Here is a 116,785-nt window from a genome sequence, read left to right as displayed (position 1 = left end):
TGCTGGGGAGACGGGCTGGGACCAGACGCCGCTTGTGGCCACTTCTGGGCCAGCTCCAGGCGTCCCTGAGCAAAGGCCCATCCCTCGGCACGTTCAAACCAAACCGCAGGCAACGCCCCCCCCCCCCCCCCGTACCTGCCAGGCCTGAGGGAGGCTGGGTTGCCCTAGCAACAGCAAGGGATGTGACAGCACAGCCGCTCCCGCTGCCCCCCTCCCAAAACACGAATTCCCCTCCTAGGAGCCAGAGTGGAGAACAGCCCCCCCTCTGCCCCCAGGCCAGCACAGCCCCGCTTCAGGGCCAGGCCTCGCCCCAGCCACCCTCAGAGGCAGCCACTGGGGCTTTTCATGGAGCCAGTGACGGGGAGTGGAGGGGCACAGCAACTGGGTGTCAACTTGCTAATTGCACCAAGCCCAGCTGCCCCATCCTGCCCCGGCGGCTCCCTCCCCCCTCCCAGCCCTTGCTCTTCCCCCAGCATCACTCGCTGTCATTGGGCCGGAGGGGTGGGGGCACAGGCTGTAGCTAGAAGTGAGGGGGTCTGGGTGCAGCTGGGGCCAGGGATGAGAGGATTGGGGTGCAGGGGGAGGTCCAGGCTGGGGTCGGGGCTGAGGCCCTGGATGGAGGGGTGCCAGGGTCCGGTTTTGGACAGGACAGTCCAGCCTTGGAGCTCTCTGGCCGGGAACCAAAGGGAGACACTAGACCAGACACTAGGAGTGTGGGGCGCGTTCTCGCCAGACGGGATGGAGCGGCAGGTGTGGCGGGATTTGTGTTGGACCATCTGGCCACCCTGCTGGCTAGGGGGGAAGGGTTTGGGTTGCTGGGGGCACTGGGGATTGAGACGGGCTTGGAGCGAGCAGGCTGCAGGCAGGGCAGGGCTTGAGGGGACTCTAGGGTGGGCCGGGGTGCGGGAGAGGGTTTGGGGTCCCACTGGCACGTACTGCGGTTTCGGGAAGCAGCCCCAGAGCCCGGTGGCCTCTAGGCATAGGGAGGCTCTGCCCGCCGCCCTCAGGGTAGGGAGCCTGCCTTAGCCCCTGCCCCCCGCCTGACTGGTCTTGAACAGACAGAGCCGGATTCAACAAACCTACAACTCGCGCTCGCCCAGCTCGACAAACAGAACCAAAAGCAAGGCCCAAGCAGCACGGGAGCCGGCGGGGCAGCACGTTCTTTGTCCTCCTTCGATCCAGCAGAGAACTGGACAGGGTTTTCCTTCTGGACGCTGCAGTCAGACCCCCCGCCCCCCGAATCCATTACAGGGGGGGGGGGGGGGGACGCCTCTCTCTGCACTCCGATCTGTTTTCCCTAAAGTTAATCAAGGCCTTAGGGACAATTTGGCAGAGCGGCCAAGCGGGAGGCCACATTACGAGGCTGCCAAAATCGTTCCTGTGAACCCCCGGCCCCGCCCTGCCCCAAGACAGCCTTCTGCTGGATCTCTGTTCTCCCGGCCCGAGCGGCGACTCCGCGGGAAGTGAGTTATCCCCCAGAAAGCTCAGTGACCTATTTTCCACCAATGAGACAGCCCGAGAGCTGCGTCAGGGCAGCCTCTCCTCATCAAGAGATCCACCGCCAACAGCAGCCAGATTTTCTGAGCAGCTTCTGCTCTAGGGCCTTGCTGGCTCAGTAAACATGACAGCGCAGGGCATTAATATTTGATGCGTATTGATTGCTATAGTCCCATAATTGCCCAGTTACACATGCGCAGCAAGCCCAGGAGACGCGCTACCGCCTGCGCAAGGCAGCTGCGTGGGTGCTGGGGGGGAAGTGTCCTGGCTGTGCAGGGTGTCTCTTCCCCAGCACAAGCAGCTGCATGAGGACTGATTTTCACACGAGTTTTAAGATTTTAAATACAGACACAGAAGCCAGCAGGTGGGGCAGGGGATGGCAGCCAGGCTGAAGCAGGGTCTGGGCTCTCAACTTGGGCAGCTCCAGCTTTACGACTCCACCTTGGGCAAGTGACCCAGCTCTCTCTCTAACGTTCCAGCTTCAGGTGCAGAGGTTTACTGTTTTCAAGGCCCCTCGCAGCCCTTGGACAAAGAGGCTGCAAGGAACAGAGCATTACGACTAAGGGTTGCAATTTGCAAATCAAACCAGCCAGCCCTTTGCAGCCAAGCGGCTGCTGGCCGATGTGGGGGCACAGGTCCAGAGCAGAAGTGCGTTCCACGTCTCCGGCGGAGGCCTGCAGCTGTGATGCAGGAGCACCGAGAAGGCAGGCGAACGGTTTAATCTTTCTGGAAGGTTGCAGGGTAAGGCTGCTGCTCAGAATCCAGAGCCCTGACATCCAAGAGCCACGAGCAGAGCGAGAGCCAGGCTGCTCCCTCTGCGGGCTAGGCTGCCTGCTGAAAGACACAGGCCCAGCCCTTCCCTGCAAAGCAGGGTGTCAGCCCCGTACATGCCTATGTGCACCAAGGGCTGTGGGAATGGGCAGCGCCCGCAGCAACAACACCGGGCTGTGGGCGGTCTGCTAAGCGGCTGTGTGGCACTGGAGTCCAGCCCAGCGCCCCGTGTACAGCCGGGAACACTGTCACAAAGCCTAGGCTGCACGCAGGACCAGGACACCGCACTTTCAAGTGGCGGTTCACACTCTTAACGGGTCAGCACGCCAGCGTACCAGGCGGTCCCGCAGCCACCTCAGGGTCACTGCCTGGCCGGGGGTACGCGTGGTTCTGGGGACGCCAGGCACTGCCCAGAGTGAAGCTGGAACTGCTCTGGAAAGTGACTGTAAAAAACCAGCATCTTGGGCTTTCACTTATTTTTTGTCCCTCAGCAGCTCCAGGGCAAGATGCATTCTGCTCACACCTAGCGGATCTTGCGGCCAGCCCCAGCCGAGCCAGCAGAGCAGCAACACGCGTCCACATTCAGAATTATCAACCAACCTAGAGCCAGTGGAAAGCTCAGCTCCCTAACTGGAGCCAAACGGGAGCTTTTCCGTCACTGCAGTCAGTGGGCAGGACTCTGAAAACACACCCGGATCACAAAATGTTTCAAACACCCAAATCCCTCCGCCCCCAAAAGTAATTCTTATTTGTGCTGTGCAATGAGACGAAAGCCTTGTTCGTTTAGTGGCGTGTCACAAGCAGAGAGCTTCGAGCTGAGCCGGGCCCCTTTGCCAGCAAGTGGGGCTGCGTGTCCAGCCTTGCTTGGGAACGGCCGGGGTCAGCTGATGCTCGGTGTTGCCATCTGTGCTTGTCCCGTAAAACCTTTGAGATTTGGCGTCTGTAACCACCCTCAGGCCTCCTGCAGCCTCTGGGCTCCGCAGTGTCGAGCCGGCCCTGGGAAAGCCAGCTGCACGTAGTGCTCTTGGGAGCTGTGATCGACGTGGCTACGTGCTCCTCCTCGAAGCCCCAGGCGTGGCGCAGGCGGAGCTGGGCTGCGGCTCAGCCTCACCTGGGCCAGCTGTCGTCCGCCTGCGCAGGGCAAGGCGCGGAGAGCTCAGGGCCCACGTGTGACTAAGAGCCAGGTCAGCCTGCAGGAGACGCTGCCCCACCCAGCTAAAAGTTCCACGTGGGTTCTCAGGCCTCCCTTGCCAGCCCCAGGGGTGCTAAGTGGCATGGCTGGCAGCTCCACGCTGCACTCGCCTGGTCATGGGGGGGAATACTCCACAGGAACAATGAGCTGGAGCCGCTCGGCTCGATGCTGCTCCGGAACAGCCGGGGGCCGACAGAGCGAAGCAGAGACAGTCCCTTCTTGCGGGCCAAGGAATCCCTGGAGCGGTTCTAGCCGGCAGCTACGTGTGCGCTCTGGCGAGGAGGGAGTCCGGCTTAGGGAGGGAATAGCGGAGTCCATTAACCGACAAGCGAAAGCTTAAAGGTTAATGCTACAGACCATGCACATCCCCTTCCACACCCCCCATCTCCCACTGCACGTTTTAGCAGGCTGGTCAGGAGCCTGGCTCCATTCAACGCGTATTAAGGAGCTGGGTGGGCAGCTCCGACCCACGCCAGGTCCGGGAGCTCAGACCCACCCCAGACAGGGGCAGCTGCCACCCTGCGCAGGGCAACAGACAGTCGGTCTGTGAGGGGGGCTGGTTTTTAAACTGGCTCCTCTTGTGGACCAGCTCCCGCCTGGCCCCCCGCAGGTAGCAGGGGGCTCCTTGGGGGAGGGGCTGCAGTGCACTGGCTGCCAGCCCCACCCCCATGGACTACAGAAGGGTCGAGTAACCGGTAAGGATTCAGGAGGTTAACCGACTGTTCAGTTAACCGATATTTAACACCCCCGTCCAATGCGGCTAGCCCTGTGCTGTACGCGCGAGCAGGTGGCGGCGCAGCGTCCAAATGTTTGTGGTGCAGCGAGGGGGAAGGGGAGGGGGCGTACAGACGAACTCTGGTTTGCCTTTCATCACGTACCGAGTGGTGCAGGGCCAGGCACTCAGAAGTCACCTACCGCCACCGGCAACACGACACTGAGCTCACGCTGGCTGTTCCAGGCCCCTGCACCGGGGAGGGGGCAGGATGGTGCGTAGGACGCTCATTGCAGGCATTGACAGGGAGTCACTCTGGTCTCGGGTCCTGTGCTTGGCCCACCAGCGATGCACAGGAGCTGCAGGGCAATTGCTTCTTCCCTGCAGCTCGGGGAAGGGTGGACGCTCTCGTCCCCAGCGGAGATGCCACACGCTCAGCCTGGTTGGCACAGAGAAGCCGGACAGGGACCGAGTGGATGGATCCTGCATAAGAACAAGGCTTCCGGCCTCTAATTTCACGTCCCGAGCTGTGACTTTGAGGCTTATAGCCTGGTCAAGGTCGGGAGGGTCACTCGATCAGTCCCCGGGAAGGCCCCAGCGTTGGCCCACGCCAGAAGCCGGACTAGATGGGCCAGTGATCTGAGCCAGCAGGGCGCGTCTCTCCCAGAGCAAGGGGCTGCTACCACAGCGCGAAATGGCTGAGAAGACGACGGAAGAATCCCCGTCTCAGGCTGAGAAACGGCGGAACCATTTAAGCTGAAACTTCACAAACACATTCAGCCTGAGCAAGAACCTGCCTGCACAACTCCACCCAACTGGCTCCAGCAGCCGAGCCAAGGAGGGAGGCCAGGCACGGCCGCGGGGCTAGCTGCTCGCAGGCTGCGGGCTCCGTGCTCTGCCCAGCAGACACAGGACAAGTTAGCAACTACTTGCGGCCGCAGCCACTTCAGCCCCCAGGCAGCGACAGGACGAGTCAAGTCCCGCCCAGCTGGAGTCTGTCACACAGCACATGCCAACTGTCAGCTGTCCCCAGCCCAGAGAGGAGCAGTGTGTGTGTGTGTGTGTGGGGGGGGAGCGGATGCGCCGCTGACTTATCACTTCACGCCTTGTATTCGGAGTTACTGAAATCACGTGTAGTGTAGCTCGCTTCCTTTAAAGGGGTCTAGCCGGGCAGGAGCCAGCACCCCCCCCGCTCCTCGGCAGAGGGGTAAGATGGCAGCAGGTGCGGGGGGGGGGGGGGCAGGAAGAGGCCGACGTGGTGGGAGAGAGAGATCCCAGTTAGTGGCCAATGGCGTCCTGGCTCCATGCCTGGCAGCCCCCTGCAGTGCGCCTGCTGGGCCGGGCCCTGCCGGATGCTGCTGTGCGGAATGCACCTGATAAGGGCCCAGGCCTGTCCGGATGCCGGCGCTATCTCTGCCTGGGAGTGAGAGTCACGGATCTGGTCACCGCTCGCATCTCCCCACCGGCCCGCAGGGCACAGGGAGGGGGGCGGAAGAGCCACCAGGAGGGAAGGAAAGGCCTGAAGCCACAGCTCTGCCAGGCACCTGGAAATCCCGGATCCCCTGCAGCAAGCAGAGCCAGGCGTCGGGCCCCAGGCCTGGGAAGCAGGATGGAGCCATCAATCCCTGTGCTGTGGCCAAACCCTGCAGCTGCCCCCACCTCCTGAGCGGAGCTCCAGCAAGGCCCACGGGGCTATCCCCAGGCTGGGGGGAGGCCCTGAAGCCAGCCCCCAACTGGAGCATCACTCCGCCACGGCCCCTCAAGCAGCAGAGACACAAGCAGCGGCGGGGTCTGTGAGCACTGGGGGGTCTTGCGAGAGCAGACCAGTCTGCCAGCCGCCGGGGCAGCCGCGCGGAGCGTGAGTGGAGCTGTGGGGCGCGGGCGCTGGGCACCGGAAGGGGGCTCCTGCGGCCAGCACCTGCCTTGTGCTTCCAACGCGGTGCCTGGGTCCCGCACAGGCTGAGGCGCTGCTGCCCCCGGGCAAAGGCAGAAGGAAACCGAGGGTCTGCCACCTGCCGCCCCTCCCTTGCTCAGCCGGCGCCTGGCCCTTACAGCTCCTTTGGGAGCCTCGTCAACATTGGGCAGGGGTGGGAGCCGGGTGCCCCCGGGCCCGGCTCCGCCCGAGCTCCCCGCACCACTGCAGTCGAAATCGTTCCCAGCTAGCAGACCTGGCAGTGCAGGGCCTTGGGGATGTGGTGGGGGCAGGGTGTGGGGAGAGGAGGGGCTCAGGGCAGGGGGTCCCCTCTGGCACAGGCCTTGCTCCCCCCGCCCCCGGCACAGCAGCAGAGGGCGGGGGTACTTCCCGGGGTGCCGGCGGAGCCCCAGCCCTGCTGGCTGCCCCCTTGGTGGCGCGGCTGCCAAGAGCCGACACTGGGCGGATGGCTCTGCCCTGCACGACCAGTCGCCCATCGCCCCCCCAGAAGAGCAGCCCCTCCCTGCGCATGCAATGGAAACCTACCCCTCTCCCGGCTCCCCCTCCTCCTGGCTACTTACCCCACCCCAAGACTCCTTCCCTGCAGCCCTCTCTGCTCCCCGGCTTTAGCCAGGCCCCACCTGTGCCGGCACAGGTGAGCCTGCTCTAATTAATGCCTTCCTCTCAGCCTTAATCCCCCCAGCTTGCAACCTAATCGCTTAATTGGCCCATCTGTCCTCAGCCACAGGCTCAGGGTGCCGCTGCCCTGGGGGCGGGGGAGGCACACCCTGGACCTGACTTGTCAGATGCGCAAGTGCCCTTCCGGGGTGGCTGAAGCGGGGTCCCCAGGGGCCTGCTGGTGCTGGGAGGGCAGGAACTCGGGGAATGCCGGGCCGCATGGCTTTAGGGACAACGGGCGCCCGTCGCCCAGCTCCTTTGCCTTCCAGCAGGCGAGACACTTGGTGGACAAAGGAACCGGGGGAAGGTACTTGTGCTTCGGGGCGGCGTCTGGCTTAGCGCTGCAGGGCCTCTGGATCTCGTAAGCGCTGATTTGAGTAAATGCTGACTATTCACAACAGCCCTCAAACCAGTCCTGGACTCGGACAGGTCTCCCGCACCGGGCTGGCCTTCCGGGGTCCCCGGAACCCCTGGCTGGCACGCGCTAGTCAATCTCCACCAGCAATGGGCACACCTTTCCTTCCGCTCCCTGACAGAGGGGGGAGCGGGAAGTGGCAGGTCAGTTCTACGGAGAGGCCTGAATCCCTTGGGCAGCCGGGCCCCTTGGAGCAGGGTGCATTTCGACAGAGCCGAAGGCAGGCTGGGCTCGCGGCACAAAGAGCCGAACCCGCGGGCTGCGCAGCCGTGGCCAGCAAAGCCGCGGTTCAGACGGAAGCGCCCTGGTGCGTAAGCAGCCGACGAGGGGCTCCTTGCACAGGACGTATCACCTCCCTCTGTGAGACCGTTGCTGGGAAAGCCAGGGCTGGCTGTGTGCCGACGTCTCAAAAAGGAGGCTGACAAACGGGCAAAGAACGGTAAGAATGATCTGCCTGTCCTAGAGTGAAAGACGCTCGCCTTTGCGGAGTAAGCTCAACGGACAGCGCCGTAAGGGATCCGATCCGTTCAGACACGTGGGAAACCTACAAAAGCCTAACCAGACCCAGTCGCTGGAACCAAGTGCAGACAAATTCCAGCTGGAGTCAGGGGAGGGCAATTAGCTATTGGAACACTTTCCGTAAGAATGGGGGGATTCTCAGTCACATGAAGTTGTGAAATGAGGCCTGGAGAGCTCTTTCGAATACAGATGCTGTTGCTCAGCCAAAAAGATATGGACTCGATCCAGGAACCGCTAGATGAAATTCTCTGGTCTGTTACGCAGGTCAGACCAGATGATCTTAATGGCTCCTTCCGGCCTTAATAGCCATGAATTAAAGTAGCATATAGCACCAGTTCCCAAATCGTCCAGTCTTAACCCCATCATCACAGCCAGGATCTCCAATATCTGAGCAGTTCAGTAGCTTTTTTAAAAATACAAAATATTTACAATTTACTAATTATTTTCCTGTCCAAGACCTTTCCTAAACAAAACCCCGTTAATTTTAAGCAACCTACTACTGCTGCAGTGCAGCAAAATGCAGCGACACGGAGTCGTGGTACCTGCTGACAATTAAAGTGGCAGCAGGAGCTTTCAGAGACCACAGCCTGCTGTTTTCATGGCGAGAGCAATAGAAGCAGCTGACTGGCTCCAGCCCCAGCTCCCATCTGACTTCAAAGAGCTGCTGGTCCCACTACCACGAAGGAAATGACCTAAACAACAGTTAGAACATGAGGATGGTGGCGTCCAGCTCTCAAAAGTTAGGAAATGCCAGACTGCAGCATGCCCACGTAACAGTCATTGTAGCCCCCTGTGCACGTGCTTTATGCTTGTCTAACTGCACCGTCATCCCGGGGCTGGACCTAAGAGCACTGGCTTGGATCTCTTTCCCCTCTTTACAACCGAAGAAATGACATGCAACAACCGGGCTAGCAGAATGGCTGCTTGTTTCAGCTGCGAGCAAAGCGCTCAAAGGTTGGAAAAGCTGCAGAATACACAATGCGAGAGTCACATGAACGCTCCATGCAGCCACCCTGCACAGGAAGAATGGCGTCTGGAGGCTGGAGCCAGGCTGGGCAAGGAAGGGGACTAAGATCTCAGCCCCACTGCTCGCAGAAGGCGTGTGATGAACGAGGCAGGGGCTTGCTGGAAGAGACAGGACGGTCGGATGCTGCCCTGGGGAACTGGATACCGCTCCAGACCTTTGGCCCCTGATAAACAGTCAGAGGCAAAGGCTGAACATCCCAGCTCTGCTCTTCCGAGCCGCCAGGTCCAACGTGTGCCTGTGCGGACCAGAAACCCTCTCGTTCCCCCAGCAGGATCTGCAGCCTGCCAGGACAGCACTCCGCTCCAAGGCTCCCTGCACACAGCCAGCCTCTGGGGCGGGGGGGAGATGCTGGCTCCAGCATGAAGAGGGGAGGGCAGGTGAGTGGAGCAGGAAGCAGAGCAACTGCAGTTTCCAAACTCCTGGAGCAACACTCGGGGCCATGGCATGAGCGCAGAGCAAGCTCCCGCCGGCTGCTCTCCGGGGGCGGGAGGGGAGTGCGAACTGATGAAGCGTGCACACACCCACACCCCTCCCCACAGGATCTCGGGTGCTTGCCACCCACCAGCCTCTCGGGACCGGATACCCCGACGTGCCTACGTTCAGGCCAAGGCTCTGCAGCCTGGCACTGAGAGCTAAGTGCGGAGCTCTGGAAAATCCGTTATGGCAGAATTCAGAACCTGCGCGACCTAAGCCAGAAAGCCCGGGGATCGAGTGAGAGCAGAGCGGACAAAGCCACTGAACCCCTCCCGGCAGCCCAGAGCACTTCGGAAGCAGCAGCAAACTGGATCCCGCCGAGTAACACAAGAAGGTTCCCAGGCCCCAACAAATGCGCAGAAAATGCTGAACACTTCTGTTCCCATAAAACCACCAGCTGCTTCCGCTCCATGTGCTGGTCTGCGAGACCAGAGGAGAGCGCCGGTACCCACGCCAGCTTCGCTGCATGCCTGGGGACATCCACCCACAGCTGTCCAGGGCAGAGCCAGCCAGGTCCCTGCCAGGCTGGGTGGTCAAAGCTCCCATGCGGGCTGGGCTGCTCACACTCTGATCGCAGCCCGCGGAGCCTGCTGCTGGTACGGGGGTGCTTTACATTGGTTGCCTGCTGCCGGTAGCCTGGCAGCCGCGGCAAGAGGCCAGCAGCATTTTACTTGCCCATCTAAGGGGATGCGGCTCCCAACTGGCCGGTGCTCGAAGGGAAGAGGATCTGAACTAGCCTAGCTTACACCCACCCAGGGCCTAGTGCAGCATGGGGGCGGAGTGCAGGAGCCAAACCTCACCACGGTCCTGGAGCTCAGAACTAGGGCCACCCACCGCTGGACAGAGCAGGGCCAGCTGTCAATCAGACGCTGTCAATCAAATGAGCTCCATGCAAGACAGTGAGGAGGCTACTGGCCACCGTCCTGGGCACGGTCTCTCTGCCCGGCGTCCCAACCACCTGCTCACAAAATGAATCTCGCTCGTTATTTTCCCTGGACGTCACACCGCAAACGTCTCGTGCGCACGGGCGGGCTGGCACGTGGCCTGCTGGAAGCCGTGTGACGAGTCACCAGAATTCTCCTCACTCCTGACTCCGCCAGCAAGTGCATTTGTGCAATGGCCGGGGCGAGCCCAGCTGGCCACCCCGGCAACCCAACGGCCAGCTCTCCGCACTGGCTGCAAACCCCAAACAAGATCAGCCTCCCTGCAGAGCAAGAGAGGAAAACAGCCGGGGAGCAGGCCAGCGCCTCGACCCACGTCACAGACCCAACCTGAAATCAGTACAAATACCCCCCGGAAAGGCTCCGCCCCGCCCACGCGCTGGCGGATGCGCCCGTCACTCCCCTGCAGTGGGCTACACAGCACAAGCAGCCGCCTGTTCCAGAGGCAGGAGGAGCGAGGCCGTGCTGGGAGGCACCGGGCAGCCCAAGGACAGTGCAGCTGGCGTGACAGACGCCCTTTCTGCTGTAGGGTCTCAAAGGAGCCCTACAGCCCAGGAAGGGTCGATAACACTCTGCCCGACGTGGCCTGGAAACGGCTCCTGTACCAGAAAGCAGTAGCAGTGATTTTGTGGAGTGGGGGGGGGGGGGGGGGGGGAAGAACTGCAGGCACCAGGCCAACTTTTCCTGAGTCTCCAACTGTGCACAGGCACAAGTCTACCAGTGTGAATACAAGCTGGGTAATTGTGCATGCAGACAGCTAATTGCATATGCAAACGTACGTTGTGAGAGCAGATTTTTAAGCACAGACACACCCATGAAGACCCTTTTGAGAGGCTTGTGCACAGGCAGGCCAAAGTGCCAAACCCACTGGCTTGTGCAGCTACTCTGAAATCGGTCCCTCCAGAGACTCGGGAGCAGCCTCGCAACGCCCCTTGGGTTCTCTCCCAACCAGAGTTCGCTAGAAACACCGAGGGGCGCTCTTCACACTCTGTCAGCCGGCACGAAGGGGAGACCAAGGGCGTGTCCACAAAGCAAAAAACCCGGCGGCAGCACGCATCAGGGCCCCAGGGAAGAGCCAGGTCTGGGCTGCAGAGATAACCCAGCAGGGTAGAACTAGTCCGGCTCCGAGCCCCACCACACGCCCCAGTTGTTTTCAGTGCAGACCCCCGTGGGTCTTCTCGCCCCACTCGGCCAACTCTGAGCCCTTTGGCCTGGCTGTGACTCCCTGCCGCAGGCCTTTGCTTGTGGTGCCGACATCCCCTTGTTGACGTGTTCGTCTTCCCAGCAGTGTCAGCAGGGCAAATGTCCAGAGCAGTTCATGTGCCCCCCAGGGATACACGTACCTCTGGCTGACTTAGAGGGGCTACGATCGGAGAGGATGTGATCTCTCTACGTGGCAGAGTAACCGGATCCTGAGCGGTAACGGAAGAGCCACGTTAGAACTTGGCCCAGGAACTCAGGGAGGCATCCGGACCGGAGTAGGGATGTGGCCAGGGTCCAGCAGCTGATCAGGGTAGGGAGCCCACAGGACTCCAGCAATGAATCACTCCTCTGCTGACAGGGTCCTGGCAGGATCCGCCGCCCCGCACAACTCCTTCTGGGGGAGAATGGCTCCCAAAGCCCCTGGAGGAGGCAGGAAGTTGGCCAGGACGAGAGAGGAGCTGGCAGGGTTCTGCTCCGGGCAGCCAGGCTGCTGAGGCCCACGGCAGCGGAGGACGCAGGCTGTGAGATCTGCAGCAGCATTCACTTCCTGGGACAGGCACAAGCCAGCAGCTGCCAAGCACAAATCTGGATCTGCCCTCTCCCGAGGCCAGGCCATGTGCCCTCTGCTCCAGGAAGCCCTGGGAGCAGTGGCCAGGTGACCCCTAGGGGCCAGTGCTCTGGGGGGCCCCTGGGGAGTTTAATAAAAGGCCTAACATGCTAGTGTTCCCATGTGCCAGTCGAGGAAACTGCAGGCTCGGTGCCCTCCAGTGGTCACATGAAGCTACTTCATGGAGTGAGGGCTCACACCACCCCTGGAATTTCTCAATGAAAAACGACACATCGTTCCAGCCCAAGATCCCGCTGCGCGGTGGGCACGACCTGGCCCGGTGCCACACAAACATCAGCCACGACCCTCGCTGCCGAAGAGCATCCGAATGCCCACCCTGCGTCCATCCAGCCCGGGCCGGTCTTCTGACAGCGGCCAATGCCAGCGCCCCAAGCCGAACCCACACCACAGCTGAGGCTTGGGAATTCCCTCACCATGACGACCGACGCAGAGTTCATCGAGTTTCTCCGCAGGGCCCTTCTCACCCTTGAGGGCACCTTCAGCATCTCGATCGTCCAGCGGCCCCACTGGCTGTTCAGCAAACTTCCTGCTTCTGGTGCACTTCAAAAAGTCTGCTGCTACTTTAAGTTTCTGGCTCGCTGATCTTCTCTCTCGGCCTTCCCAAGGACCCGATTTTACCCTTCGCCTGCCAGCGCTTATGCTCCTTTCTGATTTCCTCACTCAGGCGGCTCTCCTCCTCGCAGAGGAACGTCACACGTGACTGGACTTGAGGCCTTCCTGGGGCTCAGAGCCGGAAGCAGCCTGCCCCGTCAGATCTGACGTGCAGAGGGCAGAGTCAGGCCACACGTGCAGGAGACACGAAGGAGCTGTCTCTGCAGGATGCGGAACGGGTGGCACCGCTCCCAACACTGCCTCAGGGCCCGGGACACCCTGTGCCAATGGGTCTGGCTGCCTTGCAGGGCTGACTGCTTTCAGCCCTGGCTGTCCTCTTGGTTTGAAGGGGGCAGTGAATGCGGAGGGGAAATATTTAAATACCAACATATTAGCTCACTGAGATTCCATCCTGCCACGGCGCACACTTGCCCCGGCTCGGTGGGACGGCCTGGCCTGCCTCACCCGTACAACAGGCTCCTTCAGAAGCATCCGTGTCAAAACTCCTGCTGGCACGTAATGCCGTTTCCAGAGTCCTGCCGCCCTCCTCCCTAGGGGAGCCACGGCGCGGAAGAGAAATAGAACGTGCCTTTTCACTCTAAAAGGTTAGTGGTAGCTAAGACTCTGCCCACGCTGCCTTTTAAACCCCGGCAGCGAGGCCATGGGGACAAAGACAGCCGCGAAGCTGTCCGATCTCAGACAGGCGGGTGAGTTTCAGAATCCACGCCCGAAGGTCTGTGTTCAGCGCCGCAGTGCGAGCTCAACTCTGCACAACCGAACTCGGGAGTTTTGCCGCAAGTTTTAAAGTGTAGCTGGACATAACCAAGCGCGCAGGGGTATCCAGCTAGGATTTAGGCTTGCCCGAAACACCCAACTGGCCGGCCGAGCACACGCGAAGACGTCACAGCAGCACGGTTATCCAAGCACTCGTCAGCGCCGTTTCTAGGAAGCAGGTGCAGCTCCACGTTCGGCAGGCAGATGGCGCCTTGGCAACGGCCAAGTGTGAGTTAACGGTTCAGAACAGAGAAAAAACCAGCAGCGCCACAAGAGCTCAGGTTCAGGTTTATTAAGTCAAGTTAACTGAACTGTCTGTGTCTGGGAGGGCTCCTTTCGGCCGCCCCGGAGGGCAGCCGTGTTGCAGAGTCACAGCCAGACTGCGATAACCCAAATACAACTTTGGCTCATCTCACTGTGGACACACATGGACCGGCGTGGGGAGGGGGAGACGCTGCGTCTGTTGAGGCAGGGACGCGCACAGAGCAGCGCAAGTTGCAAATGGGCGTTTACAACTCTTCTAAACAAAGCAGGGCATTCGGCAAACGCACTGCCCCGAGAAGACAAGAAAAGAAATGATACAGGTTTCCCAATACATAGTAAATTCGGGAGATGCAAAAAAGCCTCCCCAAAACAAGCCTCAAACACAAAAATGTCAAGGGGGAAGTAATTTCAGACAGTTCCATTCTAATTAAAACCCGGTTGTAATTTAACTTTCAATTCCCTTCCAAATGGGAAACGTCCAGTCACGTCATTTAACAGGAACCAGGCTCCCGCGTCTAAAAACACTGATGCACAAAGGTTCAGCATTCAAAGCAGATGTCCCTGGGCATGGATGGACTTGATTCTGGGAGCCCGAGCAAAGCAATTCGTTACACGAGGGGCGCACTGGAGGTCCCTGTTGTTAAAAAAGCCCCTCGGCGTCCAGAAGCAAATCGAAGGCAGCACACAAAATTCTGGTTACTATGAAAAACGCCACAAGGCAGATCTCCCCGGGACTGACGGGAATAAAAAAGCCAGTTCCAGTAACAGGGCTCCAAGTTGCTTAGTGTTAGTGTAACATTGTGCACAGCTCTCCAGTTCTTAGCTTGCTCCTTTCTCAGCCTGAGTTGTTTCTGCGTTGGGCTGGAGCACAAGCACACTAGCTGTGCCAAATTACCCCAAAAACACAAGGGACAGGACCAAGGAAATTAGCTGAACCTGTAGCTGGCTTTCAAACCCTCTATTTCCAAATAGCTGACTTACAGACCAGAACTTTATCTACAAAAGAAATAACAAAAAGGAAATAAAATGGCACCGTCCACAAAATAATAATAATAATAAAAAAAATCTTACAGCACAGCCTTGTAAAAATGGTTAGCAACGAGAGCTCAGTCACAAAAACAAAGGATTCTAGCTCTTCAAAGGTCAGAGGAGCAAACAGAAAGCTAAAAATTACTATTCCACATTCTCTTAATAAGTTAAACTTCCCTTCCCTCCCACCTGTCTACAAAAAGGCAGAGTAATCTACAAGCAAGACGGGGAAAACAGGCTCCCAAAAAGAAAAGGCAGATTAGAGGAGAGCGCGCACACGCAGGGGAGAGAGCGCAGTCTGTGGTCAGCAGGGCTCAGATAGGGCTGAGTTCCTTCTAGGGGTTTAAAGGATGCAAAACGGTTCCTTAAGGTTTCCCAATCTTCAGCAGCGAGCTCAACACCGTCGCCATGAGCACTCAAGTATGCCTCGGAGGAGAGGTTCTTCAGGCAGACCCATGGCCATTGGGAGGGCTGCTCCGTCGGTTTTAATCCTCAATGATTATGGGTTCGTCGTTCATGGGCTGCCGTAACTGGACTGCCTGGACCGGCCGGAGGAGAATGGGCTTGTAAGGGCGCCTGGCGGCTCGCTTCGCTTCGCAAGAAGAAAGCAGCTTGCGAATTTTCCTGCAAAGAGAGAAAACGAAAAGGGGTTTGTCACAAGGGCAGACCAGCCTGGCATTCGGTTCCTAGGCTGCAGCATGACCTCGGGAGACGATGCATGTGAATGGGCTGGGCTGGGCCTGGCTCCACACAAATCCTGTTTCTCCTTTTATTACCCACCCAAAGAGCCGTGGCTAGAACCTCTCTCCGCCGAGCCCCACGCTCTCTGCTCAGAGGCCACGTGCACAGGGAAGCGTTCGCAGCATCAGAGCAGATGTCAGGAACGTCTGCAGCAGTTCCAGCAACCCAACAGTTCCATTACAAACTTACGTGTGCCCCCTGCGCCCGGCTACAACATCCACGGACCAATTTCAGAGCCACCTTACAAGTGATCGACCACCGGCCTAGAACGCCACCTCCCTCAGACTTATTCTAACGTTTCAAAACTTGGGAACAGGTTCAGCCAGCTGCCAGTTGACAACAATGCCAGAGCGAGTCTCTTTTCCCTTCCAGCCTGGAACTTCTCTGCCAAAGTTACACCCAAGGCCCAACTCAGTCCTGTGTTTGCAACGGCTTCCCTCGGCATAAAAACGTCACAGAGAGGGGAAAGCCTGGTCCATTCCAACAGGAGATTTGCCTCTGACCGCAGCAGAGCCAAGAACCGTATCCCAGTGGAAAAGGGACAGTCCCACATGGTTCTGCGCAGGAGCGTTTTGTGACGTTGGTCACAAACACTCATTTTCTTCCTAAAAATAGTTTCTAAATGAAAGACGTTTCCATTCAAAGGTCACCGAGGGAAAAGGATTTGGACTGACGCCTTCGCGCAAACCAGGAACTCGGATTGCGGATACCAAGCCGGTGTTGCTGAAGTGCCAGCGTTTGTTTTGCCCCGTGTGCTGGCTGGCAGCAGGCGCGTCACAAGGAGCGATGCCCCTGCAGTGCACCCGCACCTCCTTGGGAGGGCAGCCGAGGCAGCGGATGGGATGCCAAACCTGACAGAACCAGCCAAGGATATTTTCATCTCCTCCTCTGGGAACCCCCCATGTTTCCAGGGAGCTGGGACTGTGATGACCTGGGACCTCTGGGTCCTGATGAGTATCAAGAGCCAGCCATCGATTCAGCTCCAACCCCGCCAGACCCTTCCTCCTCCTCTCCGGGACCCTTCTCGCAAGCAAGACACCAGAGAGGTGCAGGAGGTGCCCAGAGAGCTCAGCAGCTCAGATGCAGCCATTGCTTCCAGTGGAGAGTGGCTCCCCCACGTCTGCTTTGTGGCTTTCTACAAGCGTCCATCTGAGCAGCCCACAAGAGGCACCTCCAATTCCTGGTGGGAACCGGTCACGACCAGCACAGGCTCCTGCCCTTTGCTCTTTCCGCAGTACCCAGGAGCTTCCCCAAAAGCTAGGCCAGCGTGGCATTTCCTGCAAGGGGGCAGAGAACCCAGCTCTACCCTGGCCTCAGCCACCGGCCGACTCAGGGACGATCGCCTCAGCAGGTGACCGGCTCGACCCAAGTAGCCGTAACGTCAGAGAGAAGGCCCCACGCGCTCCGGCAGCATTCCCAGTGCCAGGGAGAAGGGTTCCGGCCGCCAGAGCAGCGAGCCTCTGGAGAAGCTTCCCAACAGGAGATGGAGAAGGCTGCCCAGCCAGCTGTGAGATCGCGTGATGCGTTTCTGACGGGGATTAGACAAGGAGTTTCTGCAACAGCAAGGGGCCGGACTCGATGACAGAGGAGGTCTCTTCCAGTCCTATGGCCCTGTGAATCCGCTTTCCATCAGGTGCCGCAGTGGTGTACAGCTGGGTAGGGACCCGATCTACTCAAACCTGGCAGCTGCGTGCAGCAGCTGGCCCGGTGATGACCTTTCCTAGCCGTCAGACAAGTGCTATTTGCATGCTGGGTGACCCGTGGAAAGCAGAAACTAAAGGGAGTTACACACAGGCGGCCTTCCCAGTGCCAAGGCAATGGGCTGCCATATGTCCCCTACCTGGTTTCCTCAGTGGCCATGTAGAACACGTCGTCCGGAGCATCAATCCAATTCATCCTCCTCCTTTTCACTGGAGGCATGGATCCACCACGAATTAACCGGACTTTTGTTGGGTATGATTTCCCATTGAGCAGCAAGTTTCGGCTTGGTCCCTAACAATACATAAAGAAATCAAATTACGGACTGCAGCCAATCCACGGCAGCATGTGACAAGCGCGTGCGCGCGCGCGCACACACACACACACACACACGCACGCACACACACGGAGAGAAGGACTGAAAGCTGCCAAATCAGATGTTAAAGTTCCTTGCGAGTTCTCCCTCTCCTTCCCATGACTGGATGTAAATTTCATGAAAAAGCAACTGGCCACTAGAACTAGAGGCTGAAAACAACAACAGGGCAGGACTGTACTCAAAACGGAACACACCTTGCATGGCCAGGAAACCTACATTTGTACCCGGAAGGGTGACATGAAGTTTAGAACCCCGAGTGCAGAATGCAGCTCCCCCTCGCACTACTGGAAAGGGAAATCTAGATTTACACCTACTAAAGTCTGGCTCCAAGACGATACCGAGCTCTCGCATTCAGCCGCACCCCTTTTGCCTTGAGGATGTTCGGTTTTGTATCTAGCTAAAGATGCTTTTGGAAAACCTTACGGCGATCATCACAGTCTCAGTGTGGCATTTGTCTCCATCAGATGCCACCAAGTATCCTGAACGTGCTTTATGAACTTCGCCCCTGCGACCCCATGGAAAGTTACAGTTCTTTTGAAAGATGCAGGTGTGGGCATGCAAGGAATTCAACCACTGAAGTACAGTTGTCCTGAATCACTTGGGGCTATGCCCCGCCACCAGTACTCTCAATAAATACTACGTAGAGTAATTCCACTGAAATTGACAGCACTCATCGCCAGTGTGCCCTCTAAGGTGCCCGGCAGCACAGCTTCCCAGGTGATTAGTCAGCTCTGTGCACAGAGCCCTGAGCCGCTGACTAGGCAGGGTGGATCAGTCACCTGTGAAGTTGTGCTGCCGCTCAGCGAGGGGACACGTCATCACAGATGGAAGTTGCAGAATCAGGCACTGAAAGTCTGAGACGAGCCAATGTGAGCTGCTCAGAAATGCCCTATAGCGGTAGAGACATTTTTAATGAAAGTGAAAATACCTTTGTGAAAACTAAGCTGTCCACGGAAAATTTGGGGGAAATTGTAATCCTGAAAAATTCTAGCCAAAACCCAAAAATTTGGATTAGGAAATTCAACCCGAGTGCTTCGTGGGGGACAACATCTGCCACGAGGCACGACGATCGCCCCTCTTGGAGAAGGGAAGTGGTTGGCCATGGACCAGTGCACCATGGGAGATGTAGGGTGATTGGGGAGCCCACCCTATACAGGAGAAGTGAACACCCCAACTACAACTGGCAAGAGTGTCGCCAGCATACTCAAGTTGAAATACCGGGGAAGCGATTTTTGGTGTTTTTTTTTAAAAAGACAATTAACATTTTCTGCAGGAAGCAGACACGTTGTGAAAATCTGATTTAGTCACAAACCCAATTTTTTCCTCAAAAATGGTATGCTAGAACATCTCCTAGCAGCCTTGGGGTAAATGTCACTGGCAGCTTTGCATTTGTCTAGTCTTCTCTCACAGCCAACAAGCCTACAAAAGAGCTAGACACTTTTCTTTCTTAACTCCTTGGAAATTGGAGGCAGTTCCCATAGTTACGTTTGGTACATGGCAGAGACTAATTTAGTTTTTCACTCGACATCCTTCTGCCTCCTTTGTGTTTCAGACGTTTCAGCCCCCAAACACGCTATCAAGGTTCTTTCAGAAATTCAGCTTTTACTTCTGTGCGTGGAGACAGTGCTGCTAGATTTGTGAGGGTCCTTTTCAATGCGGCGTGAAGACTATTCTCCATCGTGTGATGTGTCAGGTAAAGGGCTGCAGTGAACGTTCTCGGAAAAGAGTGGGAAAGGAGCTTGGAGTCTCTCCCCAAGCAGAGCCAGCATGTCAACTGTTACATCCTGAAACGTGGACCTTTCAGTTTCAGCAGAACATTTTATCCAGCAAACAGGGCAATGAGATTTCAGATTTTTAGGCCTGCAGGCGATAGGGGTTTGGCTATTTCTTAGATTTCGCCCACTACACTGAGTTTTATTACATAGCAAACACAAACAAGTAGCCAGTCTCCTCTTCAGGAAAAAATGAAACCAAATTTAATTTAAAACACAATTACGACTTCTTATCTGCTGCTAACGTGCCAAAGTAACCGGCTTCATTGCTACAACTAAACCAGCAAGACGACAAAGTTATATCCTGGTCATCAGACCTGACACTACCCAGCACAGAAGCATGAGGGTTTGAGAATACTTGCTCATTATTCAACAGCTGTCATTCAGACCTGCGGAGCGCTTCCATTCACACTAGTATATGGTGGCATGACCCCAAACGTGGCTCACTCCTCTACAGCAGTATCACGAGAGGTCGCTTTGTGGCAGGGTGCAAAACACTTCCTCTGAAGAGGCCTAGAACAAGAGCGCTGCGCCTTTCCGGCCCATTGTGATGGCGTAAAGCGGCGCTGCACCTTGTGCCGGCCTCCCGAAGAGGGACTTGCACCCTGCGTGCACTCCATGAAAAGCACTGGGCCAGAATCCCATTGGCCAGACTGGCTATTTGCTTCTGTTGCCTGATCAAGCTCTCAGCATAGTGGGGGAAAGGCTACGAGGGTTTTGTACTTTTAAAAAACACACGGACACTCTCAGCAGACAACTTGCACACCAACTGTCTAAAAAATAAACCATTTGCCAAACACAACCCCTTTCATCGGGTCATCCCTTCCTTCTTCAATGAAACAACATTTCCTCTAGCACATACTTCAGAGCTTTGCTGTAAACAGCCTCCCTCCTGATTTCTGTATGAGTGGACACACAATGTTCCATTCAAAACAGAATGTCACCGATACCGATTGCACTGTGTCTTTGCCATTTAAACACCTAGATCTGTTTTCATATTCAAAACCATCATGGCTAATCAACAAAAGATAAAGCATTAATAGCTAAGAACCACAAGAGGAGAAAGAAACTCGGTTGCCCCTTTAAACCCTATCTAGGGAGAGTTACGGTTTGGGTTTTTCTTTCCCCTCCCCCCATTTTTGGTTTAAATGAACATTCTCTTACCATTTGTCTGGTTTGTCCGTGGTTAGGCAGACCTAACAAACAGGAAAGAGAATAGAGCTCGTAAGACAGCAGTGATTTCCAAGACAGAAAAAATACAGAATCAAACAAACACAGCTATGTTTGCATGTGGGTTGATTTTCTGTGTAGCACGTTTCTACCACCCTAATCTCTCCCCTCCTTGAGGGATAACTGACAGCTTCCCTAACAACAGGATCTAAAAACAAGACCAAAAAGTGTACATACGCTACCTTCTTTATTCTCCATTCACTCATGCCTTACTGGACAATACCTGGGAAATCACCACCAAAATCAAATCCCCTCTTTTAGATCTAGAAATTACTTCTCATTTGCTTGGAAACATCCCCAAGTTTTCAGATGGACTTAAGGAAAGGAGGGTATTGAACTATCAAGAGAGTAAAGAGTAATAATGTTACAGTACTAACACCCGGGAAAATCCAAGGAACTACTTTATGTCCTGGATGTACAATCAGTTGGCATTTACTCAACTGGTCAGTCCATAAGAACCTGCCCCAAGTGAAGACAGCTGCTATCTTAGCTCTGACAGTCACAGAGCTCAGCAAACCTCTCCACCACACAAGGCGGTACTCCAGTAGCACAGATATTATAGGCACAATGAGCTGATACAGTCCATGGTAGCCTCGTGGCATCATTCGATAGCCCATGGCATTGAGAAAGGTCCATGTTTTAGGTGCAGAGCAAGTGTGTAAACGGAACCAGAGCTCTAAATACACAGGAGTATCGCAGGACATGGACGAGTATGGAAGAAAATCAAGTCCCGCTACAGCGCTGCGGCAGAGATAGGCAGGGGATGGCCTCGGTGACCCAATACAACTTTGCCATCGCCAGCGTTGACTGTTTTATGGTCCGTTCCAATGATTTTTTAATGTTTCCTAGGTCAGTTCATTTGTACCAGCAGGCACATTCCCAGAACTTGCCCCACATGTCATCAAGTACAATGCACAGGAGCACCACTGGACCATGTGTTGGCCCAAAATGAAATCGTTCCTAACAGAAAGTGAGTGTGTGTTACAACAAGCATCTTCCAGTGCCTGCCTGTTGTGGCCAGGTGGTTTCCACTGTAACCTTGCTTTCACACTTGTACCAGCTTTCCTAAATGTGATCCTTTTGGTCTGATCGTTTCCGTGTTTCACCTTTGACCAAAGATGAACTTTTATTTAAAAATGTGTTTGAGCAAAGCTCCTGCTCATATTTGAGAATTCAGCAACAAGTCTCTCTCAAACACACACACACACACACACACACACACACGGTTCCTATTTGAAAAGATTCTAACCACCTAGCTATGCCTGACAATTCCCGAGTACACGTAAAAACTAACCTACTTAGCAAGTACACCGGTAAAACATGTCTGATGGAGGTCAAGTTAGCATTTCAAGGAAAAAGATAGAAAGGTTGGACTTTCCGATTTCTGAGTGCTTGCGTGGTCTCAACGGTAAAACTGCAGTAAAACCCTAATCTACGGTAACAGTGCACCTCTTTGTGGAGGTGCTAGAACACCTCGCACAGCGGGGATGCTGAGAGCCACTGAACCAAGTGCTAAACCTGTACAGACTGGAAACCACGTGACACCAGGGGTGTGGAAGTACCGATCACTCCTAGTTCCCGTACCTACTCTCCCATGATTCCATTCTCCAGTACTTCCAGTGCGCAAACACCCATCTCCACAGTCAGACAGCACCTAAAACGCCAATTGTGTTCTGACAGAAAATGTCATCAGAAGTAACGACCGGCCCTTTAGAATATACCGTTTCTGAAGAGTTATCACTTCCCAGCAGCAGAGACCGTGCCACAGCTAGACCAGATTCCAGATGTACTTTGAGCTGCGCCAAGCCCTCACAACAGTGAGGGGGAAAAACCACACACAACACTTAGAGCCAAGTATGTATTAGGGACCAAAAGGGCTTTGGCACCCCTTTCTATAGCCCTCTATATAAAAGGAGACTCTTCTTACAGGAAAGGGGGCCTGGGAAAACCCAGCTGGCTGATGGGACAGACTTCCATTCCAGAACACACGGGCTGCTGGTCCCCAAGGCAGAGAAGCCTGGGAAAACACAGTATTTATTTCAAGTTCCTCTGGCAGCCCTGCAGGCCACATGCTAAGTGTCAGATTCAACACTAAGGAGGAAGGCTCCTCGTGGCCACAGGTTTTTCCTGACTAACCGGCGATTCCCTCCTCTGGTGGGTGAAAGCTACAAGGCAGATGGCCACGGAAACGCGGATGCCTTCAGAAATCTCAAAGATTAGGATTGATTTCCACAGAACAGGAAGAAAACGCCACACTGCCCTGAGGCGTGCTCAGCTGCCTTTCAGTTTGCCGAAGGCCTCACAGGGAGAGGAGCATGACCCCCACAGGAACGTCAAGTGGTCAGTCGAGAACTTGCCTGCACGTCCAGGTACCCAGGGATCCTTAGCCATCAGTGTCTCTGGGAGGTTACTGAAACGTCTATCCAACAAGCAGCCATATGCATGGCGCCCTCCCGGTACATCTCAGCTCTTGACTAGTGGACAAGGCCTCAACCCTTTGCTCTCAGGCTCAAGACCTACTCTGCAGGGCAGCTTGCTTCACAGGGAGGAGTTGCAGTCGGTTATAATGATCTCACGACTGGCCTTTCTTGGAGCGTCAATGCTGCAAGGAGATCCATTTCCTCTCTAGCGGATCCAGAAGCCAGGAAATTTCTACGTCACTGCAGCTAAATTCCATTTCTGTTCCTCCAATGAGAGAAAGGCCAGTTTAAAGCCTCCACACAAAACCGCTGGCCCCCACCCTCCCCGCTTTTCCAAAACGAGCCCACGAGGGGGTGCACGACTCCTCGGAGCACTCAAGTCTGACTCTCCTGCTATGCTGCCCCCCGGGGCCAAGCAGCAGCCGGCGTGTCCCCTGCACCCATCTGAGTGCACGGCATCGGAGGGGCACGTCTGGCTCCTGTCACGCCAGAGGAAGCCTGCTTGCATGGTGGTTTTCCTGAGGAAACCTGCCAGAGCACACGTGTGCCTCCTTCCTTGGACGGAGTCCAGCGAGCCTGCCCTGTGCCACAGTGCCAGCATCACAAGTCCCCACACTGCAGCCTCCTTTCAGGGCGAAGGCAGGACAGAACGTGAGCACTGCTCCTGCTAGTTACCTTTACATGCCACCAGAAAGCTCCCCAAGCCCCTTTGTTCCTCTCTTAGCCTCATTTTAGATGCACTTTGCCTTAGCACCACAAAACCCTCAGCCCGACTCCCTCTGTGCCATCTGCAGACAGCACATGCCACCTCAGAAGCACTGACCTGGTCTCCAGCAAAACCAGTCCAACACTGAGCCTGTTAGGGAATGCCTGGGGATGGCCTGGTTTGTAGCACAGAACTTTTCCTCCCTCCCCTACCTTGCAGGGTGGCCAGCCATACAGTGCGCTGAAGTTTACTCCCCCAAAACGCACAGCTACTTTGCATAGGCCCAAGTCCTCTTTTTGTCAATCAGCACAGCAAGAAGTTAATCTTCATACTTCTCTCTCTTGGCTGAAGAGCGCTATCATGCAATGCATGCAGCGTTATAGGTCATTCAGAAACGCAGCTGTGATAAACTGCAATGCACATAGAAAATTAAAAGGTCTGTTGTCAAGGCCAGTTTACAATCTAAGCTGCCTTTTAAAATATCTAGATTTGTTTTCAACGTCCAAGTAATATTTTTATGCACATTTCCCCACCCCCTTCCTAAATGACCTTTCACACCCCCAAAAACAGAACCTAAAAAAAAACCACAAATGCCTTTTCCAGAATCCAAAAAACCCCAAAACAAACCAACAAAAAAACACCCCCACAGCAAACCAGCAGCCCTGCCTTCATGAGCAAACCATAATCAAACTCCTGCGTGCACACAAGAGAGTAAGTATTTTCTGATAAGTAGAGAGACTTCAGTTTCAGATGCCACATGACTTTCTAGCTTAGCCTGAAATAACGAAAGGGAGTGAGAGCGTATACAAGCGAGAGATGGAAATACTGCCTCCTCCTCCAACTGCTTGGGACACAGTGCCAGGCTGGTACGTCCTTGGGGCTGTGTGCAGGTGGCCAGATGTCCATGCCCTTATAAGTGCATGGGGTGGACTTGCAGGAGTGCAAGCATGGAAGTGCAACCAGCAGAACACAATGCAGATGACAGTGAACAGCACCCAGCTAGACGAGTCGTTTCTTATAAAAGTCGGTCGTGCACACAACAACATTAACAGTTCAAACCACTTACCTAAATACGTTCCTACCAAGTTTGGCAAAGGAGAAGAGAAAAAAGAGTGAAAGTTAAGAATGGGAAGACTATGAACCCAATGCAGAAAAGCAGTCATTGTCTGGATTGTACCAAGAGCACGAGCGACGGGCTCCCTGGCAAATGTGATATTACACTACATGATGCAAGATCAAGCCAATTCATTTTCTCCAAATAAGAGAGAAAGCAAAGGCCAGGCTGGATTCTCTACAGAAGAGCTGTTCTTTGCCCGCTTCCCTCCACTCTGCTTGCATGTTCTGTATTTATTGGCCTCGGACTGCAGATGCTGGAACGCTCAGCTCGGCAGTGCTTATACTGCAGCCACCGGCTACCACCAGACCGCCTAGTCATGCTCCCACGTGCTCTCCTCCTGGGCAGCTCCCTGCCCCTCCGCTCTTGCCACGGTCTCTGACGGGACTCCTATTCCATTGGTGATTAATGGGCCAGAGCAGCCAGCTCCATCCCTGAGTCGGGATTCCCACTCGGTCCTGGAGGGAGAGAGGGTCACTTGGAAATCGTGTTGCTTTAGGAGCAGTCAAAGCGGGATGACAACCTGAAAGCAGTTGGGTTACTCATGCAGGTTTGAGATCCTCTGTAGCTCTTCACAGTCTGCTTTGGACTTCACTGACGCGAGCAGCTGGGCACCATCTGCAAGTCCTGCCACCGCACTGGTTACCCCGTTCTCCATCACCTAGGACTGCTCCGCCCATCCCCTCACAGAGCTCCTCGAGAAGGGTCCGGGAAGCAGTCCTCGCTCTCCCATTAGCACATATGTGGTTGTTGTGGCCGGACCCTTACTTTGTCCCAGGCCCCTGCATGGTTATAGAAGGGCACAGGCTAAGCTAGAGCTGGGGGGGATGGGAGAGAGAGAAGGAGTTTTCCACCTCTCATGGGAGTTCTGCCTTGGGCTTAATAGTTTTTAGGGCTCATTCAAAAACCAGATCCAGAATGAATACATGAGATCTCCCCACATCCTTAAGAGTGGTCGCCCCTCTATTGCTCTCACAAATGCTGGGTAACTGGAGGATTTTAAATGGCTGGCTCAGTCTAGTTACCGTAGCCACAGACACGTCAGTGTGGCTACCCCTCGGTAATGCTGCCGTCACACTTGGAAAGAGTTCCTACGGCTCACAAGCGCTTTTCAGGAAGAGAATGCCAGTGGAACACCTGCACCCCGCTGGGACCGACACCCCAAGACTTGCCCAAGGCTGGGGAAATCCACCCCGAACAATGTTCTGCTCTCGTCAGTAGCTACTTTCTCTCTGCTTGGGGAAACAGAACGAGCGCTTCCGGAGGACAAACGCCTCCTGCTACATCCCTTGCACAGACTCAGCCCTGCTGTGCAAACGCAGCTCACTAATCTCCTCTGAGCAGAACACGATGTGGGGGAGGGGAACCCAGCATGCGGACTGCCTTGATGGCTTCAATCTGCATGACCATCATTTCAAGCTGTGCTCTGTGCAGCTGAACAGTTTTTACCAAGCCTGGCGCGGTATCCAGTATTCTCTGCCATCCAAATCATCCCTTCCCCCCACTGCGTTCCCATCCTCATTAAACAAACCTTGCCTTTCAATCTCCCCCCCGCATGCATCTTCGCAGGGTCTCCAAGATCGTCAATTTATCTACACAATCAGAGAGCTGCGTAATCACTGCCCAAGGCTGCTCATCACTAGCTCTCAGCAAGCCCCGTGCAGACCGACCCCCACTCCCCTCCACACGTCAGGCCAAGCACCTCCGTCTCAAAGAGACCTGGGGCTCTCCCCCGTTGTCTCTTCATGGCCCCCCGCGCAAAGGGGATTCCCCCCATTTCTCCGCCCGGTGCCTGGATGCCTTTCCCCACTTTCTGCGGATTCCCTCCCAGCTGCGGCAGTCTCATGAGCCACAGACCTCCTTTGTCAGGGAAAGACCTCTTCATTCAGTCGCCCACCTACGCTTTCCATTCCCTGACGTGGCTTGCTGCCAGTCGCATTCACCGCTACGCACACTGCAGAGATTGCAGGGTCCGTGGCCGGAGGCCATGCTGCAGGGATTTTTGAATCCAGATTTTGACCAGAGTCCGATCTTTTTCATAATGAATTCTTGACAGATAGCTACACCTTCAAGACTGGCCACTCCTTCCTTTTGTGCAGGGCCTGAATCTTTTCTATTTCTCTGTGTGGCCTGGCATCCCTGACGGCTCCAACGAAGGGTTCTCTTGTGTAGGCATCCCGCTGCGTACCACAAACTCGGTTATGGTCAGCAGGGCCGACGTGCACTAAGGTATCTGCTAGCTCCGGAGGGTCCCTGCAGGAAGGCTAAAGTGGACGACAGACAGACTCTGGCTAGTTCATCTTGAAAGACTATCGCTGGCAGTCTGGTGGTGGCTGACTGCCCTTCCAAACTTCCCTCTGACCCAGATAACTACATGGCCACAGACATACTTTCGGTAAGATATGTGGCACACATGCCAACTCAAAGGCAATACATGGAGTTCAGATTTTTTTAGGGCCACAAAGGACCATTAAGATCATCTAGACTGACCTGCATAAGAGGAGCGCAGTCTGGTGGTTTAAGTAATTCCTACTTCAAATCCCACAGCTGAGGCTGCACTATGGTAAATCCATTAGAAAAACATCCAATCTTGACAGACTTCCTGTGATAGAGAATCCCCATAACGCATGGTAAATTGCTCCAATAATTCAAATTACTATCGCTGTGAAAAGCTTATTTCGAGCCTAGATTTGTTTAGCTCCATCTTCCAGCTGTTGGATCTAGTTAGACTTTTGCTTGACAGATCAAACACCCCTCTAGGATCAGATTTCTGTTCCCCATGTAGGTATTTCTAGACTGAGCAAGTCCTCCTCCCCTTAGCCATCTCTTTAGCTTAACAGATTACGTTTCTTGGGCCTTTCACTTCCAGACAGGGTTTGGGATTTTTAAATAGTTATCAACTTTCTTCTGAATTCTCTCTGATTTTTCAACATTCTTCTTGAATTGTGGACACCAGAAATGGACACGGTATTCCAATACGAGTCACACCTGTTCCAAATACAGAGGCAATATTGCTTCTCTGGCACTGGGTACTTCCATTTCTCTCTCTCGGATTACATTAGCCCTTTTGGCCATAGTGCTGCACTGGGAGCTCAGCTTCAGCTGCTTATCCTTGGAAGAAGTAACTCAACAAAAAAAATTGTCAGAGATCATGGGAAGAATGTGTCCCCATGCAGGGAACTGTCACTATTTGGCCATTACTAGAAATCTGCAAAGCAAGCATCTGCAAGGTAGAGTACCCAAGTCAGCTTTTTTTCATGTAAGGGAGGTAGGATTCCTCCCCCCCAAAATACTCAAGTCTCAGAGATCCAGGCTGGACATAAAGCCTCCATCATGTTGGGCATCTGTACTTCTTTCCCACGCACGTCTGGATTGGGCGACTGACAGGAAAAGCTGAGCTCCCTGGGGTTCTTCCCTGGTACTGCCTGTCGCAAATGCATTATAAAGAAGGGCAATTGAAAGGAATTTCTTTAGCGTGAATTCTGTGTAGAGTCACTGGATAATGATCAAGCCATTCATCTAAGGTACCTAAACAGCCTGTGACTAAGAGGCCCTCGTCTCTCTCAGTGGGGAGTTTCACTTGCAGGAGACATTGGCAGGCTATTCAGCCCAGCACATGACAACAAGCTACTAAGAGCAAAAGGCAGGTGACAGGTTTGTAAATACCGGAGTGACCTGTAGGGTTGCCAGATGGTTTCAACAAAAATACCGGACACGCTTGACATGACACGACAATCGACATCGCATCTGATTTAGAAAATACCGGACACCTCCACTGTCTCATTTCTAGTGTCTCCATTTGTTTCCCGAACAGAAAGCTCCAATACTGGACTGTCCGGTTCAAAACCGGACACCTGGCAGCCCTAGTGACCTGGGGCATCTCAGGCTCAGAGCACTTTAAAATGCTGGCAACAGCGGAATCTGCAGAGCGATTCCAAGCCCTACACTGCTGAACAGGGAGTCTCCCATGCTCAGATGTTGCCTCCAGAAGGACAGAGGGAGAACAGGCTTCCTAGCTACCGCCCCTGGAATCAGAGCTACTGAGGTTTTCCAGCAGCTGAGCGTACTGAAGGCGGCCATGGAACAGGTTGACCAAGGCCCGTGGGTGAGGAGTAGAGTATAAGGGCGTGTGTTGGGGAGAGAACTGCATTAGAGCGCTTCTAGGTTTGCTAGCACTTGAGTGACAACTAGTTTTGACGCTAAAGCAGATGGACTCACATTGCCAATTTTACAAAGTCTGGCAGGAGCTAAGACAGATGCTCTCTGGATTGCCAGACTGCAGCAGTGGAGAGAAAAGTGCCATTTCCCCCCCTCCTTTAAAGACTTAGATGAAGTTTCAGTATCTTAAGGTTGAATCTCTAATTCTTAAATGTCTGGAGTTAAATTTTCCCATCAGGTCTGAGGGGCAGAGCTGAGACAAGTGAAAACATCAGTTGAATTCAATTGCAAGTAAACCCAGTGTTGGAGCTGCTGAGAGGAAATAATATTTCTGCCATCAACTCTATTATTAAATGTAGCCCTCAACTATCAATAAATGTATTGAAAGGGTTCTGGTCCTGAAAAATCCCAAGTGCGATTCACCACCTCTTGCTAGAAGGGATTTAGTACTTAAGGCTAATGTAGATTTACACAGACACACAAACGAGCTACTTCATGTTGCTTTTTCCATATGTCTGGAATTATTTTGGTTCAGCTATTTTATTGCTACAAGTTACAACGAGACAGTAGCACTTTTGTATACAATCACAATATACAAATATCACAGGAGAGAGAAGTGAGCACATCGACTATACATTTTAGAGAGTGTATCCTGTTTCATTAAGAACTCCTAACTGGTAAGAGCTAGGTAGACCAAATTCAGCATGCAGCATCCTCTTCTCATAACTTAAAAAATGTCAAGGTTTGGTTGTGCCAGGAAAATGGGCTATGCCTGGAATGGGATTGCTTCTCATAAAGCCAAACAGAAAAGAAATACAAACAAAGCAAGAACAGTCCTCATGGCTTCTCAATAAAATTTACAGGAAAGAGATAAAAAAAAAATGGAGAAATCTAGAGTAGTGCTCTCTTTTGGCACAGCTAAATCAATGCTACAGGTATGAAAACTAGAGGAAAATGTTATTGGAAACCAAACTGACTACAGCCGTTTTTTGTTAAAATGCAGCAAATGAGAAGAGTTTATAGGGATGAAGAAAAACACTTGATGGAATTCCCATTTTAAAAATTTACTAAAAAATGTAAAAGGAAAAGTTTACACAATCCCTTTAAGAAATCTGAAATAAAAATTAGCTTGATAAAAATAATACTATTTTTGATAAATATATTTAAATAAAGCATGCATCGTGTCCTTTTATTTCCCTCCCCCTCCAATGGAGTTAAGGATCTGAGCAACACCGGGTAAATCAGCTAGTCATTTACAATTATAAAGACCTAAAATCCACACCACCCAGAACAGACCTCTATTTTTCCTAGAGAGATGTTACCTGGTGTGGAAGCATCAGACTACATCCAGGATTTTCCATTTCCGTATTACAAATTACAGTCCTGCCAGGAAGTCCTATATTTCTGACCACCCACATTAAAGGCTGGAAATCTAAGGCCATCATCTTTTAATCAGGGTGTCTAATGTAAAGCATTTAAATCTGTATTTTACTCTTCAAAATATGTGGCCTGATTTCCAGAGGTGCTGACAGCCTCAATTCCAAATGAAACACCAGGGACCGAAAGGCGTTAGAACCTCTGAGAAGCAGGTCACCGATGGACGTGCCTTAAAATCATTCTAAAGGGCCCAACTTGGTTTGAAAACCCAGGCCTCTATCCCAACAAGATGCCCCCTCTCTCATCCTCACTGGATTAAAGGCTCTCTGTGGCACTGTGTCCTGGCCACGTCGGTGCAGCTGAGGGAACTACCCCCGCCCCCGAAGCTGGAAGCAGAGATCCGCTACCAAAGAGCCTTCGCAGAGAATCTCAACGCAGGCCGTCCAAGGTGAGAGTCATAGATGGCAAGGCAAGAAGGATCATTGTGATCCACGATAGTCTGACCTCCTCCTCAGAGCAGAGCTTCCAGGAAAACATTCCGTCTTCATTCAGAAGTGGGCAGTGATGGGGAACTCACCGCGCCCCTCTGGAACTGGTCCCAGTGATTGATGTCTCACTGTTACGCCATGTTTCCAGTCTTCCAGCCACTGGCGTTACACTTTTCTCTGTCAAATACTTGTTCCCCTCCTACGGGCTAATCAAGTGGCCCCAAACCTCCTCTCTGTTAAACAACAAATCAGCTCCAGGGCTGAATCCAAAAGTGGCACGGAATCCATAGCTGGCGTGACCTCTGGGACAACGTTAGGCTTAGGCATGTGGCACCAAGTCAAGGCCTTACAGAAATCTAAGTACATCCCCTCTATCCCCTTGCCTTTAACCACCAACCTGTCATCTCATAACCTCAAGTGAGCTTGGCAGGGTCTAGTCTCCCTAGGCCAACGCTGATTGGCATTTGTTGGAGCCTCTGGAAAGGAGGGGGATACAAGCAGCTGTGCCTGCCAACTAGTGATTGGAAATGTCTCACAAATGGTCCCTTAATAAAGAATTAGCTAGATGGAGAAAAAGGGGGGGGATTTCACCAGAGTCAACCTGGGTGTCTATGAACGTCTCTCATTGAAAAGCACTAACCCAGAGACAAGCATACCATAAGCATTAGTTATTTTAGCCTCAGGACTCCCGTAGGACTGCTGAAACGGCCTCTGAAAAGATCATCTATTTCCTTCCGTGCTGCTTTCATGTTTGTTGCTCTTCTCTGGACTTTTGCCAATTTACCCACATCATTCCTGAAAAGTTGCACCCAGAACTGGACGCAATGCTCTGGTTAAGGCCTAATCAGCGCAGAGTAGAGCAGAAGAATGACTTCATATGTCCTTCTTACAACACTCCTGCTATTACAGCCCAGACGGAGGGGTGTTTTTAAACAAAAAAACAAACAACAAACTAGTGTCACACTGTTGACACATATTTAGCTTGTAGTCCACCATGACCCCTAGATTCCTTTCTGCCGTGCTCCTTCCGAGACAGCCGCTTCCCATTCTGCGTGCGCCCAAAGGATTATTCCTCCCTAAGCGGAGCACTTTGCATTTGTCCTTATTAAACTTCATCCTATTTACCTCAGACCATTTCTCCAGTCTGTCCAGACCATTCTGAATTATGACTCTATCCTCCAAAGCATTTGCAACCCCTCCCAGCTTGGGATCATCATCAAACATTATAAATGTATTCTCTATGCCAATATCTAAATAAGTAACAAAGATACTGAACAAAACCAGTCCCAAAATATATCCCTGCCGAACCCCATCTGTTATGCCCTTCCAGCATGACTGTGAACCATTAACTATTCCTCTCTGGAAACGGTTACCCAGACAGTTATGCACCCACTGGTATAGTAGCTCCATCTTGGTTGTAATTCTCTAATTAATTAATGAGAAGATCACATGAGACTGTATCAAATGTTTTACTGAAGTTTAGATATACCACATCTACCACTTTCCCCCTTATCCGCAAGGCTTGTGATCCTATAAGATTGGTTTGACATGATTTGTTCTTGACAAATCCATGCTGACTTATGTTATTATCTTCTAGATGTCTACAAATGGATTCCTGAATTATTTGCTCCATTATCTTTCCTGGCACAGAAGTTAAGCTGACTGGTCTGTCATACCCTGGTCTGTCCTTATTCTCCTTTTCATAATTGGGCACTATATTTGCACTTTTCCAGTCTTCTGGAACCTCTCCCATCTCCCATGACTTTTCAAAGATAATAGCGAAGGATGTAGCAATTTAGCAGTCATATATACCCCCGAAGGGTATCTGGGGATCGGACGGAGGTAGTTTCATAACGGTTTACAGCTATCTGATGCCTCATAGTTGGCACACAGAAATGTGACTTCTGTATCCTTTGCCTTATGAGGAGGATCATAAAGTCATTGGTGATGACACTGTCAAGTTGCCAGCCTAGGTTTGTAAGTCTGCTTGTGATATTGCTTTTCAGGGCAGGTGTATATATCATCAAGGAGCGAGGGTGACCCTGGAGCCCTTTAAAGTATAGAAGGAATCATCAGTCTTTCCAGTGAAAAGGTGAGCTGCATTAAAGGGCAAGTCCTCCACAGTGGCTTGGACCTCCTTGGGAAACCCCAAAGCAAGCAGCCAGCACTCTCACCACATCAGAGTGATTGTTCCAGCCGTCTAGAAGATGCACCTGTTGCATCAACTGCTGGCTAAAGCGCAGTTCTGCAGAGTTCTGCCAATTTGCGGATAGCCACAGACCCCTTTTTTGGACTGGATGCGGATACACATTCCACATCTCTGCCGTGAGCTACAGTTCCGGCTCCCAGCTTACCCTGTTCAATCAGAACCTGGAATCAAGTGGCCTTGTTGAGGAAGCTGGTCTAGGAAGTCTACGAGTAGCTAGCTCACTGGACCGGTGGCTTGTAAGATATCCAGGTATGTGTGGAGAATCCTGGCTCATCTAGGGAGCTCTGTAGTTTCTCAGTCGCAGTGCGCAATAGATGTTGAAATTATTTATGGCCATCCAGAAGGGATGGAGATGCCGGGGTGACCGCTTCCTCAGGAAGGCAAGCATATTGGTGATGGCAAAACTGATTCCTTGCCCTCCTTTGAGGGACAAGGAGGAAGCTCTCGCGGTCTCCTTGGGAGGCAATGGTGAAGCGACTCCCTGGCAGAACGCACGGGCTCTCTGTATCTGGCAAACAGGTCCCATGCTCCCCAGCATGGGCAATATGCGGAGTCAGGAGGAGGTTGTGGAGGTCCCCGAGGCACTCGGTACCAACATGCCCAAGGTAAACACGGAGATGGAGGTTGGAACCAGGACGCTCTCAGTCTCCTGCCTGTCCCAGGGCATGGAGCACATGAATATTTACAGCAGAAAATGCACAAGACCAGCACTGGAAGAAGAATTCTTAAAGCACTTTGAGATCTATGAATTCAAAGCGCTGTGCATGAGCCAAGTATGATAATTGCCGGTGCTTACCTGTGAGGGAGATACGCACAGCAGCCCTGGCTTTTCTGATCTCCATGCATTTGGTATTTAAATTCATATTGAACATTTGAAGCCCACATTTCTTAGAGAGTGAAACCAAAAACACACTCAAGTTGTCTTCACATTCCCAAACTTCCAACATCTTCTACAAGCTGCTAGAAAAATGCCTGATAATTCTACTGAAATCCCCAAACGAAGTGAATATTCCCATTTCATTACCACTTCCATGCAGCAACTCTGGTAGTAGGATTCCTAGCCCCACACGTGAAAAAGGCTGGAGAGTAGCAGTGCACAGACCATGGATACAGAGGCGATGCACAGAACATTTAGACACCAACACAGAATTCACACAAAGGATTAGTAGCCACAAAGCACAGACAAGCAAACTAGAGAAGCCAACAGATGACACTAAAAAAACCACACTCTCCTAGCGTAAGCTGAGCGCAGCTTTGAGGTCTTACCCCTGCTAGGCATCAACAGGCGCTTCTTCACGTTGCCTGACAGAGCACAAGTGAAGAGAAAAGAGAAAAAAGACGGTATCAGCAATCTGAGCGGTAGCATGGCTTACAGGCTAACTACTGGACACACAGTACCACGCCCTTGCCCTGCGATAGAGGTACGAATTCTCCCAAGAAGCAGCGCGGGGAAGTGGCGTGGCTGTGCTGAATGGCAATGCAGCTTTCCCAGAGGACAGTGAGTGCAGAGAGGGCCCAGGACTGAGGGCCACCTGCTCTCGCTCGGGAAGGAGGTCTTGCAAGGTACGGCAGCTTTGCTCACTTCCGGGAACGACTCCCTTTTTCTCCTCAGCCTCCCTCAATCGTGGCCAAGTCCCATGCTGTCAATGCCCCTCCTACACGAGCCATCCCCACCTTCCTATCCTGGGGAAGGCCGTCTGAACAGGCCCTCTCGACCGAGGAGCTGGGGCATGATCCTGCTTTGCCGGTCTCGGCTGATGACTAGGTCAGCATAGAGCCCTGGACTCTGTACCAGGGACCACACCTCCATCATACCACACTGACCGGGCCCATGCGCTGACGGAGGGGGCGAGACCCCAACAGTGAGAAGAGGCTCTCAGGGACTAGGCCAACCAGGGAAGAAGGGCTGGCTCCAGGCAGGCAGCACAGGGCTCCTCACTGAACTCTGCCCCAGTTCGGCTAACTACCGGCTTGCTTTCCTCCCTGCTACACAGCCCTGAAGGCTTTCTTCAGACCCTGTCAATCCCCCGGGTGACAACCACCTAAGAACTGGCCAACTTCCTAAGGTTTAAGAGCAGTAAATGCTTAACGAAGGCGGAGAAACCCCTGGGGGACCGGTCTGTAGCAATTCCCATGGTGGTCGTGTTAGCTGGAGCAGTAATAAATAAATGAGGTTTGCTGTTGTCTTCTCCATGTGCGCCAGGCTGAGATCATGAAGACATGGTCACATAGGCAGAGCTCCTCTAGCCAGCTCTGCGTACGTGCACTGCTCAGCCCGGACAGAGCCATGCCTGCACGAGCAAAACCAAATCCAATTAGCTTTTGCAAAAAGGGGGGGGGGGGAGAGTAACACTTTCAAAACGAGTAAGGCCACTGGCTTTTTTAAAGCACACTTTTGTAGAATAAGGGTCAAAGGTGTCCACCAGGCAATTCTCCTGACCACAGACTGACATGGGGATTGTGAACAAGAGCACTTTGCTAGAAGACACAAGAAACACTCGACAGACGATTTACAGGTACAGGTGGCCCCTGACTTGTGACGCGATCGGCTCCTGGGGAAGCGTCACAAGTGAGGGGGAGGTGACCTTAACTCGAACCCGCATTTATGATAGGCGCCGTCCGCCTTCGTAAACGCGGGCCAAGGATGTAAGTCGGGGGGGTTCGGCCCCTTCCGCACTTACAACCATTTTTGTAAGTGCAGGGAGGGTCGCAACTCGGACCGTCATAACGCGGGGGTTTCCTGTACTAGAGACATTTACCATCCATCCCGTTGTGTTGCTCATAGCTTCTTTTTCCCAGGATTGTTGGGGATCCATTGTTTATGACAGGTGTGAACTTGGCAGGAGTCAGACTGTTAAGAGAACTGGACAAACTCTTCACAGGGTCTGGTTTCGGTGGACATGGATGAGACTCTGTTGGGAAACAGCAGTGTGTTATTTCATTAGTAGATACATGGAGAGTGTCAACCAACATACAAAGGGCAAATTCAGAGGTAGCGTAAGGTGCCCCCTCTCACAACAGAAACCCTTACAGTCAAGCTGCCTTAAACTGACTTAAGCCTACTCTACTGACGTGCGAAGGAGTCTAAATGAGCAAAAAGAGGTCTGAACACAGATTGCCACCAATATCACTTCTGAATTTGGCCCCGAGTCTAACAGGAGACTGCTACTTACATCACGCATTGTAAATACACTGCTGAATGCAGCACCCTTACAGATGTTTAGCATGTGCCATAATGTTCACCGTAATGCTGCTTTGTATCCTTTTCCAAAGCTGTTTCCACTTGTTCTGGATAATTTCTAGGCTGCTCTATATTAAAAGCCATTGGCAAGAAGTCCTGCAGCACTCCCAGGCTACCCTGAAGTTACAACTTTACCAATTCCACCAGTGGGATCTAAAAGCAATTCCTAAACTGGCCAAGCCACTAAGGCCCTATCACAACTCTCAAGAACATGCACACAATTTAAATCTGCCCTTCTGGCGGAGGCAGAGCTCAGGAATGGCACGCCAAAGGAAGAGACGTTACAAGCACCCGAAAGCAGGGGTTTAAACACAAGCTGCCCTCTCACAGCCCTAACTATGGATTCAGAGCCTTGATTCCGTAGTAGCAAGTAGCCAAAGGAGGATAGTTCCAGCCAAAGGAGAAAAAGACAAGTCACCAGGGCCACCCCGAAACCTGGCACATCACGGTTCCATCTGCTTTCAGATGAGACATGAGAAATCAAGTTCCTACTCGGCATGCGCATTACACAGCCCGAGGTGCTCTTCAGAGACGCGGGGGGAGGAGGGGGCGCCTCGGGTTCCACAACACAATACCCCTACCAGCCATGGCCGTACTTTGGCTGCACTGAAGTGCACGCAGCTTGGGGACCTGTACGGGGCAGATATCACAGAAGGGTTGAATTGTGAAATACAGCATCGAGAGCCAGGGCAGACGAGCCGCACGTAATGAACACACATCCCCAAGCTTATTTCCCTTTACAAATAAAAACGCTCAAGGAAAAAAACGGATGTCTCAGTTTCCTATCAAAGCTAAGAGATAATCAGCTGAATTACTGGAATTGGAGCTGAAAGAAACTCCCAAATCAACTCTGGGATTCCAAAGCAGCTGGACAGCCCTCTTGATACCCAAGCCAATCTCTACAGGGAAAATGCCACCCCTCCCCCCCAACCACCACTCAGCAAGAACGGCGTGAGCTTCTGACACTGTTCTGGCTACTTGGTTCCAGGCTCCCAAATTCAGAATTTAAACTACTTAGGCCAGTCTGTGGGAAGCAATGTGGTGTCGGCTGGAGGAGGAGGAGACCAGGAAGAAACGAGTGTTTTACAACTGCCCCAATCCACCTGCATAACCAGACGTGGCCTCTACTCTTCTTAAACTCGATGGCTATATAATTAAAACATTGGGCATCTTAAATTTTGACCATCAGAAAGTGAGTTGCCAGAGGCTGTCTGGCTACAGACTGTAGCGGAGAGCTACAGGCTAGGTCATGGGACACTAACGGGTAGAGGTGCCAAGGAGTTCAGGTTACCTACAAAAGCAAATGTTAAGTAATAAGAGAACAGGAGGAGATTAACACAACTGATTTCAAACTATCGACATACAAGATATTCCAAGAGGGGCTTCTGCTGCCTTGTCCCTTTGCATCACACACAATGGCAGGGCTCACTGCGGCGCTCGTAAGACGGCCTCTCAGGCCACGCATGGTTTGCATGCGATTATGTAACTAGTGCATGGCACTATGGTCACAGGGAGCAGCAAGAGATCACATGAAGCACCATTCCACATCCATTCGCCAGGCGGTAATGAAACATCAGCTGTTTGTTTCAAGGATCCCAAAGCGCTATTCCCATTGCCAACTATACCGACACGAAGCCATGCCATCCGCTCTTAGGAAGAGGGGCAGATGTCTAATAGCATACAGCCATGCCAACCAACGCAGGGCACGAGACGAACAATGCTGCAGCCAAACAACACTGCAGAGGGAATTTTTGGACAGGACAAGAATTAATTCCTACTTTGTAAGAAGGAAGCAGTCTGGGGTGTTGTCTGGCTGCTTCAAAGGGGTCACTACGTCGCTGAGACCTGCCTGTTGTGAGCAATCCGAGAGACTCTCCAGCAGCCCAATTCGTACTAACTTGACCCTGGGAGCACGAGTCCAATCCACGCAGCAGGCAGAGGGCTGCCTACCGAACTACCTCTGGGACCTACACGCTTGGCTGAGCTCTTGCATCCAAGTCCTGATCTAACAACATCGGATTATTCTGAGGCCGTTCTCTGGCCCGTGTTCTGCCTGATGACGACAACGTTGCCCGCCGGCCTTGAAATCTCCCACTGACCATCATTTCTTCCACAACAGACACGTTCCCCTCAAGCGGGTAGAACCCTGTGCAGCCCTGGGAGCCCCTTTCAGACGTTTGCCTTCCCTGCAGCGATGGAGAGGCCCACAGCAGCGTTTCTACAACTCCTGCACAGCGCTTACTACAGCACTTCCGGAACAAGCCTCTACGCCTGGAGATGGGGCTGCACAGCTGACCCCACTGTCAGAGTGACATTAAGACTGCACCAGAGTGCGACTGTGGACCAGCCAACTGTATGGGTTGTAAGCAGAAGGCCTCTCCTCCACACACCCCGGGCTGCCTCGGGACTGCTAACGAGGACTCTCATATGGGGTGCAGGGTGGGCAGTAGGAGGCTGCTGGCCAGCAGGCCTATACGCAGCGTGAAGAGGAGACAGGCTACAGGGGTGACAGTGAACTTTGTCCCGTTCAAGACGGAAACAAGAGTCTATACGCTGAACGCGGCACCTTACCGAAGGTTACTGACTTATTTCTAGAGACGGACAGAACTTTGCGGGAAGAGGATGTTATTTTCCAGATCCATTTACACAGGCTTGGTTTCTAGACTCAGAATAATGAACATATTTACACAGTTAGGAGAATTAGCGGTAGCATATTTACCTAAATACCGGAGTACTGCTTCTAAAGGCTTTCGAACAACTTGCTTTAGCAACAAAGGATTTTCTGATGCTTCCGGTAAGCGCACTGTGCCTGTGAAGACAATATCGGAGTGGGGAAAACATTGATTTTCGTATTAAAAGCTAACAGGAGCCTCGGACATTAAAACGACTCTTTGGAGAGCTCTCTCCTAGGAAAGGGTGTTTCCAAAGTAGCTGCATGTCTTGGCCAGAGCACACAAGCAAAGGAACGTGCTGCATGCTGGCAAACAAGTGACACTTAAACCAGAGCAATTCAAATGTGTGGTGTGACAACAGTGATGCATTAGGCCATTTCTGAACATGAAACAAATAGCAGCAGGTCATCTGTGCTTGGCCACAGTGCCCTGGCGGGATCCTTCCCAAAGGAAAGACGCGCGATTTTATAGGTAGCGGAGGGCTGGCTGGGTACATGCTCACATTCTGCTTTGATCGCTGCACTGTTGATGGGCAGGTAGGGATGTCTTGCTGCATGCCAAGGACGCAAGATCTCTCGACACAAGCGTCTGGCAATCCTGGTCAGCTTTGTTGTATGAAGATAGAACGCTTGGCGCGTCTTCATGGCGAACTTGGGGCTCCCGCTGTTTCGGACTGGCACGCCATGAGGACTCTGGGGAAAAAGCATTAGCACTTCCATTATTCAGAACGCCAGCATGAGTAAACACCAGTCCCCACGTCACTCCCACCCAGTCCCGTCTCTCCTAAATATTTTGAAGGGTGGGAGGAGGGAGAGCGATACTTGCTCTCCGTAAATATTGGCTTCTACTCAGTTTCTGAAAGGTGCCCAGGGACTGAGACGCTTGATGCTGATGCAGGCTGAGGGACGGAAGGTGAGGAGAAGAGCAGGAGCAGAGACTCAAGAAGCTAAGAACACAACTCAACCCTCCATCACCCTTAGAATCACAGAAGCCTAGGCCTGGAGGAGGAGATCTCAGAAATCATTGAGTCCAGCCCTCTGCCCAAGGCCGGACCAACCCCAACAGAATCCTCCCAGCCAGGGCTTTGTCAAGCCGGGAGATACCACTCGTAACCCATTCCAGGGCTTCACCACCCTCCTAGGGAAACAGTTTTTCCAACCTAGACCTCCACCACTGTATCTGGAGACCACTGCTCCTTGTTCTGCCATCTGTCACTACTGAGAGAACAGCCTCTCGCCATCCTCTTTGGAACCTCCCTTCAGGGAGTTGAAGGCTGCTCTCAAATCCCCCCTCACTCTTCTCTTCTGCAGACTAAACAAACCCAAATCCCTCAGTCTCTCCTCATAGGTCATGTGCTCCAGCCCCCGAATCATTTTGGTCGCCCTCCGCTGGACCCTCTCCAGTGCGTCCACATCCCTTCTGTAGTGGGGGGCCCAGAACTGGATGCAATACTCCAGATGTGGCCTCGCCAGTGCTGAATAAAGGGGAATAATCACTTCTCCCATCTGCAAAGCTACTGTTCTTTCCTGGCCACCATTCCTTCTGGAAAACTTTGGTTCACATGAAAGTACAGGGCCAATTTAAACTTTCAACATCTCGGGCGTCTGTCCGATATGTGGAAAAAGAGGACGTGCCAATTATTGCATGGGCCAGACCCTTATATCCCAAAAAGCCAAGATCTGACTAATAATTCTGTTGGTTTAGGCATTACAAAGTTGTACAGTAGAACTTTGTAACTCCCAACACCTCAAAAATGGAGGTTGTAACTCTGAACAAAACATTATGGTTGTTTCCAAAAGTTTGCATCTGACTATACAACTCTGAAGCTCTACATAAAAGCAGAACATAAAACCCTGCTTTTAACCATCTGAATTTCAATGAAACAAGCACAGAAAGTTTCCTTGCCTTGTCTTTTCTTTTAAAAACAAGGACATTTCTGTGTAACAGCACTGCACTGCACTCGCTTTTTTGGGGTCTCAGCTGCAGTCTGATTGGGAATTTCTGGTTTCAAACGAGGCCTGTGGCTGACCAGTCCGTTTGTGACTCTGAGGTTCTACTGTATAGTTGATATGGTTGTGTGTGGTAGGAATAAGGGATTTCCCCCGCATTATTGTTAACTGGACTGAACCTTTGGCTCTCCAGCCAGCAGGACTGAGCTGCCTGCAAACAGATGTACATACTGCACAATTTTACACTGGACGCACGTACCATATTATTGCGGTTTGGTCCCGGTCTCTCTCCATCTAATCGTGTTGGCATTTTCAAGCCACCATATTTCTTCCAGTATGTCCAACAGGATGCACAGAGGCGACACTGCATGTTAGGGGGACCCCAAGAATACCACTGGTAAGACTGTGTGGCTAGGGATAATAAAGGTGGAAATATACATATTCTTAAACAGAATTGATTTTCGACATTTATAGCCTTTACAACCATCTTTACCATCTCAAAAGAAGGAAGCCCTTTCAGCTTCGCAAGGTAATAAAATAGATTGTAAGACCATTGCACTGGAAAGGAGGCGAATTCCATCGTCTGTCAATATCTTCTAATGAAGTTATGCAGCGTGCTAGCAGCCAGCGTGGTCCCAGGATATTAGAAAGACACGGTAGCGAGGCAATTTCATTGATTGGACCAAATTCTGCTGGTGAGAGAGCAGTTGAGCTTATGCAGAAGAAGAGCTCTTTACAAATTCAGGATTTTGTCTCTCACCGATGGAAGTTGGTCCAATAGAAGATATTACGTCACCCACTTGGTGTCTCTTTCAATGACGACATTAGCTCAAATAGTTACTCTTCAGTAGATCATTCCAAACAACAGAATAAGAGTCATTAGACTGGGGAAACTTCCTGGCAATGCCTTTGAGAGATCTTCTGTTGCAACTCCAAAACCAAACCAACACTTTGCATAGGCCAGGGGAGGGGGCACTAGCTTTTCTTCTCTATTTTCGAAATCCCCTCCCCAACTTCCCACTAGGGAAGAGAAAGAGTCAGTCATTTTGACCCTCCATACAACCCTACGGTTTAGTACATGTAAAAGGCCCTCCATAAAGAGGAGGGTTGCCAATGACAAGTTAGCCAATGAGAACACAGCGGCTATACCATGTTCTTTCAACTTCACTGCTTTTAGAATAGTCGTGGGAACTCACCACCCAGGCCTCTGCACCGAACTGAAACCTTGCCTTTCACTCAGATGCTCACTCTTCTTCTGCAGGAAACATCAGCTCTCACAGGTATTTACAAAAGACTCACCCACTCGAAAAGCTTAAATACTTGTGAGAAGAAAAACCTGCCTATTCCACTCCCCTCCCCCGCAAGTAGCTTTGCTTTAGTCTTAGTGCTAGAGAACTTCGGCTGTGCTCGCACAATGGCTACATTTGCAAATCACTTACTATAGCAGCTTTCGCAGGCCCGTCCTGCTCCCGTGTTCTGCGCCTGTCCTCCCGTCCCATTTACCACTCCCGGCTTGACATTATTTACATTGATCTGGTTGGGGTTTGGCTTGTTACTTAAAACACAAAACAAAAAAGGGGAGAAAATTAATTGACACCTTTAACTTTGCAGTATGTGACTTAACATGAGACGGCCCAGAAGACTAAAACCAACGATTTGGGTTTCCTTACATGTCTACGAATTTGAAAACAAGAACGATTACTTACCGTAAACAGAGTTCTCTGAACACATTTCCCCTCAGGATCATACCGTGGAAGTCACATGCCATTCCTCACGCGTCCCAGAGCTACTTAAAAGCAGTTAACCATTCAGGTCACGAGTACACCTTGCTTACTGATCCAAAACCGATCTAAGCTAGGCAACCAAGGGGCGATGTTGATAGACATGCCTCTGCTCTTCTCTGAATGAATAACATGCTGCTTAAGCCTCTAAAGAAACGAGGAAGGAAGGAAGGAAGGAAAGAGAAGATGGATTTGCACAGGCAATATACTTCGAGAATTCCGGGAAAAGTAGCTTCCTTCCTCCTTCAGAAAATAGTCTCTTCAAAGCTCACGTCTCTGGCGGAGACTGGCTAGACTGCTCAGGTACGAGCTGAGAAGTTATTCAGAGTTTGCCCTCCGGAAACAAGTACAAAGCACTGCAGAGTAAAGAGGAGTAAAATGGGACCACCTTGTACAGAAATAGCCTTCCCCATCTGACCTCAGAAGAGTTTCCTGTGCAGTTTCCTAAGAGATGTGAAAGGAACCATCTGAACAGATCAAGAGCTCCATGCCATCCCTGTATGTAGCAGAGAGTGTGGCACGAGGTGGCATCTGGCGGTCTGTGTCGCACTGAACATGTCTCGCTTGGAGGTGTGTAATGCACAAGGAACGTAGGGTAGCCCCCGAGCCCTGCAACATGTGCAGTCGTCTGTGTCCAAGGAAAGCTTTGAACCATCAAAAGGAGGCCTTCTTGTATGCGCTAAGCCTCTCTAAAACCTCCGCATGTAGGAGTCATCTTACCCTGCGCAGACCTACCCCAGGCAGCACTGTCTGCAGCACCTGGAGATGCCTGGGAGCCGTTCTGGCCCACAGACTGGAACTGCTCCCTGCAGTTGTGGAGCAGCTGGTCAGTAAAGGCCCCGGGCTTTCCTAATTAGTCACAGTTGTGCATTTGCCCTGCTCGGCATGGCATCGTGCGATCCGGAGCCTGTGCAACGCGCCCACTAAGACTTTTGTTCAGAGAGATCCACACACATTTGGTCCTTGTCCTAAGGGCGAGGTCTTGAAAAACACTCCCTCCCCTGTTTTCACCACATCCCCGCTAGGAAGCTAGGTGGGGACAGCCTAATAAAAAAAACCAACCAACCACCCAGAATCCTTAAAGGGCACCTAGTACTTCTCAAGTCTTCTGCACCCTGGTGGAGCAGCGGCAGGCATTCAACGGAGCACCTTAGGCAAATACAGAAGAGCCTCGTGACTAGGTAGCCTCACTCTGGAGGATGGGGAAGACTGCAAAGTGTCTAGCAGCTCATGGTGCAGACGGGAGGTTTCCTCCTGTCTGCTTCCATTCAAAGGAGGCCCTGAAACCACATGAAGCTGTCAACCACAGACTGGGGCAGCCGCACAACTTCCTCGAAGAACATGCAAAAGGCCACGCAGGGTCAAACCAGATGAAATGAACAGAACAGGTAAACATCAAGTGATTCATCATGGTCACCCATTCCCAGCTTTCCGCAGACACCATCCCTGCTCATCCTGGCTAATAACCACTGACCGGCCTATCCTCCATCAACTTACCTAGTTCTTTTTTTAACCTTGTTATAGTCTTGGCCTTCCCAGCATCTTCTGGCAAGGAGTTCCATGGGTTATCTGTATGTTGCGTGGAAAAAAATACTTCCTTTTGGTTGTTTTAAACGTGTTGCCTATTAAATGCACTGGGTGCCCCCCTGGTTCTTGTGTTATGAGGTGCAAACAACACTTCCTATCCATGAGTTCCACAAGTCATGATTTTATAGATTGTCCTCATATCCCCTGTAGTCATTTATTTTCCAAGCTGCTCCATGCATCCCTTGGCTCTTAGCAGCCAGCCTACACAACTCAGACACTGAAAAGGCCAGAGATCTCATTTAAATGGGCATTCACTCCCCTGGCCAGTAGGCTGGAAAAATAGCTGCAGGTGGTCATCTTCTGGTCAGTCTATTTTACAAGGTCTTTTCTTGGACGCAGACAGCAGAGTTATTGGATACAGGCTCCACATGAATATACATCCAAGTTAGACCAATAGCTAATTTATTCTTCTAAACCAGAGCTCCTCCTTACGCACTTATTTAATAATCCAGATTGTTAATTCTTCTGGCCTGGGCGTTTTATGGCTGCTTTCTCAGTATTACAAATAAAATTGGTGCATCATACTGACGGAGAAAGAGAAAGCTACTACATAACCCATCCCTCCTGCAACGGGAAGTTCATCAGCAAGAGACGATACTTACTAGTTGGGTATGTACACTTGTTTTAGTTTGCTTTCTGCTTCTGCTGCTTTCAATCGTTTCTTTAAAAAAAACACGAGAGAGAGAGAGAGAGAGAGAGAAAGTGAAAAACAAAAACCCAGAAGACGAATGTTCGTACCATGGTAGCTGGGATTCTGGCAATTCAACCCCTGGCACCTACACATCGATTAATGAACAGGAATAAAGTTCACTTCTTGGCATTATTAGCAGTCATGTGTTGCCTTTCTGACACAGGGATACCACTGGAAACCCACTGTAGTTTTACACAGTATTCTCCGCTCCCCCAGAAATTCCTGGCTAATGCCCTGCTCAAGTTACCGCTGACAGCAATGCTCACGTTTTACTTTTGCTCCCTTCCTGCACTTCTGAGACAAACTGCAAAGCAGTCACCTGAGAGCTCCTCCAACGCGGACAGGAAAGGAAGGGGTCGATGTGAAAAGGTCGTACGCAGAAGGCCCACATTTTACATGATGGAAGCTAGGTGGGGAAGAGCTCTGTGGCAAGGGGGTTGTTTCTAGGGCTCTGGAGCACTGAAATCCACCTGCTGGACTGATTGTGGACGATCACAGACAGCAGCAATACCCGCCCCCCGAAAGGCAACGGAGGCAGAGGCTCTCAAAACCCAACAGGCTGAGCCGATTCTCCTCTCACCTGCTGCACGTATCGATCTGTAGTTTTCCACATGTAGTAGTATTCTATGATGCTGGTTAAGGACTTCCAGGGAAGCTAGGGACACACAAAAAAAAGTGCATCACCACAAGCAGCTGGCACCTCACTGAAATTCACAAGACTCTTTGGAATGCAGGCGTTCAGCAAAGGCTTTAGAGAGGGCAACTGCTCCTGACAGGGCCTGCTGGGGCCCCAGCCATTCGTGGTGGCCATAGATAATCAGTGCCTGTCAAGTCCAGGGCTTGCACTTCCCAAGCCAGGCAGAGGGTCAGTGAAATCGTGCTGTCCTGGCTCCGGCTGAGATTCTGTGCGTGAGACCAGCCCCAGCGCAGAGCCGCAACGGAACTGCTCTGCCTCCTCATATACTTACAAAGTCCTGCTGAATGTCAGTGAAGTCCTTGCCGTATTTTTCCAGGGCTTCCTCAAAGAGATTAGCCTCAGAAGCAGACCACTCCTCCATCTCGTCCCGACATAGCACTGGCCCGCCCTGCGGCACTAGGGCGGAGATCGCCTTGGAGATGTCGTAGACATTTCGGTGCAAAGTGTCCATGGCATGGAACTAAACAGAAACATTAAAAAAAAAATCAAATGAACAGAAGCTGGGCCTATCGAAAGTAAAATGCTTAGACATGAAGCCAGCAACAGATGCGTTACACTGGGGGGAGGGGGGAGGAGGCTCAAACTCGGGGTTGCACCAAGGTTGCTGGGGCTTAGGGCCATCACCAAGTCTGAAGCCCAAGCCCCAGTGCTCAGGGCTAAAGTTACAAGCCTGCTGCCCATGACAGAAACCCTCAGGCCTCATCCTCCCTCTACCCCCACGCATGGGGCAGCAGAGCTCAGGCAGGCTCAACCTTTGGTCCCCTTCCCTGGGGTCATGGTATAATGAAGTTTGAGAACCGCTGTGCTCTACGCATCCCGCGTGCTGTAATGAAAGGGGAAATATGCTCCCACCATGCATTAGTAACAGCTTCCCCTGGCGCAGACTGCGCATTTACTACTAGTGACTGGGTACAATCCTCCTCTAGCAAATGGCTTTGGGGTTTCCACTCACTGATTCAGACACAAGATGCAAAAACCTAAATGAAATGGGATAACTGCAGAAAATGCAAACGACCCCCCCCCCCCGCTCAGATTGCATCCATGCATGCGTGAGCAGGGGCGAGGGGCCTTTGAGTGCAAGCCACACTCAGTTTCTTGTGCATTTACTCAGATCGACAGCAACACGTAATATTAAAAACAGGTCGCTGCTCCAGACTAACCGCAACACTCCTAACAACCAAAAATCCATCAAAACCAGAGGAAGTTCCAAAGGCGCAAACCCCACCCCACTCAAAACCACAGCAGCAAGGACAGAGCTCAGCTTTTCCGGGGTAAGAGACAGATGATTGGTGTTCGAGAGGGGCCACCCATGGCCATTCCACGTGAGATGCGTGTGGCTCGCCACATGCGCCACTGCCAGAAGTGCATGCATCGGCAGGGGGAGCACTTGTTTTACCCCATTTCCAGTCTGGGTGGCTTTGAGTGACCGGTCAGTTGCCCTGACGAATCCGGACTGTTCTGACAAGCATGAACACCTCCAACAGCGTTCAGCTGCAATGCAGAGTATCACACCCCCTGCCCTCCCCCATGCTCCAGCTGCCATAGCAGAGATGTGAATTGTCTATTTTTCTCAAAATCCTCTTAAAGATCTTACCAGTGTGATATCCCTGGAGGCTGCAGCAGCGCTCATGTGCAAGCTTGGCTGTCTGACAGAACTACTGCAGTCTAGGGCCCGGGCAAACGTGCCAACGGAGCTGGAAAGGGTTAAGAGAACATTAGCCTTGCATGCAAAGCGAGCACAGCAAAATGCACACAGTCTTCCTGGGATGGACTGACCCTGTGGTGACTGACCTACCGGGTTTGAATGCCACTCACTTTCCTAGCCACCTTCGGACTCCACCAGAATGAGAGGAGCAGTGGGAGCCGACCTAGTGCCGCGTGGGTCCCGTGGCAAGTAAATCGAAGCGACGCGCATTTGAGTTGCGCTACTAATGTAACTCCAATTGCAAAGCTTAGAGTCGCCTGTCCCCATGGCGTAGGGGAACACAAGGAGACACGCACACACACACACGGACCCCACTGGGATGTATCTTTGCCATCCCACCCCTCAAGAGATGCTGCAGAATCAGCCTTGAAGTGGAAACCTGATTAGGACCCAGCTGCAAGTGCATCAAAACCCTTTCCAGAAAGAGGAGAACATTTTAATGAACTGACGGCACAAAGGAGGAGAGAACTGACAAGGTAGCAGGTGGAAGTAGGAACAGCAGTCACCCCATTATCTTTCCTCTAGGACAGTTTATTCACAGCTGAACAGTTGTGCATTCTGCAGCGTACACCCCACATTCACACTTGGAGTGGGAGGGAGGGGATAGTGATCCAAGTCACCAAGCCTGGCTCTCTGACGCACCTTACAGATTTTACCCAAAAGTTGCATCTACATAATCTAGCAAATGCTATTTGAAAACCCTCACCACACTCCTGTCAAAATGTTAAAGCGGGTATTACAGTAAACTCTCAGGATATGGTTCTCCATCATTCCTTCATTTTAGCTGCATTTTCTGTCTCAGACGAACAACGATCCTGCCTCACATCTTACACTTCAAGTCTCAACCCATTTAGGCAAGCGAAACACACATTTTTAAAAGGAGCAAGTGAACCAGCAATCAAAAAAGTTCATGCCCGGAAAAAGAGAGAACATGAACTTTGTGATTGGGACAGGAGAAGGCAAAACAAAAAAAATCACTGCTAAAATTAAAAAGAAAGTTAAAGTTATTTAGTTTTTCCTAAGCAAAGACCAAATTTTCTTACCGTGCTACCACCAAGAACTGGTCTATCTGTTTGTCTATTAGTGGATTAAATGCTTCCCAAACTTTTGTTTCAAGTTTTGATTGATCTCTTCCATCTTCTTCACCTGGTTGAAATGCAAATTAAACACGTTTTAGTAGAACAGCTTTCAGAAAAATTAAAAAGTATTTTTCTTCTGCATTTCATCCCCCCAAAATTCACACCTCTAGCCAGAAGAATGGTACAGAGAATTTAATGGAGACCCTTGTACTCTTATGCCTCTGCTCCTTCAGAGCCCGGGAGCATTGGAAAGCAAAACCCTCCAGACCCCTAAGCTGCTGCCCGGCTCCCTTTCCCTGGGCCTGCCGGGAAAGGAACGACTCCTACAGTCCCTCCCCTTCCTTATGTGCATCAGGAGAGGGCAGTAAACCTTCCCCCGCCCCCCCAATTTCCCCTGTCCTGGACTGGTCTATCTACGACAGCAAACCTTATTGCCCCTGCTCTACAGGGAAGAGTTCCAGCACAGCAGCCAAAAGCGACGGGTGATTAGATGGCTGCAGGAGTGGGCATCCAGGAGTAACGGCCAGACAGTATTTAACGGGGGAGGCGGTGGGAGGAACCCAGGTGTGAGAAGAGGGTTGATTCAAAACAAAAGTTCTCACGTGTCTGGTAAAAACGTGGGTTCCGTCACCAGGCGATTCTCAGACACCCTCTTAAAAAAAGAATCGGCTCAAAAGGAACCAATTAATCCAACGCGTTTCAACAGCCTTTATGACCTGGACAACTGCCCACTTGAGCTTGGACTGAAACCCAACTAACTGCCTTCAGCTGATAACACCGCAGTCCCCTCTCACCAGCCAGGACAGTCCCCCCATGTGACCTCGAGGGGAAAGATTCCATATCCCATGAGCCAACAGTCCACTTCAAACAAAACAAAACAGGACCATTTTCTCCATGGCATCTTGACAAGTCTAATAGAATCATGGAAATTACCCTCTTTTAATAAGTCCGTTATATCTGCCTGGTATCTGTTTCCAACACGAATCTCTCCTTTATCAGCCAGGAGAGTCTTTTGCTGTGGATCATACACTAGTGAATAAAAGAAGAAATCCTGAAAAGAAAACAGAGACAAAAGGCAAGCAACGTTATTAACGTTATTGGCAGCCAAGTGACCTGTTGTCAATCACACTTGTGGTTTTTTCTATCGATATTTTTTCATTGGTTGGACAAACGATGAATCAAAACACCAGCCTCAAAAACCAACATGAAATGCTAGGACTTGGACAGCGAAAGGGCCTCATGGCCTTAGGAACACGAATGCAGTTGTTGCAGCCAACATGAGCACAGCTTCCTGCAAACAAGGCTCTGGCACCACCGTGACCAACACCCTGGAACACAAGTGACACGTGCAGAGCAGAGGGACCTAAAGGAAAGCCGAGGGCCGGCTGTGCATTCTCCTCCCCTCACAGGAGGTCCCACCATGCGGCACTGCGGAAGCAATGAAAAAGGCTACTGCGCCTTGCAACATTCCCCAGGCCTCTGGCTGCTCTGTGCTGCGGGTACGGGGTCTCCCCGCTCCAACAGACACTTCCCGCTGCCCATGTGTGGGGCGGCAGAGGGCGGGCAAAAGAAAGCACCGTGGATGAGTGGCGGCACGGTGCCCTCCAGCTCACTTTGAGCCTCCGTGGGGACGATCGGTCGTGAGAGCCCCAGGAATGGAAGCAGCCACAGTGGCACGGTTAGTGCTGATGACATCAGGCTCATCAGCTTGTCAGTTACAAAGCAGCAGAGTCAGTGCTGTCTCAAAAGAACAGCAGCGAGTTTGTTGTCCACGTCCCAGCATTACAAGCCTAGGGCCTCATTTGTGCTTCGGTCCTCTTGGGACGCCATGTATCTAGCACATCAGGCAGGTGGGGGCAGACTGCCCAGCAAACACACAGCAAGGTAGGCTGCCGTGCTGTAGGCTCAGAAGGCTAGATAACCCAGTCCACTCCTTAAAGCAGCGAGGTGGAGTGAAGAACAGTGCTTGTGCCGATGAACTCTAGGCTCTCAGCCAGCTTCTCTCCAGACTGCCATAAGAGGGACAGAGGAGACACGTCAGAGTAGGAGCGGAGGCAGAACACGTGTGCAGCACGCTAGAGCAGACTCCCATTCAGATGCAAAGTTTCTTCACTTCAGAATCTCAAAAATTAGAGTCCAAAGGCTCTTAGCTGCATATTGCAATGCCTTGTAAGCACCGCCTCTCGGGACCTTGGGAAGAGCCAGGATTCAGTTGCAAGCACCTAGGGTGTGTCTAGACTACATGCCTCCTTCGACGGAGGCATGTAGATTAGCCAGATCGGAAGAGGGAAATGAAGCCGCGATTAAAATAATCGCGGCTTCATTTAAATTTAAATGGCTGCCCCGATCTGCCGATCAGCTGTTTGTCGGCAGATCGGGGCAGTCTGGACGCGACGCGCCGACAAAGAAGCCTTTCTTCATCGGCACAGGTAAGCCTCGTGAAACCAGGTTTACCTGTGCCGATGAAGAAAGGCTTCTTTGTCGGCGCATCGCGTCCAGACTGCCCCGATCTGCCGACAAACAGCTGATCGGCAGATCGGGGCAGCCATTTAAATTTAAATGAAGCCGCGATTATTTTAATCGCGGCTTCATTTCCCTCTTCCGATCTGGCTAATCTACATGCCTCCGTCGAAGGAGGCATGTAGTCTAGACACACCCCTATTGTTTTAAAGCTTGAGCTTTGGAAAAAATGGTTTGTCATATGGGATTTGCATATTTAGCATTCGACATTTCTGCCCTCTGCCAGTAAGTTGGCTGCTGTATGTCTGGTGACTAGATACATGTTGAAAAAAAAAATCAAATAAATCCTATCTACAAAACAACTGTGTTCCATTTCTGTCTAATGGGAGTCCAGCCCTCTCTGCTGCTCTCATTCTTGTTCCCAAAAGAAGTGCACCAAGTCCTGTTTCTCTTCGGTGTGGTAGCAGAGTCATAGCAACACTCAAAACGGCCTTGACGCACAGTCCTCCTCTCACCCTTTAGAAGGAAGATGACTCCTGGGATCTCTGAGCAAGGTGCAAAGGAAGGCGTTGCCCCGCGTTCTGGTGCACAGCCCCTGCCACCTTCCTGAACCCCACTCCCAGAAGAACACGTGTATGAGCGCATGCTGCTCTGCCACAGGCTTTTCTAAAACCAAGTTTGTAGCAACATCGTCTCGCTCTCGCGGGACTCCAATGCAAAGAGAAGCCGATCCTTCCGCAGGCCAGTTGGGCTCTCCTGCACCACCTGGTGGCAGAAGTCACATCAGAATTTCCAGCAGTCAACATGCTGGAAAAAGTGACATTCAAACCCCCATGTGAAAGGACTGTGCCATTTCTGATAGTCTGTGCTCATTTTCGCTGTAACAACTGTACGCACCTCCCTCCTAGCGCTGCTTGAAAGGAAGGGAAGAGAAAATTAAACACACACAAAATAGCATTATGCTCAACATGTTTAGAAAAAAAAATCAAAATGGATTGCTGAAATGGGAACTGAATGATGAAGTCCTACTTCTCCAGAGGAGATGAGGTGTGGCAGACATGTCCTGAATGCCCCTTTCTAACCCTGACTGTAGCCCAGTTTGTCAGTGAGGTTAGCCAAATACCAAAGCCACAAGGAAACTGCAGAAAGTTAGGGAAAAGGAAAGGGCCAGAAAATATGTGGGTGACGTGGACAGGAAAATTCCTGGTTTTGCAGTGATATTGTGGCTGTGTTGGTCTGCGAATGTTACAGAGAGAAGGTGGGTGAGGCAATCTCTTTAGCTGGACTGACTTCAATTGGTGAAAGACAAGCTTTCACGTTGGCACAGAGCCTGAAGGCATGCCTCTTTCAGTAACCAATGTTGAACCAATAAGAGATATTGCCGCTCCATTTTATCTGAGGAAAATACAGCCCTCAAGAGAGGTTGGTCAGTCGGCAACGTGTACACAATTAACCTACGGTCAGAAATACTGAGCAGCTAACAGCCTTGGAATGCAACCAAATTCGATTTCACCAGCTCAATTAAAAATGCATTTGAAACATAGTGCAGTTTATTTGTCCTTTTCAGGCCCACTCACAGACTAGAGACCAGCCCGGGCAGTCGCCCTGGGGCACTGTTCTCCAGGCTGCTGGATACCTGCTTGCAAGGCAAAGAACATTTGAGGCTATAAAACAATGCCCAGAGTGGAGGAGGAAAGACGAGATTAAGTGCTTCTGCCCCCTTTGTGATTCTGTGTTCCCATCCCTACCCCACTGGAAGTCAAGAACCAGGGTAAATTCAGATTCTCCCATGGCTTCTCCTCCTCCTCATTCCACTCTTCCAAACTCGAGCTAAAGCAGCAGCGCCAATGGTGACAATGCAAGTCAGCCCCCAAGGAGTTTAGTCCATTGGAAGGGCTATCTAAGCAAACCTCCACTATCCTTCTGAAGGAGACTTTTGTTTTGCCCACGACCTCCCCCAGAAGTTTAGCCTGCATGTCTCACTCTCTACCAGGCACGCAGTCCCAGGTCTAACTGCCCCCTCTTCTGGGAGTGGTCACAGCATCAGGGGGCCAGATTCCAGATCTCTAGGACACTGGTTTCGTTTTCAGTGGGAGCCAGGTTTGAAATGGAAAGTGTAGGTTTCAGGTAGTGGGAGAAAAGGTTGAAAGGAGAGGCAGGTGTTACGTCTCCTTCAATGAATTTATGGCAGGGCAATTGTCTCTTTCTCCACATTCTCTTCAGCCTCTCTTGCTACTGCTTCTCTACACTCAGAAGTTTTCTAGAAAACTCTGTTTCTCTAAATTGTCCATGTCTAGTAAAAACAAGCAGCGATGTAGCATCTTGGGGTACGTCTACGCGGCAGTGTTATCTCGGAATAACAAAATGCGCGTCTACACAGCAAGCCGTTATTTCGAAATAACATCAAGCTGGTGGACATCTTCTTCCGACTCTGGTAACCCTCATTTCATGAGTGAAGGCAGTCGAAGGGAGAGTGCTCTTCCTTCAACCTCCTGTTGTGTAGCCAGCTCCAAAAGCAGAGTTAAGCTATTTCAATTTCAGCTACATTACTGACGCAGCTGAAGTTGCATAGCTTAATTCGACTTTTGCCTGCTGTGTAGATGTGCCCTTAGAGGCTAACAAAAATATTTTTTGTTTTGTTCATCTCTAAGGTGCCACAGGATTACTCATAGTTTTTAAAGTTACAGACGAACACAGCTTCCCCATGAGACTTTTTAGAAGGTTTACTAGTTTGTTACCACTAAAACAGTTCCCTCCTCTGGTACCACTACCATGAAACCTCTCGCATTGTGCGGAGTTTCTTCCCAAAACGCTTGCTCAGTTGTAAAAATAGCCAACACCACTCAGCCCAGAACTCTGGCAGTTAAAAGGGAAGTTAGCAGGGTACTAATTCTAGAGCTGCATCTAAATTGACCTTAGGAAAGCTAGTTCTCCCCTGCCTGAGGTAACCCAGCTCTACAATGGGGAGAAGTATACCTCTTTTCTTTGAAAAGCGCCTTAAACTGCAGATGAGCACAAACAACTAAGTACTGTCAAACCGAGAAACTAACTAGGCCAGTGGTCACCAACCAGTAGATCGGGAGCGACTGGTGGATCTTGGAGCCTTTGACAGGTGATTCTGACTGGTTTGGCCGGGAGGCTGTCAAGTGGTGGCACTTCAGCTGCCCCTCCCAGCTCCTGCCTCCCACCCCCTGGGAGCCTCCTTCTTGCTATGCAGGGCTTGGGGAAGAGGGGGGTGCTGATATCTGGGTGCCCTTCTCCCCCTCCCCAATCTCCACAGAGCAGAATGGGGATGGGATGAAGACAGTTTGCTGGCTGCTTTTGGGAATGGTGCAGGGCCAGGGCAGGGGTGAGCCTACCTTAGCCCACTGCACCATCACCCAGAAGTCACCTGTGGTAAGTGTGCCCAGCTGGAGCCCGCATTCCGAATCCCAGCACCAGTCCTGAACCCCTCCTGTGCTCCCAATCCCTGTCCTAGCCCTGAGTCCCCTGCACTAACTCTCCCAGAGTCTGCACCCTGAACCCTCTTCCTGCACCTCAACTCCCTGCCCCAGGCTGAGCTCCAAATCCTTTAGCCCAAGCTCAGAGCCTGAACCCCCCTCCCCTCACCCAGCCCTCTGCCCCCAGCCTGACAGAAGAGAATGAGGATCGGGGCAGGAGGAAGGCTGGGGTGAGGGGTGGGAAGGAGGTGGGGCAGGGGTGTTTGGGTTTGAGGTAGATCTTACATCGCACTTAAATTCAAAAAGTGATCTTGTGCTTAAAAAGGCTGGAGACCCCTGAACTAGGCTTTCTAAACTTGTGCTTTCAATTGGCATTTTCTCAGCTGCCTGCTGGTGGTTACCATTTTCTGAATACAGTGGGCCTTGTTTGACACCCTGCCCCCTTGGCAGCCTTATGTGTGAGACTCGCCATGTTTCTAGGTTAACATTCTGAAGAGAAAATTGAATATTCAGCAATTAAATCACTTTAAAAAACTTGAACACAAATGTCGGATTCAATATATTTTTTGACCACTACAATAGGTTAGAGGCGTGTTTAGAAAGAAAGCCTGATTGTGGAACGGACTACAGATTACAGTTTGCAAGACCCTGTTTTGGTTTTTTAAACAAGTTTACAGCTGTTGCCATCATGTTTTCAATCAACAGATTTGCCCTGTATCTCATACTTCTGTAACATTGGTCTGGTCAAACAACAAACCCCCTTGCAGATGTTTGCAATGCTACTTTCATATTAAAATTCATGTCTATTTCTCCATAGAAATAAGATTGAAGAAAAACTTGCTAATAATCTCTGAAACGAAGCTCCCAGAGTGTCAGGTCAAATTCCAACATGATTGTTGACACCAGCAGGCAGCTCAGATATGTCAATTGTAACTAAAATTAAACACACAAACGTGTTAATACAAGATTAAAGCAGCACAGTTTAAATCTACAAAAAGACCAGAAAGCAAGGTCCAAGGCCTACATTTTAAACAGATGCTAGTGGTTTGGGATGCCCCAATTTTTAGGTGCTCAGCTGAAGGCACCTTTAATGGGCCGGATATCCAGAGAATGGCGACTTAGCATTTCCTGCAAATCAATCTGGACAACCAAAAATTGAGTCACTATCAAAAATGTAGGCTTAGGGTTCCAATATAATGCTAATTCAGGCAATTTAAATAGTTTCTAACACACATACACACTATATATATATATATAAAATAATTCAACAACAGTAAGCTGTGCGTTTAGCCAGAAAAATCAGAATATCAAATGTTCTATGTGCACAGTATGATACAGTAATTCCTCATTTAACACGTGCCCACTTAACACATTTTTGTGATAAGGTTTTTTTTTTTTTTTTTTTTTTAAAGGGAACGTTTTTTGAATTACATGACCATCGTCAGAATAACATGATTTCCCCAGACGGCCCGTTGCCGGCGGTTGCACGGGGCTACCCCTGCCTCACTGAAAAGCAGTGGAGTGTTCGCCGCTCGCCGCGCCTTTCCCCACTGACTCCCCCTCGCCGGATGCCCCCTTCTCCTCCACCCCTGCTTGCAGGCCGGCAGCTGGGTTTCCCCAGCCAGCCTGTCGCCGGAGGTTGCGCGGGCCTTCCCGTCTCCCTGCAAAGTGGCGGAGGGTTCGCCGTGCCGTTCCCCGGTGACCCCCCTCGCTGGACGCAGTGCGGGTCCCGGCAGACCCGTCACAGGGACATACTCCCAACCCAATTCCCCCCCCGCGCTGTAACCCAGTCCCCTTTCTTCCCCAACCTTGTGTCCCGGTCCCAACAGACGCCACCGGTTGAAACGCAACCCCCACCTTTTCTATTATTTTCAATGGGAAAATTGACCCCACATAACACATTTTCACTTAACATGATCATTTTCTGAAACATATCTCTAGTGTAAATGAGGAATTACTGTACACTATCTTTGCACCCATCAGGCTAGACAGCGCCAGTCTATGCACTGCCACAGAAGAGAGGCAGCTCCAATGACCTCAGAACTTTATCAGGTGTTCACTGGGTGTGTTCACAAATCATTTTCCAATGCTCTAAAACTTCTGTTTCCCAACATGTGTGCCTCAGTAAGGAGGACAGGGAAAAATTCTGACAGTCTCTCACTACCACTAACAGGCTATTCCCAAACTCGGAGTTGTAAGCTTTCGCGGTTATGCTGTTTCATTGAAAATAGACTGGTTAGAATTTATATTTATGAATGGATACAAAAAAAGAGAGGATTATCCCCCCCCACACACACTTTCCTATCATTCAAGCATAAGTTTGACTCTTCCAGATAGAATTTAACTATGAAGAGATACCAACCAAAACGTTAGCCTCAGTGGGCAATTTCAGAAAATGACCTTGAAAAATTGGGTGCACTGTTCTGCAATCTCAACTGTAATGGTCGCCAACAGCAACTTCTATTATTTATTTCAAATTTATTCCTGTCAACAGGTGAGTCAATCTTTGAACACTCAGACTGCTGGGCTGACAAAATAAGTGGTGTTTTCTTTATAGGAGGAGGGATGGTTTAGTGTTCTCACAAATATATAATGGGCTTACTTGCTAGAGCAACAAAAATATTTACAGCAGAATGCAAATTGCAGAACAGGAAAATTGTATCAACCTTGAAATTTTCTAGTAGCCCTTTCAGCACCCCGTAAACCTCAGAAATGAGAAAAAAATGAAACCTCAGAATTGGGCTACTTGCAGAAAGCCTCCACTACTAAACTGTGGCAAAATAACCTGGTGAAGCTTTTCAATTTGCAAAATGGATTCATACCTCCCGTTCCAGATATGATTTAAGGGATTCTGTCTCATTTAATAGAGTAACGCTGCATTTGCCTCTAAAAAAGAAAGAAATCACATTTTATGAAAAAAATAAGATAATAACTCTTACGACATACACAATGCTATTATTGTAACATTTGCACAAAATGTAATCTTACACAGGGGGAATACTAGACTAACATTAGGCTGTTTGCTAGAAGAATTAAGTCATTACCTTATGTGCGTGGCAGGTAACGATTCCAGCTGCCGCGAGAGAAAGAGTTCTCGATGCCTTAGCTGATGTTTCTGTTTCTCTGGTAGGTCAACCATTTCTGGGTTCTCCATCTCTTCTTCCATTTCCCCTAGTTACACAAGGAGGAAAAAGCTTAATGTCACAAACAGTAACTCTTGACCAATCAGAATGCATTGCCAGAAGATCATGATTAAACCGTAAGTAACCACTGCACATGGGACCTAAGCCATCTTCCTCTGTCTCCAACTGCTGCAGCCCTTTGAAGTAGGCAGCTCACACCAGCCGCAGCATTAAGCGGAATCACAGAACAAGTGTGGTGATGCCAACTAAATGCCTACCAGCCTAGCCAGCTACTCTAAGGACATGGCAAATGTCCCACAGCACTGCGACCCCATTTCATTTCCTCTGACCCATACAATATGGTCCTGACCCATTTTACTTTTTGATCCACATTTCTTTGGAACCACAGTATAGCATCCCAATGTCGGAAACGAATCGTCACGCCTACATGCAGCTGAGACAACTGGATCCAGGCACCGTCCCAATGGGAAATGGGTGCAAAAGGGCATGCTTGTTAGGGACAGCTTCTTTCCATTACGTTAGATCCGGCATTTGGAGCCAGATGCCTGTAGGAAAGGGCACAGCATCCAGTCATGGGGGGGAGGGTGCAAAAGGGGGATATTGTCCTTCTACGGAATTCAGACCAGCTCCTGCATTTGCCAGGGACCACGGGGAAGTTATGCCAAACTAAATGACAGCAAATAAAGGGAATCTCTTAATTTTGCAAAATACTAAGTTGTACATATGGTTTTGAAGTGGCCATTCAGCTGAAGAGACTAGCAAAAAATTAACATGCGCTGCTCAGATTTTGCGCTATTTTACCTTGTTTTACCACGCTCCTCCTCACAGTAGTAGCATAATTAGACCAGGTGCGCAATAGTTATTACACCACAGAAGCTGTTAAACATACAGCAGTGTACATTTGCACTGTAGTACTTGCCTAGGACATGGAACACACGGTTTACGTTTGTGTCACAGTTGTATGGTTTCCCAACTTATTCCCTTAAGTAAATTCTGTTTTAGCAGAAAATTAATATCATGGTGGATGACCCCACGCTATCAATGCGCCAGCAGTAATCCACAAACAAGTCAACAAGTCATAGGCCAAGCTGTTTGAAAACTAGTGAATACAAAACACAGAAATGCCCCCCAGCATACTTACCCGTGAGCGCTCGTCTAGAGAACAAGAAGTCTGAGCTATTGAAAACTCTCCAATTCTAATTCTCAGAAGTCATGTACCCTCATACTAAAAAGGCACCTTTTAAAGAGTGAAGACAGAGACGTGCTAGGCTGAGGAGCTCAAAATAATTCTCAATGCCTCTAATATATTTGAAAGCCAAGCATTTTTAACCAAAAAAAGCATATCACCACTATTTGCCAAACACAAAGAGTTGAAAGCACCCACGCTAGGAAAACAAATTCAATCTCAAAAGCTACAATTTTCTTCACCTTAAACCAAGTCGTGTTTTATTTGCTTGGCTCATTTTTGTAATGTAACATGGATGCTAGGAAACGTGTGCTTTGCTTCTCACACGCCCTGCTGTGCCCAGCTTTTCAAAATAAAAAGGCACAGTAGAGTACGCTGGAAAGGAAGCCTTTCCTAAGGTAACAATGAAGAAAAGCCCAATGCAGAATTGCTAACGCTTGTGAGGAGAAAAGTGGGTAGGGACTCCTAAGAACAAAAAAAACCCTGTATGCAAATATCTGTGACCCTTTTAATAGTGAAATGCATGAACCTGATGTTCAACATAGAAGTCAAGAGAATCTGGGTGAATTCAGTGCTAGTACAAGCAAAACTGGCAACACAAAGCCCTCAGCACAAAACTGAAGTTGCGCCGTGCTGGCCACGTGTGCGGTGACCTAAAGGTACCACTGCAAATCCTGCACATGTGGAAAGACTCCGCATCTGCGCCCGGGGCTGACCCTGGCCACACACCGGGAAGCAGGTTTCACCTTCAAAACCCACGTGTGCTTCACCCTCACACAGTTCAATCACTCAGATTTTACATCAACCAAGTGGAATGCCACCCTACAGAATGACCAGTGAGAAACAGGCACTATTAGAGCCTTGGAAAGCATATGCCTTCTCAGACAAATCTGACTGCTTTCATGGCAGTTCTAGAGCGAGTGACTACGGAACACAGCAGATGCAATAGAGTTGGAGTTTAACTAGCATTTGGTACAGATTCACATCACACCTTACATGAAAATGAATTGCTTATCTAGCACTGGCACGCAGTCTGAAAACTAAGAACAAACACTTTCTGCAAACAAGAACATGCAATATATTGAGTTTAGGGAAACACCAGAGGGGTTTGGCAGAGATCTGCGTGAGGCCCACTTTTATTTAACAGCTGTATTAAAGATTTGGGGAAAGGATCACCAGTAGCACAGTAACTGAGTCGGTAGTTAGGTTACTGCACTGGAGAAGACAGAAATGAGCACCGGAGAAGACAGAAATAAGGTGAGAGCCCGGCACAGTGATTTACTTCTTCTGCCCAAGCGCTCACTTTGGGGGAGTGAAAGCTAATACAATTAGGGAAAATTAATTAGAAAATGCAGATATACAACTGGCAGGAGAAAGTCGAGAACCGCCACTATAATTATGAGATCCCTAGAAGTAGCGGGTGGTAAATGAAACATGTACAGTGTCACTGTAAGAATCACTCTAAAGCAGAGTGAGTCAAGCTTGCAGTGCTCTATGATCTATGCATGTTGGACTTTATTTAAAAAAAAAATCGAAGAGGGAGGAAGGGCTAGGCATCTTGATATTCTTGGTGTCACATTCCCAGAAAAATATCAGCAATTGGGAAAAAGCTCAAATACAAAATCAAGCACAAGATGGGCTCAAAAATTAAAAGAGCTAATATGTACCTCTTGACTAAGCAATGAGAAAAAGGGAGGCAGGATATCACACTAACTGAAGAGGAGGAATTTAGCATAATATGTTTAGTTTAAAACAGACTATAGGACGAGAAAATAATGAAATGTAAGAAATTATGTAGGCTGAATATCTGGTAAAAGCTATTTAATCCGTGCTACTGACTTACAAAAACAGTCTATGTGGCCGTGGAAGCCCCATCATAGTTACGACTGGACAACAACTGAGAAAAGAAACCTACTGAAGAATGTGGCTTTTGCTGAGATTAACTAGGTAATTTAATAGGCTTTTCCCCCATCTAATAAGCCTATTCTAAAAATCACACCGGTGTGTAAGCAGCTGGCTGTATTGTTTTTCAATCTCTAGGGAGACAATGAACACAGCCACAGAGTTACATAACGTAGGGAGGTTTGGGGCTTTGGGGGGTTTTTGTTTGGTTGGTTGGTTTAAAAGAAGGCATAGTTCTACGGGTGGACTTCAACATGCATGTAGGGAACGATGAAGATACCGGAGGGGAGTAATGGAAGGAATGGCTTCCCTGGGCCTGAGAGATGAATTGTTATTGGACTCCTGTGCTAGTTGTGGATCATCTATAACAAATATGATATCTGAACACATGGTTGCCCATAAAAAGTACTTGGTACCAGAGCATCCCAGACCAAAGAATGATGGTAAGTTCATAACAGTCTCGCTAGACCCAAGGCCATACATTCTGGACACTTCAATGAACAGAGGGGCGGAGCTGGTGACCTATCACCAACTGAAGGTAAGCTGGATCCAACACATGGGATACTGGCAGAATAGACATAGGAGGCCCAAGCAATCAGCGCAAGTCTCATGGGAATGCCTGGTGGAGGACCCTGGGAGGAAGGTAAGTCAAAAACATGGAGATCTGGGAGAAGGGTCAGGATCTGGAGGGGAGCATGGGCTATAGGCAGAGATAAAGAAGAAACAAGACAGAAGAGTGGGGCAAAATCAAATCAGTACCTTAACTGCCTGCATGCTAATGTGAGAAGTATGGAGAATAAAGAGCAAGAACTCAAAATGCTAGTAAATAAACAACTGTGAAGTATCTGGTTTTACCTTATAGATACACAAATTGTATACACTTGGACTGAGATTGAGATGGAAATAGGAGACAGACTTGTTGAAAGTCTCTAGGTAAGGATAAAAAAGGATAAAAAACAAGGGTGATGTTATGGTAGGGTCTACCACAGATCACCTAACAGGCAAAAGGCAGAAGAGGAGAAAAATCATCCAAAGCACAGGACTTTGCAATGATGGGGGACATCAACTAGGCATCTGCTGGGAAAATACCACAGCAGGGTACAGATTATTCAACAACAGAAAATAAGGAATTGGCACAGATGCTCAATGCCTTCTTTGGTTTGGTTTTCCCCCAAGAAGGTGGATTGGGCACTTGCAAATGCCAGTGAAAATGGGGTATGTTCCAAAGCTAAAATAAGAACAAAAACCAGGTTAAAATTTACATAGACAAGTCAGATGTCTTCAGGTCACCAAATGCATCCTGGAATATTCAAGGAGTTGACTGAGAAGATATCTGAGCCATTAGCTATTATCTTTGAAAAGTCATGGAACATGGAAGAGATTCTAGAAGACTGGAAAAGAGCAAATATAGTGCCCACCTATTTCCCTTTTTATAAGGACAACCCAGGAAGCTATAGACCAGTCAGCTTAGTTTCTGTGCCAGGAAAGAAAATGGGACAAATAATTAAGGAACTTATTTGCAAACATCTAAACGATAATAAAGGTGGTAAGTAACAGACAGCATGAATTTCTCAAGAACAAGTCACGTCAAACCAACCAGATAGGTTCCTTTGACAGAGTAAAAAGCCTTGCGAATGGCGGGGGGGGGGGGGGGGGGAAGAGTGGTAGATGTGATATAACTAGACTTCAGTAAGTTCTTTTATACAGTCTCACATGACCTTCTCATTAGTAAACTAGGGAAATCTCGTCTAGAGGGGGGAGTGCATAATTGGTTGCATAACCATTCCCAAAGAGTAGTTATCAGTGGTTCTCAGTCATGCTGGAAGGGCATAGCTAGAAGGAATCTGCAGCGATCATTTCTGGGATTAGTTCTGTTCAATATCTCCATCAATGATTTAGATAATGGCATAGAGAATATGCTCAAAGTCTGGGGATGGTACCACATGGAGAGGGCTTGCAAGCGCTTTGGAGGACAGGATTATAATTCAAAAGCATCTGGACAGACTGAAGAAATGGCCAGAGGCAAACAGGATGCAAGTCAACAAGGACAACTGCAAAGTACTCTACTTAGGAAGGCACAACCAGTTGCGCACATTCAAAATAGGAAATGACTATGTAGGAAGGAGTGCGACAGAAAGGGACCTAGGAGTGATAGGGGACCACAAGCTACGTATGAGTCAACAGTGTGACACTGTTGCAAAAACAACAAAACATTCTGGGATGCACTAACATGAGTGTTGTAAGCAAGACAGGTCGTAGTACTTTTGCTCTTGCACCTCTTCTTAAGCAGCTGACATTGGCCACTGTCCCAGACTGGACACTGGAGTAGATGGACTACATTTGATATGGTATGGCCACTTCCACGTTAGATTAGTGTTTCTCTCTCTCTCCCTGAACTCACCCAGTATTCTGGGACTCTCCCCAGAGGCCGTTCCGATATTTCCTAGGAATGATGAAATCACAAATCTCATTTTAGACTGTGTCAGATGAATTTTGACTAGATTATCCAGGCAGAGTCAACTAAGACCTCATTCATGAGTCTATACTCAAACTGTATTCACACTCACTGCTGGTATAGAAACTACATAGACTTAGTGACTTCCCAAGGCACCCAACAAATTGGTTTGATAATGACATCTTAAAGAAATTTATTTTTAGAAGCTTTGAAACTTAAGAATGTCACCTTGTAGGCCTGATATCAGAACAGTATCTGCTATAAGCAGATAGCAAAACTGACAATAACTACTCAAATTATTCAACTGGTACTAACAACAACTGTTCATTTATTTTTATGAACCAGGACAAACTAAGAAAAACATTGGTTCTTGACCACTGTTGCCAATTTGCAAAGCAGCGAAGCCAGTTGGGGGAGAGGGTCTTTGATAACTGTTGGAAAATGTTCCACTATACGCTCAGTGCATACATGCCACCTGCCGCTTTATTGCTTGAAGTGTTTTCCTCCTACCGTTTTAGTTACAGCATACAATCTTTGCTGAGGAGACTAGCAGAGTAAATGACATCAAACAGACGTGTGTTCTGACTTGGAGTGCCAATAGGCTACAGTAGTAGTTCTTTGTTTCCTGTCCCAAAATGTTGTGCAGTTTTGCTATAGACTGGTTAAATAGGAATGGGGTTCTACCCTGGAGGCAGCTGCATTTAAAACAATTCCTTTAAATAATTCAACGTGACTATGGAATCTAAAGAGTGGGAAAAGTGCAAAAGGGTGCAAGCGTCATTGTTCAACCATAACCCCCGACAAGCTTCCTATCAAGTGGTAAAAATCAAAGTCTGCAGTTCAGACATAAGAATCATGTTACATACGTTAGGTACAAACGTCACTGCAGAAAGCACGTCAGCTCCCGCCTTGGAAAATGGCTCCAAAATAAAAAAAAACCTGCATCTTTAAGTTTCTGCAGTCCCAGGTAGCTGACCGAGTATACTGAAAAATTTATTTTAGGCCCATTTACTTTAATCAGTCATTTTTCTCTCCACCTCTTTATTTTAAGTAATAGATAAAAGTACTGCTAAATTGCACATTTGTATACTATTTGTCCATTAGTTTCTTTTTCATTGGTAGGTCTAAAATTATGAAGGTGTCAATAGCAGGTTTACTCTTAGAAATTACAAGACTAATTGAATCCAGAAGGATCCGCAGCCACACGGCTTCATTAATCAGCTGAACAAAGGCAGTTAGAAGATCAGTGATGCAGACACATACATCTACTGCAAATGCATCAAAATGAGGTAGCAGGACACTTTATGAAAAGGGATCATTATGCAATCAACTGAAAGCAGTGACAATGTTGATTCTCTCGGATCAAGTATTTGTAGTTGAATATTGTAGGAAATGAGGCGTAATTTCATTCCAACATGCAGGCTATTTATAGTCTTTTCATAATATTTTGATTCTAAAGTTACATTTGGAAAGTATTAATTGCCAGCCACAAACATATTTTTAATTTTTAAAAAGGAGCAATTGGAGCCCCACAAAAGGGGACTTAAAAAAAAAGTCTATTTGGGGGAATGAATGGTGCCTGTACCAAAACAATACAGAAAAACCTCTAAAAAAGGAAATCTAAAGTTGACATACATTGTCTCTTAGTAATAGAGAGGTTTAATGTTTAATTAAAGTTTCCATTAATATCACTGCTCAATAGCTGGATTTTCCCAACAGTCTTCCAAAAAGCTATGAAAGTGAAGCAATGATCTAGTTTTCCTTCTTATCAAAATTATTCATTTAATATAAAAATATCTGTACTAAGAGCAGGATTTCTCATCTTTATCCTTCAAGTTTCAACAATTCCTTCTCACTTCAGTTACTAGCTTATTAAAGCAAGTTGGCTCATTCACGGGTACCTCAATGACTCTGTGTGCAGGGAGGTTTCTATTAAACTTCAGCACTCCTAAGCAATGGAACAGCTAGGGTACGAAAAAGAATCAGTGAAACTAGGCCTTGTGATCAATTATCACCTAAGCCATGTCCAAATCTCTTAACAGTACCATGTGAATACATGTACTTGTATAGGAGTACAGCACACAGATTTAATTACATTCAAACAGATAAGATGAAAAAAAGCTATTCTGAAGGCAGAGAGCATGCACAAGTCTAATTTTTACTGGGTCCTTCCAATGGCCTGATGCCAGTCTCAGATTTTTAGGTTCACTGTTCTGAGGAAGAAGCTGGATCTGTAAGGGATGTATGTTAATAATTTGGTCAGTAGGCATGTCATCTAACAGGTTATTTTGCCTCTGTTAGAGATAGCGGCAACATATTGCGTCACAGTCCTAAGATGTAAATTGGCCTAAAAAGCACCCATCCATTGTAGAGCTGCTTTGTCGGATTTTTATTATTAGCAAACATTTTTATTTGGTTGATTGAGGATTTCTGAAAATGACAGATTAGCTAGCCATTTCCTATCTATACTTACGCTATCTTAGGGAAACATCAAATGCTTTCCAGTTATATGTTAAAATACTGTCAAATTGTTCCTCTAACATACATAACTATCTCGAATTTGTACACTAGACAGTAGTGTAGATAGTGAGATGTACACTAGATTTTTACTGATCTGATCGTTCATATACACAACTGAAATAAATTTCTCACTAAGATGACATTGAAATCTACATACATTTCAAATGCTAAGTATCTGACAGCATAAAACAATCGGCAGAAATACTGGAAGATTTTTATTTTGGTCATTTTAAGTAAAACCATTGTGAAGCTTCTCCCGATTTCTCAGTAAATGTCAGTGGCAGTTCAACTTCTTATTTTTATTAAAAGAAGTGACTCAAGAAGCATCTCTTTGGAATATGCTTAGTAACAGGATCTTGGAAGAAGCTACACATGTAACTAAGCTCCACTGTTGCCCCGCAAATCTTATTTCCTTTTTAAGTAAAAATCTCCCCCTCCGTAAGTTGGTAGGCCACACATTCTTCCTATGAAAACGTTAAACAGCAGCGCATACAGAACCACAAGAAGATACATGTGTATACAGAAGGTTGAAGGGAAAAACTATGGCATACCACACTGAGGAATAGTTTGTGATCATGAAAGTTAAGATTATATGGCACACGCAATGAAGGCCAAGCGAAGGCTGCATGAACAAAAATCTATGGCACTTTCACATTTCAAATGCTTAATCATGAAACTTTAAAAAAAATAAACACTACTTAGCGTTCAAACTACTAAGCAGCACTAGCTCTTTTCAGACTTCTGTCTGCCTGGAAAATGAACAACTTCCTTACAGAGACCATCAATTCAAGACATCCCATACTAGTTGGCTAGCCCGAGATCACTAGCTTTTAGAAGTTTCTAAACATGACCACAGGCAAATCAGATATTCACATTTTTAAACGGATTTTTTAAATGTGTCAAAGATACAATTCCTGATAGTAAACCAACAGGCCACATTTTAATGTTCTCCAGATTTGAGTTACTGGCAAGTGAAGTGACCAGTTTCTCTTGTTTAAAAGCAAGGAGTATATTTCTTTTTCCCAAGCAACTTAATAATTGGTGTCACTTAAATTTTATATCACATGTACAATATACGCACACCTGTGACAACCAAATGACACATTGGGCAACTGACTTTTCAGCACACCTTTGTTTCTTAAATGAAAAAGTCAACTCACCCAACCAAGGGATGCAACTAATTGTTGGGGATGCTACCTGGTTGCTGAGGATGGGGACCATACATGTAAAATAACTTAGCAGCTCCACGATCCATGCATCTTTAGCATCGCCACTTCATCCATAGGTAAAAATTAAAAGTCAATTTGTTTAAATTAACAAGCTTACTTGCATGTTTGTCAGCCAGTACGATCAGCGTACTTGATATGTCCCTTCTTCTGTAGAAACATACCACCTTAGCTTCCACATTGCCATTGGCCGTCTGTAACAGTGAGTAGAAAAGTTATTCTTGGTCGTCAATAAAAAAAACTGGGCCTCAAACTACTGAGCTAGAAATCCATTACAGTAGTTAGAAGTGTAACCGTAAGCACTCCAGCCAAATGCATGAACCTTGCTAGGACAGAACGCATTCTGGAGGAAAAGCAACACTAGCAAGTGTTTTGCAGACCTACAATAGAGAAAAACAGGAGTTATCATACCAGAGCACTGTTCTAAATACTATTTCTTTTTCTCAATCATGTTCTGTACTGGAGAGTACAGAGGCAGGGAAAACAAAACCTCACAAGGCTTCTGAGAAATTAGACTGGGTGTGCAAAGGATGCCAGCAGGAAACACCTTCTTGACCTCACACTCATTTATCTCGATTGCCTGAGGCAGGAGAGTTAAACCTACCTTACTCGCAAACTAACCAAGGATTTGGCCAAATGGGCTGGATGACCTCATGCAGTAATGAAGAGAATACCTACACAGAACCAGCTTCTGACCTCAGTTCACATGTAGCATACCACTGTGTTCCTCAGTTGTCCCATGTACGCCAAAAGTGACCCAAATGGTATCAGGGACAATTTAGTAGGAGTAAGGAGATCAGAATCCTATCCTGTCTCTGTAATTCTGCCTCTCCTGCAGAATTGTCCCCCACAGGTGTCAGGGCAGCTGTTTCAGCAGGAGAGCTGGCCAGCCTCATACTGGGGATTGCACGCTGCCTGAGAAAATAAAATTTACCACGTCTACAACTTTCCAATCTAGTGCAAGCCAAAAGCTTCCCTAAAAAAGGTTAGCCAAAGTAATCAAGAAGTTAATGCCTAAAAAGATAGTACAATAAAAAAAATTCAAGTTGGCAGATATATTTCCAAGTCCAAAAGGTTCCCCCTCCTCTAACCTTCACAGTTTGAAGGGTTAGAAAGAATCAACCAAAAGGTACCATACGTGTAAGATTGGCTCAAACAACCAGTAAGGAGATCAAGGGAAGTTCCAAAAAGAGTAATAATAAAAATGCAACAGGCAGCCAGATTCTTGTCAATGACAGCCAGATGAAAAAGGGAGAGGTTTTTTAAATTTGTTTGTCTCTCTTAAAACAGATCATTTTAAAACTATTTCTGCTCATCACATGCAGTCTTGTTTGCAGAATTTTATCTTTTTGCATGAACACAGCACAGATCTCAATTCTCTTGTAGCCTTCTCCCCACAATGCCTGAGCGATTAACACAAAATGTAAGTCATGCCATCTCACAGCACTGAGGAGTTCTCCAAGAACTAGATTTAAATCTTAAGGTTTAGTAGACTGGAAGCTTGGGGAACAGATGGAAAAGCCCACCCAGAAAAATCCAAGGAAAACAAGGAAATCAAAGGCCAATACAAGGTAGCTATCAAAACCTTAATGGTGGAGGGACAACAATCAAGATAATCAATTTTAGCAAATGATCTTGAATGAGAAACATCAGGCAACACGTGTACAAATGTTTCTAATCGCAGGCACAGTTTTCTGGGGCAGGGCTTGAAGACTCTGAAAACAGGAGGACCCATAATCCAAACCACAAGAGGCCTGATGTCTAGATCTGGGTTGAGAATTTGACCATCTCTGTAAGACTGAGAGAAAGGAGAAAAGTTCCCCAGGAAACTGCCAGTAGATCCAAATACCACACTTGATGTCTGGGGCCATTAAGATCAAGTATCCTGACTCACTCACTCCTCAGGATTAGAAGCGTTCCTAGGCGTGGAGACAATGCATCTCTTCTGGATTACTACTTGCTATAGACATCTCCCAGAAATGTAGTTTCTTGACCATTCTAGACAAAAGACTTCAGACAAACAAGCCTGCCTTTGATGAAGGAAAGACAGGCTTCCTCCGCAGGAGACCTTGTACCAATTGAGAGCGATTACAAACATGACCTGGACTTCACATCCGCTTCTCCAGATGGCAACTTTACGCTTTTGATGAAGGTTCCAACAACAAAGCAGCTTTAAAAAAGGACAAGTCTTCCCACAGCCATAGCATTTCCTTAGGAATTAGCTCCAATAGGAGACTGTAATAGGGAGAGCAGCTGAAGGCTTCATATCATCCTCTGTACCAAAGGGTTTAAGATTCCTTTGCCCTGGCCCTCTTAGAACCTCCATCTATTCGACTGGAATGGCAGTTTGTGTCACGCTGCTTTTTCATCTCCAAGCAAGAAGATATTCTGAGGACTAAGATCATTAAAGCAATAGATCAGCCCCAGAGACCATGAGAAGACAGATCTCAGGAGGTTGACTTGAGGATCTGGTCGTCGACTTCCTCATCAGAGAGGCCCCTAGGGTGTACTCAAGCCATAAAGCTCCTTCATCCTTTCTCCAGGCCAATTAATATTTTGTCTTTGGATCAATCACAGCAACAAGAGTTTAAGGACTGCAGAATAAACCTTGCCTGACCGGCCAAAGCATGAATGCAAGGTCACCACTCGGATAACTTTCAGCTGGTGTTCTCTGACTTTGGCAGGCAGCATGTGACAAGCACCTCTTGAATGAGTGACAGCCTCCAGATACTCCAGGCAATGATCAGGTGTCAGAATATTCTGTAGCTGCAAGCACCTTAAAGATGCTGCAAATGATTTCAAACTGATACCAAGGCAAGTAGAGCAGATGAAGTTCTTTTCAGTTCAAACAACATGTCAGCCAACTGTTTGGGGAAAACATGAGCTCTGCATTACCTTATTGAGTTCTTCTATTCTTCGTATTAAGTAAGGGTTACTTGAAGAATTTTCAAAGTAGACATAATCTGTAAAGACACAGAAGGAAACCAAAGCTGAGTATGTTTTGCTTCAAAGACTAAACACTTGAAATGATATTGCATGAAGACCCCAATACAAAGCAACATGCACGATATCCAGTTCAGCAGCCAGCAAATCACAATACCAGCAGCCAATCTAAAGCCAGTAACTGAAGAGATCATAATCCAGTCTAACATTTAACACAAGAAACCAAAATTAATGACACTCAAAGGTTGAGAAATCCCATCCTCAAAACTGGGTGAATTTACCCAAGGAGGCTTGCTTGCCACCTGTGCATTGAGAAAGCAATGCTTCGGGCATCTCCCAGTCATCAAGCCTTCTCCCCACCTACGAATCCCTTTACTTGCCTTCTCTCTCGAGTTCCTTCCAGCTCCTCGTCCTTGCCTCCATCCCATCATCCCCCTGACTGTCTCATCCCATCTCCTGTTTGCGCCGTCTATGAGCAATGACCCACTTCTCTTGTTATCTGTATTGGAGACTTATTGTTTGCCCTTATTACTGTGCCTGAATCTGCCTGTGTATCCAGGCACCCTCTTCTTCCCTCTCTCTCACCAACATCTGTTTCTTCTGTAAGCTCTATAAGTGTAAGCCATGTCAGGTGAAGAGCTGTCATCGATGCATATGACCCAGCTCCTAGAGCGCTGTCCATCAGTAGATCCCCAGGCACTGAATAAAGGAGGTTAGGAAACTGAGGCATGGAAGGAGACTGGGACCTGCGTAAGGTCCCACAGCCGGCCCGTGGCAGAGCTGGAAACACAGCACTGATCTCCTCTCACAGCCCTGTGCTCTGCCCCTACTCACCGTGCGTTCAGAGATCAGGACAGAGACCGGCTCAAAGATCTTGTAATTTTAAGACAACAAAAGAGCGGGAAGAGGGAGGAATGGGAAAGGACCACATGCACTTAACGGGTGTGCGCCCCTACTTTGCGTTTAGCAATTACATCAATATTCTTGAACTGCCTGTAAGCCGGCCAGCTCTCCCCAGCCACACGCCGAAGGACACTCGCCAGCTACAGGACTCTAGCCCCCTTTTTTTCCAGGGTGTCAATTTTATTTCTTCAAAGTGAAGTCACCTAAGCAAGTACTCCTCTCGGCCAGGCTCTTCTCCTGCGGGGACCAGTCCCCAGGCTACGGCCCCGCACTCTGTCTGCGAGGACTCAAGGTGAGCCTCTCTGCTCCCCACAGGAGTTTGTTGCTCAGGCTCTCCCGGAGAGTCTCCTAGAAACAGGGTTCCTTACCCCACCGGGGGCCTCCCGCGGGTGCCAAACTGCCTCCTGCATTTTCCGTAACCACCGAGCTCTAGCGCATTTGTGCGAGGGCAGGGTGATCTCCCGGGCCTCGTGGCCTCTGTGGGAGGCAGTAGTCAGTCAGAGGTGGGGTTGGGCCAGAGGTCCGTCAGGGCTGCCATCCTGTGTCACTGGCCTGCTGTCTAGCCATTAAGCATTAGTGGATTTCTTGTCCAACTAGAGTAGCTCTTGGCACTATAGCCTACTAAACCAAAGAACCAACCAACCAACCCCCCGGGTCAACTTTTCCCCAAGTCTTCGCAGCCCTGCCTTTTTTTGGGGGGGGGGGGGGCAGGAGTTTGGGGATGTGAGCGGCTCAGGACAAGGGGTTCCAGTGTACGACAGGCTCTGGTTTGGAGTCTGGGGGGAGCAGAAATGTTATGAGGCAGTGACCAGACGGGGGCTTGGCCCCAGTTTGGGTCTTGTTGGCCAGCTTTCATTTTTAAATAAACTATTATGTCAAACACAAAATGTTTCAGCATTGTCTTTATTTAGGAGGGGGTGGGGAACCTGTTTTGAGTCAAAGGCCACTGACCCACAGAAAAGTCAGCTGGGGCCACACAAGTGAGATGCAAAAAAAAAAAAAAAAAAAAAAAAAAAAACACACACACCCACAACCCTCCAACCCCCCCCCCCCCAGCCTCACTAATGTGGCCCCAATTGTGCTGGTGGGGGCAACGGACAGGGTGCTGGAGCAGGGTGCTAGGGCACGGTACTCGTGGGGGGAGGGAGGGGCTTGGCCGGAGGAAGGGACAGAGACAGCTAGGGCCAGTACTTGGGGATCCCAGGTCTTAGGAAGCGCACGGGCTGCTCTTCCCCTCCCCTAAACAGCTGGTGCGCTTCCTGAAATGCCCAGTCTGTCGCTCCGCCAGGGACTTCCTTCACCCCGGCTGCCTGCCTGTGCAGGGTGTGTGGAGGAGTCCCAGGACTGCAGGCCAGCTCTAACTTCTCAGGAAATGCACGCTCTCCCTTTGCTCCCCACGACGGCCATGTGCTTCCTGAGAAGTTGGAGCTGGCATGCAGTCCCAGGATTCCTATTGCCTCCCTCCTCCCCCGGCAGGCAGCAGGGGGAAATCCCCGGCGGTGCGACAGACCCAGCATTTCAGGAACGTGCCAGCTGTTTAGGGGAGGGGAAGAGCAGCCTGCTCCAACCCAGTCCCCCTCCCCTTCCCCAAAGCCAGGCACCCCCCCAACCAAATCGCCCTCTCCTCCCCTTCCCCAAAGCCAGGCACCCCCCCACCAAATCCCCCTCTCCTCCCCTTCCCCAAAGCCAGGCACGCCCCCCCACCCCTCCCAACTTAATTCTCAGGTCTCAGAGCCACTGCCACTACAGCAGCATGTCTCCCTCCAGGCGCTGGGGCACGTGCGCTGAGCGGCCGGCTTTGAGCATGAGCTGACCGGGATGCCATGAGCAACCCAATGCCCCCCCTCCCCTTCCCCAGAGCCAGACACCTCCCCTCCCTGCTGTAACCCAATCCCCCTCCCCCACAACTTTATGCTTGGGTCCCGGAGCCAGAGCTGCTGCACCGCTTCCGGGACGCCATGCGCATCACACCGCTCCCCACTCGATCTCCCTCCCCTTCTCCAGAGCCAGGCATCTCCCCCCGCAACCATATGCCCGGGTCCTGGAGCTGCTGCCAACACCGCTGCCAGTGCTCAGCGGCCAGCTGCTAGCACGTGAAGGCTGGGATGCTGTGTGCGACCTGGCCTGCACGTGCAGGATATGACGCAGTGCACGGGGGCTGTGAGCAGAACGGTGCGAGCCACAAGCACACATGCAGCTCACAGCAGCCCAGCTGTGAGAGCGGCTGACCTGAGCGGTTCCAGGTTCTGTGCCGGTTCCTTCAGGAGCTGCAATTTTTTTCTTTGCACACGGTTCGCGAGCCTCGGGTTGGCCACCCCGATCTAGTCCAGTCGTTCCCAACCTGTGTCCCATGGAAAGTTTAAAAATAAGGATCGGGCCCACCAGGGTGGGCCTGATCCTTAATTTTTTTATCTTTTCTTCCATTTCTTTTATTTCTCCCCCAGCAAGGGGGTGTGAGTGTGTCTGAGATTTTAATAGCTTGAAAAGGGGCTTGCATGCTTGAAAAGACTGCGAGCCGCTGGTCTAGTCTGACGTTTTGCACTAGTCTGACGACCTGCAGGCCACAGAATCTTACCCACCTCAGAAATAAACGGCTACTCTCCGGCTGAGTTACTGAAACCCTCAAATCACGGAGTAAAGGGTTCACATTGCAGAGATACCATTATTTACTCCAGTTTAAACACACAACTGACTGTGCCCCATGCTACAGAGGAAGGCCAAAAACAAAGGGACTCAGTCATTCTAACCTGGTGGGAAATTCCTCCCTGACCCCAAATATGGCCATCAGTTAGACCCTGAGCTGGTGGGCAAGACCGCAGGTAGGTACATGGGACAGAATTCTGTCGTAACCCAGCGCGCCCTCCCCAGCTAGCGCCTCGTCTCCAGCCACTGGGGATTTTTGGTGCTGGCATTCACTGATAAGACTGCCTACCGTGGCACGTGGCCCCTCGAACCATCTCCTCCATAAGCTTAGCAAGGTCAATCTTGAAGCCAGTGAGGTTAGCTGCCCCCACTCTTCCCTTGGGAGGCTGTCCCAGAACTTCACTTCTCTGATGGTTAGAAACCTTCATCTCATTTCAAGCCTACGCTTCCCGATGGCCAGTTGTTAGCCACTGTTCTTTGTCCCCACTGGCGCTTAACTCCTCTCCTTCCGTGGTACTTAGCCCTCTGATATATTCAGAGAGTGCAGTCATACTCCCTCCCCTTTCTTTTGGTCAGGCTAAACAAGCCAATCTCTCCGAGCCGCCTTTCACAAGACAAGTTCTCCACTTCTCAGATCCTCCTGGTAGCCCTTCTCTGCACTGCTCCTGGTTAGAATTCATCGCTCACTCATGCCTTGTAGAAACGCTTTTCTGTCTTTACTGGAAATACCTGTCCTGACGCATCCTAGGACTGCCTTCGCCTTGGTCACCGATGCATCACACTGACTGCTCACGTATCAGAGGGGTTGCTGTGTTAGTCTGGATCTGCAAAAGCAACAGGGAGTCCTGTGGCACCTTAGAGACTAACAATACATGCTCCAATACATCTGTTAGTCCAGAAGGTGCCACAGGATCCTTGTCTCTGACTGCTCACAGTCACCCTATGATCAACAAATACATGCGGGTCTTTCTGCTCTGTCACTCCCACCTGACAAGTCCCCAGCTTATAGCAAAAATTCTTGTTAGCCCCTGAAGTGCACACTGCACTATTTAGTCATGCCAGACCAGAGAGGCTCAACCTGTAATAGCATTCCTCCAGACTGACAGTTCACCTTTCGGACCAACCCAGTTCACCCCTTTAACCAATTCCTTCTCCACCTCTCAGTTCTCATATGACTCTCCATCTCCTCCAGTTGAACTACATTTTCCACGTCGAACTAGATCAAATGGCTCATTGAAATCCAGGCACTTCCTTTGGCCTCCCCCCTCCGCACAATATTCTCAAAGGAGATCAGGTGGTCTGGCACTGCCTACCTTTAGCATTTTATCCCAATTCCTGTGCATCTCCATGTCCTTAACTACTTTCTCTTTCAAAAACTATGCAATGATAGGGTTGCCAGGTGTCCGGTTTTGAACCGGACAGTCCGCTATTTGAGGGTTCTGTCCAGGAAACAAATTCAGAAAATACCGGACATATAAAATGTCCAGTATTTTCTAATTAGGTAAGTTTTATTATTATTAGGAGTATCAGTACCTAGTTGCGTATTGCGTGTCTGGTAGACACTTTCATGCAGTGTGAGCGTGTCTACCAGACAGGCAATACGCAACTACGCAAGGGTGGGGGGCATGGCTGGGGCGGGATGGAATCCCCATGGCCGGACTCGCTCGTGCTTCGCTGGGATCGTGCGCAGGATGGGCGGCACCCCGGGATCTGCTTGCACCCCGGTCAGTCCCGCTCCCCGCCAGCCAGTCTCCCCGCCCCCAATTTCCCCCAGCCAACCCTGCTGCCCCCGACTCTCCTCGCCAGCCCTGCTTCCCGTCAGCTGGCCGGCCCTCCCCCACCTCCTCCCAGCCGGTCTCCCGCCCCCATCTGAGATCATGGAGTTTTTTTTAAGCCACCTGGTAACCTTATTCAATGATCTTGCCTACAACTGAGTCAAACTAACAGGCCTGTAGTTTCCTGGATCATTCCTTCCTTTCTTAAAACAGGAACTATAGTAGTAATTGTCCAGGCATAGGGTATGACGCCTGCATTTACAGATTCCAGTCTATCTGGAGCTATACCTATCTCAGAGCTGGAAGGGACCTCGAGAGGTCACCGAGTCCAGTCCCCTGCCCTCACGGCAGGACCAAGGACCATCGCTGACAGATGTGCCCCAGATCCCAAAATGGCCCCTCGAGGGTTGAACTCACAACCCTGGGTTTAGCAGGCCAGTGCTCAACATCACAGTAACTCCAGGCACATTCAGCAGGTTGAGAGAGGGGAGGATTTGCATTGCAGTAGATTCCACTTTGTTTAGCAGAGGAGACTTATAGAATCATAGGATTGGGAGGGTCCTCCAGGGGTCAAGTCCTATCCCGGCACTTGTTGGGGCTAAGTTCACTACTTCAGGAGGGGGCTTCATGACATCGGGAAGAGATGACTGATTTCTTCCTCTCTCTGCCTTGCCCCCCGCCTCTGCCAACTAACTACCATTCATCCCGGGTCAACAGCAGACTGAGGATTCAAGTATGAGTGAAACCCCCCCCCAAAAAAACAAACAAAAAAACACCACCACACCCCCCACACCACGTTCACAAACTCTAAGGCTGAAAATCTGAGAACTCAAAATTAAATACATGTCAAAGTTTTCCCTTTTAACACACAACCTTAACTCCACCCTGCATAAGTAGGTATTACAAACCTTCAATTACATTCTGCGTATTCACAGCTGTAAAAACATGCACCGAATACAAGATATTACAAAATCTGGCATGGATACATAAACAGTTTTATCATTAAACCCTATAGGCTTATCAAAAACTAGTGAGCAGCAGCCACTATAGTTGCAAATATACAAGCTATAGGACTTCTAGTTTCTTTTTAAAAAACACAAACTATTTACACAATTTACAAGTCCATAATAAGTATCTGTAACCAAACCTCAGCATCACCCACATTAACAGACTACAGATCTGTGTTCCCTTTTTAGTGGCCACAGAAAGATAAGCGGTGGGTAGCCACTAAGAAACAGTAGCAGACTCTGCAGATGGGTGCTCCCGGACTATTCGTAGTTTTCACTAGGGGAAGTATTTAAACCGTTGTACCAGAACATTAGTGATGCCCTAAAGCCTTTGATTGCTAACAGGACTTCTATTTCAACTTTAATACACACATTTCAAACCGGTCTCAGCCACAGTAAGCAGCCCACACGAGTTAAATAGGCAAAGATGATACCAATGATCCAGTTCACATTACTGAAACTAACTGGAAATATGTACACACCATAGTACAATTAATTATAAAACAAACTAACCAGTAGTGTGTGCTACAAATCAGGTAAAAGGAAAATCCAAGGCGCAGCGGCTGGAGCAGCATTCACCTCCTCGCCATAGCTCTTAAGACCGACACGTTTCCAACTGGAGTAGAAATTCTTAGAGACACTACAGCAAACTGTTACGCATAAAAAATTAAAATTCAGCAAGTTCTCTCAAAATGGTGCTGGAGAGGGTAAAGCTCAGTTACTCCTGCTGGTGCATAAGAAAGTATGAAGGTACACATACATATATAACGAGTAGGGTTGCTAGATACCTTCACAAAAAGGTCGCTGTGCCTTTAAATTCCTGGGTTCCTCGCTTCCCCCGCCCTCGCCAACGCGGCAGGTGAAAAATGTCCCCTCCGGCCTTTCATCCGAGGAAAGCAGAAAATACCGGACATTTTACATGTCCAGTATTTTCTGGTTTTTTTTTTTAAGCCAGACGAAAGGTGCAATTAACTAACTGTCCGGGTGAAACTGGACACCTGGCAACCCTAATAATGCGGTTAGTTCCCACAGCCTCTCAGGAATTGAGCGCGATTAGGAAATAAAGCTCCTTGTCCACATTATCCATCAGTTATATGCATCTTCCAGAACACGGAGGGGAAGAGGAAAAGCTGAGAAAGCAAAAGGGAAGTTTGAACACTAAACTGGCCACATCTATAAATCATCTCCCACGACTTTAATGCTACAGGATTCCAATAACTACTTACATGTTTCCTCACTCAATTTCACACACACGGCGCAATATTTCCATATCACCACTCGCCCAACTGCCACCACTTTCACAAGAGTAGCTGTAGATAATGGCTAACACTTCAGAAAAGTGGAGGGGGGAGACTACCCGATTGATGTTTACCTCACAAATGAACAATGGAACACTGGGAACCTAAAGGTTCTAACAGCTGGGAAAATCTCAGCTGGTCTGACAGATTGGGGTGACCCAATGGGGTTACCAGTGTCCCTGCCCCCATGTCTGGCCCTTGCTGCCCAACTGTGGCCATCCTGCGGTAGAATGACCCCTCCCTTTCTGTTTTATGAGAAACATCAAATTCCAGGCACATCCCATCGTCTCAGCACCATCAACCCCTAAGCTTGCTTTCAGCGAGGGCAAGAGGAAGCTGCCTGCCACATGTAGTGATCCTAACTCACTTTGTTTTGGTCAAGTACGCCTGCTTACTCCCCGATGGGCAGACAGATGTACATTTCTAAATCTATAGTCAGGCCATTTTGTATGACCTTACAATCCAATGTAAATGAATAAGCTCAAATGAGTGGTTTATAAAGCTTCAATGCAAACAGAATTCGATCAGATACGCATTTTGACTCAACCCAGTTACTTGTAGCAAGTAGTTAATAATTGCTTGCATGGATCCACACAGTACACATTGCAAAACGCATGCTCCCACGCTCAATGGAAACTGTCTAGAGAGCAGGGCTAGGTAGTGCTGCATGTCACCTGCCCGCGGACCCTCGTCCACCAACATACGATACTGAAAACGACAGACCACCTGCAACTCAGTTCCCTTCCACGCACTGAAGAGTCCACTGTAGGGAAGCAGCGTGAATCCACACAGCCAATCATCCTGAAACAGTCTATGAAGTGAGTAACCGCTTGCTCACCACGTACTACCTGCGTGGATCCCCACGCTAGGCAATTAATGGGCCCTCTCCAAACCCAAGCCAGGTGAGCTTGAGGAGCCAAGAAAATAGCAGTAGTTTTGCTCTCATGTACAGTGCCGGAGCAGACGTCCTCTCAGGAGCAAGGCTGGAAAAGAGATTATGGACAGAACTTCAGGAATCCAACAAAAATCAGCATGTCGTCCGAAGCCATGTTAGACCCAAGGGACTGTACTACTGGCATTTTTGGGTCCTGGAAATCTTCACTAATCCATAGCAAGTGAGTGACAGGTATGTACTGACAATCCCCTAATATTAGAACCTGCTCCCCATGAGAGCTGAACCACCTGGAACAGCCTAGGTCAAACAACAAAGAAGATCCCTTTTAGGATCCAGGTACCACAGTCTGCTCTTCTCTGCGAAGAACAAGGCACTGAAGAACAGCAGAGACAGGCTGATGGACTGACGGGGTGAAAAGTCAGAGGCCATCTTTGACAAGAATTTGGGGGGCTGGATGTCACTCCGCCCTTCCCATCTCTTCATGGATAGGGAGTAATATGGGCCAGCCATTAGTCTATGGATGTCAGCACTGTGGAAAGAACACCAGAAATGAAATCAACAAGACGGTGCAGTGAATGAACTTCTTGGCATTGGCTCAACGGGTCACTTAGTCTGCCATTAAGACCTAAAAAACCCACGCTATCATAAGAATTTTCACACATTTTTCTCTAATGTTAGTCAAGATCCAACTGCCACATTACTAGTTAAACATCTCAGTCATCTTCTAAAACCTCCCCAGTCTCACATTTCTCTGCAGTTATTCCAGATTCCATTAATGAGAATATATTCTATACAAGTAAATAAAAGCATGAAGCTTATTAGAGGCTGGTTTGTATAGCAATTTGTAAGCAGATGACTGAAGTCTAGTTTCCATTTTAATCTACTGTAAAATGTCTCTCTCTGGAAAGCACCTCTCTACCCAATTAACAGGCATACATAATGCAATTAGAGGACTCTCTGCTACATAGTCCATTGACTGTAGAATCTGTGGATAACACAATTTTCAACCAAATAAGCTGACCTTCTACATCCCTCCACCTTTATAGAAGCCCTGAGGTAAAACAATCAGACCACAGCTGGGGATTTCAATGTGATTTTCCTCTTCACTACCCACACTCTGCCCCTGAATCCTAACCAGGAATCTATTGTCAACGAAGAAAGAGCAAGAGAACACACCCTCCTTCCCAAAGAGGAACTTAAGATGCTAATTGTGAGTTGCATTTACAAAACAGAACACAGAAAATGGTTGTTCACTCTGACATCTGGCCCAGGAGCTCAATCAAGGCCTTTATAACCCAAAGGTAACTATGGGAAGGCATTCAAGAATCTCCTTATGGGGATGGAGTAATTGTTCCTGACAGCGGTGCTGTACACAGAATGCTAGCAAGCTTAGCGTCCAGTTATTGACTCACCTAACACACATGCTCACACAACCCAGAACCACTAAGATGCCCCATAACCATGTAGCCTTACTGCTGCAACCCTTGTCTTGCAATAACATGGTTTTTCTGCAGCCATATTGGAAGGCCTAAAGCCTTTCTCTGCAGCCAGAATGAAGAGCAGCAGCCATTAGATCAGGGGTGGACAAACGGGCCTCCACGGACCGGATTTGGCCTGCCAAGGGAGTAGATCCGGCCCGTGGAGACCCTGCCAGGAGCACGCAGCACTTGGAAGCACCAGGAGCTCCTGACGGCTGGAGGAGGCTTCACGTACGCCCCCACCCTCAGGCCAATCAGGGTCTGGGGGTGGGGGAGCGCACGACGTTTCCTACGCCCTGGCCCCACCCGGTGAGGAGCACATGGAAGTGTCGCGTGCTCCTGGCAGGGCGGGAGAAGACTTCACATACTCCCCCAAGGCTCTGATTGGCCTGGGGGCAGGGAGCGTGGGAAGTCTCCTCCCAGCCAGGGGCATGGGCACCTAGGGGGAAGGAGGTGGGCAAAGGCACTCCCCCACCCCACAGACCAATCATGGTCTGGGGGTGGGGAACCCGGAAGTATCCCGGACCCGCCCCTTCCGCTCAAGGCCCCACCCCTTCCAGTGCGGCCCAGGGCCACTTCCGAAATTTTTTTAAGTGGCTCCCGGCAAAAAATTATTGCCCACCCCTGCACTAGTCGTAAAGCTTGAAATCACACTCACATGGCAAAATAGTGTCACTAGGCTGTGAGAAGGAGATCCTGTCCTAATGCCCTCATGGTCACCAGGTAAAGAAACAGATCTCAAGATGGACAGAGAACACTTACTTAACATTTCATCTGGGAAGAAACTGCTTGTCAATAGTTGAGGGTGTGGAATCCTCACGCTACGATTATTGTCCTCACTTCCCTCCTGTTTGTCTGTGTGATCGCTGCCTGGTTTGTAACCGTTTGTCTGCTGGATAATTCATTTTGCTAGGTGGAACTCAGCTAAGGTGGTGGGGTACGATTGGTTAGGTAATTCCGTTACAGTATGTTATGATTGGTTAGTAAAGTTAGACTAAAATAATTGGTTATGGTTTAGCTAAGCAGACTCAAGTTTCACTATATCACCTGGGACCCAAGGCGGAGACCAGCAGGAAAGAGGAGAGGAAGAAAGAAACACCAAGAAGAAGGGAGAGGATCTGGAAGAAGAACTCACCTCCAGGACCCAGCCTAAGACCAGAGCTGCCAGGACCCCTCTGCATGACCGTGATGTGCAGCAGCCAGGATCCGGAGAGACTGCCCTTGCCTGGCCAACAGGGGAAGTCTGCCTGCCTGTATCAGGATTGGTGAGCATGGCACTGTGTGCTTGGCATGTGTATTCTGCTTGCTTGGGAATTGTCAATAAACAGAGACTAGGAATATTATTGTGGTAAAAGATCCTGCAGACTCGCAGGAAGTTACACCCTGAGCCCTAGGAATTGGGTAAGGGTGAGTGTCCCTGAAGTGTGGAGGGATAAGGAAATTTGAGCGAGTAACAGTCCCCCTTGACATTTTTAGATTAGAAACACATGCAGAGACCACTAAGTCTTGTGTGAAGTATGTAGCACTGCCTGGGCGGCTATCAAATACTGATACCCAAATGTTACGAATGCATCTATATCCAGAATGCCCAACTAAGGAAAGGTTGGCTTGACCTTCTCCTACAACCCTAACAGTCCTCGTCAGGTTATATTTTTTGCCTACACACTGGAAAACAAAATGCCCTGTGTGATACTGCTAGGTCCCACCCTGCAGGGCTCCCCAAAAGAGCAGTGGGATTCTGTTCCTCCCTGATCGGACATGACGTGCCCGGGTACTTCTGTGTCTGCAGCTAGGACCAGAAGTGCTCTGAAGGTCTTAACGAGTATTCAGAGTCACATTTCATTTCCAGACGCTTACTGGTTTCTCTCTCTAAAGGGTGAGGAGGGCTGAAAGAACAAGAGCACAATGCGCCTGAGACAACTGTATTGGACAAATGAAGTGCAGGAAGCATCTCTGCAACCCGGAAAACTAGACTGAACACGGGTGCACAATTATATCAAGTAAATCCCACATACCTCCATCCCTTAACATGCCCACTACTTCAAAAGTTAAGTTTGCAAAGAGAAACATTCACAAGTCCAGAAGTGTCCTGGGCTACAGAAATACCCTTGTTCTGAGACCCGAAAATACAGTCTGTAGGTCTCACATTCCTGGGGAGAGACCGTGTGCTACACAAGGCAGTGGGTTCCTGTGCACACTTCATATGGCAGGAACGTGGTGAAGCTGTACCTCATTCAGGCTAAATTCTACTGGCAACTGCATTAGCATAAACCCATCTGATGACATTTGATGGGACACACCCCCAGAGGAAAACAACTCAAAGTCAGACCAAAGTGCGGTGTGCGTATGTGCACAAGCACACACGCACGTGAGGCAGCCAGTCTCCAGAAGAGGTGTGTGAAGGGAGATGGAGTAGAAAATTGCAAAGACATGAACATCTTCGAAACATGAGCACGGGAGATTTCAAGTCAGCATATTTGACTGGTTCCTGAAAGAGCAATTTCTTCCCTCAGTGGTTAGGTTTCCCCTCTGCCCTGCAGCACTCAAAGCAGAGTCACATCAGTGACCAGGGAGAGGCTTCTAGCTTCTCCCCTCAGGAGCTCCCCCAGACCTGTAAAATGCTCAAGCAACTAACACTAATCCTCTAGCACCATGCCACTGCCTTTGGAGCAAGGAGATTTTACATCTAGGGAGCAATGGCCTGATTAATCTGGTCACCGAGAGAAGGAAAACAAGGTCAGTGGCATTTAAATCGGTCCTCCGGCGGCCTGGGATTGTCACCGCGGAGGCACTCCCTGACAACGCCTTACTCTCACAAGGAGTACACGGGGGAAGGGAAGGGAAGGGAAGGGAGAGGGGCAGGGGAGCACACGATATTCTCTCTTACGCGGGTGTTGCTGCACCCTGTGCCTCCCTGGCACTGGCATACAGTCTTTGCTTAATGCTCTCTCCTTGATTCGTGGCTAGACACTGTAGGAACAGAAGTCCAGATAGCCACCTGACAAGTGGCTTCATTGGACACGGCAAGGAGAGAGATTCCCTTGGGCTGATGGCCCACAGCTTTTTGCAGGAGGGTTCCTAGAGTAGAACGCACGCACAGGCTTTCTAACGGAGCAGTACCGGAGGAGCTGGAGAGGGTGCAGGTTGCTTCCTGTGAGTGCCACATAACAGAGCGCAAGCAGATCTGTGCACTTTTGGAAATGCCTGTTCCTGTCCTAGCAGTGCTCTAATGCAGGATCTCAAATCACTGCCCCCCGATCTCCTTCTGGGAACCCAAACCGCTCTGCCAGGCCCAAGGGCATCTGTTCCAGCAGGAGCCCTGTTACCTGAGCCTCGTCACGCAGGGCTGAAGCCTTGAGGCTGCTTCTTTGGCCCTGGGCCCCAGCAAGTCCAAGGCAGCCTTGCTGCACAGTCCACTTTGGGTTCATGACCCAGTTGGAGACCTGCGGCTCTAAATGCCCCTCTTCCGTCTCGTCAAGCACCAGGCAGGGGCAAAAGGAAGCCAGTCCGTCCTCCCCCTGCTAATGACAAACAGCAGGTACAAAGTCCCACTGAGCGGCAGACAGCCACATCCATGGGATGCCACGAGCAAGGCTCTGGCCTGAAATAGCGTGACCGGCACTCGGCGCGCAGGGTAGGAGAGAGACACGGCGCACAAACTGGGCTTTGGACGAGGACTCTGAGGACATTAACAAGAGTGCGCTTCCGGGGCACTACCTGGAGAGTTAAGTACTCTCACTCAAAAACCACTCACATGGTACCGTCAGGAAATCAACCCGTTAACCCACGCCCAGTGCCCTAGACAGACACTGCTGAAGCACGTCTGTAGAAGGCACTGAACTTCAGGAAACCTAATCTATCGGGTATATTGGCAGACTGGGCTTTATTACGGCCTTTGCTTTATACAAGGCATCTGGCTTGTACCATAGGCTGGTGTGTTTGTCAAATGCAACCGCTTTTCTTGAAAACAAGAGGTATGACGACAGAAGACTGTCCTTTTCAACTGCCGCCCCTCCTGGCCCAGTTACCTTCCCCACGGGGATGGGGCGCATTTCATTCATCTCTTAGGCTTGCAGGGGCTTTTCCATGAATACTTGATCACTGTCTGGGAACAAGACGACCCAAACACTCAGTTCTTTTTTGAAGGCCGACGCAAATCCCTTTAGATTGGATTTAGTGCCCGTCTGCTAAGACTTGCTCTGGAGAGTGTGCTATTTCAGTAGCACGTCTAGGTTTCACTACAGCCGTCTAGACACAGCCTTGCCCAGGTTCCCTCTTCAACTACCTCGGCCTCCAAGGCAAACCAGGCACTTTGCTGGCAGCAAGGAGAGTAGCTGCTTTTCTGTGATCTCTACTATTCTTCTCAAATTTTCCCTTTCTATGGTGGACCGGCTGTAAAGGACAAAGAAGAGAATTCCTCCCTGAGCACCAGCTTCCTTTCTAAAGAGGCTAAAATGCAGAGCCCTCTGGCTAGCTTAGATGGCCATTAGGAAAATGGCTTTAAATTGCTCAAGGTTTTTTAAATAAAGACTGCACAAGCCAAGTCCCTGGGGTTATTCAGGACCATATTGAAGCACCCAAAGGGCGTCTTGGTTAGGGAAAAAGGTTTCCCTGAGTGAAGGCGTACATGTCTTTGGTGAAGACAAAGCACAGTGTAGCTTTCCTAGACTGAGCGGTCCCCCACCCACCTGCACCTGGGTTGGGATTCAGCAGCCTCACGCAGTGGAGGGGAGGGCTGCCAACTTCTAGCCCGTGCAGGCCCACAGGCTAGGAGGAGGTAGGCTCAGGCTGGGCGGAAGTGCTGGAGGGGGAGAGGGATGAGCTGGCAGCCCCTCCGCCCTCACCACTTCCACCCCACAAGGCTGCCAACTCCCAGCCCATGTGGGCGAGGCATCAGCAGCCCTCTCCTAGCAGCAGGCAACAGGCAGAGAGGGCTGCTCCCAGGTAACGGTTAACCATTCACACCCCTAGTTTTCACACAAGGGGTCAGATAGAGAGAATGGAGAAGGCTCTGCACCTCCGTCTGTTAACTCCCCTGCAAATTACAAACGGCCTTGTCTTGACTAGACTTTTACCTCTGATGATTTCAATTCAGGGTACGAACACACCCTTTTCCCTACCCAGCACAAGGCCAAAGAGTATAGGAGACTGGCCTCTCTGTTCCAGCTTCCCTGCTAAACTGAAGTATCCGACCGCAGCCAGGGACGTGCACACCAAGTAAAGTATTTTGCCACAAGCGACAGAGCTCAAGCCTCTCTCCAGGTTGTTAGAACTGTATGGCACAGTGCACGGGCACGCCCACACGGCTGGAGGGGGCTGTTGGCAGACGGGGATATGCTAGTTCCAAGTTTCCTGCCAACTCCGGTTGTGACCCTAAAGAGCGAGCTCACCACATCAGCACTGTTAGTGCTGCTAGGTACGCCGGGGCGTTGCTCCTAAGCTGTTTGTGGAGCTCAGATGCTAGCTGCACCAGCAGAGTGCAGCTTGCTGATTCAGCTGACCTCAATGTCACCCATAAAGCCAGACCACAGGCTCAACTCGGTTTCCAAGGTGGTCAGCCAAGTTTCTTACCCAACCCTAGTGCCCTGGCTCAACAGTTCCAGGTACACTAATATACGGTGCCCATAGCAAGGTACCGTCACAGCCACAGAACAGAACCCCATAGGCCAATACAGCTGCCCCTCCTACGACTTCCAAACATCCTCCTCCATTATCCTGTCACCCCCTCCTCATCTTTGTAAGGGGTTGGTGTGTTCTTGTACCACACTCTCCACTCAAACGTGCTTACTTGATTAGCTGCTACCTAGATGATACTAGTCTGAGAAAGCCTACTTCAGTTCACACTCCTAGCCATGCCTAGGGCTCCAGCAAGGCCTACAATGAAAAGTTACATCAGCATAGGTACATCAGCCTGGGTACGAAAATGCCCCACCCCAATTAACACAGCAATGCTGACGCAACTTTTCAGGGTAAATACAGTTATTTTGGCACAAGAAAATTTTCATCAACAGTTATCTTCATTCAGGTTCTTATCCTAAGCGCACAAAAACCTTCCTTTCACAGTCTCCAACTGCACTGTGGGAGGGCATAGCTACAGACATACCCCAAAATTACCCGAGTACAAAATTTGGCTCAATGCCATGAATACACCCCAGACGCTGCAAGAGAACCTTCCGTGCTCTTGTAGGATCTATTTTTTTTTTTATCATGTAGTTAGTCTGTTTTATGTACGACTGTTCAGCCTAACAGCCAACAGGCTACTGGGGTTGTGCAAAGTCCCTGGGTTAAGAAAGACTGCCGAAGATGCAAGTCAAAAAGAGGGATATGTGGCCAGATTCAAAAGCTCTGAATAGAGGAATATTTTCAATCACCACCTGGGACTAGGTCTAGTCTGAGAAGTTTTACGAGTGAGTAGAAGTCGCAACTTCCATTTTTGCAACTAGGAAAGCACCTCTACACGCAAGAGAGCGGGGGAGTTTCCTTGAACGTTCTATTTTAAGTTTCTATTTAAAAAGTTTATCTTGAATAATCCTAGAAGGATCTCACGTCTTTCTTTTTCCAGGAAAATTATTACCTGTGGCTTTTGAGAAAGGATGAGCAGTACTTTTTCTTCATATTAAGCTTAGGCTTTACCACAAAATGGAGATGTTACTAAAAGAAGCAGATGAGAAAATGCTTATTAGAAAGGCTTATTATTTGTTCAGATTTTACTATTCAACACCAAGTAATAGCATCTTGCCATTTACCATTAGCTTCTATCACAACTACTGGGCATTTGTGAAAAAGCTTTCTTTCTACTTCCAGCAAGAGAAACGTGCTGTTTACTAATGGAAATCACTTATCTATGCTGGATTTTAAAGTATGAAACTTTAATTAGAGTATCCAAAAATGCTTTCAAAAGGGACTTTAATAGTGAAAAAAACCATTTCAGTAAGAAAAACTTCTCACACAACTTTTCTAATTGTGGGACATTAATAAGAATTAAGGAGGTTCCACTGTAATGATGAACAGTCCAACAGGCCAATTATGAATTTCACAAACTAGTAAGAAACAAAACAGTTTTTAAAAAGCAATGATGTGTCAAAAATGTATCATGGTAGTCAAGTTCTATTGTAGTCAATTTTGTAAAATAAAAGAGTGCTGGTACAACAGGACCTCACCATATTCAAGACTAAAAACTTTGCTAGAAAAAAAGAGAAACAATTGCTGACGTTTTAGGGTTGTTTTAAGTCAAGTTTGTAAGTTGGAGATGAATAAGATAGATACACTGGACTCTTACTAACACCCTCCTCCATTTGACACTGCTGCTAACTAATTTCAACTGTATAACATCATGATCACTTGACTGTCAAAATCTCTCTTGGCAAATAAAGCGGACACTACATGATTTTTCAAAAAAGCTGAAGTCATAGAATCATAGAAAATTAGGGTTGGAAGAGACCTCAGGAGGGCATCTAATTCAACCACCTGCTCAAAAGGACCAACCCCAACTAAATCATCCAGTCAGGAATACTCAGTACTAAATTTCGAGTTTCTACCCTCAACTACTGAAGTGTTTAAAATAGATTTTATATTTCTTTTAATTAATAATGGCAAATGTATTTTACTCTACTTTTGCCATCTAAAAAAAAATAATCCTTTCTGAGATCTTTCACACATAGACACCCCACTGGTAAGAGGACAACCGGAAAATTTCGGTCTGAAAAAAGAACGACAAAGGTACACAACTGAAAAGGACCAATTAGAAGGAAATGCTCAGGCAAAAGGGGAACGTTCAAGTTGATATCTAGTCAATTTAAAAATATAGGAGAGTCTTAGGCTACCTCTAAACCATGGACCTCACAATGGTTCAGCTGTTCCGCTGAGAGGTCTCCCGGGTGCAGCTGCTCTTTGCTGGTAGGAAAAGAGTTCTCCTGCCAGCATAATTAAAAAAAAAAAAAAAAAAAACATAGCAGCATTAGAGAGGGATGTAGCGCAGTTTACACAAACACTTTTGCCAGTGAAACTCATGCTGGTCACAGGGTATGTTTTTTCTCCCCCCCCCCCCAACCACAAAAGTTTTACCAATAAAAATGCTCATGCAGCCAAGGCCTTTCATTTTTAATCTGTTTTCTGATACTTTAATAAAAATTGTAAACCAAGTGTAATTGTTTCTCTCACCCTTCTCATATATGCAAAACAGACTTACAAACTGTGAAATGATGAAGGCTACCAGTGCTAAAAGGAACACTCCAGTAGGACAAAGCCACTACAGAGAACTAAGCAAATTATTTGCATTGGTCTTCATGGCAGAGGATCTGAAGGAGCCTCCCATACCAGAGCCATTCCTTTTAGGTGACACAGCTCAGGAACAGTCCCACATTAAGGTGTCACTTAGTTTTGTTGCAAAAACCAATTAAAGCAACAGTAAAGTCACCCGGACAAGATGCTATTAATCCAAGAGTTCTGAAGGAATTCAAATATGAAGCTGCAGAACGACCAACTGTGGTATAAGTGGTCTGGTAGCACTTTCTAGACTAACGAAACATGTGGATGGGTTCATGAGCTTTCGTGGGCACAGCCCACGTCTTCAGATGACAGGAGTTATGAGTTGGGGATATGAAAACTCGAAATACTGGAGGGCAGCTCACATAACACTGATTTAAAAAAAATAAAAGGATCCAGAGTCAATCTCAGCAGTTACAGTTCAGGAAGCCTAACTTAACTACCTAGAAAACTGGTTGAAACGGACCAGAATCAGACAAATAAACGAGCACAAAATGTGGGAAAGAGTCAACACGGCTTTAGTCCAGGGAAAGGCTACTTCACGCTATTAGAATTCTTGGAGGATGTCAAAACATGTGGAAAAGAGTGATCCTGGGAAACTAGCATACTTGGACTTTTAGACAGCCCTTGACCATGTCCCTCACCAAAGGGTCTTAAGAAATGTCAGCTCTCATGGGATAAGCGGGAAGGTCCTCTCCTGGGTCAATAACTGGTTAAAAGACAGGAAGCAAAGGGCAGGGATAAAATGTCAGTTTTCACTTAGTAAAAAGCAGGCCCCTCCTAAGGATCTGTATTGGAAACAGTGCTGTTCAACATATCCCTAAATGATCTGAAAGAAGAGTAAACAGGAAAATGGCAAAGTTGGCAGACCATACTCAGTTCCTCAAGATAGTTAAGTTCAAAGCTGACTGTGAAGAACTACAAAGTAGGGATGTCACAGTGTAGTTGATTAACCAATAAGCAAAAGCTTACAGGTTAATGCTGTAGACCAGCGTTTCCCAAACTATGGGCTGTGGCCCGGTAGCGGGCCACAGGAAAAAAATACCGGGCCTCAGCATGCCTGGTGACTGCCGGCAGGGCTGGCCTCAGGCCGATTCGGGCCCCGCGCCCCTGAACCCGGAAGTGCCAGCTGGGTCTCTCCCCCGGTTCTGCCTGGCGCGGGCCCCCCCGTGTGTCCTCCCACCCCCAGAGCATCCCCGCCGTGCACGGCTCCCCTCACCGCCTGCTGCTGCCCATGTGCGGCGTTGCACGTGGGAGGGGAGGACGCCCGGGCTTGACGTGACGTCACGGCCCGAGATTTTAAAAGTCTTCGGAGGTACGTGGCGGGGCCACGCTGGCACTGGCGGCCTCCGGCCCCGCAATGTGGAAGGCAGAAGGTAGGGAACGGGCTTGGGCGGAGGCAAGGAGGAGAAGGAGGAGGCGGCGGTGGCGGCGGGCTTGCGCGGAGGGGGAGGAGTGGAAGGAGAAGGGGCTTGGGCGGGGAAGGCACCAAGGGACAAGGTGCAGGAGAGACAGACAAATGCCAGGGGGCCAAGTGCAGACAATGAGGGAAAGGGCAGGAGGGGAGGTGTCAGTGGGAGGGGGGACAGGGTGATGCTGGGAGAGGAGAGGAGAGGGGAAGGGCATTCGGGGCTGGAGGGGGAGGTGCTGGGAGAAGGCTTGAAAGAAGGGGTGGGCATGAGAGAGGTGGGGATGGAGCAAGTGATGTGTGAGGGCACAGAGGGGCAGGAGGGGATGGGGCAGAGACTGGTGAGGGGGTGGGTATCAGGGAAAGAGAGGACAAAGGGGGCGGGGCAGTGCGGGAAGGGGGAGGCACCAGGAGGGTGCAGGGCTAAGGGAAGGTGCAGGTGCTAGGGGATTCTGGGGTGAGGAGGAGGGGAGAGCTGGCCACCGGAAGCAGCACTGGATGGGGGAATCGGGGCAGGCTGGGGAGACTGGGAGGCCGGTGGAAGCAGGGCTGCCAGGGGGTGCGAGGTTGGGGGCAGGGAGCTGGCCGGGGAAGATGGGGGTGGGGAGAAGAAGCGGCCTCTGGAAGGAGGGCTGGATGCAGGCAGCGGGGCTGGCAAAGGGAGATTGGGAGGAGAAGTGGACCTGGCTGCCCGGGAGGGGGTTGAGGGAAGTGGGGCTGGCCAGTGGCACAGCGGGGGGAGCAGGGGAGAGGAATGAATCCCTTGAGGACCAGCTCCCGCCTGGCACCCCTCGCTGCTGCCTCTGTATCAGAGGCAGCAGCGTAGGATTGACAGAGGGCTCCTCCAGAGTGAGGCCGGAGTGCACTGGCTGCTGGCTCCGCCCCGGGGACTAGACAATAGTCAACTAACTGATAAGAATTCACGAGGTTACTCGACTAATCTATTAACCAACATTTAACATCCTTACTACAAAGCAATCTTGCAAAATCAGAGGACTGGTCAAGAAAATGGCAGATGAAATTCAACACTAATAAATGCAAGTTATGACATTGCAAAACATAATTCCAACTATACATACACAATTATGTGGTCTGAATTACCTGTTACCATTCAAAACAAATCTTGGGAGTCATTGTGGATAGTTGTCTGGAAACATCCCCTCAGTGTGTAGCAGCAGTCAAAAAGAGCTAGCAGTGTTATGAACCATTAGGAAAGAGAGAGAAATTAAGATGAAAATATCATAATGCCACTGTATAAATGAATGGCATGTTCACACCTTCTGCTTGGCATTCTGGCTGCCCCATCTAAAGAAACTATTAAAACTGGAAAACAGCGAAGAGCAACAAAAATGATTAGGCATATTGAACTGATTCTATACCAGGAGAAATTAAAAAGACTGGAACTGTTCATCTTAGAAAAGAGATGACTTGGGGGATTTGATGGAGGTCTATAAAATCACGAGTGGTATGGAGAAAGCCAATAGGGAACTATTATTTATCCCTTCACATTAAACATGACCCAGAAGATCTGATGAAATTAACTGGCAGCATGTTTAAAGCAAACCTCCAGAATACGTCTTCAGACAACGTACAGCCAATGTCGGGAAGGCAAAAACTATAACCGTGTTCAAAAAAGGATGCGAGAGATTCATGGAGGATAGGTCCGTCAATGACTATTAGCCAAAATGATCAGAGTCCCTAAACCTGACTGCCAGCAGCTGTAAATGGCAACAGAGTACAGATCACCTGAAACGTTGCCCTGACCTGTTCCTTCCCTCTGAGGCATCTGACACTACCTAGATATCCACTGGGGCCTGACCAAATGTGGCCATTTTAATGTAACTGACTGGACTCGAAAATGCTGCCAAGAGTATACAATTCATCCAACAGGTGACAAGAAAAGTCACCTAATCACACTCAGTTGGAATAATCTTGTGTCATACCAACACCAGTAATAGGTCCAACATTTTCAGAGATAAGTGGCCAAGTTGATGGTGACCCCCTTCTCAGGGGGATATAAATGCATAAACTATGTGTTACACCACCACCACCCGAGACGATGAGGAAATTACAATATTTGCAATATCAAACTTGTAGACTTGTCACCCAAGGCATTAAAAACCCCAGCCACCCTACACCTTCCCCTCGCCCCCAACAGACTCAATCAATAGCTGTTGCAACCCTGCTTGAAGGATAGTAACTCAGGCTGTGTAGAACCAAAGACTCAGGCTCTGTAGAACCAAAGAAGAGAAGTCTAGATTTAAAGCGCCCCACTTTGAATGCTCTGCACCCAGCCCCATTCACACAAGTCAGGAGCCATTAGCTAGCTGCTTCCAAGCTGATCTCAACTCTCATGATCGCGTAAAAGAATAGATAGCTACAAAACAATCAAGACCAAACACAAAAATCAAAACAACTGAGTGGTACACAGGAATATATTGGAAGATTGTGGAGTGTACTGACACAAGTGTACTAACATGGCCAACCCCAGAAAAACTCTGCTTAACTAAGACAGCAACATAACCTGCACCAGCACAACCAACCACCTCTCCAGACTGCACTGCTGCACAGCCCTAGAATGCTGTGCAAAGCTCCACGTACAGAGAGACCGTTTCAAGGAGAAAATGAGAAACCCCACACTTGGCTACTGTGGAGCCCTGAGCATCCAGAAGCAGCCATGAATTGGATAAGACCTTGCTAGCGAATGGCAAGCTTAGCCTCCCATTCCAGGAAGCAGTGCTCATTCTCTCCAGCTCTGCAGGTTCACACCTTCAACCCACTGTTTCCTCTGCTCCACCTCAGTTCAGCTTCAGCCAAGACTCAGCTTCAGCAGAAAAAGCAGACAGCACCACTTAGGTCCAATGGAAGCAATGATAGTGCCCAGAGAGCAGTGTTCTCAATAGAACAGTCTCTTCTAGCAGCTTCAGAGACCCGGAAGAGGAGATGAGAGAGTAAGACAGAAGGATGGCCTTCTAGTTAAGGTACTGGAGTACTTCCAAGATCCACATCCATTACTAAGCCCTGGCACAAACTTGCCTAATCTCTGTGCCTCAGCGTCCCCACCTCAAAGAACGGATAATACTCTCGTGAGAGGAAAACTGTGTCAAGAAGATACTTTCACTAATATGGGAAGATGATCGGACACTAAGGATAGGGGCCATAAGAAGAAAATCCTGGGAAGTTCCACAGATGTTATATCACAAAAGGGAAGGAGGGAAGTCAACCTAGTGATGCATTAACAATATTTTTATTGTAAAGACAGATGGTATCATGTGGTTCTTTTTTCTGACTCCCAAAGCTAGTTCTTCTCTGCTATCTATCTGGGCCTAACACCTGAATCAAAGGGTAACTCTTAAAACTCCAGATAAGGTAATAACCTCTCCAAGATGTTATACACAGGACTACTGTTAGCAGAACTGTCAGCATCAAGAGATGGCTTCTTGAGAATGGACATAACTGTTCTGATAGGTTGCTCTCCTAGCACTCATAAAAGGAAACATAATATTTATCCCCCTCGTGACTTCACTAGCCAGCAAGGACATGGAGTCAAGCTGTAGCTCCCCATGATATCTTTAAGTGTCATGTTTGTCCAACTACATTCCTCGCAACAGGAAATCCAGAAAGATCTGCCATTATACAGGCAACCAGTCCCTGCAAAACGAATGAATCTTCTCAAACATTTAACTGTTTCCAAATAAACACAGACCACATTCACCATGCTATCCACTGCCCGGAAGATTTCAGGCTGTTTGAGCTTTCAATAGACGCTATGGTGGTGAAGAAAAAAAAAAAAATCTTCATTTTGATTATATTCAAGGCACATGATTTCTCACCCTTCTTTCTGTGTGATCAGTCAAATTCAGCACTTAATTTCTGCTCCTGATGCTCTGGCCTCTATTTTACATTTCATCTGCTGCAGGTCATCATGGTGACTGCACGGATGGTGCTAAGGAGGAGGATATTTAGAAATTCCTGTGTCAACTATAGGGTAAAAGATAGTTAACGTCTCCTACACACAGAGGCTATGTCTACACTCATGGCTTCTTGCACGAGTAATATGCAAATATCGCTGAGCCATATTTGCATACCTAATGAGCCACCATTTTTTTCAGAAGAGGCTCTTGTGCAAGAAGAAGCGTCTACACTGCCCCTTCTTGCGCAAGAAAAACCCTCTTGTGCAACACCATTACACCTATTACCTTTTAGGAAGAATGGCATTGCGCAAGAGCCTCTTCTGAAAAAAATGGTGGCTCATTAGGTATGCAAATGTGGCTCGGCGATATTCCATGCTTTGCCTCATTTGCATATTACTCACACAAGAAGCCGTGAGTGTAGACACAGCCAGAGTGGCCAACACTAATATGCATTGTAGTCCACATTAGGAAAGACTGCTAGTTTTGAAGCAAGTTTGCAACAACACCATAATAAAGTCATCTTCACAAGAACTGCTGCCAGTCTGGATATCAAAATCAGTTTAGAAAGTATTGCCCCAACGTCCACCAAGACAAGCACACACCAGAGCAGCCAATGGACCTTGAGTCAGGGTCATGCCCAGGTCATCATTCCCTACACTTAGGGGAATCTTGCATCAAAAAATGTAAAATGTTGCACCAATGTTTTACAATTCTGCACATTTTATGTGTCAAAACAACAACATTATCATGCGTGTTTTAATTATTTTGGTAGTTTATTTCACAAGACCTGTCAGCACCTATGTCTGTAACAACACAGACAACAAAAAAGATTCAGGAAATGTTGGACAATTCCTTACCAGGCATATTCATGCACAACCCCATGTAACAATTCATTTACACTGCAATACAAAAACTTATTTACCATGCCCTTCAGAAGCAGTGCCAAGGCTGGGGGAGGCAGGGTTAATGTTAACAGAGGAGCAGAGGCAGAGGGAAGTCAATCCTGGGAAGGAGTCCGGGTGCAAACTTGAGAGGGTTGTTGGATGTGGTGGGAGAAGTATGTAACTGGGACTGTTAAGGAGCTTCCACCTTGCAGTCCCTGGCTGACTCCTAGCCTCTGTGTCAGGCACACTTGCCCCATGTGTCACTGTAGTCCCCATCCCCATGTGTCCTTGCACCCCAGCTCAGCCACTCTCACCCCTCTACATGGCTCTGCACTCCCCTTCCCTCACTTGGTGGGCACAAGACGTAACTAGCACCTTTCCAGCAGAATGCATTCCACATGGCTCATGAATTCTGTATGTGCGCAGAATTCCCCCAGGAGTACAGTACTTCCCATGGGTGCTAAAGTAACTTCAGGCAATCAGTCTGGAATAGGGATGTAAAATCCTGTTTAAGTGGTTAACCAGATAAAAGTTTTGTTAACCGATTAAAGGGGGCACAGGCGGGAGGACCAAGGCCAGACTGGAACACCCTCTGTGGTGGACCCCCCCCCAGGGCTGGAGTAGCCCCCAGTTAATGGTTAACCAAAACTGGTAAGCATCACCATTAAGGGGGATACTTACTGGTTAACCTTACACATTCCTAGCCTGGATGACCAAAACACAAATATTCAATAGGAAATCAGAAATGTAGGATGATGGTCTTTTCAGAACCCAGAATCCCATTTTAATCATATCCTAAATTCTCTTGTGAGGTGGGCACACAGCCAAATAGTGAAATGGACAGTTCACGCCTTTCAAGGTGATGCAACCAACACAACCTCCTTCCTTGGCTCGGACTGGACTAATACCATCTAATAGGCATGTAAAGATTGCTGGATCATCCACAAAGGGCTTGTAACGCATATCAAGTCAAGACCCCAGCCTTATGTAAAGTAATGGCAAGTGGTAACTCTAGCTAACAGCCCATTCCTAAACATATGACCCACAAAGCAGGGTTGCTGGCATTCAGTGCTCCAGAGATGAGATTCCAGCAAGACCTGTGAGAATGACATTAAACACCAAGCAAATGGTCAGTCCCTGTGAAACAATCGAATGAAGAGTCACAACCTCCTACAATTTCTCTCCTGTACAATCTTGCCCTCAACGTGTTCAACCCAAAGCAGCGATGCTCAGAATTCTCGGAAGCCAAAGCGGCAAAGTTTACCTCAGCTGAGTTACATCATGTCCCCTCACCAAGCCAAATACAATCGGAGGAGTGGGCAAGGGAACAAGGTGAGGGGAGACCGATGAGCAAAAGGACAGCAGTTGGAAGCCAGGTCTGGGAATCAGTCCCCTGCTACACTTTGCATATCACTCCTACCATATCAGCCGTTTTCCCTGGAATTAGCAGCCTAACGGCCTTCGGAAGCCAAAGGAAATGGGGCGTTCTGGGATGCAGGGAGTGGATACAGAACCCAAACCCCTTGAACTAGTCCCTCCCCGCCTCACTCCCAGGAATAAGGAAGCTACACCACAGTTTTCATCCAGGCCACACCACCCTTTATACTCCCGAAAATCCAACCCCATACTCCTGTAGCCTCTCCTCCCAGGAGCCAAACATGGGGCAGTGAGACGTGGGACACGGGCCAGGATGCCTAGATAAAGAGTGGGGTAGGGGGAGAGAAGCCAAGCTAGCAGAGCTATTACCACAAACAGCCATGTTCCTGCACTCCACAGCACTGGCTAATGAGAGAGATTCGCCCTGTCCTTGCCTCCACAGCAACGCACACAACTCCTACAACCCCTCAACTCTGCACTCCCTGCACCACCAGCACCCCAACCCTGCTCCAAAACCCCAACGTGCAGCACACAACTCTGCTCCCCATGCGCCGCCATCCTGCCCTACCCCATCCAGACCTACCCTCTCCCACACACCCCATCCGAACCTACCCTCTCCCAACCCCTCGTCCTGCACACCCATCCAGCCCTACCCTCATAACGCGCACCCCATCCAGCCCTACCCTCTCCCGACCCCTCATCCCGCACACTCCATCCAGCCCTGCCCTCTCCCGACCCCTCATCCCGCACACCCCATCCAGCCCTACCCTCATAACGCGCACCCCATCCAGCCCTACCCTCTCCCGACCCCTCATCCCGCACACTCCATCCAGCCCTGCCCTCTCCCGACCCCTCATCCCGCACACCCCATCCAGCCCTACCCTCTCCCGACCGCTCATCCCGCACACTCCATCCAGCCCTGCCCTCTCCCGACCCCTCATCCCGCATACCCATCCAGCCCTACCCTCTCCCGACCCCTCATCCCACACACTCCATCCAGCCCTGCCCTCTCCCGACCCCTCATCCCGCACACCCATCCAGCCCTACCCTCTCCCGACCCCTCATCCCGCACACTCCATCCAGCCCTGCCCTCTCCCGACCCCTCATCCCGCACACCCCATCCAGCCCTACCCTCATAACGCGCACCCCATCCAGCCCTACCCTCTCCCGACCCCTCATCCCGCACACTCCATCCAGCCCTGCCCTCTCCCGACCCCTCATCCCGCACACCCATCCAGCCCTACCCTCTCCCGACCGCTCATCCCGCACACTCCATCCAGCCCTACCCTCTCCCGACCCCTCATCCCGCACACCCATCCAGCCCTACCCTCTCCCGACCGCTCATCCCGCACACTCCATCCAGCCCTGCCCTCTCCCGACCCCTCATCCCGCACACTCCATCCAGCCCTGCCCTCTCCCGACCCCTCATCCCGCACACCCCATCCAGCCCTACCCTCTCCCGACCGCTCATCCCACACACTCCATCCAGCCCTGCCCTCTCCCAACCCCTCATCCCGCACACTCCATCCAGCCCTGCCCTCTCCCGACCCCTCATCCCGCACACCCCATCCAGCCCTACCCTCTCCCGACCCCTCATCCCGCACACCCCATCCAGCCCTGCCCCTCTCCCGACCCCTCATCCCGCACACCCCATCCAGCCCTGCCCTCTCCCGACCGCTCATCCCGCACACCCCATCCAGCCCTGCCCTCTCCCGACCGCTCATCCCGCACACCCCATCCAGCCCTGCCCTCTCCCGACCCCTCATCCCGCACACCCCATCCAGCCCTACCCTCTCCCGACCCCTCATCCCGCACACTCCATCCAGCCCTGCCCTCTCCCGACCGCTCATCCCGCACACTCCATCCAGCCCTGCCCTCTCCCGACCCCTCATCCCGCACACCCCATCCAGCCCTATCCTCTCCCGACCCCTCATCCCGCACACCCCATCCAGCCCTACCCTCATCCCGCGCACCCCATCCAACCCTCCCCTCCCCCAACCCCTCATCCCACACACCCCATCCAACCCTACCCTCATCCCGCGCACCCCATCCAACCCTCCCCTCCCCCGACTCCTCATCCCGCACACCCCATCCAACCCTCCCCTCATCCCGCGCACCCCATCCAACCCTCCCCTCCCCCGACTCCTCATCCTGCGCACCCCATCCAATCCTACACTCTCCCAACCCCTCATCCCACACACCCCATGCAGCCCTAACCTCGTCCCGCGCACTCCATCCAGCCCCACCCGCGTCCCGCGCACCCCATCCTGCCCTACCCTCTCCCGACCCCTCATCCTGCACACCCCATCCAGACCTACCCTCGTCTCGCACACCCCATCCAGCCCTACCCTCTCCCGACCCCTCATCCCGCACACCCCATCCAGCCCTGCCCTCTCCCGACCCCTCATCCCACACACCCCATCCAGCCCTACCCTCTCCCGACCCCTCATCCCACACACCCCATCCAGCCCTACCCTCTCCCGACCCCTCATCCCGCACACCCCATCCAGCCCTAACCTCGTCCCGCGCACCCCATCCAGCCCTACCCTCTCCCGCACACCCCATCCAGACCTACCCACAACCCCACACACATTAGCTGCTCCCCCCCAGAGCATCCAGCCCACAACCTCAAAACATGTCAGCCCCCACAACTCCAAGCCCCACATTCTACTCCATCCCTACGACCCACTGCCCCAGAGTCCCCCATCCCCTGCCAGCCCCAATTCTGCCCACAACCCAACTCTGCACTCTGCCCCAGCCCTAAGACCCCCAACCCACATGCACCCCAGATTCTACCCCACTCCCATCTCCCGCCAGCCCCCCACGCTGCTCCCAGCCCCCCTGCGTTCTACACCTGCCCCCCACGCTGCTCCCAGCCCCCCCGCGTTCTACACCTGCCCCCCACGCTGCTCCCAGCCCCCCCGCGTTCTACACCTGCCCCCCAGCCTCCCCACGTTCTACACCTGCCCCCCACGCTGCTCCCAGCCCCCCCGCGTTCTACACCTGCCCTCCAGCCTCCCCACGTTCTACACCTGCCCCCCACGCTGCTCCCAGCCCCCCCGCGTTCTACACCTGCCCCCCAGCCCCCCCGTGTTCTACACCTGCCCCCCACGCTGCTCCCAGCCCCCCCCGTGTTCTACACCTGCCCCCCCCCGCTGCTCCCAGCCCCCCCGCGTTCTACACCTGCCCCCCCGCTGCTCCCAGCCCCCCCGCGTTCTACACCTGCCCCCCCACGTTCTACACCTGCCCCCCGCTGCCCCTAGCCCCCCCACGTTCTACACCTGCCCCCCACGCTGCTCCCAGCCCCCCCGCGTTCTACACCTGCCCCCCCCCGCTGCTCCCAGCCCCCCCGCGTTCTACACCTGCCCCCCCCGCTGCTCCCAGCCCCCCCGCGTTCTACACCTGCCCCCCCGCTGCCCCCAACCCCCCCGCGTTCTACACCTGCCCCCCCGCTGCCCCCAGCCCCCCCACGTTCTACACCTGCCCCCCCGCTGCTCCCGGCCCCCCCGCGTTCTACACCTGCCCCCCCCCGGCCCTACCTCCCACCCGGTACATGTTGGCGGCCATGCCCGGGCCGGGCCGCTCCCGCGCCGCCTCCAGGTGCCGGATCCGCTGGAAAATGGAGGCTGGAGCGGCCGGGAGGGGGAGGGGAATTAAAGGGGCCGCGCCGGGCGGGGCGGGTCGGAGCCGGGGGAGGGGCCAATGGGGGCAGGTTAGGGCTGAGGGGAATAACGGGGGGGCGGTTGGAGCTGAGGGGGGAGGGGTAATGTGGGGGGGCAGGTTAGGGCTGAGGGGAATAACGGGGGGGCGGTTGGAGCTGAGGGGGGAGGGGTAATGTGGGGGGGCAGGTTAGGGCTGAGGGGAATAACGGGGGGGCGGTTGGAGCCGGGGGGGGAGGGGTAATGTGGGGGGGCAGGTTAGGGCTGAGGGGAATAACGGGGGGGCGGTTGGAGCCGGGGGGGAGGGGTAATGTGGGGGGGCAGGTTAGGGCTGAGGGGAATAACGGGGGGGCAGTTGGAGCCGGGGGGGAGGGGTAATGTGGGGGGGCAGGTTAGGGCTGAGGGGAATAACGGGGGGGCGGTTGGAGCCGGGGGGGAGGGGTAATGTGGGGGGGCAGGTTAGGGCTGAGGGGAATAATGGGGGGGCGGTTGGAGCCGGGGGGAGGGGTAATGTGGGGGGGCAGGTTAGGGCTGAGGGGAATAATGGGGGGCGGTTGGAGCCGGGGGGGAGGGGTAATGTGGGGGGGCAGGTTAGGGCTGAGGGGAATAATGGGGGGGCAGGTTGGAGCTGAGGGGGGAGGGGATAATGGGGGGGCAGGTTGGAGCTGAGGGGGGAGGGGATAATGGGGGGGCAGGTTGGAGCCAGGGGGATAATGGGGGGGCAGGTTGGAGCCGAGGGGGGAGGGGTAATGTGGGGGGGCAGGTTAGGGCTGAAGGGAATAATGGGGGGGCAGGTTAGGGCTGAGGGGGATAATGGGGGGGCGGTTGGAGCTGAGGGGGGAGGGGATAATGGGGGGCAGGTTGGAGCTGAGGGGGGAGGGGGTAATGGGGGGCAGGTTGGAGCCGAAGGGGATAATGGGGGGGGCAGGTTGGAGCCAGGGGGATAATGGGGGGCAGGTTGGAGCCGGGGGGGGAGGCAATGTGGCGAGAGGGCGGGTAGGAGCGAAGTGGGGCAGGGGCAGTACGGGCTGGCTAGTGGGGGGAGAGGGAGCTGAGGGGAAGGGGCAGCAGGGAGGCTGAGAGGGAAGTGGTGGGCAAGGGGAATAGGGCAGTGGGAAGTGGCGCTAGGGGGATGGGCTGGGAAGGAGGCAGGAGAATGGGGCACAGTGGTAGCCTTAGGGATGGATTCATCCATCCCCAGGGCCCCAGCTGCCATCCTCTGCCCTCGGCCAGATCACACCTGCTCCACACCCTGCGGCGGACAGCAAGTGGGGCCCTGCTGTGCTGGGGCAGCCGGCACTGAGGACAGGCACCCAGCAGACTCTGGAAAGGGGCAAGGGTTGCAAGCGGGAATACGAGGCACTACAGCTCTTTGCCTAGGCGCTCGTACTATACAGCATCATTCTTTGCCTCCTGCCTGCCCAGCAGAGACTGACAGAAGCTGATTACACCACTGTCCAGCTGAGATGGAGGCAGAAGGGAAGCATCAATGTATGGAGGGAGGCTGGGACCGCACCACTGCCGGAAGGAGTGACTATATTTCCCTGCGCTGAATACGGGACACCTGGTAAAATTACTCATATTTAAGCAAGTTCAAAGGCAACCCGTCACAACTATGCAGGACTCACATTCAAATTAACGTCAGGGTGACTGCCCCTTCCTGAAAGAAAGGAATAGTGCTCCCTTGGAATCTTTTGAATGACCTGCTATCGTTAAGGCTGTAGGGTTCATACGTGACAAGGTCACTCACACACACACACACACACACACACACACACACACACACCGCCATCCACCTCTCGAGATGACTGACTGATCCAACCCTCCATGTCTGGCTGGGGCTCCAGATGGACCCACCGCTCCAGGGAGCTGGCACAGCAAGCCCAGGGCAAGTTGTGGGGAGGAGCACACAGGGTCACATGCTCCCGTCCCCAGATTGCTGCTGGGGTTCACACCAGAAGGTGGCCAGCAGCAGCCTTGCAGCACTGTGCGGGAGGGAAACGATGACCTGGCCATCTTCCCCCCGCCACCTACCCTGTTCCTCTGTGGCTGGAAGCATCTTGTTTCTTCCCGCCCAGTGTTGAAAGGCAGCTAACACCTCCAGGCTGCTGCTGGCCACTGACAAAACCCACCCAGCTCCTGTCCCCCAACTACAGCATGGACAGGAAACGGTTAAGCCCTAAGGCTGCCCTGTGCGCCAGCATCCAGTGAACCTGACTGCAGGGGCTTCAGCCGAAGGAAGTTAAATTTAGATTAACTAACTAATTGAATAGTCAATAGGATTTCCATCGACTAGCCGATTAGTCTATAAGAGCGCTCGGCCTTTGAACTGTAGCAAGAGCCAGCTCGGAAACCACACAGGAAGCACGGAGCCAGCAGGGGATTGGCCCATGCTCCCTGCCCTGGCTCAGCCTTTGAAATATACAAGAAGCCCTGTGGGTTGTACATTTCAAAGGCTAGTACATTCCTTGTACATTTCAAAGGCTCAGGTGCCATAGGGAGCCTGGGGCCAGTAGGGGAGTCCCCACTGGCCTGCCCCAGCTCCCCACAGGGCTTCAGTTTTTGAACTGTACAAGAGCCCAGTATAACGACAATTTCAAAAGCAGAATCGCAGCAGAAGCGGTGGGAGTGGAGACTGCATCAGTCCTGCTCTCTCTGTTTCCTACTGTGCCTCTACCCCCCCCCCCCCCCACGGAGACGGTGCTGGGGGGAACCAGCTTTAGCCAGCTCTCCTCCAGCACCGGCTCCTGCACACACAGCCCTTGCTGCCTCTGCCAGAGGCAGTGAACGGGGGGAAGCAACTAGTCTCATCACTAGTCGACTATGCAATAGGCTTATGCTTATCGGACCATCGACTACACGCTCACATCCCTACTTCAGACAATCTGGCCCGAGAGGAGGGTGCCTAGGGGACCAGGTGCCAGGGTAGGGCAGCAGGGGAAGGGCTGCTGTTGCAGAGCCTGCAGGAGCACTGTGCATACCGGGGACTCGCTCCCCTCTCCTGCTCCAGAGCTTAGTTGACCCTCCTCCTGGCCCACACACTGGGTGGGAGGGGCTTGAGCTTTCCCAGGCCCCAGCCCTGCCAGAGCAGAAGGGGAAGGATGGAGCCTGCCCACCAAGCTGTTGGTGAGCTGAGTGCACCGACCCAGGACTGTGGGGGGTGGAGGAACAGTGGGGCTGGTAGGGGAGGGCAAAGGGGCACAGCAAGAGAGGACAGTGAGGGGCAGCATGTAAAGAGCTGATGAGTGGGCAGCAGAGATGACACGTAGCTGCCTGCCTGCAGGCACCGGCCCCCATAGTGCACAGCTATTGCTGGCCACAAATGGGAGGTCGGGAGGACAGGGCTGCTCCCCAAGAGCCGGCATGCAGCAAGAACAGCACTGGTGGATTAGCAGGAGGAGCGGCCAGCCCCACATGCTGCACCCGGTTCCATCATCAGCCACTGAACTCAGCAGCAGGACTGGCCAGTACTGGGGGAGAGGGAGGGAGGAAATCAGAACACACAAGACAATTTGCCCATTTTCAAGAAGTCAGGACACCTGTAAGAGTCTAAATACTAGTCTGTCCTTTTAAAGTAGATCTGGTCACCTTATGGAATATGCTTGACCTTTGCCGAAGTGTTTGACTATGTTAGTGGCCTACAGGGTTCACAGTTGACCCTAGCTTATTATTAGATGACAGATATCTATTCCTCCACTCAACTGGGGCCAGGATGCTTGAAATTGGCCCCAAATGGACCAATTAAGTAATATTATACCCATGCAAGTAGAACTCCTTCCTAAACCCAAGGGCTGTGTCTAGACTGGCAAGTTTTTCCGCAAAATCAGATGATTTTGTGGAAAAACATGCCAGCTATCTACAGTGGCCGCTTGAATTTCTGGAAAAGCAGTGACGATCTCATGTAAGATCATCAGTGCTTTTCCAGAAATACTATGCTGCTCACATTTGGGAAAAAGACTTTTCCAAAAGACTTTTGCGCAAAAGGGCCAGTGTAAGCAGCACAGTACTGTTTTCCGCAAAAAAGCCCCGATGGCGAAAATGGCAATCAGGGCTTTTTTGCGGAAAACCACGTCTAGATTGGCCACGGACGCTTTTCCGCAAAAAGTGCTTTTGCAGAAAAGCATCCTGCCAATCTAGACGTGCTTTTCCAAAAATGCTTAACGAAAAACTTTTCTGTTAAAAGCATTTTCAGAAAATCATGCCAGTGTAGACGTAGCCAAGCAGTTAGCATCATGACCCCTCAGGAAAAAGTTATTTTCTTCTAACATGGAACTGTAGTAAGCTAAAGAAAACCAAAATTATTCCTGAAGCTGTTCTCTCTCTGTTTCCGTCTAGTGCATCTGTTCCAATCATTCCCAGCCTTCCATGCTTGGATTTCTGCGACAGCGGTAAGGAAACAGCCTCACATTTCCCTCAACGTGAACAAGGTAACAAACATCTAATAAAAGTTAAAGAATCCCAGCAAGACACCAGCTTCATCTAGAGTTAGGTCTTGTCTTCTGACCTCAAGGAGTTTTGTCCAATTGAAAGTCACTTGAATTTTCAAATATCACAGTGAGAAACTGCTGTCCAGTAGCTTCAGCAAGGTTACCTCCCTTCACTATGGCAGCCACCAGAGTACCTTTGTAGTTAGGGTCACGTCAGTCCTGCTGGGCTTGGAACCAGCTGAAGCTACTTCCTCTTCCTTCTTAATTAGTTTTGACCATACAGAATTTCCATCTGCAATTTGTTTTGCTGGTGCTGTTCAGTACGTTTCCCTGTTTTTTTCAGGCCTGGGTTTCCTACTTTAACTTTGAGTATGCTGACAGTTAAAGAAGAAAACCAAAGCACCTTTCAGATGTGGACCCTCTGAGCTCCACAACTTTTGAACAAGACCACTCAGACCTAAAACGTACTTGTGCGATTAGCACCCAGAGGCATATACAAGTTTAACAAAATCTGCTTTAAAACCGGTTTCAATTAAAACGGGACAACATTGCTCTGTAGATGAGACCTTAAAAAAGACTGTGTGGAACCTTGGAGCCTACATCTCTCCTGTGAAAGATTCTATATGTTAGTCTGGATAAATAGTTATTGCAATTTAAAGGTACCACCTTCTCCAGCTCAGAACATTTGCCCAAGATTTAAATCTCAGGACCCCTGATATAAGATGTTCCCTCTAAAACCAATAAATACAAAAGGTTTTTCAACTGCACAGTCACCACTAGCCACGTATGCTCCTCAGTTATCTTCAGCAGCAGCCCTCTTTGGCCTTGCGTGGCTTCAGTAAATCACAGAGTCCTTATCAATCTTCTAAGTAAACTGGAGAAAACTAACATCTCTCTCCCCTGTGCGTTGCTAAGAGTGGGTTTACTTTGTTATGAGTGCTATTTTGATTCCACTTGCACAGTACCAGAATTAAATCCATCCACCTGAAATTTTGGTCGCACACCTCTGCTGGAGAAGTTTTAACATTTGCTTTTGCAGGTGTGAGGCTTGTTGGACACAAATACTTAATTTGTACAGCTGAGAAAGCCAAGTTATTTTACATGTCGAAAAGTGTTAGATTTTTGTTGCTGTTGTCATGAGAACATGGTACCTTGGAAACAGCTTGGGAACCTTTGTCCTCCATCAGGACTGGTGCCTTGTACAATGTTCTAATTTTGGAGGAATTTCTCTTAGAAGGGGTCTAAACATTTCCCCAAGTTTTCAGCACTCCATGAGCACCGTGCAAACTTTAGAAACAGTCTAGGCAAAGTTATTAAACCACGCCCTCCCTCCACACACACACAGCAACCTAGACCATTTCCTTACAAAGAATCTTCAATGCAAACTACCAAGAGCAATTCCATTCAGTTTTTGTTAAGAAAATCCAGGAATTCTCCTCCTTACAATAACACTTGGCTGTATATTTGCTCCCCCCCAGTTCAGTCAAAGCTAGACAGACCTCTGGTTGCATTTCCTATACCTTGTAACTAGCAATTTCCTCCTTCCTCCCACCCAGTGCCAGGAAGCAAACATGACTGAGGTTTCTACAGCAGACATCATTGGCTCTGACAGGAGCACCAGAGAACTGCCTTGATCTCTCGGTGTCTGAATACACCCCTATACTCACGCCCTGACTACAAGGGTAATCGTCTTTGTGCAAGTTAGCTTGTGGAAGGTACCCTCTGAAGACCCAATTGGCTGGCTGGTATTGTTCTAATAAAATGTGTGCAGCAACGTTGTATGTGAAATTAAGATTCCCGGACATCATTAATACACGTTGCAAACACCACCGCCCTCCTCAGGCAGAAGGCAGGTGTGTCAAACAAAGGAAGGAATGTGTGCTTGCTGTAAATTGCATTTAGGTGGTAAACAGAGTCATCAAGAAGGAAGGGAAAACAAAGAAAGCTTTTAACTGGCGAAAAAGCCAGCATGGAACATCCTTCCCCATAGTCAGACTCAGGTGGAAATGTTCCACCAGAAGGGAACTGAAGCTATGAAAGGAGGGTCTCCCAGGGGCCCCCCTCCCGTTTGCCTTGGCATCACATCTAGGGTGACACAGGAAAACAATCATTGGCTGGGGGGAGTGGGGAGGGGGACAGAGGGATCCTCATGACCTGTAAGTTTGAGCAGCAACATTGCCAGAAGCTTGTAGGAAGAAACTTTACTTCAGTCTAATAGCATTTGCTACGCTAGCACTGGAAAGCGTTTCATCTGTTCTTCTCGAACCATTTCTGACTTTTAGGCCTCATTACTCGTGCTCTCTTGCAATCCCTCTTTGTAGTTAACAGCTAGTTTTACTGTTTTCTCTCACCCAGTGAGAGTCTGCTAACGCCATTTAATAGAATAAGCAGATAGATTATCCCCCAAAGGAATAATGGACTTAAACTATTTGTAAGATCATAAGAATGACCTACTGGGTCAGACCAAAGGTCCATCCAGCCCAGTAGCCTGTCTGCTGTCAGTGGCCAATGCCAGGTGGTCCAGAGGAAATGAGCAGTGATATATTTACTCCCTGTCGCTGGCTCCCAGCCCTGGCACACACAGGCTAAGGACACCATCCCCGCCCAGCCTGGCTAACAGCCATTGATGGACCTGTCCTCCATGAATTTATCTAGCTCTTTTTTGAACCCCATTATAGTCCTGGCCTTCACAACATCCTGTGGCGAGGAGTTCCACAGACTGACTGCATTGTGCAAAGAAATCCTTTGGTTTAAATCGGTTACCTATTAATTTCATTTGCTGACCCTTGGTTCTTGTGTTGAGAAGGAGTAAATAGCACTTCCTTATCCATTTTCCCTACACTAATCATATCTCCCCCTTGCTATTTTCCAAGCTGAAAAGGTCCAGTCTTATTAATCTCTTCTCACACAGAAGCCATTCCTTTCCCCTAATCATTTTTGTTGCCCTTCTCTGAACCATTTCCAATTCAATAAATCTCTTTTTGAGATGGGACGACATCTGCATGCACTATTCCAGATGTGGGCGTCCCATAGATTTATACAGAGGCAGTAAGATATTCTCTGTCTTGTTCTGTCCCTTTCTTAACAACTCTCAATATTCTGTTTGCTTTTTTGACTGCCGCTGCACACTGAGTGGATGTTTTCAGAGAACTCCCCACAAGAACTCTCAGATCTCTCTCGAGTGGTAACAGCTAATTTAGACCCCAGCATTGTATACACAGAGTTGGGATGACGCTGGCTGGGCAGCACTAGACGTAGGTTTCTGGGGGAGATCCAGGTCTGGGGGTGCATTAGGATCACCCTGCAGTGTAACCCAGGCTGGTGAGAACCAGGGAGTGGCTGGCCGGCTGCAGTCACACACAGACACTCAGGGTGTGGCCGGCACGTGGGAAGGCTGTTTGTGAGTGGCTCAGGTCACGTGGATTGGGGAGAGGAAGAGAGTGGGGTCCTGGGCATAGGAAGCTCAGCCGCCCCGCCCCGACTATACAGGTCAGAAATGTTTACTTGCACTACTGGTCACACCCTGCCTTCAACACAACAGTCTCCTCCTCTCTGAGGGGACCAAGTCCTGAGAGAAGGGAAGGGGAAACCCTGGCAGACACAGTTCCTGGTAAGGTGCACGCCTGTGCGCAAAAAGTTCTTCCCTTGCTCACCGACTCGAGAGGCGTGCGGCTGCTCCAACAGGTGGGGCTGGCTGAGATGGCGTGGTGAGGGAGCTGCTAAGGCGAGGGGCCAGGACCTGCTGCCTCCATGTGCCAGGGGAAAAGCCTGCTCCAGTGACCAGGGCTGCCATGTGGCAGGGGTTGTAGGGGCCTGTTCTGGCACCTGGGGCCTGGAATAATCAGGACGTGCTGCATGGCGGGTACAGGGAGAGGGGGGGAGTGGTTCTGCTCCGGCAGCTGGGAACAGGACGGGTTGCATGGTAGGAGGAGGGAGGTATTCTGCTCCAGCGACCGGGGTCGGGACGTGCCATATGGGGGGTTCTGCTCCAGTGACCGGGGTCGGGACGTGCCATATGGGGGGTTCTGCTCCAGCGACCGGGGTCGGGACGTGCCATATGGGGGGTTCTGCTCCAGCGACCGGGGTCGGGACGTGCCATATGGGGGGTTCTGCTCCAGCGACCGGGGTCGGGACGTGCCATATGGGGGGGTTCTGCTCCGGCAGCTGGGAACAGGATGTGTTGCATGGCAGGAGGAGGGGGGGTATTCTGCTCCAGCGACCGGGGTCGGGACGTGCTATATGGGGGGTTCTGCTCCGGCAGCTGGGAACAGGATGTGTTGCATGGCAGGAGGAGGGGGGGTATTCTGCTCCAGCGACCGGGGTTGGGACGTGCCATATGGGGGGTTCTGCTCCAGTGGCCGGGAACACGTGTCAATCAATTGGCACACATCCCAGCCCGCGCACAGGGCCTCAGTAGAGGGAACAGTGCTTGCAGGCACTCCTGGGCATCGAGGAAGCTGGCCTAAAGGGTGCATCCTGCTGTGCCGGGAGGCAGCGGGTGAAGCAGCAACTGTGGAACTGGGCTGTCTAGTCTGGCGCATGGCGAGCAGCAGGCACCGAGCCGGAGGCGCCCGCACCAGACAGGCGCGATTGCCCCCCACGTGCTCCGGGGCATTTCAGGTGCACGCCGTGTGGCAGGAGCAGCAGGATGAAGCGCTCGGGCAGCTCGCCAGGGCGCAGGTGGCCCCTGCAGCGCCTGTCCCAGGCTCACTCCTGACGCAGACTGGCTGGGACAGTAACTCACTGAACAGGGAGGTTAAGTCAGTCGATACCGAGCAGCTTCCTCGTTCAACGGGCACTGTCCAATAGCCACGCAGCGTCTGCCCCCACCTCCCGGCCTGGCCTCTGCTCAGGCACCACTCCTGTGCAGGAACTCTGGTTCTTCCAATCAGGCAACAGAAACAATACCATGTGACTTAGGACCAATCACTTATCAGAACTGTGGGGGGCAAATCCCAGCAGACACTGCAGGAGAACTCCATAGGCAAGTATTGGGACGCGAATCCAAACGGTTCTGGGCACATTCGGTGGCTGCCTTGCACACGGAGAAATGGACCAAGCCACAGCGGATCGGTTATTCGCTACACGGCTGAACCAGCTTCTGCCGGAAAACTCACTGCTGGGGCCAGAGCCTTTGCAGGTGCCAATCAGAACAGGCCGTTGCCTTACCCCGAAGCGTGCTGCACCCAGCGGCTGAGAATCAGGCCTGGATTGATTCCATCACCTCTTCTTCTGACCTCCGTCCACCACCTCACAACAGGGGCTGTAGGGCAGTGATGCTCAGACTGACACTGAGCCCCCTTTCCCACAGCAGCCTGGAGTGGGACCCCCCCGCCTCAAATCAAAAACATTTTCATATTTAGCAGTGACAAATGCTGGAGGCGACCGAGGGCACAACCCCCAGGGGTGAAGCCCTGCTCTATGGCATCTCCAACAACTGCTGAAACAAAGGCTGATGCAGGTAGGTCCGTTGGCTTCTCAGCAGCGTCCTCCTCATCCTGGCTTGCTTGCATTACTGCTGGGGACCTGCTGCTTCACGCCGTCTTGTGCCTCATTTACGTAGGCTTCCTGTTTGGGACGTTTGCTCTGCAGCTTGTCTCTTCGTGCCTCCGCCTCTCTTATAACCGACTCTGCACTCTCCATGGTCAAGGCGAGTTCTGGAGCCAGCCTTTCCAAGATGGGCGCAGCCCGTGTTGGCATGAGCATAGTCCTCACCCTGTTTATATGATCAGCTGTCGCCAAGGCTGCAAGCTACTGAGCTGGCTGCAGCAGCTTCAGGGCCGTGAACATTTAGTAACCCACACCTCTCCCGCCAACACCCTACCTTCCGCACAGCAGAGCTGGAGGCACACTGGTGGCAAGCTTGCAGAATGCGCCCTGGTGCCGGCGGGGGGCGGTTTCAAATGCTCGGAGCTCAGTTAAACTCCGTTTCTGCTGACTAAGGGCAGACCCTCTCCCCTGAGAAGTACCTCCCTGCTCCTCTCCCAAGAAGAAGGTCAGGCCGAGGCAGCCCTGTTTGCTGTGATGTGGTTTGCGTTAGTCAGGTGCAGGAGTACACCACACCCAGGCAGTGTGTGGGTTACACACAGGGATTTGCATTCTTGCTGACTAAGCTTAAAGGAACAGCCATTCTCTAGGCCCTCCCACCTCAAGATTTCCAAGCACCAAATGGCAGCTGCCAGCCGTGGAGCTGGGCCAGTATTATCCCCATTTTACTGATGGGCAAACTAAGTGCTCTGCCAAGATCACCCTGAAAGTCTGCAGAAGAGTCCGGTGCAGAATGCAGGTCTGTTTCAGACAAGCACAGGCCTGCATTCCACAGCTAAGCCAGCCAAGGAACGGCACAGCTAAGAAACAAGCCTATATTCACAGGTCACAAATGCCTGGCGTCCCTCCATGGCTGGCAGAGAACCCCACTTCGGTACAGGAGAAAATTTCGGGAGCGACGGCAATCCTAAGTGAAAAGCAGTTTGAATTTGTGAAGAGTTTTCTGCAAGAGACGTGTATTTAGAACACAGCTTGACTTCTCTCCCCTAACATGCCCCTTGCTAAAGGCATTGTAGCAAGAGCCCCCCAGCCTCTGGTAGCAGGGCAAGGCATCATGCTGCCACGCGGTGTACAGTTTCCTCCTAGCGTCACAGACAGGTATCACATCGGCCCTCTAGCGGACACACCGAGCTAAGGCACACAAGCCGACCCCCTCCCCCAGCAGGGAATTGCACACTTCTTGCTACGACACAGGCTGTCCCGATACACAGATGCGCAGGCTCTGCGCGCCGCATGGCTGGGCCAGGATCTCGCCCTGCGCACGGGCAGGAAGACGCAATGTGGTTTTCCGTCTGGAGCCTGCGCTCCGGGCTGGCTTTTCTTATTCCGTGGGAGGAAAGAGCCTTTCCTGGGCCAACTAGCTGCAAATGAGAGAAGTTCTGGAGCTAACTGGAGGTCGTCCTCACGTCTGGGTATGGGGCCTGCAGAAGAGCTCTGTGGAGCTGTGTCTCCAGTATCCCGGGGCCAGCACAGCTACAGCAACACTGCAAATGGCCAGTCTACCCCGTTCCTTGACCTTGCATTGACCTTAACAGTGTCAGCAGGGGGGGCCAACAGCTTCTGTGGGCCCCCAGGCAAGACTGGGGGGGCTAGTCTGGCTCCATGCTCCCAAAGGTGGGGGCTCAGAGGAAAGGGGCAGGCCGGGGCTGCCAGCTCTCAGGAGTGCACTGGAGTCTGGGGGAGCTGTGCCCCCCCCCAGCTGCCTGCAAAGCAGTACTGGGCCGCACAGCACTCCGGCAGCTAGTCACAGGGCCTGGGTCTCCCCTGAGCCCCAGGACAACTGCCCCCTCCCCCACCCCACTGGCGGGCCTGGGTGTCAGAAGTTCTGCTACAGATCAGACTGGATGTGACGCGTGCAGGACGGCTGGCTGCCGAAAGCCCATGCTCACTGCTCTCCGGGGAGCCCAGCCCCTCTACTCCATCGCATTCCTGGTTCACACAGGGAAAGGCCGGCAACACTCGGGTGGTGTGCGCCTGGGGATACAGTGCAGCTGAAAGGCTGAGTGTGGCCACTGAGATGGGGGGTGACAGCTAACACGAAGCACTCAGGGCGGGGCAGAGGCAGACTGCTCTCCTAAGGCTGGGCTCTCACGGATTGCCCGCCACACTCCATGTGAGGGAAGGGCTCCAGGGGACAGGACTATGCTAAGCAAAAGCTTACAGGCTAATGCTATAGACGATACGCATTTCCTGCCACTGGCCAGCAGCCCGGTTCACGCCGGGTCCGGGACCCAACCCCGCTGCAGCTCTGGATTTAACATGCATGAGGAGCCAGGCAGGCAGCCCAGCTCAGTTCCGGCAGCAGTGTGGCACGACAGGCAGCCAGTCCATGAGAGGAGCTGGTTTTTGAACTGGCTCCCCTCCCGGACCAGCTCCTGCCTAGCACCCCACCTGGCAGAGGCAGCAGGGGGATCCTCAGTGGCAGCTGCTGGTCCCACCCCCAGGGTATGTCTACACTACCCCGCTAGTTCGAACTAGGGTGGTAATGTAGGCATACCGCACTTGCAAATGAAGCCCGGGATTTGAATTTCCCGGGCTTCATTTGCATAAGCCGGGCGGCGCCATTTTTAAATGCCGGCTTGTTCGAACCCCGTGCCGCGCGGCTACACGCGGCACGGGCTAGATAGTTCGAACTAGCAAGCCATTCCGCACTATCTGTACGCCTCGTTCCACTAGGGTGGTAGTGTAGACATACCCCCAGGGACTACAGACTAGTCGAGTAACCAACAATTCATGAGGTTGCCCAACTTCAATTAACTGATACGGAACAACCCTCGACTGTGGCATGGGAAATGGTGCTGAAGAGCATCACATGGACAGGAAAAGAGCTACCGGAGTCAAGAAGCCAGCTCACATGCAGCCTGACCATCAGGAGAAACGCTTCGGTCTGAACACAGCTGGCAGCAGCAATGGCTTCCCGGAGCCAGTGCCGAGAAAGTTTGGTCGCTAGTGCAGGCACTAGGCAGCCCCCAGCTGCATCACAGCACCCCTGAGACTTGGCTCCACCATGTCTCCCTCTCACTCACTGCCCTGGGGCAGAAGAAAATGCCCCATCTCCCCAGCAGATGAGCCATTCCAAAGCACCAGATCAAAGCACTGCCAGCTAGTAACAGGTTTCCTGAGCCAGAGAGTTTCCAAGTGTAGGCAGATCCCAGGTGTACAAAGCTACACGTTGCAGCCACTTGAGCGTGGGGCAGGTCGCAGGAATGGACGGCTGCTCCCAGCCAAAGGAGACAGACGCCTGGGACGGGGGGTGCTTTCATGTCCAGGTTTATTAGTGGTGCATTAGTACCATAAAATAGTTGATGAGGTTGCGCACATTGCAGTTCATTCCAAAAAAGGCTATTTACATGTCGTTTGTCTTCATATAAAACCTAGAACCCAACAATACAATGACACAGATGGACAACAGATCTACAGTGGTAACGTCCCCGCGCTGGACGTCTGAGCAAGGCTTGCTGCACATGACTATCACACACACTAGTGGCCCTGCCCGTGGCAAGGTGCGGAGTCCAGATGTGCTGCATGCGAGTCAGACACACTGCGTTCTGGGACTCCTTCCAGCAGGCTGCGTGGAGAAGGAAGCCAGCCTAACAGGGATTTTGAGGTTAAACCAAGTGGGCTTCCTTTTAAAGGAATCTGTGTCCTGCTACTTGCAAAACTGACTCCTCCTCCTCTCCAGCATCACACTCTGAAGCCACTGCGGAAGGCCAGGTGAGCTCAGCATCCCCACGCTCCCGCCCAGCGCTTTGCAAGGCGCCTCATGAAGGCCTGGGGGAGACACTGTGCTCAGATGGCCACTTCTCACGCTGGGCGTCCCAGCGGAAGGCCATGCTAGAGGTTAGTGAGTTGCCACAGTTCCAGCGGCTGGCGAGTTTCTCCCCTCAGCATCTGTAAGCAGACAGTATGAAGATGGACAAACCACACAGCTGGCTCTTTCACTTTCAGCTCAGACCCCGCCAGACTGTCAGACGCACCCGTCTTTCCAGTCCTTCGCACAAGGACAGAAGAGACTCCATTCTCACCACCATGTTCTGCTTACAGGGTTCGAAGGCACCGGGTACTATTTCTTGAACCCCTAAGTGTAACCAGTCTTCGAATGTTTTCTTGGTACAGAACCACTGGCCAGACAGACCCCAGGTGGCAGCAGCAGCTAGCCACGGACTAACAGGACACACGGCAGTAAGAGTGGTTTGGGACATTAATGGAGCAATGCTGGTCAGTTTGGTTTTTAGCTGAGTCAATGGCCTATAGGTATGGCCATGCCATACAGATCCTTCCCATTCTGCTGCTTTGCCCTCAGCTCTCCTCCCTAGGGGAGGACAAGGCTTGTCATTAACACAGCAAAATGAAGCCAAGGGGAGGTTGCCAAGTGCCCTCAGCCTAATGCCAACGAGAGGACTAGGAAACTTACAGCGCTCAAGGGGCTGTAGCTGGGCTGAGCAGAAAACCGACTGAGAACTGCAGGTGAAATGGGGCGAGTGAACACTGCTGCTCCCGCAGCTGCTTTCTTTCAGGCAAAGAAAAACATGCTAGCCAGCAAGCACTCAGTAGGCAAGGCCACGGCCTGGCGTGCCACGGTGGAGTTCTGCAATGGCGTGGAGAACTGGAGTCCAGGGCACCAGGGATCTCCTTGGATCCCACCTCCAAGGGCGGGCTGGGGCAGAGCACCTCCGGATAGGGCGGTGCTGGAGTCTTGGCTTGGGGCTCCCCGGAGCAATCAGGGGAGCAAAGGGACGAAGGCCAGAGCAGCAGTTCCAGTCAGCGGGGGCGGAGAGTTGATGGGTGAGGGGCAGCGTGCAAGCAGCAGAAAGCTAGTCTGCTCTGTCCCTCCCCTCCTGCCTGGGCGCTGCCAGAAACGTGGGGCCGAAGAAAGCAGCTAATGCAGGCTAGGCCCGGTCTGGCCAGCGAGACAGCTTCCTTTGAGTCACATTTGGGGGGAGGCCTCTGGAGGTCTTTCCTATTTTAAACCTGGGGCTGTGGCGGTTACGGCTCATGAGGCTCGGCCTGCTGCACTCAGCACTGCAGAGGCAATCAAGCAGCACCCTGATGGCCCCACACTCCCCGGTGAGCCCTGCCCTGCCCGAGTACAATGGTGTCGTCAAAGGCCAGCTCGACGGGGGGTTCCTCAGCCCTAGATTGGTTGGCTGGGGAGCACCATGTGGGAGACCGAGCAGGGGTGGCTCCTGTCACCGACTCAGCCCAATCACTTCCCGGCACTCGGCTACGGCAGACCTTCGGCTCAGGCTCCTACAATGGTTTCCCAGCAGCCAGGGATGAAGTTGGTCACCGGAAGCAGCTCAGAGAAAGCAACCATGGCATCAAACTGCCACAAAGCACGGCCAGGAGACCAGGGATCCAGCGCCAACCTGGGCCTGGAAGCAGGGCAGCACCACGACCAGCTCCCAGGAACGAAGCTTTCCCCAGGGCCAGCTCCGGCCTGCGGCTCACGGGGTGTTTCCTTGCAAGCCAGGCTACGCCAAGCGAGCAGCGTTGTGTGAGCGCGAGGGGCCCCGGGGCGGGAAGCGCCGCTGGGGAAACGTACGTCAAGTGACATGCTGACCCGCGGGAAGGAGAAACAGCCACCGCGTATTTGACAGGCAGGAGCTGGCAAGTCCCATGGTGTCTGCAGGGGGTGGGCGTACAGAGGAGCAACGCGCAAACCCTGGCCAAGAGCCAGTCCAAGTCCTTGCAGGGCCAGGCTCGCGGGCAGAGCAGCAGCCAGGGGACAGCGATGATTTCAGCCACTCTACTCGCACAGAGAAGAGGGGTTTGAGGAGGAACTGAACCGATTTCACTGAAAGGCTCCGTGGCGGCACGAAGCAGCTTTCTGCGTGTTCCTGGCCTGCGGCTGCCAGGCAGCACCGCGCAGTCACTGAGCCATGGCACCGAAGAGAGATTCCTTCCGCCCTGGCCAAGGGACCTGCCCTTTCCTCAGAGGGGAGCACTGCTGGGGGCCCTGCCAGAGGGCGGCGAGCTGGTTCCTGGCCATGGCTGTAATTGCACTAGAAAGGGTCTGTCTACCGGAGCCCCTCCGGCAGGACGCGCCTTTCCAGAGTGACCCATGTGGGAGGCAGAACCGGCTCCCTGCCCCTTGCATATCTTCCTTCAGTCCCTGTCCCAAAATGCTGGGGCTGAAACTGCCTTGGAGGGGGCGGGGGAAGGAGCCATGTGGGGTGTATGCCCCTGACCACGGGCCCGAGCAGCGCAACCTGCCCATGAGACTGGGACCCCCAGAGGCCTCCCTCACGCAGCTGCACCCTGCCCGCCGCAAGGACAGAGGGATGGCTCAAAGCCGGGGCTGGCAATCCTGGCTGGAGGCTTCTCCCCGGAGCGGTGTTGCCAGGGGGCCCGGGAGGAGCAGGCTGCGGGGCTCTGCTGTTGGGGGAGGATTCCTGGGAATTCCCTCCAGCACGTTGTGTGCCGTGTGCCCGCGATGGAAAGCTCCGCCCCGCCCCGCCCCAGGGAGCGAACCCAGGGGAAAGCTGCGGTGTTCCTGCTGTTCGGCAGAGCAGTGCACGGCTCTGTCCTACAGCAGGGAAGGAAAGTAGCTCTAAGCGGGGGTGTAAAAACGTAGTGGGTCAGTCACGTGCCCGAGAAGCCTAGGCTTAGCAGTAGTCATGTCATTTACTTGCTCCTACCCCTCCCCCCCGCTGCCTCTGTATCAGAGGTAGCAAGCGGGGGGGAGCAGGAACTAGTGCTGGGGGGAGCTGGCTTAAAACTGGTTCCCCCAACACCATCTCCAGAGTGCCACTCCGCCCCCTCCCTGCAGCGTGGGGAGGCTGCTCCAGCAGCAGCCTGTCCACAGGGAGCCCCTGGGGCTGCTGGACCCAGCACGAGCAGGACTGAGCAAGCCCGTCTCAGTTCCAGCTTGCGCTGGGTCCAGGGCCCCCCCGCTGCAGCGCTGCCGTTGAAATGTCGTAGGAGCCAGGCTGCCTGTGCGCCCATTTCAACGGCTCACTCCTTCCCTTCCCGACCAACCGTGTAGCTGATCGAGATTGTATCGACTCTTCGATTACCCAATTACCTGCACCCACCGAGCCCCTCCAGCTCCAGAGGTCCCCTCGCGCTGAGCCAGCCTGGAGAGCTACTGAAAGTCAATCAGAGCAGCCGTTGGTGCTCCAGGCCTGGGCAGCTTCCTGCGCTGCTGAGTGAGCGGGGCGGGCGAGTGCGTTTCAGTCCCTGGCTGGCTGCGCTGTGCAGCCGTAGCCCGCCGGAGCAGCTGCCAACCTGGCGGAGATGGCAATAGCGGGCTCTGCGTGAGTCCTGCACCCCCGTTGTGGCAGGGTGGGGCTGAAGCCGGCCCGTGGCCCACACAGCCGACGGAGTGCTGTCCTACACAGCTGCGGTCCAGGAGCTCGACTAGCGAGAACTCACAGGGGACAGCCCAGGCATGTGGCAGCCCTGACAAGCCCCTGCTCTCCCAGCGGGCTTTGCTGCACAGCCGCAAGCCAGGGGAAGGGCAGCAGCAGCTCCCGTGGCAGGAGGGGCCCCAGACAAGTGGCTGAAATCCAGTTAGGTCAGTCCCATGGCTTGCTGGAGAGCTATGCTGGCCATCCCGCCCCACAGCCTGGGGAGGGCTTGGCCTGGCTCTGCAGCAGCGTGGCGCACACTGCCGAGAGGAGTGGGCACCTTTGGAGTGAGGTATGCAGGCACCATGTCGGACGTGCGGTCACGTGTGTGCTTCTGCTGGGTGGCTGGGACTGGAGCTG

The 116,785-nt window shown here is 51.0% G+C and overlaps 1 protein-coding gene and 1 long non-coding RNA gene across 7 annotated transcripts; one reads left to right on the top strand and one right to left on the bottom strand.

Moving 5' to 3' along the window:
• Positions 1 to 13,611: 13,611 nt before the first annotated feature.
• On the bottom strand, positions 13,612 to 99,111 carry MTA1 (metastasis associated 1). 5 transcript variants are annotated; one of them, XM_075937074.1, is made up of 20 exons: positions 98,980 to 99,111; positions 69,546 to 69,613; positions 66,751 to 66,844; positions 57,263 to 57,389; positions 57,041 to 57,104; positions 49,252 to 49,369; positions 48,283 to 48,385; positions 47,129 to 47,228; positions 45,806 to 45,994; positions 45,418 to 45,492; positions 44,749 to 44,807; positions 42,218 to 42,333; positions 41,038 to 41,189; positions 39,332 to 39,521; positions 38,877 to 38,966; positions 35,676 to 35,828; positions 34,183 to 34,218; positions 20,379 to 20,410; positions 17,209 to 17,360; positions 13,612 to 15,251 (listed from the first exon to the last, which is right to left on the bottom strand). In XM_075937074.1, exons 1-20 carry the CDS (start codon positions 99,005 to 99,007, stop codon positions 15,113 to 15,115), a joined length of 2,085 nt encoding a protein of 694 aa, XP_075793189.1. In that variant the 5' UTR covers positions 99,008 to 99,111; the 3' UTR covers positions 13,612 to 15,112. The 5 variants fall into 5 exon arrangements, with proteins under 5 accessions (XP_075793189.1, XP_075793191.1, XP_075793190.1 ...); XM_075937076.1 differs by lacking the exon at positions 98,980 to 99,111 and adding an exon at positions 72,726 to 72,837; XM_075937077.1 differs by lacking the exon at positions 20,379 to 20,410 and having other exon boundaries at positions 15,115 to 15,251.
• On the top strand, positions 98,939 to 105,314 carry LOC112543735 (uncharacterized). Of its 2 annotated transcripts, none has more exons than XR_012906074.1 (4): positions 98,939 to 99,040; positions 100,528 to 100,666; positions 103,435 to 103,526; positions 105,083 to 105,314. It is a non-coding gene; the product is annotated as an uncharacterized LOC112543735 (long non-coding RNA). The 2 variants fall into 2 exon arrangements; XR_012906075.1 differs by having other exon boundaries at positions 98,969 to 99,040; positions 100,525 to 100,666.
• The last annotated feature ends 11,471 nt before the right edge of the window (positions 105,315 to 116,785 follow it).

The sequence above is a fragment of the Pelodiscus sinensis genome, chromosome 9 (assembly GCF_049634645.1).
Source record: "Pelodiscus sinensis isolate JC-2024 chromosome 9, ASM4963464v1, whole genome shotgun sequence".
NCBI classification, from domain to species: domain Eukaryota; kingdom Metazoa; phylum Chordata; order Testudines; family Trionychidae; genus Pelodiscus; species Pelodiscus sinensis.
Note: the sequence above shows the minus strand (reverse complement) of the source record. Positions and strands in the feature narration are given on the sequence as shown.

What these genes read in the sequence shown, in the direction of transcription:
- MTA1 (XM_075937074.1), bottom strand. Translation starts at nt 99,007, where the DNA reads ATGGCCGCCAACATGTACCGGGTGGGAG. An exon ending in AACGGACTTATTAAAAGAGG is followed by an intron (nt 48,386 to 49,251) that starts GTAATTTCCATG and finishes CATTTCAACCAG; the next exon opens with GTGAAGAAGATGGAAGAGAT. An exon ending in CAGTTCTTGGTGGTAGCACG is followed by an intron (nt 47,229 to 48,282) that starts GTAAGAAAATTT and finishes AACCCTTTCCAG; the next exon opens with CTCCGTTGGCACGTTTGCCC.